At 44.5% G+C, this 144179-nt stretch overlaps 3 protein-coding genes and 1 long non-coding RNA gene across 11 annotated transcripts; 1 reads left to right on the top strand and 3 right to left on the bottom strand.

Annotated features, from left to right (window-relative positions):
* Positions 1-26180: 26180 nt before the first annotated feature.
* AREG (amphiregulin) lies at positions 26181-33621 on the bottom strand. The gene is made up of 6 exons (XM_084517534.1): positions 33481-33621; positions 33202-33366; positions 30601-30784; positions 29990-30148; positions 28215-28317; positions 26181-27407 (listed from the first exon to the last, which is right to left on the bottom strand). Exons 1-5 carry the CDS (start codon positions 33608-33610, stop codon positions 28230-28232), a joined length of 726 nt encoding a protein of 241 aa, XP_084373660.1. The 5' UTR covers positions 33611-33621; the 3' UTR covers positions 26181-27407; positions 28215-28229.
* LOC311435956 lies at positions 33555-39434 on the top strand. 2 transcript variants are annotated; one of them, XR_014692505.1, is made up of 2 exons: positions 33555-33677; positions 34592-39434. It is a non-coding gene; the product is annotated as an uncharacterized lncRNA (long non-coding RNA). The 2 variants fall into 2 exon arrangements; XR_014692506.1 differs by lacking the exon at positions 33555-33677 and adding an exon at positions 33779-34068.
* A 10593-nt stretch (positions 39435-50027) lies between these two features.
* EREG (epiregulin) lies at positions 50028-58965 on the bottom strand. The gene is made up of 5 exons (XM_084517535.1): positions 58781-58965; positions 52756-52839; positions 52163-52286; positions 51441-51587; positions 50028-50432 (listed from the first exon to the last, which is right to left on the bottom strand). The coding sequence occupies exons 1-5, from the start codon at positions 58833-58835 to the stop codon at positions 50372-50374; spliced, it is 471 nt and encodes a 156-aa protein (XP_084373661.1). The 5' UTR covers positions 58836-58965; the 3' UTR covers positions 50028-50371.
* Positions 58966-60272: 1307 nt separating this feature from the next.
* Positions 60273-125302, bottom strand: LOC311435952 (epigen). Of its 7 annotated transcripts, XR_014692504.1 has the most exons (15): positions 124856-125081; positions 118031-118215; positions 117330-117452; positions 112500-112652; positions 111654-111761; positions 105866-105958; positions 99150-99275; positions 81996-82113; positions 81281-81433; positions 79754-80980; positions 71211-71287; positions 69191-69344; positions 63074-63600; positions 61836-61927; positions 60273-60331 (listed from the first exon to the last, which is right to left on the bottom strand). XR_014692504.1 is itself a non-coding variant. In XM_084517531.1 (12 exons), exons 3-12 carry the CDS (start codon positions 118064-118066, stop codon positions 80926-80928), a joined length of 1047 nt encoding a protein of 348 aa, XP_084373657.1. In that variant the 5' UTR covers positions 118067-118215; positions 119215-119308; positions 124856-125084; the 3' UTR covers positions 79593-80925. The 7 variants fall into 7 exon arrangements, 6 of the variants coding, with proteins under 6 accessions (XP_084373657.1, XP_084373655.1, XP_084373654.1 ...); XM_084517531.1 differs by lacking the exons at positions 60273-60331; positions 61836-61927; positions 63074-63600; positions 69191-69344; positions 71211-71287 and adding exons at positions 117530-117633; positions 119215-119308 and having other exon boundaries at positions 79593-80980; positions 118053-118215; positions 124856-125084; XM_084517529.1 differs by lacking the exons at positions 60273-60331; positions 61836-61927; positions 63074-63600; ... (1 more) ...; positions 71211-71287; positions 124856-125081 and adding an exon at positions 125136-125299 and having other exon boundaries at positions 79593-80980.
* Between the last annotated feature and the right edge of the window lie 18877 nt (positions 125303-144179).

The raw sequence follows: 144179 nt of genomic DNA, 5'->3' as shown, positions 1-144179 counted from the left end.
AACTACCTTAGTTATCACACAACACTAAGGGTAACTGTATTTTTTCATGTTCTCTTGTAGTAGCTCTCCTGTTTTGACCTAACTCGTCCCAGTCCAAAGCCTGACAAGTAGCTGGTCATAAAAAGAGAACACAAACCTAAGAGAGGCAATGCCTGTGGCTGGAGGCCTTGCTGAACAGAGAAGGGAAGCAGGTTCAAGTCCTGAATTCAGCTCAGCCTCTTGCTGCCAAGATCTACTAAATGCAACTGGCCAGACTGGGGTGGGCTTGCTCCAAAAAGCCTGCTGCCTTGATGGAAGTGCTGAGGGAAAGGATGGAATTCTGGAACCTCTGGAGCCCAGGAGAGAGAAAGACAGCTTGCCTGCTACAAAACCACAGTGCTTGACCCTGTGAACAACCTGTGGGTAAAGAACAGAAGCACAAAAGTTCTCCTTTCAGGGGTGCATAAGGAAGTGCAGGGGCCCGCTCACAGCTAGCTGGGTGACAAGGTTGATTGCTTTTATACTAGAAAGTAAGACATGTCCCCTGCTCAGGGAATGAGGAGCAGACTCCTACTGTTATGAAGGAATGGCTGGCCACCATGCCACTCCTAAAGGTGCTCCAACCCATGTACCCAAACTAGATTTAAGGACCAGTGTTTTGGAAGATGCCTTTCCTAGGACCAAGCCAGCTACACTGGCGGACCTTTGGATATTGTCCAGGCCTTCTTCAGCTCTGACCCCATCCTTCCCCTCTGCGACAAGTCACAGCACCGCTATACAAAGATGACTACTCAAGGAATGGCTCAGCAGCCCAACACAGCCACCCTCACCCACTGTGCTCACTCCCAAACTGTACAGACTGCCACATGGGAGAATTCACCCCAGAGCTGGTTAGGTCACAGATCTGTCCAAATAGGGCCATTATGGAGGAAGTAGGATGCTTCATTTATTTGGGTACCTTTGGAAACAGCATGTCTGTACAACCCTAATTTGGCTGTCTTATGTGTATGCATTATGAAACAGCCTCATTACACACACGGGCAATATTTTATTTTTGCCTCCTTTCCTACACAGGACAGGGCCTGCTCTAAGGATGAATCAGAGGAGAAGACTATTGTCTGTAGCATCCCAGCTTCAACATCTGCTCAATCTGGACGATGATGTGTAAGTGAAGCAGGCAACTGTAGGAAGAGAAAGGATTAGGGCAGTCAATTGCTGCCCTGAGGACCTGGCAACTCTCCTGCCCCTGCTGAGCAAAGGAATGAACTGAAGTTTTTCAGGGTTGTTCACTGAGCGGATGCAGGCACCCCCCTTTGCTGAATGCTCATCCGCACAGCCTTGGAGTAGTCCTGCAGAAATGCAGGAAGCTCAGCCACCAAAAGGAAAGAATGTTCTTGTTTTGGCTTAGCCCTTATCAGCCTCAGGTTAGTCTGCACAGTGGGGACCAGTGTCAGGCCTTTTCAACGAGAGGCTTGTAAAATACACAGGCATCACAGGGATGAAGGGTGCAGAAAAGCTGGAGGAGAAGGCAGTTGTTTTTGTCTGTGAGGTACAATTTGAATCATGGATTGCAGCACAGCCTAAAGATCTGTGCACAGGCAAAATGAGAGAACTTGTGTTGGCTGCTGGCTCACAGCAGTCTTGTTGCACTGCCATTGTCTCTCTCACTAGAGAATGAGAAGCTGTTTGCAGATTCTGGCAGAGGGGTGTAAAAATCCACCCATCTTTTAACCTATCATTTTTCCACCAGGAGATCTCAAAGCTGGAGATGCCTGTTATCCTCCCTTTACTCAACTGGAAACCAGGGTACAGGGAGGTGGAAGTCAACTAACAAGATGCAAAATTGGCTCCCAATACATCTGAGTCTGTCGATTATTCTCCAGCCACTGGGCGCTGCTGTCCCCTTCTCTCAAGGGTCGCTGCAGGGTTTCCAGCTCTTGCAACCCATCTTTCCTTTGCTGTTTCACCCCACAGCCACTACTACCATGCCCTCTTTCAGCTCTGTTGTTCCCAGCCACTTTTGTCTCTGTTGAGCTTTACCAGGCTTCTCCAGGTGAACCGATTTCTCCGTGGCCACCCGTTCCCAGGTAAACTAAGTTGAAAACTTTCTGCCTCCAGAATTTGTACTCTGGATGACCTGCGATGCGACAGCTGGGAGACAATTATTTTGGTAAGGCAGGTCTGTGAGCCCAAGCAGATTGGCCGAAGCATTCCAGATGTACAGGACAGCCAGAACCATCCCCAATTTCAGTCACTACAATAGCCGAGGAAGGGAGTGTTCTGTTTAGCTGTAGCTATGGTTACAGTCACCCTAACTGCACACATTTCCGTTTTGGAGTATTCGTGGGGCAATATAAATTTCCGCGATGCCAGAGGCCTGTTAACATGCAATACAGTTATTTAGTGCCTTAGTGACATACCGCTCCTTGGCATGTCAGGCTGGATGTGGGCTGGTGTGCAAAGTGAAGTGTCACCAAAGGTTTATGGGAGGAAGGATTGCTTCTTCTCACCTACTTGGGAAGGGAATTAGGTAAGAGTTGCTTGATTCCTCAGTTGCCTAAGCATGAGACCTACATTCTCAGTACACTGAAACAACCAGTCCAGAGAGAGCCTATGTAGAAGCCCCACAGGTTTAAGGAAAAGCCACTCAGTGCCTATAGGTGGTCAAGAATCAAATCCTTAAATATAAATAAATTGACTGCAGTCACAAGAGTAGCTCCAGTGGAGCTGTTCTGATGGAACAATTTGAAAGGGCAAAGCTAAGCTGCTGTTTTAAATAAGGTTTGAATTTTTTTTTTTTTTAGGTCTGGGGTCTTATGTTGGAATTACCCGAAGCCTTTAAAAAACAAACAAACAAAACAACCAACTGGGTTTGTGGCTTCTGCCCTTACCTCACACCTGAGCGTGTCAAAACTTGCTGCGCAGTTATGCTGAGGTAAACTGCAAAAGTGCAGGGGTGAAGGATGCAGTAAGTAGAATATAACGACTTTATTACATTAATGATACAGCCAGGCAAAGAAATTGATGCAAGTGGTTAGGACTTTTCAGTATCTTTAAAGGACAACTCCTTGAGCAGGTGCAGGAGAGTGGGCGTAGTCTTTGCCCCACTGATGTCAGTGGGAACGCCCAGTGCCTTTTGAAGCAGCCCCGATGTGGAAATGCTTTTCTGCTCCTCTCCTGGGAGCGTGTGAATTCTCAAGAATCGGAGCTGCCTTTTAGCTGCAGAGGTGACTGATTTACACAAAACCGGATAGCAAGAACTTCCTGAGATGACCCTGTTTTGTGAGGAGATTCTAATCTCATGACAAGTTTGTCTAGCCAGATAATGACAGTAATTAGCCAGGAGGCAAGAAGGTGGATCTAGGTATTCTGCTTCATGAGTAAGAAGGATGTTTTATGGCAGTGGAATTAGGAGGTGGATGGAAACTGTTAATATCCTCAAAAACGGAGTTGGAACAAGCAGCACAGCACTGAGGACTGAACCTGAAAGATCCCCCATGTTGCTCTCCCTGCAAAGTGGACAGCTCTGAAACAAAGAGGCCTTTTATTCGGAATAAGCCTGCACTAAGCCAGCACCAGCATTTACCAGCAGGAACATTACCCTTATCGTTCCTCCTGCTCGGCAGACCACTTTGTCTGAAACATGGAGCAGGGAAAAAAGGACCCATGCAATAAAAACTTGTCAGCATTTCAGATATTCAAACAAATTTGCAGTGGAGAAATGAGTAAATAGAAGAGGCAGGCTGCAGCCAATCTCTTAGTAAAGACTGTATTGTACAGCCTCAATCTAGGACACAAGGAGCCGAAAAATATCCCTGCAGTTACCAAGCAGCTTGGTAGGGCATGCCTGCTGCAGCATTATCACCTGCCCTTATCTCTTGTCGTTTCCAGTCAAATATTTGCAAAATGCTTACATGCTGGGTAGATAACAACCCACAGGCATGGAGAAAACAGAATACTTAAATCAAAAGTGTGTGGATTTTTTTTCACTGAAAAAAAAAAAAGCCTTTGTCTATAAACCGAAAGTGAGACGTTCCTTGCAAACAGGTAGCTCTGGTGGTATAAAGTGATGCAGTTTTGTCTTTTTGGGGTGCTGCCAGACACCCTGAAATGACAGCATGGAGAGGAATGTGAGATTTCCCCCTTTCATCATAATGGTTACTTTGAAGCCTAATTACAGCCATTTAAACGCCAGCCTATTAGCTGTGCTATCGCTGATCGCCGCACCGAAATGCACAGCCAGATGGAGAGGTTCTCTCCTGGAGCTGGCTGTGCAGCTCGGGCATCGCACTGGAGTTTGGGATGAGCATGGAGCAGCGGTGCAAATTACTCCCAGCAGATTGGTTCCCAACACTTGTAGGTACCATGATGACTGCAAGGCCTGGTGACATTTGGTGCCACATTCCTGTTGCAAAACATGTCCCCGCCGTGACGTTTCACATTTCTGTCTCTGCACAGTGCAAAAAGCAGGCAGCAAGGCTCAAAGCCTGAATGTCCGAGTGCTTTGCCTTTTCCCAAGAGAACTTTGACTGCTAACTCACCTTGTAAATAAAGGCCTAGCACACCTGTGTCTCTTCAACAGTGGAAACAGAGCAGGGGTCCAAGAATGCCAACTCTTTTGCAATCTCATCTTCTATTATGAGCTACACCAGTTAGTTTCTGCATGGTTCTTGATGCTGCTTCTCCTAGGTGGGCCACCCAGCGCAAGCCAGCTATTCACCTGGTATAACTGGAACAGCTGTGTCTACTGCATGTCTTAGGGGGATATTCAGGAGCAGAAGATCTGACGCTAATGAAGTTCTCGTGCATCTGGTCACATTGTAAGGTACGTGAAACCAGTGTGGGTTTCCTTTAACTTGTTTGGTTATAAACTGTGGCAGTTCAGCTGCTTCATGACCAACCGAGACACCCCTGCAGCGGAGGCGGTATCCTCTGAGGGCTGGAGCAGAGAGCTCGGGCAGGAATAACAACAGCTGTCCCAATACAAAGTGTTCCCACTTGTGAATCAAAGCCCTTACTAAGATCGGGTCATGTCCAGACACGCTTGATATTTATTCTTGCAGACATAATATGAAGGCACGGATCCATCCTTTTTCTAGCGCATCTCTTTTTTTTTTTTTCTTTTGCAAAGGGAGAGGAACAGAAACTGAAACATGCACTTGCTAAAAGGTTGGAAACAGGAAGCTCCGTTTAATTTGCACATTTTTTGTTTTGATGAAAAGTAGGAAATATGAATAACAGCCTTTTATTTCAAATTTGGCATAAAAATTTGCCTTCAAGGTACTGCCGAATAACAGACTTCACACTGCTTGGAATTAAGCTGATGATATTCAGTGGAAAGTACAAGGCAAAGACTCAGCTCTACGAGCATTTCATTTTGTTAAATCTCCCCACACAAAGCTCATCTCTGAGAAACCCACAGAACTATTACTATTTTCCCCTCTTTTGCTTTCCTACTATTACGTATTTGGGCTTGTTTTTCATCTTTTCTGGTCTCCTGTGATTTCCATGAAGGAATACCCTGGTTATATTAAAAATTCAGACACAGACATCCAGCAATTCAGAGGAAGTGTCAAGTGAGTTTATGTTTCTAATCCTACAGAAAAAACAATTTTTAACCATTCAGAGAAACTATAACGAGTCTTCTAACAAACTCACTGGGCCTTACGTCAGGAGTACAATTAAAAATATTTACGAAAAAAAATAATTTAACAGATGTTATCTTTTTTGATTGACATTATTTCAGACATAGCTTCTGTGTGGACAGAACCGTACCTCATTTATCTGACTTGGAAAGAAGGAAAAAAGGAAAGAAAGGATCCTGCAGCAGAATGACACGTCTCAAATCAGCTAGGAGGAAAGAGACTGCACTGACACTGGAAAAATTAGAGGCTGCAAGTTTTTGAGCACTGACTACACTGGGATCACAAGTAAAGTTTTACTTCATTCTGGTCTAGAGATAAGGCAGATGAGTGGTTGTACATAAGCAGCAGCTGCGTATAGATGATTTTGTTGTTCTTACAGCAGGATGCGGTGACCTGCTGTCACTTTGCCAGAAGTGCTGTTTCCACAGTGAACTGCTCCTGCCATCTGAATTGAATCTGTTTTAATCCCTGCAGGATACAGACCTGACATCTGTGTAATGACAATGAGTAACTGGGCTTGACGTAAAAACTTAATGGAATTATCCCAAACATGTGATGCTAGCATTCAAAAGCAACTACATCACATAACTTCTCTTCCTTTCCACTTCATGACTGTAACTATGTTGTATATTTGAGAATCTGTGGTGTTGCATAAAGGGGAAAAAATAGATTCCTGATAAACTACTGTCATAGTAATGGTCACTAGTGACTTCATGGTCTTACGATGAGAAAGTGGTCTACAGCGTGATCTGAACCTCTGTGGAGGAGCTGCAAACTACTGGCAAGCCTTACTCAGTAAAAGTAGTCTCTGACTCTACATAGACAGATTCTGGCTGTTCTATTCACATTCAGTGGCATCTCCCTTCAGCAGGTCTCTCCACGCAGTGGCGCAGCTACTGTACAGAGGCGGTCTTTATCAAAAGCACTGCAGGCACCACCATCTCATAACTCAGTCGCTCTGTGCTCTCTTTCTCAGTTTTCACAACCATGTCAGGAATCAGGTTTGTAGCAAGGCTTCTATCCTCCAAATTGAAAAAGAGGAAGATGTGATTTAGTCTTGAGGGAAAGGGCTTATACAAGTTCTGCATAACTACTAACAGAATTTAGGATCATCAGTTTCTAAAGGTAAAATTTGTGTATGGCTGAACTATTCTAAAGACCAGATGAGTAGTTCTTCATTATCTCCCCCTCTAATCCCTGTGAGAATAACACTTGTAAGAAAGTGTCTCCTCTCCTTTCTGAATCAGCTCAGGAATTTTGATCTGATTTGGCTTTTCAAAACCTAGCAGCATGTAAGTGAAAACCTGTTTTGGAAGGTAACTGCAAACGTCCCTGCCAGGCAAGCTGAAATAGAATGTTTCCGATAACTTAAGTGAAATGTTGTCCAAAACATTATACACTTTCAGGAAGTTTTGGGCCTAGAGAAAGCATTTCCCGAGGTTAATTCCAAACAAGATGTTCTTTGAGCAGCGGAATTAATGAATCCTAGTTTACTGGGCACCTCTGTCCTTTGTCCCTTAGTCCCACAACAAAAACCTCGACCCCTGTGTAAAGTTTACATGAAATTAGTCAATGCATTCAGAAGTTATTAAGAGGAGATTGACAAATGATGAGACAGATAATGCACTCATGGCAAGCTCCCCTCCTTCAGAATCCAAGCTGAAAATGACCCATACAGCTTCTGCCCAGCCCAGCAATTATTGCTAGCAGTAAATAGCAACACAATATAAACAACATAAGTTCATCTGTATGCAAATATTACATTGGTATTCCATGCACAAGTATAATTCATGTTGTTGGGGATATATAATTCTGAGATTGATTTTAATAACTATTCCTGTTAGTGATAAGGGATCTATTACTACCTGCATTGTTAAATATAATAAAGGAGCTTATGTACAAAGAGGAAATGGTGGCACGGGCTATAGAATTAAACACACAGGAGAGTTCCTGTGTCTTGCCACTTGTAAATAACATGACAAAGCTGGCATCACATGTGCCAGGTGGGTCTTCCCCCATCTCTTACCTAGCACTGTCTGAACAGCTAAGTGAGGAGTCCCATAGCAGTTTCAGCCAGAAATTGTTCCCTCAGTGAAAGTGCAAAAAAAACAACCATCCAGAATGAGAGTTTCCTGACAAATTTGCCCAGCTCATGTGTAGGAAACATCTAGATTATGAGCACTGTAATATAAGCAGGTTGGTTGGGAGTAACATTAAAGATATAGCTTCGCAGACCCAAAAAAACATGAATATATCTGAAAAGCTTGCACTTAAGGATTGACTCCACCTCCTGAATAGGACCATTCTTTAACGATTCTTTTCTACTGGTGGTTGTACAGAGAGCTTGTTTCACTGGATTTGTTATTAAAGTCCTGTGTGTTCACACTGTCTTTTTTCATGTTTTAACTCTCATTTATGCATTGCTATAGAAATGGTAGTCACAAACGGGGAAGAGTGACTTCACGAAGGGAATAAGTATGAGCAGATGGCCATCAGTCTGTCCATTCCCATAACCATTACACAAGCAAATTTCTAATACTTCTGGCATGGTTTGAGACTTCTGGACCATGTTTCTGCAGATGATGTTGCTGAATGGGCCCCTCCTAGCTCTTGGCTCCTCAACTCAAGAAAATGTGTCCTTTGGCATTTGTTTCACATGAAGACCTTGGCTTTTTGTGCTACTCACCTCTAGCCACAGGGGCTGGTACTGCTGACCACCTCCATGCTGCTCCTTAGCAGAAGCTTCTGCCCAGGTACAAGTGCAAGCAAATTCGATTCCGAGCACCTGGTAACGCTGCCCAAACACAGATTGGCCTGAGCGCTTCAGAGGTAAAGCAAGTTGGGCCATTTGCCCTCCTCTAAGCCTGCCTTGTTGGTTTAGGTGCTGTATTTCTATGTCCCCTGTGCAAGTTTTGATTCAGATGGCTTACATAAAGGCATGCTGGAATAAAGGGACTGTTTACACAAGCAGTTCACGTGCCCCGATGGGAAGAGCACTGAGTGCTCGAGAGGATGAAAGTAAAGAAATATAAGTTTTATGAAAAGAAGGAGCACAAAGTGAGGAATGCTGATGTGGGCCTTTCTCCCCTGTGCAAGCACTTAGAATGTTTACAGAGGGATGTTTTTGCATTGCAAGTGAACAAAAAAGGCAGATCTAAGGGTAAGAAGTTCAGCTGCAGATCAGAAAGCACCGCCTGGAAGCACAGGTAATCAATCAATCTGCCCTGCTCCTCGGGACAGCCTCTGTGAGCAATGGCCTCCCTGGCACACTGGCATCGGGAACATTAGGTCCTACCACTGCTCTGGTGAGGTGCGGGCTCTAGAACCTACGCCTCTTTCCACTCTCATCCATCTCCTCTTCCAGGAAAGAGCTTCCAGGACAAGGATTATTAATTTATTTTACAGATGGGGAAACTAATGCAAAGGACAAGGGAGAAGCAATCATCCCACATCAGCCCCTGGGCCTGGCAGTCTGACTCCCTCTCCTCCTGAAGGGTTTTATGCACGGTTGTCACAAGCACTCTTCGCAAGGCCCAGGAGAGAGGATGCTTGGATTTTCCACTCCTAGTTGACAGTGCAGCTGAAAGGCGCACAGCCAAAGAGACCCAGCAGCCCTTGGAAGAAGCCTAATGAAGCTAACGAAGCCAGCTACATCAGTGATCACTATCTGAGTCCCTCTGATCTCCCCACAAGGCCAAGAGAGCCCTGGCAGTGGGGATGCCATGCGCCTCTGCCAGCCAGTGGAGGGCAGGGCACAGGGAAGCGGGCAGGAACGTGCCCTGCCACAGCGGCCTTGGCACGGCTGGCCCCACTCCCTGATCCTAAACAAATGGGGAGAACCCAAATCAAATGCCAAACCACACTGGACATTACATTACATTACATTACATTACAAACGGAGACATGGGCATCACTAGGTAAGAATGCCACCTGGCACTGAGCTAAGAGGGCTTTTCTCCATTTTCCATCATCTTTTGTTCAAAAACTCTTCCCAGTTATACAATTAAATTCCTACACTTCTTGCAGTCATTTCTGCAAACATGATTTCTGCAGATTCTTAACTTTCCATTTTTCCCAGGAAAATAAACAAGCTTACCAGTTCAGGAACAGCACGCAAGATTTTTTGATTTCTGAACTGTTAACCAACAGAGCAAAATGTACGCCTGGACTTCGCTTTACATAAATGATAGATCAGGTCCCCATTCCCCACCTTGGTGCTGGGTCCCTGGAAGCCTGAGCAGAGCTGGCTGATAGATGCACTGACATAAATTCGTACACCTATATCCTGCTGTTCATCCCGGCCTCCTGCATTAAGGCATTTGCCCTGCTGAGTCCTTTGAGGGTACAGCTGCAGATTGTATCTTGCTGGCATCATGTTGATTGCCTAACCTGAGTCTCCAGCTCACAATTACACCCCGGGTGTGACACCTGACCCTACAATAACTTCCCTGCAGACAGCCCCTCTTCGCAGTGCCACACACAAGGTTTATAGGGCTCCAGTTTGCCAGAGAACACAAAAGCAGCGCTGTGAATGCAAGCTAGAGAGGTCGTGCGGCTGAGAGAGAACAACCTGCCTCCAAAAACTGCATCTGAAGGATACGAGTGGCCTTGTACAGCAGGTAACCCTGATCCCAAAAGGGGCTTTGAGATACAATGACAGCAAGAACGTGAGATAGCACCTAGCAGCTAGAAATATAAACACACGCACAAGCATTTATGCGGGGATGCAGGAGGTGATGGAAAAAAATCCATCTGGAAAAATGTGGTTTCCTCAGGCTGAATGAGAGAGCACCAGCTCCTGTCTTTCCTGTGCTAACAGTGCTGAGCTGTGCCTTACAGCGTGTCCCAGCTGAGGATCCACCAGCAGCTCAGCCAGCATGTTTAACCAGATTTTCCACCACACCTTTGGGCTGCAGCACACTGTCATTATATCATGCGTGCCTGAAATATCTCAGTAAAGCCGGGATAAAGGAACCAAAGGACCTGTTTCTGACTGTGCTCACAGCAACGAGCGACAGCTCTGCGTGGTCTTCGGCTCTTCTTCCAGCCCCAAGCACTCTGGAGGAGCAGCATCCCGGGGGTGCAGCACCTCCCTGCTGTATTTCTCTGTAAGCAGCCCAAGCATCTTTGCAGGAGAAGGGAACCATCACAGGGCAAGGAAGTCTCCAACGTGTTACTGTGCATACGAGGTCCCTCATTAGCCGTGTTCAGCCTGTGACACAGATAAGTCATGTCTGCGGTACATGTGTGGGAGGGTGCATGCATGCATACTGAGATACACATGTGCTACTGCTTAATCCCCTTGCGGACAGACTTCATATTCAGAAGGAAAAAATAAAAAGGACAAATGCAGCGTCCTTGGCCAGCAGCCAATGCAGAATCTACTGGGCTTGGGGGAGGAGAACAGCAACAGAAAGCGTATGGTGACACCTGTGCCACTTGAGAGTGCTGAAGTGATGGGCATACCTCTGACAAGTTCCAGTAAGGCCAAGCCCACCTCCTGCACAAACGCCCGCATTAAAATGAGAATACATGGCCTGCCTGCTCCCTGGCCCGTGTTCTGAATGGCTCCGTGCTCCACGACACTTTTCAACCATTTCTGGTTGAATTTCTTCATGGTTCTTCCTGTTCATGGAGAAAGAAGCTGCACATTTCAGAGCTTACTCTTTGCCCAGCCTAAGCCATGATTATTAACAAGTCTTATTCTCCCAAGACCCAGACATCCACCTTCATGGAAGAACATGAATCTTTCTATAGGATGGACCCTGTCATTTGTATCAGGAGATAATGTCTCGCACTTTCCTCATTCCTTTCTCCTGAGTAATATCTTCTCCTGTAAATAGATGAGGGACGGAAAAAAGGAAGCCAAGCAATTTCTTCACTGCCTCGCAAAACATTAATATCCCCTGAATATTTGTTCAGGGCTTAGTTTGAGCCAAATAAAATGGTTTTGCTGGACCAGGACCAAAGCCTGATTTTGACCTGCAGCTGGGCTGCCACAGGGCCTTTTGATCTGCTGTTTGCAGGTCACTTGTAGCTACTGGCTGCAGCATCGTAGCATAGCTCAGCCTGCAGAGCAGAGAGAGGGCAGGTGGCACAGCAACTCTGCCATGTCCAGGTTAATCCAGAAGAAACTAAATGCTTTGGCGTTCCCAAGTGGAAATTGCTGCTGCAGAAAACACTGCTCTCCTCCCACTTCTCCAAGTTTAAGCCAGCACAGAAACACAACTTTTGGGACCACAAGACCTTGCCCTCAGCACCAGAGCAGCACTGCACTGACATACAGAGGTATCATTTCTTGACTGCCCATTTCTTTAGTCTCCTCCTCTCACCGTTGTATTGCCTTTCTGTGGGCTGGCCTTACGCTGCTTGGTATTGCTCCGCCTCAGGTGTACTTGTCAGGTGGTTTCACCGAGACCCTACCAATTCTGTTCCTGCTTTCCCTGCTTTTCAGTGCCATCCAGCCCTGGCTCAGAGTCTTGACATATTTCCTCCACACCCAGACTCACGGCGGTTGTTCGTTGTCTCCTACTGAAACCATGAGCCCGTTTGTATCCTTCTTGCATCCTCCCAGCAGGTCTCGCTCCTCTCAATGCCCTTGTTCCTGCAGCACACCCTCAGAAAACCCCCAGGATTTGCACGCAGATGCACACATGGGGGAAACGAAGAACAAACACACAAAACATCACAACTTGGTGCGATGCAAACCCTGATAAACTCAAACCGCTCCTGACAGTGCAGTCATCCACCTGTACTGTCTTCCCAACATAGAAAAAGAGTTGCTTTAAATGTTGACAATCCTTGTTACTCAGAGCTTTGGGCTCTGCAGCAGTTATGCTGTGTATTTAGTTAGTAGATAGGATGTGTTACGAACTTACGCAGGAAATTATTGCTGCCAGACCTTGCTGTTTCTCACACTGGTGAAACATTACTGAGCATGCAACAGGTGAGATGACCACATCCACAACTGCAGAGCAGCATTTTCAGAAGCCTTCAGCATGGGCCCCAGCTTTTGCCCCACTGAGATCAGTGGGAGAACACCACTGCTACTGATTTTAGGGAGTGCTCCAGCCTTCTGCAAATTAACCAAAGATTTCAGAAGGGCTGCTTCTTCTGTCATCTGTGAAACCTGGACCAAATGATGTGGTTATGCTGCACCTGTATTTTGTCTTAAAGGATCCCAAACTATTTATAGTCACTTGCGCTTTACTTTCAGGTGTGTTTGGGTGGGTAAGCAGCAAGGACAACGCCATACACTTAAGTCACCTTACTGTAAACAACGATATCTTCAAATCATACGCAGTGCTGAGTGGATGAGCGGGTATGTGCCTGCACAGACATATTTTGTTCTCTGTCCCCATTGGACCGCCTGGTCCAATGCTCGCCTCACAGTGAATCTTCCCCTGCATTCTTATATAAAACGAAAACATTCTCAAAGAGAGAAGTCTGAGTCAAACAAAATGTCGTCTTCTACTTGGAACAATTCTGGTTCTTTGATCAATTGCTTCATTTACCAAGAAGTGAAAAAAATTGCAAAATTTAAACGATCATTTTTAGAATAAATAAAAGATGTTTGGTCTGAAAAGGGCAGTGTTAGACCTTTCTGCGTTGCTTTATTCCTGGACCAATTTCATAGATCTACCATACAGATGTTCTGACCAGAAGAAAGAAAAGCAGTCTGCTCCCTGACATACCTCCCACCTGCAATCATGGTCAGAGATTAGCAGCTGGGCACTTTCCCAATAATCCTGTTTGCTGATCCTACGGCAGAACTTACCCTGCACAGCCTTCCCGTGGAAGACTGTACGTTAACCAAAAGAGAGCTCTTGAAGCATTAAATTGTGTTTCTTTACCCCTAAAACAAACACACAAGCCTGCAGATCACAGCCGGTGTTCTGCATACCCGCACCTTCTCACGTGAACTCCAGTACCTCTTGCCATATATACTAACGACAGGGAGGTCACTTTGGGTCCCAGCTGCTAACCCGTGTGTGGCACACGTCACATCACATCACATCACCTCAGTCAGCTCTGATCAGTACAGGGCTCACAGCACACAGTTGAGGGAGCCCAGGTCCTTCCAGCACGAAGCAGAGCGAAGCATCCCTTCGCTAGCAGCCATGGCTGTGGGGTTGCAAGGCCCTCCTAAAAAACCTTCATGCTGGGAAGTTCCCCCGTCTTAAGGCAGAGGTCAATGGAAGGGAAATGACAATAACCCCACAGAGTTTATGCATGTGAGAGTGAGTTCCTGGTCTCAGTCAGAGTGCAGTTCCTCACCGTCCAGCTCGAAGTTGACAAACTCCACATCAGACTTAACTTCCTAGCTTTGCCCCACAGCCCACTGATTAGAAAAGGAGAGAAATCCCATGTGGCGCCTCAAATCATGTACAGAAAAGGAAAAAACAAACAAGAGGCCTCCAAGCCACTCCCTCTCCACCAGAGGCTTTCCAGAGCTGTTCACAACCACCTTGTAAATCCCTCTTTGACATCTGAGTAGCTGCTCCTCAAGCAAAATCCATTTCCAAAGGTGGGCTGGATCTCAGACATGGTGATACAACAACGGAGAGAGGTTTTTTATGTTTGCAATTTTGACTAAAGGCCTGTGAAGAACCAGAAGGGCAAAGCCACCTCTATGTCTGGTACCTGAGTGAATCAAAGTGGCAAGACACAGCAGGTCCCACAAATTACACGCGTTTCCCTATTTTGTTCCTCCTTTTCTGCTGGGAAATGGTGTCCTGATAGAATGTGAGGCCCCTGGATATTTTCTCAGGATTTCTGGATGTCCTACACATGAGTCAGAGTACTAGATCTCCAGAGATCACAGCCGTGTCTGCAACCCACATACAGACCGTCAGCCAGACGATCCATTTCTGAGTCATGGAGAGAGACAGTATCTGTTTTACTTGTGTGGCTCTCTTCTCTGTGTGAAGCTCTTTAAAAATGGGAGACTGCTCAGACGAGTGGACTCACAGCTGGACCCCAAAGATAAGATAAAGGTTTTCCTTTTCCTAAGGGACAGAAGGAACTGTGCAGTTTCCTGCAATGCAGACAAAAAATGAGCTCCTGCAAGGACATAAGGGTTGTGGGTATGTGCAGGGGGAGCTCTTGTTTTCAACCTGCCCTTTGGTTCTACTTAAGAAGTGAATTATTCCAGTTTTTATTCTAATATAATCAATTTTGGAGTTTTAAAGCCTTGATGATCTTCTTTGGAGAGCTAGTGATGTGGAGAATGCCTAGGAAGACCAGCCTCAAAGCTCTGGTTAACTTGGGATCCTGCCACAGCCACAGGAAGTCTGCACCTACACAAAGAATCTGGAGATGTCCTGCTTTTTGTGAAGGCACATTTCAGGCAAATATGACTAACGGCATTGCACCTCTGCAAAGCATGTGGTGACAATCCTTTCCACACATACAGGATTTGCATGGCAATAATGACTTGGCAGCCTCAGCTCTAACTGTTGCTGGATCAATACAGGCAGCTGAACCCTTTCAGCCATCACCTACAGGACACAAGAAACATCAAAGCCTTTCCGAGGCAAACCTCCTGTAGAAAAAAGGAAACTTTCACACCACTCCCCTCAGTTTCTTTCCTGCCTTGAGAAAGCTGGGCCTTACAGACTGCGGCTGTTATAACACAGCATGTGTTGGCAAACACCTCGTTGCCCCCCAGAGTGGCCAACCTGTGAAAGACTCAGCACCCAAAGGACAATCATTTGCTCACAATTACCCAAGCACTGTCAATCGTTTGACAGCAACACTAGGCACTGTTCCTGCGTGATGTAACTTTCCAAGTCAGTCGGGATGCAGAAGGAGCCAGGCACTATCTTCCCTTCAGAGCCAGCAGGTAACAACTGACTGAACCCTTTGTGGTATCCAGCATTGGGTGCTCTGGAAAATTTTACTACAGCGCTGTTCCTCCCTGTGTTTAGTTCCCTGATGGAAACAAAAGATGGGCTTTCTGTCCTATTTCTTTTGGAGGCAAACTAGATGCAACATGAGAACACTAAGCCACCTTTTGCAACAGTTTGCTGCCTGACTTCTTGTTGTCCCTCTGTCTCCCCAGCTGTTCCCTGCTGCACCACGCTTCACTGCACACTCGCAGTGCACAGTGCTCAGAAGAAAAGTCCAGGACCCCACCTCTAACAGCACCCAAAAGGAAGGGTGCTGGGCCTGAGTCTGCACCATTTAGTTTCTGCCACCCTGTGTCTTGGGGTCATCTTCAGAGGGAACCTGTATCTCTGCATTCAGCACCTTTCGCTGCAGTTCTCCTTTCACTGGCTCTTTGATTTTAAAGCCATTCATATTCCAAGCCAATCCGTACTAAAAATAGGCTTCCTTACTAAGAATGGCACTGGCATTACTCACTTACCTGCTACGTTCTCATCTCACACTATATGGCCACACCTCCGGCTGGAGGAGTGTGCTGCAGTAATCATCCACAACTATGTGCTTCTGTGAGCAGGTTTTGAAACTTTGCCATCCTTTGGAAGCTCCCACTGTTTTTTCTTTCATGTGCTAATACAGTTTGGTGGCTTATCTCCTTTCACATCCTTGGGGCACACCTCTTTGCAAGACTATACTGACAACCCAACCAAGTGGGAAAAACACACAGGAGACAGAGCTGTCCCCCTACTCCCCCCTTGCAATTGAGGGCAATCTGCAGTTCTCAACTGAAGGGCACGCTGTTCCTACTTGCATTCAGGAAGAAACAATTTGCTGCTGGAAGCTGCTGCATCCTTTGGCTTCATCTGGCAGCCTCTCTGCTCCAGCTGCTCATCAGTTACTAGCACGGAGGCTCGCAGGCTTTCCAGGTGGGAGGTACGCTCTTCCCGCTCGGTTTTGCCAGACACTGAGCGTTTCTGTGAGGTATCGCTCCTCCTCAATGCCCCTGGACATCTAAGGCTATGGGAGGTGGGACATACCTCCAGCCAGATCTAGCTGCACACTTAGATGAATCCTACATATATATATTTTTAATTATTATTCTTTTATGTTATTTTATCTTTTAGTGTTCTTTTGTGTTTTGCACATCACTTTCAAGTGCAGGAACGTGTTTCCTCCTGCTGTCCGTGTCAGAGATGCAGCCAGTGCTCGAGCTGACTGTCACTTATTTGCTCTGATAAGGGGTTAAATATGCACAGGTAAACCTGGGCGTATGTTCATAATGCAGGTGGCAGAGATACTTTAAAGGAGGCACCTTTCTTTGTTCCCTTAATGATTCATTCATTGGGAGTGTGGGAATTAACCTATATAAATTTTTGCTACTAAGGAGATACACCTAGATCCTGAAATAGTGGATGGGTGAGAACCAGTTACAGAGACTCCACACATTGTCCTGGTAGCACTGAGAGAAACAAACCCACAACGGAAGGCTGGGAATAAATGACTACATGGCATTTCTCACGGCACATTCTCGTTACCTCCTGTTTTCCGGTGACTCACCGAAAATCCTGCGGGGCTGCAAGAGACACTTCTGAGAAGGGTCTGACTTCGCGTGAGACCTTCAGCAGGGCCCCCTCTTCCGGGGGCTAAATTCTGCCCCCTGGAACTGCTCATGGGTGTAGCTGCTACGACTTGGACTCAGCAGCGAGCACAGGCAGCCACACTTTGGTTGCACCAGCACTGGGAGGCAGGTGTGAGATTGCATCAAGAAGCCAGAATAAAAAGGGAGGCTGGCTTTCCACCAAGGCTGGCTCAGTGCCCCCTTTGTAAGTTGCAACTTACACCTCATCAGCTGGGAGGTGGAGAAGAAGGAGATTTGTATTTCAGGCACCTCACTAACGGAGAATTTGACTCCCTCCAGCCTAGTTAGAGGAGGAAGGAAACCTTTCAGTGAGGCTGTGCAGAGTAGGCTGAAATCTCCAGACTAACTCTTGGGCTCCTGGTATTTTCTGATTTTGTTGGAAGAGCCTTAAAGGCTCAGTAAACAAATTGATCAGTTTAAGACACCTCACCAAGAACATGTCAATCCTGGTTTACCCACTGGAAGTTATAAATCACACTAGCATCTGAGGAGCTTGCAGAAGCATGAGGCAATGGTCAAGTAAAGTTCTGGGCTTCCTAGGGAAACACACTGCAGCCCACAGCTCGGAAGGATACATGTAGGAGAAGGAAGAGCTATTCACACACACAGGGATACCACACAGGACATAAACTACAGTCAGGAGGAACAACAAGTACCTGGGTGCTATACTCAGGCAGGATGACTCCTACCTGGCAGTGTAGTGCAGTGAAGAAAAAACCTTCCAGTGGCTCTCTTGTGCCCACTACCCTGTCATTTGTGCTCAGTGGCCCCAATCACACTGGCCAGGCTTCTGAGCTGCAATTAGCCACGCGAGCCAGAGCAGCGTATCTGTGGGCTGTGCGTGTCCTTTGGGAGGCCAGGCAGACATGCCACACCAGGTCAGGGCAGAAGGCGTGTGGGCACAGCGAGGCAATGCAAAGCATTCTCCTGCATGGCATATCCTGTTTCACCCCAAGATATGTACAAGGTCACCGTCTGCTTACCAGTGCTCATGGGTGATACCATCTGTTTAATCAAAGTTCCCCACACGACAAAGTCTTCCCAGATGCTTTGCATCGGAGACAGCTTTTCCAATAGTAATTAGCGAGGTGGAGGGGGAAGGAGCAATCGTCAGGCTTCTTTTTGCATAGGTCGCGGCATCGGTAGCAAACGGCCTCCCCTCACCTCTGCTTCCTCCTCCCCAGCAACTGTGGGACTCCCTGCTCTTCGCTTTGGTAGCTACGGCAGGGGAATATTTCATAAACAGGCCCGAGGGTTTGTCTGCTGCCTGTCCTACTTCCCAGCAGAGTACCTGAGATACGCTGGGCTGGCACATGCCTGCCCGTATCACGCTCCCATGCTGCCTGGTTGGGAGATGGAGACTTACCCACTGAGGTCAAAGATTGCTCCTCACACATGGTATTGGGCTCCCAGCTTAAGTCATGTTTCGGTTGGCAGTCGGGTCTCCAAATCATCACACTGGCCCTAAAAATCAGGAGAAGAAATAAAGTAAGCCCTGTTATTTTTGCGAGTTTCTCAGTCTTTAGGGCAACATTCAATTCATACACTGAAGTTGATCCCGTCTGTCTCCAGAGGCTGTAAATGTCCTCTCTCAGAATAGGTATGTGAAACTTTAGGTTCTCAGGCCATGCCTGTCCTTGGTGCAATACCCCATTAGGCACCTCCAGGGACTAAGCCCGAAGGGACTGCTTAGTCTAGTCCTCCGCAGCACCAGGCACCTGTAGATATTTAGATCTGATGCACAAGCATACAAAATACGAAAAGTTTCAAGATTCTCCAAAGATTCCCATTGAAACACTGCCAACAAAAAGACCCAAATCTACAACCTCCTTAATGCACCATCTGTGATGGAAAGGTTCACAGTGAAGTCATTTGTGTTGATAACCTTGCACGCAGCAGCCAGTCTGAGACATCCTTTCTGAAAGGCTACAGTGCCTTCCATAAAGTTATCTGTGTCATCAGCAGTTAATCAGCACAGACCAATTGATTTCATCTTCCACTAAACAAGGGCCTGGCTTGTCTTTGTTTTGGTAGATGTTTGGCCGTGATAGCTCTGTAGCTATGACAGTGAAAGACAGCATGTTTCGGTAGCATTTTTAGTGCTGTTTCACCTACTATTTCTCTCTGTCACCAGGCCTGGAGCCCAGGGGAGGGTTAATCCCTTCGCTTGTTTTGCCAGGTAACAGCTGTTCCACTTTCAGGATCCCCGGATCAGCCAGTGAGATGCTTTTGGTGAGGGAAGTGGATATCCTTGCAGAAGCTCCTGTGGGAGGAGCTTTGGGAAAACCAGTCAGAACTGGTCCCACCAGCCCAGGAGCATTCCTGCTCCCATGCTGATGCAACTGGATCCAATCTGCTGGCAGACCAGCTGGCTGCTTTCCAAAGAGCTCCCTCCAGAGTGGCTCACACACCGAGAGCCGAGACCGGGGATGGTTGTGATGAAATTTGAGCAAGGGGCCGAAAGGCTTTCACCCTTCATTAAAGCTGGGAACACCTGATGGAGATAATGCTTGCTCTTGATCGGCTCCTCCCAAGAAAACATGAGCTGCCTTGGTTTGCTGCAAGTTTACCATTCCGCGTGTAGAGCATCTCCCCAGCACCAGCGAGACCAGGGATGTTGAATCACTGTGTTGAACCGTAGCGCAATCCCTTGGGACGTACGAGTGAGAATCATTTAGAGACTGTTGTGCAACATCAGTGTGAGACGGTAAAGCTCAGAGTTCTGTCAGTGGCAACACTCAACTTACTCCCACTCGGGATTTAGTGTACAGAAGCTTTACGCGACGCTCTCTGCAACCAAACGTGGCCTTCATGCATCCCGAAGATGAAATAGGTGAACTGTGAACACTGCTTATGCATACTTTAGAACCAGGCGAAACCAGAAATGGGGTTTTAACAGAGAAGAGAAGATGCAAATGTGAAGAGTGTGTTTAAACTCTACTCCAGGCACACCAGGAAGGCCTCAGTTACATGTACACATTCTGAACGAAAGCAGCTATTAGCACAAGCAAGGCAATCTCAGCAAAGAGAACTATGAAAAGCTTTAAATATGTCTTAAAGCAACATTTGTTAGACCACAGTGAAAGGATGGGATCTTCTGAACACTGTTGTTTTCCTTCACCTCTCACTAAATCAATAACAAAGTTCATGCCAATGCTATTGGGACCGCGATTAGACAGCTGACAGCTGATGAGCTCCCCGCCATCACTGTTCACCATCCCTTCCCAACTTTTCTTGTGATATTTTTGCTAACAGACACAAACTGTCGAGCCTTGCACTGCTTGCTCATTAGCGTTGCAGTAAGTGATTTCTTATGTAAATTGTGCCAGCCCACAGAAAAACCAGTTCAATTCCAGTCTGCACTGCCGGGATGGACACACAACAGAGGAGAAGAACTGAGATGCTAATGATCCTGGTGGTGGTTTGTAGTTTTTTGGTTTTGTTGTTGTTGTTGTTTAAAATAAAGGAAAAACAAAGACTGGGCATAAAAACAGGTATTGCATATGTTCCACAGCAAGCACAATCACCCTCAAAAATACTCCAAATACAAAATTCCCCTGGCTGCCTATTTGCAAGTGCCGTCACCAAGCTTGTACAAACAGCAGCAGTTTCTATGCACCTAATTAGAGGTTTGAAGCTGAGGAGCAATTTTGTCTATGGACCTCATGTCTTCTTTCAAATCTTAACTTTATCTTTTAAGGGCATGTTTATGAAGCTGATGGTAACATTTCTTTTTCCATGTAGAGTCTCTTAAACACTGTAAATGCGATGAAGAAAAATAAACAAGTATTCATGGTAGAAGGATCCTTTTCTTCCTATTGCTGTTGCTAACACAAGCTTCTCAAAGGCCTGGATGTTGTTTCTGGTTTTATCAGTGTCACGGGGTGGATCACTGTGCCAGTATCCTGCCAAGCCTTTCCCACACTGCAGACCAGAAAGAGGTGCTTAGTGCTGAGCCGACAAAAGGGCACTGAAACGCTGGCAGAATTGCATGTGCTCTCATAGCACAAAGGCCATTAACACTATGCCCTTCCTTAATATTTGCAGAGGTACAACAGAGATATTGGTTGAATTTGGCACAATAAGAGTTGCTTTAAGGGTGATAACGAAGGTTATGGGAATTACCTGAGATCAGTGTTTAAAATTGAAGGGACGGCTAACATTTTTCACTGTTGGGGAATCGAAATGGAAAACCTTGTACCTGTTCTGGCCCATTTAGCCTTAGTCTGGTACTCTATTCTTTCACCTTACCTGCCTTCAGCTCAACTCCCAACTACTGCCATCTTGCTCAGACAAAATGCTAGCGCTTGCTTAGAACATCTCAACAGGATTAAAACACGTAGCTACTGCTCATGTTCTTGAAAAGCTTTCATCCTAAATGAGAGGGACTAGGACCTGACAGGACATTTGTTGCCCTAAGCCCTGGTTTGGTTTTGCTCTGTTCCGCTCCACCCAGGAGGTGTCTGCCTTTCATCCCTGACAGTAATCATCTGCAGGCATAAGACAGGAAAGCGCCTTTTAACTGGAAGAGGAGCCAGATCCACAGGAGGCAGGTACTGTATGAAAGCAATGCAGACAGATACCAACGGGAGCCACACTAACTCCGTGCCTATGGAAATTACATTTGCAAGTTTCATTTGCAACTCTCTCTTTGCATTTTCTCCATGCGCCTTTAATCATTTCTGAACATAAATCACACTGGTTAGAAATGTGAGGGCTAAGGATGCATTTAGAAGGGAAATCTTGTGGCCAACATGCGGGATAGCTACCAGGTTCAGGTCTTGTTTGACCTCCAGTAATTCACCTTATCATCCCAGCAGTGAATTAAGCGGTGGAAGACAGATCTCACAACACCTCATACGATCTGGATTGTTTTTGAGGTGCTCAGACCCTAGGCCAGTCGGAGCTGTCTAAGTGGACAATCCAATAGTGACATTTCAAAATATCTAATTGCTTTGGACACCTAAAGAGTCTTTGCTGTTTCTGCAGTTTTTAACTAGTTAACCCGAACTACTGACATATTTCCTTTCCTAAGCAAAAAGTACCAAGACATGTACTTGGTGATCTTCTGGAAAACTAGTAGGTTTCACCGAGGAACTAATTTGATCAGTAAGTGACTGCAGTCTGGTACCCAGAAACAAACTCATTGCCAGCTGTATAAGGAAAACCACACCCAAAGAAGGAAGCTATTTTTTAAGGACTGGACCAAACTGTTGATAGGCAAGAATCCATCGGCAGTTAGAAGCAGTGACGGTGTTACCTGACTTAGTATGCATGGTGTTGGAATGAAGGTTTGACATCTATGTTGGGATGTGTGGGAAATAATGGATAAGATCTGGCTCTCAGATTACTTAGTTGTGTCCGAAACTGAACAGAGAGGCTGCAATAATATTTCATTCAAAAAACACTGAGGTAAAGACTGACTTTTTCTGAATTATATGCAAAGGCCTGTCTTTCAGACACAAAAAAATGTTGAGATGAATTTTCTTTTTCAAAAAAACAAACAAAAAGCAAACAAAAACCCAAACACCCTGCCACTCTCCATATCAAGATAATTTTTGAAAAAAGACACAAATCCTCCTTCCTTGGCTTTAGGCCGAGACCCACAGTAAGCTAACAATAGCTGTTTCCCTCTGACATTCACAGGCGTAGCTGTCTCAACTGAGCAATCTCACGAGTCATAGGCAAAGCCAGACCTGCAGTAAATGAGGATTACTCGCTCGAGGAAGGTGTAACCAGCTGAGGAACGATAGGTATGTACAGCTTTGTTCACAAAATGAGAAGGAATCAAAGTTTGCTTATTAAAGGCTGTCTGACCTTTCTGTCCACTGGTTTATCTCCTGTGAATAGCCTCCACCACCGACACAAACACTTTGCTCTTGCTCCGTGAGCACGCTCACTTACTGCATTCAGTTGTCACCAAGAACATGAAGCCATCACTTCCTATCAAAGAAAACTCCTCAAGAGCCAAGTGACTGCAGGACAGTTCACTGAAATGAGGCATACCGTTAGTGCATTGAGAAAACCTCTTCAAAACCAAGCCGGCATTTGTCCCCGTTAACAACCTTGCCCTCAGTTATGTTTGTTCAAGTAGTTTACTGAAGTACTTGTCATGCTAGCAGGATAGCAAAGTATATTGATATAAAAAACACACAGATATTTTAAGAATACTAAACTTTACACCAACTACCGGCAATGGCACTGAACAACTCAAAGATGGATTTAAGCAAATTGCTGCACTATGTCTACTTGCAGCAGCTGCCAATGCAAACATCTTCACAAATGTTCCTGTATATCAGGAAGAAGAAAACATCTTTAACTTGCACCTTTCCTGTGCCACAGAGAAGAACCAGTCTTTCTGTGATACCCAGCAGGTCAAGATTTAAAGGAACATCTGCTACTGAAGAGGTCAAGCCTCCCTCTTGAAGGAGACAAGGGCCACTGAGAGGAAGGTAGGAGGAGGGGTGCAAGGTTCACAAGGAGAAAGAAGGCTGTTCTGGTTATAGACAACTGCAAAACATGCAAAAATGTCACAAAGCCACAACAGAAGAAACATAAGGAACTACTATGTCTTCTAAAAAATCACAGAGATCGCAGAGAACAAAACGTTTAGGAAATGGCAAGGAATTGTGCAAGTAGATGTGACCCACGCTTTACCAGAATTCCTGGATACTGAGCTGGATACCAAAAATGCTTTGCAAAATCAGCCATGTGTGCAGAAAATTGTGCAAGAGAGGTCAGGCTGCTCTTCCAGGTCTCAGCAGAGGCAGCTACAGGTAACAAGGACACAGAAGCTCTCCTGTCAAAGTGACGCTACCATTGGAAGGCCAAGAAAAATCCAGAGACAAAACTTCCTGATAATGTGCGGGACCATGTGTGGCATGCTTACTGGAATGAAGGAAACTCAAAGATGAGGGGAGCAGATGATGTATGTATCCTGAAAAACAGACCTGGCTGTGAAGGACCAGCATTCAAGATTCTCTTTGGCCTTGCCCTGCAGCAGATCAGATTTGCTTGTCACACAAACGTCACATCCATGAATGTCAAGAGACTTACAGATTTATCATTCCATCCAACAGTTTTTTTTTTCCAATCAAACAACCCACTGGGCACACTAGGTCTTAATAGTGGTTGTGTACCAAACTCACATTAGGAAGCTGGTAATAAGCTGTAATTAGTCAGTGCCATAGCTCCAGCAGAAAAAAAAATATTGTTGCTTGCTAAGAAGAAAAAAGTCATGAGTATTTGCCTGCAGTTCCAGTTGATCAAATGCATATTTTCTTATTTTTATTTTTTAACTGGAAAGCTGCATGTTAGTTCTAAATACACAGTTAAGTATTATTCCTGGACAGGGCACATCCACCTCAGTTTTATGCACTAAATTTCTCAAGAAGGAATATCCTCAGCAAACATTCTACAGTGCTCAGAAAGGCCACCACAAGGAACACAGAAAGCTGCCTGCCTAACACAGGACAGCTGTTAGCACATGCACAGCCACCTGGCAGCAATCAACAATTTTCCTTCTTGATTATTGACAAGAACTGCAGTCCAAGCCAGGACAACTGCAGCTGAGGCTTAAACTTTCAAGATTGCAACTTCTCAGAAATGGCTCAGCTGGGCACCTGCATTTTGTAACTTCAGTCACTCAGAGTACGAAAAACATACAACAGATGGAATTTACAAGTTGCACTGTAGAAGCTTCACTTTTGTTAGGCTTCAAAGCTGTAACAGGAAGAGTGAAAACACCTCAGTCTGGTTTAGCCTCAGACTGGTTTAGCCTATCAAGGAAAAAAAAAATATGGTATTTACTTTATAAAGATGACTGAAGATGTATATGATTTGGGTAGAGAAGTCTCATGGCTTTCATATGAGTTGCAATCCATTCCTAGTCTCACTAGGCTATGCCTCAGCCACTACTGAGATTGAGCTTGTTTACTCCAAAGCAAAAACCTTGGCATGACTTACAGAAACAGCTTTTCTTGCCAGAGCTCTAATACCAAATGTCTGTGGAAAAGCCACTTGGAGAGATGCTATTTACTTTGGTAATGAAGCAAGTTCCCTGGAATGAAGTATTGCCATATTCCCAAGAGATGTTGCAATACATTTACCTGTACCTCAGCTACATGCCATACAGGCTCTCACAGAGAATGTCTGAGAACAGCCTGGCTAAGCCAAAAGGCCAAGGCTCAGCTCTGTGACACAGGACTGTGCCCTTCTCCTACAGCAAGCACACAACTTAGGTCCCAGCAGAAAGTTTGAGGTCTTTTTTTTCCTGAAAGTTTTGCAATCTGCCACAACCTAAGACACAACAGTTAACCTTCTTGGAGACCTGTTTGAGAGAGAGGCTTTAAAAAGAAGGTTCTCACATCTTTATTCAAACTATGGAATTTAAGCAGCTCTTGTCCCTTTGAATCCCTTTTTCTAGGCAACTTGGACCTCAGACCCCAGCTCCCTCCTGGAAATGCTTAGAGGGAACATCAGCACACAGTTGGACTAATAATCACTTGTGGAAGGATAGAAATTAAAGGTAGACTTTACAGGCCAAGGTTTCCTTGCTGTTTAGAGTCACAGGCCTGAAGCTATTCTGCTTTTCCTCATTTACTTAAGATGGGATTCCAAGCCACCGTTGAAATCCTCTCTGACCACAGTGAGATGAAAGACTCTCCCTGTTCAACAATCCCAGCTCTCCCTTTGCTGCAAATGGCTACTCATCTGCTGAAACTTGTGTTTCAAATTTTGCTTCCAATGAGGTAGCTCACTAATGCCCTCCCTAGTCCAGTACTTAAAAGGCTCCTTTGTAGTTGAATTTAATGGACTTCCTACTGAAGCAAGCACTTGCATTTGCACATTGTTTACAAACAACTTGCACTCTGAGAAGAACACCGAGCTCTACTTTGCACCTGCTGTAGGTTAGGTCTTCCCAGGCCTGTTTTGTGCATGTAAGTGTTAAAACTCATTCTTAGAGGAGAAACCAAGCTCTAATTTCAAGTGTTTACATGTACTCCTGAGAGCAAGAAAAACTCTTACCATGATAAGATTATAAAAAAGTTTAATTATAAAATAAATAAGTTTGTTATGGAAACATTAAATATTAAATACAATAAATGTACACATTTACAGATATAACTTGACAATTAATGGCATTGCTCTGCTACCAGAAGAATTCTGATCTATTTAGAAAGTGCACACAGTCTTCCAAGAAGAAACTGAACTCAGATAATACTCCGTGCTCAAGATTGCATGGGCATTCAAGAAACTGAGGGTACTTGGGTCAGAGAAGTTTGAGGTAAGTAGAGTTCTTCACACCAGGAGGTAGAGCACAGGAGACCACCACTTGCCGAGTATCAGTGCATCAATTTCTTTCTTCAAAGGAACAGGTTCTTGGCTGAGTTGTCAAATGGCTGAATCTGATTCGCATCACTTGACTTCAATGCTGCTCAAAGCAGCATCCAACAGCTGGATAACAGCTGTGTTTGTAGCCAATGGACAGACACCACAACAGGAGTGCCCAGGCTTATTGCTTTTTCAAGCATTGCTTTCCTTCAGGGACAGAGCTTCAGACCTTCTTAGCATCCTGAGGAGGCTAGTTTTAACTGTGGCTAGCACACACACAGATGGATAGCTCCACTCACACAGTAAGTCCTACTGAATTCAGAGAGAGAACCTTCCACACATACAGTAACAGAACCCAGGTGTGGCTAACAGATTTGTCACCAACACCCTGCAAGTCAGAACTGGAGATGAAATCGTTTGAAGCTGATATCAACAGGGAGCACAGCAAGAGCAGAATTAGTTTTGTCCACTGAGGCCTAGTTAGATAAGCTCTTCTCTAACTTTGGGGAGAGGGAAGGGAACATCCTCCCCTTCGCCTCACTTTGCTGAAAGCCACAACTTCTCCTCAGTTAGAGCTGCCAAAAGAGACTTGCTAGCAGAAAAAAAAGTCCATCCACAAAACAGCAGAGACTGGAGGTCTAGCACAGGTAGAGAAAGCTCAGTAACAGCAGTCTCCAGCACGTCCTGATAGCAAGTCCTCTGCCCCTGCAGCGGCAGCTCCCTCCATGTTGTTGTACAAAGAGTGGCAACTGTTCTCCCCAGCAAGTGGTTCAGCAGCAAGTGGCATGTTGGGCATCTCCTTGCGGCAGCCTCCATCTTGATGAGTCAGGGCTTAGTGGCAACAACTCCAGCCCCCAGTGTCCAGGTGGATGTGGCAGGTAGCCAGAGGTACCCTGTAGCTTGGCAGTGGCCACAGCAGAATTGTTCTGTAAGGGGCAGACCAGGCACGTTAACCATCACCCAAAACATGAGCATTCCGCACTAGAAACAGGTCAAACCTACATCCAAGGCAGGCAGGTTAGCTATGTGCGCCCTGCTACACGTTCTTCAGCTTCAAGCAAACATTGAGCAAACTCAGCAACTGTCACGGGACAAAGCTTGGATAAGCTCTGTAGTTCACATGAGGTAAAGCGTAAGTACTGTATGCCAAAGTTTTTCTGGACTATCCTTTAGTTTCTCCTTCAGCTTGTAGTGTAACTCCTGTTCAATAGAAGTCCTTGAAACTGCTGTTTAATACAGTTCTGCTCAGAAGAGAGTAACTTACTTGCTCATTAAAAGCCACCACATTTCTCCCTAAAGCAATCCATCTATCCAAGGAGCTTCAGCACTGTTGCTTTGAGTATGGAACTTGACTGAGGAGCTATCTGTGGTGGTTGTTGAGTTGGCAGCTTGGTCTTTCTGTATTCCCTAAGCACTGCAAACTTGCTAATGCCTTGAAGAGATGTGAAAAGTCTCAGTACTTCTCAGGAGAGATAATGATCCATCTGGCTGCTGCGCTATATCCTATGATAAGGCCTACCAGAAAGCTAACAGTGCTGTTGAAGAGTTCACAGAACTGCAACATGAGTGGTTTCAGAAAACCAGTAACCTAGGTCACTTGCATGTAACCTACCTGCTTCAAGGCACTTGATGTGTTAAAAGGTAAGGCTAGCTTTGCTGAACATGCATGCAACTCCTGTGTTGTTAACCCCAACCTAGAAAACCTGAAACAAGTTTCACATCAGCTTTCATACCTGCTTTTTCCTCATTTACACACCAACATGTCCATTTCTGTTTTCTTGCCGAAGTTTTTTCCTTTCTTCTTTCTCTTCATACTGCGGACACTTTTTCCTGACCCTGTGGAACAACATCATGTTAGAGGTCATTTTGAACCCTGACAAAGCCTTCTGTCACAAGCCCCCCATTCTCTGCACCATTCACACTTAACATCCTTCAAATCCTCAAGCAACCCCAGAGCACCAGGAATTTTTGAGCACAACTGTTTAAATGTTTAACTATTCATCTCTAAGCTACATCTGACAGCTTGATAACATTACAGATCCTCCAGGTTAAGTACAGGCAGTTTTGCCACACAGAGCCAGGGCTTCCTGATTCAAGCTTCACTAGGTATCAAGAGGAAGAGGCCTTGCTGCAAAAAGCCCAGAGGCCTTTTGCAACCAGCTGCAGAGTGAAGACTGCTTTGCTCCTTCCTGGAGCAGGACTTGAAGGGAACAGGGATTTAAGAGATTTGTCAAAATACCCATCAAAAGCAAGCTGCTAACTGATTTTTTTCCCCTGAAGTCTTTTCTAGTGTTCCCAACAAGCCACCTCTGGACACAGGTACAGATAAATGAACCTCACGGTTCAAGCTCATGAGTGTTCATGGGACAGATGCAGTCCTATTGCATGGCTTGCCTCAGCAGCTAACTCTGCTCGTTTTCTTACAGCACTACAAACTGGTTCTCTCTCATAGCAGAGAGGAATGAGGCAGTGTTCAGAGAGCAACTGTTCTTCCCAGCATTCCTCAAGTTCACATCTAAATATGAAGCAACAACACGACAAATGCACACCTCGTTTCCTGAATTGCACAAAAGGGTACAGCATGTACCTAATTCAATGTACTTCTAAATCTAAAATTAGACCAGATTTCTGAGTTTCACCCACACTACCCCAAGCCCTGCTGCAGTGTCTGACCTAGAGAACTGCTCCTGTGCTTGGTTAACACTGGATCCAGGTTCCCTGTGCCAGCTACCTAATGGCAGCAGCAGAAAGCCTAGAGAACAAGAAGCCAAGGCATAGATGGGTAGAAGCTGCTGCATGTACCTTGTACAGAGAAACACAGGTACAGAAGAGGCATTCATGCAAGGCATAAAGAACATTCCCAGTGAAGTTTTTACTGTACATAGAACAGGACCTGAGATTCTGGTTACCCACTGCTCTGCACTGTCTGCAGCCGTTAACCAAGGAATGGTTGTTTCCTCAACCTTAACAGCATGCCATACAACCTTTTGGACAGACAGCACTTGCTCCCTTATTTGATTCTCCCAAAGCACAAGTATTTAAGCCCAGCAACCTCCATCGAGAAAAGGACAGCTAGAGGACTGTTTCCTTACCTCTAGCTGTGTACCCAGCTGTTGGATAACAGCCACATATTAGTCACATTACTGCTGGCAGAATTATTCTGCACAAGGATTAGGAAATGCACTGCTGCATCAGCGTTAATGCTTCTCCTCCACCTCCTGCTGATGCTTCGCAGCACCAGTACTCTGGTTGTAGCAGGAAGGCTCTTGATTTAAAACTTAGCATTCACAGGCTGCACATAGCCAATAATGAAAGAGTAAGCGAACACCTGATATGAACTTTTCAGACTTCGCTTCTACCCTCAAGACATCTTCAAGCCAGGATAAGAACTCTGCCCTTTTGGAGGTCTTGCACACAGTTCAGACAAGCCACACAGACTTTTGACACAACCAGACACAAGCCCTGCTCACCCTTAAGCCAGCCAGACACCCAAGAACATAATACTTACTGCACTATCACAACGATAAGTACAGTAACGAAGCTGATGCTTGAGAGCAGGACAGCTACCACTACCAACACGGTCTTGGAGTAGTCTGCCACATCATTCTTCCTTTGAGTCTTCATGAACTGTTCACCACAGCGCTCACCAAAGAAATCCTGATGACACCTGCAAGTAAACATCAACACAAGTTCTTATCAGCTCCCATACCGTCTGGAGCCAAGGACGCCTACACACACATTCAAGCCTGACTTCAACATCTTCAGAGTTTCACATGAATCTCAAGATGCTCTCTTCAGAGCATGTTCATGAAATGCAGTCACTGCTCTAGCACAAGATTTGTCAGCATTTCAACAAGTCAAGATTAGTTTGGGCGTGATGTTCCAAGAAGACACGCCTTTTCATTCTTTTGGTTCAAGTTTATGACCAACTGATGAGTTCAGTGGCTTGTTATGCATCTCAGATTCCATCATCACTTAATTTACATGGCAGAAAGATTCTCAGTCAAAATACTGCACGAGATGGATCTAGGCCAACTTGACACCAATTTTTCCTCTAAGCCCTCATATGCCACCAGCACATGCAAATCACAGCTGGCTCGCAAGGTGCACGTAACTTACTTGCAGGTCACCATCTGGAGATGTTCTAGGTATACGCATTCACCATGGATGCAAAAGTTTTTGTATTCCATTTCACAGGGAGTCCCTTTCTTTTTGTTCTTCCCTTTGTTCTTCTTCCTTCTTGATTTGCCAGCATTCTTCTCGCCCCCTTTCTTTGTTGTCTTGGGCTTAACCACAGGTTCAACTGAAAAAAGAACAAGAGGACTCAGTCTAGTAATGCTAAACAGACAGATCCTGTGAAAATGAAATAAGATTTGGGAATCACTTCATGAGAGCCTGTGATTGTGGAGCACAGAATGCAAGTGAGCAAAGACCTGGGTACTTGACATCCAGCACAAATGCAGCAAGCTCAGAAGCTCATTAAGCTTAACTCTGATACCGTTGAGTCCTGAGCAATGCAGGCAAAAGAAGATGGAGTGGATAAAGAGCAGAGTTAAAGGACTTAGCCGTGTTCCACATGGCTAAGACACTTGAGTGAAACCACATAGGTTCAGTCAAGGACTTCTGAAGAATATGAGTTCACACTGAGCCAAGCCATCCACACATTTTATAGCGATGCAGATGCAAGGCTACCAGCCTCCGTTGCTCTAAACTCTATTTGCATCAGTGATGAAAGGCTTTGTAAGTTGCTAGATAGTCCTGGGCGCTTGTCAAGCCAAGACAGCCTGCTATCCCAGTTAGCATACTTGTTTCTCCCAAATAACCTGCAGTGCTGTCCTCAGCAGAAGAGATAGTTCATTTCCAGTTCTCCTACTTTGAGATGAGTGCACCAGAGGAGTGAAAGCAGGAGAGTCCACAAGAGTCAGGTTATTTGTTCTGCCACTTACTGTTGCCCCTCATTATCTCAATTAAAATAAACCTCCCAAAGAGTGTGGTTTAAGAGGCTGGTGTCTTAGTAGCCTTTGGATTTGAGGGCATCTTCCTTTTGCCAGGGAGAACAAGCATAGGGCAGTCACTGACTAGCTGAATAAACTCCACAGACACATGGCAACAAAGCTTGATAGCATTATCATAGAGCAAGGTGGTGAAGCACTGGTTCTCTGAACAAACCAACCCTTTTCTGCTAGCCATAAAACAAGTCTTCCCCAAGTGATGCCACGCTATTCAGGAGTAACAGTTAACCACATGAGGTCTCAACAACAGAGAAGACATTTGCAGCCATCTTCCAGACTGTTTATTTCCCTATAGTGCCGCAAAGAGAAAAATTTGGGGATTATTTCACTCAGAGCACTACACATGCAGGCAGTTACCACAACAGGATGCAACAACTCCATAGCCCTGTATTTCTAGTGCCAAGAGATGGCACAAAGTACACAAAGAAACAAGGTGTAGTTCACTGTTGTCTAGACAGCAATCATTTTAAGTTCTAGAGCAACAAGCCTGGCTTGAAGTTACTTAAAAGCAAAAACGCCTTCAGCAACCAGAAGTCTGATTCAAATTGTATAAACTATATTAATATGTAAACTAGGAACACTGTTCCTGCAGCAAGGTTTCCTATCCCTAGAAGTGTGAACTTAAAACTGACAGCTGAGGCCTCTGTCCTGTCCAGTTGGACTTGACATTTAGGTTCACACTTTCGTAATTGAGGCTGTTTCCTTTCTTCCTTCTTCAAGGAAGAGGCTGTTGGTTTGATCTACGTCCCCGTCTGCAAGCTGCATAGCCAAGAAAACCATCCACAGTTGAATCATAACAGCTTGAAGACTCCCTCCACAGATAAACCTCATGCCAAGTAGCAGAGCTTGTCTACAAACCAACCACCTTTGGTAACAAATCTGGTTTCTGTGCAGTTAGACAACACAGAAGTCACGGAGCCAGTAGTTTTACTGGCTAAACTGCTCACTAACTCTGACATTCCTGTTCCCCCTGAAGGTCTTGCAGTCACAGAAAGCTTGAACAAGGGTCCACACGTTCCCATACATAATATCTGGAACATGCTCCCCTGAGTCTCATTCAAGCCTCAGGGTGTTCCCTCAGGAAAAACAGCAGTTGGATCCCATCCTAGAAGGCAACAGCACCGATTACTATCCTGCACTGAATTGCTAATCACTCGTAGGTATTCCTTTAGCCCCAGCCTCCACAACTTGTCTCACAACTGCACTTAGATGAGAACCAAGAAGGTCCTCCTGTCCCCTCTGTTCTTGGTCCGGTGGGCTGCTCAAATATCCTCATTGCTTCCAGGACTGTTTAAGTGCTGGCTAAAGGATGCCTAACAAGCACTTCTGCAGCCACTTATGGCGCTTGTGTTGGTTTCTTCTGCAAAGCTTTAGTCAACTCCAAGTCAAGTAAGCATGAGAAGACACCCCAAAAAGCCTTCAAGGCAGTACAACCAGCCTCATCTCAACCCCTCTCCTGAGAGGGACAGCACCCAGCAGCCCTGCTGATGCTCCCACAGCAGCTAGGCAGTCACTCCACCACAACTTTCCTGTGAGGAAAGTGAGGAAGGCAGCACAGCAGCTCCCACACCCCCTAACTTCACTCCCACCGAGCTCCCAAACCTGACGCCCTATTTCTAACCCAGCAGGAGCACTCCACACAGGCGAGGCGAGAAGGGGCAGCACGGGGCAGGCGAAGCACAGCCGCGGGGAGGGACCGCCGCCTCACCTCGGATCAAGTCATCCACGATGTACTGGTGGACGGGCAGCGCCTCTTCACCCTCCTCCTCCTCCTCCTCGTAGTCGGGGCCGGGCACAGCCTCCCCCTGGCGGCCCTCAGCCTCCCTCGGGCCGGGCTGGGTGCCGTTGGCCGCTGAGGCGGCGGCGAGGCGGGCTGTGAGGAGAGACGGCGCCGTCAGGGGGGCGCGCAGCCCGCCAACCCCCCCCAACCGCCTCATAACGGCCCCAACCGCCGCCCGCGAGGCGCCCTCACCGCCCTCCCCCGCACCTGCGAGCGCGGCCAGCGCGACGAGCAACGCCAGGGCGCGCATCGGTGATCGCGGCGGCGACGGGAGCGTCGGAGGAGACGGCGGCGACAGGGGGAGTGTCGCGACAGGCGGCGGCGCGCAGCGCTCCATGAGGAGCCGCCCGCCGCCGCCGCCCCTTTTATAGGCGGCTCCGTGACGTCACCGGGCGGGGCCGCAGGTAAGGGGGGAGGGAGGGAGCCGTGAGGGCGGGGGGAGGGCGGCGCACGCGCACCTTGCTGAGCGCGCGCGGGGGCCTCGCGCCCGCCGTTAACGGTCCCTCTACCCCCCTAATGGTCGCGCTCCCGCCCAACGGTCGCCCTGTGGGGAGCCCCCCTCAGGGGGTCGGCGGCTCCCCCCCGGCTCCGCGTCCCCTCCTCTGGCGCTGTGATGCGGAGCGGGGTTGCCATGGCGAGCCCCGTACACACACGGGCAAGCACGTTTATGGCGGGGCACGCCCCCGCTCTTTGCTCTGCCCCTCGGAGGAAGCGGGTTGGCGTGTTTTGGGGGGCAACAAAGGCGGTGGTGGCCCTGCGTGCGGGGCCGTGGGTGGTGTGCTCGGGGAGCAGGACGTGAGTAATGACTGACGAAGTTGGGGCAAGGAGGGGGGCAGCCAGCCAGGGTGGGCGCTCACCCCTGGTGAAGGGCGCCTTGCTCTCCCGTGTCCCACACCGGCTTGCTTGTAGGGGATGACCCCAGGGGAACAGGTTGTAGCGTGCTGGTGTAGGGTGGGAATGCAGAAAAGCCCTACAGTGGTGCGAGGACAGCAGGTGGGTGCCTCTTGGTGTCGGTCAGCACCACAAAGGCTCAGCGTGGAGCATCGGAGGGGGACATACGGCCCCCAGCAGCCGTGTGGTGGGAGCTCTCTGCATCAGGTTCCTCCTCACGGGGTGTTGTAAGAGCATCCCCAGTACTCGACTGTAAGGAGGAAGCAGAAAAGGGTGGGATGGCTGTGAGAGTCAGACAAAGCTCTGCTCTTCTAATTGGGATGCTCTGGAATGCCATTTGCAGCTCAGGGAGCTGCCGGAGCCTTTGTTTAACCTGGCTGGGATCCAAGTTGCTCGGTTATTAAGTCTTCTCCCCTCTTCTCTGCAGGCCAAAGGAGGACACACAGCTCCCGGGGCTCTGTTTGGCTCTCATGCTCATGCCAGCTCCATGCCGAGCACTCCAGAGTGAGTAAATCTTGGGAAGTGATGCCTGACAGCTCCAAAAAAGACGCTGCCAAATCAGTCACTCAGTCTTCATTTGGGGGCAGCCTGGGGCTCAACGCAGCTCCCTCCCCTCCACCACAGACCTGAGCTACCCACCCATAACCCCTGTAAGGTACAGGGCACAGACCAAGTGTGAGCACAGCTTCTCCAAAGGCAGAGATGCTGACTTTTGGGGACGGGGTCTGTTCTGCCTACAAGTGGGGTTTGTTTTGTGAGAATGGCCAAATAGAGCTGCCTAAGTTGAGACCTTTCCTGCCCCTCGCCTGACGTGCTCAAAGCTGGCTCCTACAGCTTCCCTGTTTTCTTTTTTTTTTTTGCTGCCTTTAAAATGAAGTAAATTTCTCCCAGCCTTTGTTAGAGAGAAATTTACCGGGAACACTTTGAGGTAATTCTTTCAATCTCATTCCAAGAAGCACTGAAAATTCCAACCTCATGCTGTGCTTGGCAAATTGCTAAGCAAGTGAAAATAGAAGCTAACCGGGGGAAAGGTTTAATGACCCGAGTGCAATCGACTGTCTTACCTGCACTGTTTAGAGACCAAACATGGCACATCCAGCTACTGACTCTGACCTCGCTCCTGAAATCTCCAACCAATGGCTCCGCTTCACCAGCTGGCAGCGGCAAGGAATTTGGCTTGGCACGCTACAAATTTGTTAGGCATTTCGCTGACTTCCTCCTGCCTCTCCTGCTTCCTGCAAGAAAAACGGGTGGCCGGGCATAAACTAGCACAGTTCAGGAATTTCCTCTTCTCCCTGTGAAACGCTTTAGAAGTGCTGGTGGCCACAGCAAAGGCATGAGAGTGTTTTTCTTTTGCCATCCTGTACTGCCAATGCAGCTGGGATGTTTGGGGCAGCAAGGTGAGACACTCAGCATCCAGGGAACATACCGAGGGTGCTGGCTGCCAGTTGGACAGGAGGAGGGTTGGGGGAGATATCACCAGAGCTTTTCCCAAAATGCTTTCCAGCAAAGCTCTGCGGGCTTCTCTGAGATGACACCTCCAGAGGTCAGGTGTTTTGGGGAGATGTGCAGGGAGGGAAGCCCCCAGTGCTCTGGCTGATGCGTCACCAACAGAACTTCCATCAACTGCAGAGGGAGCCACAAGCAGGACAAAGATTTTGGAAACCTCCCCCTTGCTGATCTGTAGGGCCAGCCTCTGACCAGCTTACCTGCCACAGGCGAAGGGAAATCAGACACTTCCTGAGCAGGGAGGGCCTGGATCTGCTCTTCCCAACTCCGTGCCCCCATCAGCTGCATGCTATCAGGCAGGAGGTGCTCAGCTTGACCATGGCGTTGTTCCCAGGCTGGAAGGATGCTTGGACTTTGTCCCCAGGCTGAGCTGCTGGAGGACATCCCCAGCAGTGATGGAAGGAGATGAAGCTTTGAGGGGGCTGCAGGACTCACCCCTGTGTGCTGCCCCACTGCAGTGGGGCTGGCAGGTCAGGGTGCTGGGCCAGTGAGGGGCAGGGCTCGCTTTTGGGAAGGTGCTGGTTCCCCGTGGATGCAGAGTGCCACCTACTGAGCCACCGCTCCCGGCGGCACCTGGGGTTTTCCAGCAGGACACCCTGCTGTGGCTGCAAGCCACTGTCCATCCTGCTTGTTGCGGGGCACAGGGAACTTCCCCGAAGGCTGGAGAGCCTCGCAGGGTGCGATTATGGCACTGCAGCCACGTTGGAGGGGAGATTTCTCTCCGACAGTCTGCCTGCCTTCTCCCAGGCTTGTCTTCTCCAGAAACCATACCAGGGGTGAACGTGGTGGCTGCGCTTCCTGCTCTGGAGCAGTGCATCATCTGGCTAGCTGCTCCCTGGGGCTGTCAGACCACCCTGGCAAGGGCGTGATATCCCGAGACAGCAGGTCAGACCCTGCCACGCAGACATTTGTGGTGAATCCCAACTGTGGTGAATTTCCCATTCTGTGGTGAATCCCAACAAATTTTTGCTGGCAAAATGAATATGCTCTCATTTCTGTACAAGTTCAGCTCTCCTCAGCTTTCACTTGGCAGCTCCCGGGACCTGCTGTGCCCCTCACTGACCGTGATCCATCAGCGTGAGGTGATCAAACTGGAAAGATGTGCCCAGGACGTGAAGTTACATATTTTCAGCTCTCAATGACGCTGGGAGCCCCCAGACTGGCAGAGAATGTGGATTATATTTCCTTCTCCTCTGTCCCCGCGTATCAGAGTGAAAGCCACCCTGCTCTCACCCTGCATGGGGTGGCCAGCAAGCAGCCTGTCCCTTCCCCAGCCATGCAGTGACAATCAGGGGCTCAGGCAGGGATTGTAGAGGCCAAGTGACACCAGTCCTGCCTGGCCCTGGCGGGGCACGCTTGGGCATCGTGTCCTCCAGCAGCGTCCGCGTGCCAGCCACGATCTCATTATTCACTCTCTTTACTTTTGATAAAACTCCAGAGAAATGCGTGAAGGGAAAGGAAGTGGCAGAAATTGCTGCCCATTAATTTTCTTCACTGACATCAAATGTTTATTTTGTATGGGCGGGCGCAGCTGACCTGGGTGTTTGAACATGAGTTATCCTTTCTCATCCATCCAGTTGAGAACAGGTGGAAAAGGGTGATGACTCAAACCAGAGCAGTGTCTTCTGGGCAGCTCACTAGACTTTCACTTGATTTGTGATCTGCAGATGCCAGTATCTTCTGCTATCAGCAGCTACCTCATAGGCAGGGAGAGAGCTTTGAAGTGAGGCATGTGTCACTCCAGTTCCTGCTGATGCAAGTCAAGATTGCTGTAATTAAGAGGATGTGGATGCCTAGCCTGGGTTCTTGGTGGGAAGGAAGGGGAAACAATACGGCACTTCTGGAAATCAATACGAAGGTCCTAGCCTCTGAGATATGCAGGCATTTGGAGGACCATGCAGCCCTGCCATGAAAGTCAACAGCAACATCTCTCCTGAGGTGGTGACAGTCTGGTAGTGCTCGATTCATTTCCCAGAGACCTAGGTTGAAGCAGAGACTTCATGAATGAAACCCATCCAGAAAGGGAATAGTTTATGTAGGTGTACTACATCAGCTGCTCACCCCAGGGAAATCTGCCCAGTGGCACGTGTCTTCAGCTGCTCTACGTTTGACTGCAAAATCTTCTGCAGCTTGCCTAAAGAATAAAAACAAAAAGGACAGAATCTACAGACGCCCACAACAACTACAAGATCTGCGTTTTTCTCTCGTTTACATCAATACAAATGAAAAGCAGCCCCCTGAAAACCCAAGGGGTTCCTAATCAGCTAAGGGAAACTCTAACAGCCGTGTGCATCCCTGCCTCACCTGATGAAGCATGCAATGGCACTGAGGGACTTAATGCTACCAAATCACAGTGGTGGGATTTTACACGTGCTTTCCACATCTTTTGGGAATGGCCAGCCTGAAATTTGCAGAATGTTCTGGGCCATCTCCCACCTCCTGATGACAGGCCGGGCTCAGATTTGCAGTGGTGGCAGGGAACACGTTACAAATCAGGCTGGGATGAAATTCCTGCCACACTCTAGGAGGATTTTTGGGAAGCTGCCTGCTGTTAGAGCCCTGCCCCAGGCTCTGACTGGTTAATTTTCCACACAGCATGCACCCAGCAGCTCTCATTTGACCAAATACAACCTCCAGCGCTCACCCACTCATTTTTGTGCAATTTGCAAATGCTCAGGGGCAGATTCTGACCCCAGCGGTAATTGTAAGGGCCTGAAGCGGTGAGCGGGGTGAAGCAATGCTGGATTTACACTAGAACTGGGAGCTGGCCCTCAGCTAACAATCTCCTTCTGTAATACCAGCTCCTCCATGCCGGAGAGCACTGAAACCTGCTGCCCTTTCTTCCATTTCCTCGGGCAATCACAGAAACATTCCCCAGGACTCCAGGGCTCGTGGTCCTGCCCATGTCCTCCTGGAGTCAGGCTCCCCACAGTACTACAATGCACCACCACCCTCCTGACCCTGCTTCCCTGGCCCCATGGGACCAAGAGGGGAAGATGTTGTACAGGAGTCCCTACAAAAACTGAGGCTGGACCTCTGCTGTTGTAATCTGTGCACTGAGGTACCTGGGCAAGGTAACTCTGGCCCCTTACCTTGCATATCACACTGCTTCACCTGCACTCTGCACACAGGTGCATATATTCAGAATACCTTGTTGCTCTCAGGTGGGCAGAATCACCATGGTATCTCTCTTCTCCACACAGTTTCTCAGGTTGCAGCCCTGCATGGTCCCTACAGAAGGGGAGAGCCATCTTAATGCATTCCAAAGTTGGATGTAGGTCATGTATTGTTTTGCAAGTATCCCCGACATATTCATTTTAAAAAGAAGAGAAAAATTGTTTAAACTTTTCCACCATGGTAGCAAAAGCTACCTGGCTGCTGTTCATTAAGGCACGGTCATCTCCCAGCACTCAGCTCAGAGAATGTGCGTATTTATATGAGCAGCGTGGCTGTTTGAAGAATAATGTCTACACTTGGAAAAAAAAGGCTTCTTTTTTTCTTTAGTGTCTTAGAGATTGAGCTGAAAAGACCAGAGCAGAAATCTTCACCTTAAATCCCCCCCACAAAACAAACAAACAAAGAACAACAACAACAAACCTACAACAAAATCCCGAAGTCCTATACTACAATGCGGAGTTTCTAAAAGCTAGAACGTGGTTGCCTCTAATGCCTGGAATTTTAGTTATGAGTCTTCTGTTTCCTTCATTCCATACAACTTCTGGATGATCGCTTTTTTGGCGTACTGTGATAAAGTGGCTTTCCGTAGGCAAAAGCCCTTATGTAGTTTTTAATTATTCCATGCCTGCTGCAGCTTTCTTTTTAAGGACACCGTGTAGTGTGGTCAGAGTAAATAGAACCACTGGTTTTAACAGTGGAGGAGCAATCTTTTGTAGGCAAAGTTCCTTGAGGTAGTCCTGTGCAGATGGGGTGGCAACAATTTGGGGTTACAAATCAGGCTGCCCTAGGAGGATCTTCTCCACGGAAGTCTGTCTGACCTGAAGTGTGTTGATGCCAATGAAAGTTGCAAAGTGTAGCTTGAATAACTGAGTTTGTTAAGTGGGGTGAACAACATATCCCTTTCCTCACCTTAGTGGCTTGGGTATGAAGTCACTGTGGAGATGCGTATCACCTAATTTGAAAGCATGTGAGTAAATTACACGGTACTGCACGTTTTGAGGGATTATCGTCTCATATGAGGAACGGGAACACGTGACAGAAATAGCGTCATGTTTTTCTTTCATATTGCATGTTATTTCCAACAGCATTCGGAGCAGCAGAGAAATAAAGTACAGATGAGAATTGCTTGGGAATTTTCTCCTGGAAGTGCAGGGAAAGTTGTAGCTTTTTAATTTATAATCTTCCTCACACAATGTGTTTTTTTTTTCCAATTTGGTTTGTAATTTTGGATGGCTGGTGAGAAAGATGGATGCACACAGGTGAACAGAGCATGGAGAAAAGACTTCACCTAGCTGTGAGCTGCTACAATTGGGAGCTGCAGCAACCTGGTCAAATCCCTTCAGCCAAGAAGCGGTCTCTGCCATCCGAAGTGAACACGTTTTGTCCCAGCATCTTTACAAAGACGCATCTGGCCCATGCCATGACAAAAGGGCTGTTGTTTCTTTGCTGCTTGCCCATTTCTCATCTCTGCTGCATACATCGGTTTGTTGGCGTGTGACTCAGACCCCTTAGGAAAGCTCTCAGGAGGAGTCAAACTCAAGTCCTATCTTCCGGTGTGAGAATCAAACACAGATTTTAGAAATAAACATGTGGAAAGCCCTTTGCCTGGCTGTTGGAGGGACCCCTTACTGCAAGCCCAACTCTTGTGCAGGTTTGCTTTGCTTTTGCTTCCTGCAGCAGGAGCAGAGTGCAGTCTTTGGTGTAAGCGCAACTCATCATATTTCCCTCAATCTGAATGGATTTCTCTCTGAATCATCCTGCTCCCAGGAAGAGGAGGACATCTGGCACTGTCTTGCCACAGCTGAGTGTTTGCCACTGGTGCATCAGGAGGTGAATTTTCTTTACCTACCTGAAGTCATTTGGTATGTGAAGAAACAATGAATCACAAAGAGAAGCCTAAAGCAATTAGAAATTCCTTTCCTCTCACCTTTGCCAAAGCTAGATTTTTCCCCAGAACAAAGCCTGGGCAAGCCTTCCTACGCACAACAATGATTACGTAGATCACTCTGGATTTTGTTTTTTTCACAGGCCATGAGTAAGCAAAGAAATTGAGGAGAACACTCTATTTCATGGGCATGTTTGTTATGCTTCCTTGGAAATCCCATTGTTAGCTGGTAGTACCTGCATTTGGCTACAAGTCCCGTGCCCTCCTGACGTCGGCTGCCTTTAATTAATTGTACTAGCAAATAAACATGAAATGTGACAAACTACAAATGCGCCACCGGACTAAGTCAGCCCTGGCAATTTGGGTGGTCATTTCACCGTGATGAAGTGGGACCAGTGAGTGCCTTGTGATGCTGCTTCCAGCCTCACATGTCCATCTGTCAGCGAAACCTGTGCACCTCATGCACCTTCCTCCTCGCGTGTTGTGTCTGTCCCCAGCAGGCTGGAATGTGGAGCCAAAGCTTTCCCAGGAGAGGACTGCTGAGACACACCACATGAGTAAGGTCTTGTTTGCATAAAGATTACACACTCATGCTGTGAAGAAGGCTTCCTAAGCACAGTCTCATTTCCTTCTGCAAGTAAGTTTGCCTTCATGTAGGAAAAAAAAAAAACAACTGTTCTTGAAGTCCTTGGACAGAAACCTGTTTACATTGGCATGCTACAAAACTGTCCTCTTGGCATGTTTGGGTTCTCCTGGTCTGACTGCATGGGGACACACAGTGCTCTGAAGCAAAACCGAGTCTCCACAGTGAGTGGGGTTCATGTCTTGTACTCACATGGGCTGTGCTTTGCTCGCAAAAAGTCTCGTTCCACTCTCAAATTCAATGTGACCAACGCACAAGCATATGCACTGCTCCTCCTGCCCCTGTGGGCTACACCCAAGAGGTTTCGGTGGGGACACGTCTGCATCCAGTGGGGAAGGAGGGACCTGGAGGTACTGAATGCACTGCTGAGCACTGAGCTTTGGTCTCCACCAAAGGCTTTCCCTGAAATGTAGAGCTCAGCTCTGTTCCATTGCCATGGTAAGAGGTAACTCACCTACACAGTGGGAAATGAACTCGTTTCAGATGAATGCAGGAGCTGGTATGGGAGAGCAGGAGCTGAGAGGAGATGCTGGTGGTGAAAGGGATTAGTGTCAAAATCAGCTTTCTGGCAGAGAAAGAGATCTTTGTCTCTATTCCCTCCTACCTGGGTTATGTTGATCCGAATTACAGAAGGGCAGGATGGATTTACCCATTTCGTGTAACAGGATTTGTCCCCTGCTCTGCCTTCTGAAACCTTCATTTGAGATTCACCTGCTTTGCTGATACTGAACGATGTCTTCCATTCTTAACTCCAGAAGGTTGTTCCCAAGCTTGCTCAAGTTGCATGGAATTAACACGTTTCTAAAGAAAGAGAGAGAGAAAATGTAATGTGTTTGACTAAATTTAAATTATTTTAAGATTTAAATAAATACTATTTTAACATGCATGAAACAGGTCACTGCAGCCAGAAAACCATTTTTCCCCACATTAGTAGATTGGTGGCAAATAAAATTAAAGGCACTTAAAAGAAAGAGCTGAGCTGGAAAAAATGAATCATAGAATCATAGAATAATAGAGTATCCTGAGTTGGAAGGGACCCATATGCACAAAACTTTGTTTGAAAACTCAGAAATGGCCATACGGTTTCAATTCAAGAGTCATGTTTCAAGCATCCTGACCCACACGAATGCCAAATGCTTCATTTTGCAGGTGTTCCGTGTGGCACCTTAAGTGACATGGTAGGTAAACACTTTAAAAGTTTTGAAGGAAACTGAAAGGAAGAGAAGCCAGGCTGCCTGGGGCCCTGTGGACCTACAGTGACAAGTGGCCTCGCACTCCAATTTAGGAATGCCTCTGCAAAAGGGATTTTCACCCAAGCTCTATTCCATCCCCACTGCTAGCTGGAGAGTCAGTGTATTCCCAGCATGCGCCCGCACAGCAGAGCTGACACCTGTGCCATTAGCCCCACTGTGGATGTGGCTCTTGTTTCTGAAGTCCAAGCTGGGCCTGTGAGGATTTTGGGGCTGATGGGACTTTGCTGGTCGGACCACTGATAGGCAGCATGTACCCATCTCACCATCCATGTGCACTGTGGTGTTGCTGGAGTGGCTGTCCCTTGTCAGCAATCCCATGAGCCAGACCTTTGGTGCAGCGAGTGGGGCACCAAGGCAGCCTCTCCACTGCCGCTGAGCTCCAGTGTCTGAAACGGAGACTCCCTGCTGTCCTGCAGGTGGAAATCCGCAAGGGAGGCAGCCAGGTAAGGCATCGCTTCACCAGTAAACAGAGGAGACTCCGAGGGAAAGCTTTTTCTGACGCAGCTCCGCACCCAGCGCGAAGAGAGACACAAATGCACACACGCCATTTCCTCGCCACCCACGGCTGCCAAATTACCAGCAGGGCAATCAGAGATCTCTCCGTCCTGGGTGGCCGCTGGTGGGCAAAGTGCGTCAGGGCTGAGCTCAGTGCCAAATCCTCAGGAGGACGCAGTGACTCCTGCATTCTCAGACCGTGAGCTCGAGTGGTTCGTTTTGAAGTTGATGAATTTGCAGGAAGGGCGGCTTTGGGGTAAATAAAATCCATCATTCCCTTGGGAATTGCTTCCAGCCTCTGCCAAAGACGGGCCTAGTTTCAAGGTACCTGTGGCCATGAGGGACGAGACTGACTAAATGCCCTTGGTGGCCGCACAGCTCTCCAGAGCCTGCTGCGTGCCCTGGGTTTGGAAAGAAAGGAAGACTTTGCTGGTAAATGTCAGGAAACTGAGCCTTGCAGTAATGATTAACCACACCGAGGACAGCGTGCACAAGGAATGGTGAGAACCTTCCAGGAGATGTGGTTTGTGCCTTTTGGATCAGGACAGACCAAAGCCATGTGTCTGCCCCTACGGAGAATCTGACTTTCCAACCTCAATTTCTATTCCCAAAGAGGACAGTACACTAAAATTGCATAAGTATTTTTTCCATGGGGGTGTCAGCAATGCTGCAAGCTTTGTGTTAAGAAAACTCTGAAACTCTTCATTTCTATGTTTTTCAGTGCATACAAAAAATTTTATTTATTTATTTATTTATTTATTTGTAAGCTCAGAATGTTCTCTGCCATTTTGGGGCACAAAATGCTTCTTTTCCCCAGGAGACTTCTGAATGTTGCTTCCTTCTGCCAGCTAACTCCTGGTGGCAGGATGGGGCAGGGAGGCAAAAAATTGGGGATGTGGAAGTGGGAGATGTAGTCCTTGAGGTGACCACTAGGCGGGAATGAAACCAATGACAGAAGATTCGTGGCGCACTGACCTGTACAGGAATACTGACTAATGAAGTTTTTTTTTTTTTTTCCTTTCTTTGCTTGATTTGACATTATTGGAACAAAAAAGCTTGGGTGAGTCAAAAAAAAAAAAAAAAAAAAAAAAAAGAGTTTTAAACAGTGCTGAACTGGCTGAAATAGTCCAGTCCAGTGACCCTGGTGGAAAGGAAACCAAGTAAATGGATTAATTCACTGGGAGAAGAAACAATCCCAAGTCAGAAAGTTTTTGCTTGCAGAACTCATGTTTTCCACCAGAAAACCTTCTGATGGGCCTGCTCCCAGCAAACCTGACTGCAGATCAGGAGCACGCAGCTCTACGCGGGGAGCAGCCGACAGGCCCAGCTGTGTCACCACGTGCAGGGAGATGTCCCCGCTCAGGCAGCGGCCGATGAGGAATGGAGCGAGTCAGGCCAAAGTCACAGCCTGAGCAGAGCGGTCACCGCAGCACCGAGTGGGCGCAGGCAGCTCTGGCTTTCCCAGCAGAGCCTTCCAGCTGCTGATGGTCGGGTTGGGACCACCCTTGGCTGCGGTATTCTTGTCCCATTTCAAAAGACAAATGTGATACTAAAGGGAAGGAGAGGAGCCAGGGCTCTTGGAGCAGGTTTGGGAAGGGTTTGTGAGCATCTCTTGCAGAGCTCCCCTGAAAATGATGGCTTGCACTCATTCCTGGGTTTTCCTGCTGATTTAAAGCCTGTCTGATCCTCCAGTAGCTGACCTGATTTGTCTGACTTGCTCAGACAAATGCCCCTGTCCTCCTGGCATGTTTTCTACAGAAAAACAGGAGTTTTCTGAAGATTGCTGCATCTTGCTCTGCTGTTTTACAAAGCTTCTTACTGGCATGGGTGGGCTGAGCATGCGAACCTCTTGTATGTTTGGGAAGCCAAAGGTGCATTGATCTTGTAAGGTACCGGGTCCTCCTGTTACCGGCTGACTTCAACATCGTGTTCTTTTTGCTATCACAAGTCTTGCCATCTTTTCTTGCCCTCGTCTAAACTCTTCAGTTTGGTTGCCACCGCCTCCCTCTCAGAAGTGACCTGACATGGGTATCCTGATGGAGATCCGTCTCCCACTACCTATTCTCCTCTCCTAAATTAAGCCCTATTTCCCCTCCTCTGCTGCCTAAGTGACAGCCATCCTGGCAGAGGCAGCTAAACTGGATTTTCTTCCTCATTCATGTGGCTTGTACAACTGCCTCCACTTCCCGTTATAATGAAGGGCATTGACAACCAGCCTGAAGATCCGGAACAGAAAGAGGACCACAGGACCACTGGGGACCACTGGCAAACGTTCATGGACCACTGGTGAAATTGAGGCTGCTGCTGGTTCACTATTGCATCTCCTCTCCTGAATTCCTGCTGGGTTTTCCTATCAAGACTTTGATGCCCTCTGATGACTGGGTCAGAAAGATCAAACTGGCATCCAGCGGGGTAGGGCAGAGAGGTTTCTCAATATTTTTTGATCAATTGTTGTAATCTCCCAGTTTGCTGGGAAAGCTTTTAATCATACAGGGTGGAATTATATAATGGGAGTGCTGGAGTAATTTAGGTTTGGCACTAGCTTTATTAAAATAATAATAATTATTTGTGCAAGACCAAACTTCCACCTTTACTGATGGAGCACCTTCCTTCCTTTCTTTCTTGCTTGCTTGCTTCCTTCATCCCTTTCATTCATCATTTCTTCCCTCCTTCCATGTGTTCATCTGTCCATCCGTCCATCCATCTGTCCACTCATCCTTTCTTCGTCACCAACAAGAAGGATGGCTGCTACTGACCCAGCCCGGCTCTGCAATGAGTGCGTGATTTGTAAGTCTTTCCAGCCCTTTTCACCTCCCCTCCTCCCTGTGCCCCAAATCTGGCCTTCTCACGAGCAGCACCAGGGTGAGGTGCCAGCTGCTCTGCGCAATCTCAGACTTGCCTCAGTGGAGACTGGAACCAGTTGTCCAAACATCCTCCGCCTCCGTGATGTAACCCAAGATCGTCAGGGAGGCTTCCTCCGGCTCTCAGCAAGCTCGGGGCATTACTGGCTGACGCACTCCAAGGAAACCCGTCGAGGGGGACACATGACTCACAGAGGCTTGAGATTGCCACAGCACCTCTAGTGACATTACCACGAAGCACGCAACAGGCAAGGCGGCAGCTGGGCAGAGAAAGGTCAGCCTCTGGAGCTCGGTGCGTCGCCGTGTCCTCTGTTGTGTGGGCCACGGGGGATGAGCACGCTATGGCCGTGACCATGGGCACTGTGGCTACGAGGGTTCCCTGTTTAGTAACAGCAGGCACGCAACAGATGCTGAAAAACCTTCCCCCTCAAGAAGTGATAAGCGAAGGATGGCTTAATTTGCTGTGCCTGCTCTCACGCTGATCTCTCGGCAGCTTTGTGCCTGGCTGCTGTTCCTCTTACTAAAACCACTATACTCCCTCTTACTAAAAAATAAGGATGGATGTTGTGAGCAGGGGAAGTATTAACAAAAGTAACTTTTGCACAAAAGCTAAGCACTTTGGAGAGTTCACAGTACTTCAGAAAAGCACTGTCCTTCCACAGAGCACCAACACGAGTTGTTGCTATTTTCCTAGATCTGACAGCCAAGGTCTTGAAAGCAAGCGTCAGTCATCCTTTGCCTGAATCTCAAGAGGCTGGAATGGGTTTCAGATAGGAGATACAGATGTGTGGGCAAGAATCACACAGCAGGGATACTGACAGGGCAGGTCTGAGGTGGGATAGGTCTGAAAATGACAGAGAGATGTCAAAGACAGCTGATGGGAGATGTGGGTGCTCAGCACTCCAGAGAGCTCCTGCCAAAAGCATCTTGTGGAAAAACTGCACGGTGACATGGTGGTGGCCCTGGGGACATCTGGATGCTTCATTATCAGCTGGGTCTCACCATTACTGGTCTCTAGTTTGCATCCCCACCTGTTCCATGCATTTTCTCTGCCGTGATACAGCTGGACACGGGGACTGGAGAACTTCTCTGGCAGGACACAAAACTGTTTGGCAAGAAGGGCTTGCGCAGGGCAGCCCAGGGGGCACGGTACAGGCACTCTCACCAGCAGAGACAGCCAAAGGTGTCTCTGAAAGCGGGCGGTGAGGGTGAGGAAGAGCTGCAGCAGAGAGATGGAGGTGGTGCCAGCAGAAACCATGGAAGGAATGAGGGAGGTTCACTCTCTGAGAGAAATTACCTGGGGTGTGTCGTCAGGACCCGGCTGCGTGGTTGCTGGACTGGCAATCTAAGTCCAGCCGGCAAGCTGTTGAGGTGGCAGGCTGGTATGTGGCCCCAAGCTTCTCAGTTGCTCAATCACATGCAGGAGTGAGAAAAATACAGGGTCTGGAAGGGCTGCTATGGGCTGGGATTAAGATGAGCAACAGGGTAGGTGGAGAAAACCCAAGCCAAACTAAAACAGTCAGCTAAAAGTTAAGACGTAGGAAAACAAAATCCTGCCTAAGTCTGAAACTGGACTGTTTCTCTCAAATTTCCCCAACCCGGAAAGCCAAGGGTAGGGTAATCCTCAAGCTGCTGCTGTCACTGCAGTTTAAAACTTGTGTGATTGCCGCAATGGAGGGCTGCAGAGGAAAGAAGCATTTCTGGTACTGAAGTTGCTCATGGCCAGAGGGGCTGGCAGAGAGCAGCTGGGAGACCTGCGGGGAGCAAGGCAGGGAATAATTTAAGGCCTTTCAGACTTGAGCTTTGCTAATAGCACCTCAAATACACGGGGTCATCGTTTACAAAAGGTTAGCCGAGCGGCTGGAGTCTCTGTGATGCCCCAAGAGGAGCAGCAAGGGCAGTGTGTGGGAGTGGGAGCAAAGCCTCTGGGTTGAGCCTTGCCGCGGAGTCCAGGAACAGTTTCTGGAGGATGAACAGAGACCGGCCAGAGCGGTTCACAGCCAAGCCGGGAAGCCTGAGGTGGAAACAAAGATGTGTCACCATCCTAACTGGGTCACAGCAGGAACAGCAGGAGGCTCCAAGAATTGATTTTTGCCCCATCTTCCCAGCGGAGAGGGCCATGCTAGCACCAGGCTGGGGCTGGGGTTGCCATTCACTGTCACCAGTCACCCAGCAGAACAGGTTCCCCGGTGACAACCGGATTACAGGAGAAGGAGAGAGGAAGTGAAAACCTGAAGAGCAGCTAATGAGGGCCCTGCGACACCAGGCCCAATTAGCAGGGATTGACCAACAGTCCCCTTCTAACTGGATGCCAGGGAAAAACCAGTGCCGCCTAGCCCCAGAAGCTGGTGGTACGTCTGCCAGAGAGGGACCCCGAGTGCAGGTACATGAGAAGGTCCACAGTGAACAAAGCACTCAGTGAGGAGCACAGGAATTGCCACTGTGCCAGGCCACAGCACTGCAACCAGAGCTCACACCCGGTGCCTTTGAGCGTCTGGGCCCTCCTGCTGCGTGCTGCCGGAGCTATCTGTCGTGAGTAAGGTCAGTCTGTGCTCAGATCACACCTCTGCTTTGCTCAGTAGACATCCTTCCTCCTCCTCACCTCATGCACTGCCTTCGGGGCAGCTTGGGGAAGAGCAGAGCGGTGGAAATGGGCAGAATTTGGGCAGAGCTATCTCACTGCAGCCCCGCTCTGCCCGACCACACCCGTGCTGTGCTTGGTGCTTGTAAGCGGGAAGATAACAGGGAAAGTAAATCAAAGTCAGGATGTGAGTACCAAGGCAGGGAAGAAGCAGAGCTATCATTTCACGTGACTCATCTTTTCCAAAGGAAAGGGTGTAGGCCGCATGGCCAGGGGCAGAGCACTTGGGCAAACCTGTCCCACCTTGCCTCCCACTGCTAGCTCCAAGGGTCTTCCTTGCACCACTCCTTGCCCAGAGCCTTGCTATAATTGGCCTCCTTTTGCCTGTTTGCTGCAGATGTGCGTGGAAGAGCTCCCACGTCTCTTTCCATGGCAAGACAGAGACAAGATGATACAGAGATGGGATGATACTAGGCAGATTGAAGCACTGTCACCTTCAACACGCAGTGGAAAAACAAGGAAGGGAGGTTCTGGTGATCCCCCCTTTCACTTGTTTGATCTTGAGAGCACTTCAGACACGATGATACTTGAAGGAGATGGAGAATGAGCCAGGTTAGTCCTCCAGAAGGGCCTCTGCCTGACTGAGCCGGAAGCTTTTGCAATGTGCTGGGCAAGCATCACTTCTCCGTACAGAGACGGGAGCTTCTGCAATAGCACTCTCACTTTGTGATGTCTCAGGTCCCACCAGCTTCCTTACCAAGATCCTGTTGCACACCCACAAACATCAAGCAACACAGAGCAATGCAGTATGCAAAGACCAGGAATGGTGTCAAGGTTGCACTCGTCTCACATATTCTTGAAGCGTGAGAAGCGGTGGGGTTAACGTGGATGATTCAAGTTTTGCAAGGCCCCTTCCTGTTCACAGCAAGCACAACGCTGGGTGCGGCTAAACCCAGCAGGCTGTTCTGGCCTTATTTCAGGCCAGCAAAGTATCTGCATGGAGCACAAACTTGCAAGCTTTCCTTTCCCCTGCTCACAGCTTTACAACAGACACTATGGGGAGGACTGGAGTGCTGGTACTGCTCCTGCAGGAGCTTTCTTCCTGTAGCTAGATTCATACACCAAGTTGCAGTGTGCTACTGTGGTGAGCTGTGGAGGCTGATTAACTTGAAACGCCACTGTTGTAATCCAGGACATATCCAATACAACTTTCCTGAATTTAGGGATGAGCCCAGATCCATGCTGCTGTCACACAGCCTGGATAAGTGCACTAGGAGCTGCACTGTTCCTTTAAGTCTTCCTTCAGTTTTGCTGGCTAATAGCAATGTTTGTTGGAACTAAGGTGCATGGTATTAGAAGCAGTGGTTTGTCCATCCAAAATTAACTGCTGGAGCTTCAAACATCCTGCTCAACCAAGCCAAGTCAAGCCAAGCTTCACTTCAATGAAAACACAGACACATTTTGACTTTGTCTAGAACTTTTATTTCAAGGAGTAAAATTGTTTTGAACATATTCACAAGAATAAATATAAAATTACTCTTCAGAGTAAGACCACTTTTTACAAAAATATATCTCTATCGCACAGAACCACTTACGTGGGGTTCGCATTAAGAAATATTTCATAAAAAAATAAAACACTGAAAATAAAATGCTTGACCTATACTGATTGGATCACCAAACAATTGAAATTTGTAAAAGGATATAAATATTGTAAATATTGTTAATAAAAATAACATTTAAATAGATGGGAAGACTCTGAGTCTGTCCGAATGAACAGAACACTGGACGAAGCGATTGTTTCTTCTACAGGGCACCGACCTCCTTGTATTCACTGGTGTTCGTATGTCTCTTCTTGTGTCGGTACCTGAAAGTAGAGAAGAGAAACATCAGTTCTGGAAAGCCAGTAATTCCAAATGACTTTCTGGGGAGTGAGGGTGTGGGGGGGAGGGAAGGAAGAAGAAAAAAAACTCTACATGACCTCCTTGTGCTTGTTTCAACTCTAGCAGCTAGGCTTTGTCTGTGCTTATTTCTGGGTCTGAGATAACTTGCAGGCAGAGTCTCATTTCTCAGCTTGTCCCTGACGATTTCACATCTGCATTAAAGTCTTGCTGCTGGCAGTAGGCTCATCTTTGTGAAATCCTGCTGGATCCTTGCCTGCAATAGGGCTGAGTACCCTAACCAGCTAGGCCATCTTCTGTTTGATATGACGTGCCATGGAGTCTTCAGGTGGGGAAGAGTTGTTACGGCAGTTACCATCTAGCTATCAGACCTGTGAAGCTGAGATCTCCCTCGGGGGGTTGTTCCACCTTCTTGGCTCTCTGACAGCAGCTTACCATTAGTTATGAGCATGAAGAACAATTCTTGATGCTTTTGTGTCTGTTAGTGGAGAAGACTGCTGTCCTGCGTGGTAAAGCTGATAAGGCAATGCTTGCGATATGGCACAGTCACCGCAACAACATGGCAGATGGACATGTTGGCTACTATTAATCCAACTGCTCTCCAGTTCCTGCTGACTGGGGAAATGGCATTACCAACAAGAGCAGCTAGAGTTTTCTGCCCCTTGTCTGTTCGCTCCTTTACCTCAACGTACCCTCTCCAAGACAGACATGAACTAACCTACACAGTTCTCCAATAGGGTCAAAGAGCATCTGCAGGTACTTTTGCCTAAGCATGACTCTGCCTTCAGTTTGGGGTATGCTGTGCAGTCATCACACTACTATTTTGGTTCATGCCAGCAGGTCTGCTTATCAGACTATCTCAATGTAATCAAGTGAGCCTAAGTATCTCAAGTCCAGCTGGAGGCCCTCGGTGGACATCTTATTATGCACACAACAGATTTGCCTTTCTGAGCCATGAAGATGACGTCTCTTACCTTCTGCAGATGTAGTAGCTTGCAATGGAGATGGCGATGAGGGAAAGCAGGATTAGGATGACTGTCAGTGCTACATACTCCGTGCTGAGGGGTTGTCTGACAAGTTCCGAATGCACACAACGGACACCAGAGAAGCCGACATCACACCTGAGGATGAGAGGCAGAATTAGAGAAATTGCCATGGGGTTACATTTTAGCATTCCACAAAGCATGCTATACCACTGGCCTGTTTCCTCAGGGACAAGCAATTTCAACTTAGATAACCGAAGCCCACGTGGTTTTAGGAATGGATGCACATCATTCAAGTAAGTGAGAAACACCCTTAAAAATGCCTAGAGGGTCTTTCTTTTTTAGACTTAATCAAAGGAGAGACCTTGCTGCTTTGCCTGAGGTCTGGATCTCACACTATTTTAACTACAGATGAACAACAGGAGGCAGAGCAGAATGAGTGTACCATGTTTAAGGTGGGTTGGTGACTAATTTCAGGTGTCTAACTAAGACTGTCACTCTGGTTTCACTGCTGCCAACATACATACTTAATGCTTGCTTAAATCCAGCTGAGGTTTGTTATAGATATACTGCTCCTTTTGCAGTTCTTGTAAGCATTAATGCCTTGCAGGGTTGGTGATCCAGCTAAGTGTCAGCAAGATCAAAGACCACGTGCAGCTCATCTCAAAGCCCACCTCAGGGAGGCTGCAGGACACGCTGCACTCTGTCCATACCTGCAGTAGTGCTCATCCAAGTCCACTATGTACACGCACTGTCCGTGGAAGCAGTAATCTTTCATTTCAGGCTTGCATCTGGTTATCCCAACTTGAGCCACACGAGGACTGTTCTCTGTTTGGACTGTGGAGAGATTTGGTTAGCATCTCATCAGCCTTATTTTCCCTTTCATTTTCCCAAACAATGTGCAAGCTTTACAAATAAAACTAACAGCCTAGCTACCAACCAAGCTGTAATGCAGCAGGCACTGAAGCAGGTGAGCCTTTTGAATAAGGAGAGGATTTTACCATGTTAGAGTTACATCGACTCTCTCCTTACAAGTTCCACTTTACCTATTTCTGCTTTTATAGAGGTATTCTCATCTAAGACACAGATCTTAGTCTGAAAAGGCAATTTTAAGGAAATACAGGTTGTAAGATGGCTCCCGCTCAACAAGAGTGAACACTTTGTGGGATGCTGGAAATGTGATTCAACAGTAAGTTATTTGTAGAGTCAAAGTGATTTCCAAGGGTGGCTCGGTGAGGTCACCAGCCTGAGGAAGATGGGAACCAAAGACTTGTCGCTTGCAAAGAGAGCTGTGCAGTACACTTACTTAGTGCAGTTGTGCAGTTTTCCATTTCACCAGGTTCACATAATGGGATCACTGTTGTGCCCGCAACTGCTTGCAATAGGTAACCTACGAGAGAATAAAGAGTCAACGTTAGATTCATGTTCAGTATGGGTAAGCTTAGGTGTGACAATTGTGCATTCATCACAGGAAAAGTTCTTCTGGTGATCGAAATAGAGAACACCTTGAGTCACAGCAGTCCCTGGGGAGAGGATTTCCCAGGACTCAACAAGTCAGCCTGGCTGTTGACTCAGCACCCTGCTGCTGGCTTCAGAGACCACATACCACTTGAGGTAGGCTTAACACATACGCTACCATTTTGCAGGAGCGAGCTTCCTCAGCCCTCTACTTGCCTTTCAACCAGGTTGAAAGGGTGGCCAGCTCCTGCACTAACACTCACTCTTGTGCTCACTTGCACAAAGATAACACGAGATACCAAACCCTCTTTGGTCACTGGCTCTGAGACATAGACCAGCACACGGATCCTGGGCCAGTGTCACTCATCTCAGAACACCCCAGCAGAAAATGGGTCCACTTCCATCCTTCCTTCACCATCCATACAAAAGCAAGAACTGCCCCTTCCAAGCAGGTTCGATGTGGGTACCAGCCACACTGTGAGACTGCACCAGGCAGGCTGAGGAGCCTGGCTGCCAGAGCAGCGGCTGCATTCCCTTGGGGAGCAGGGAGCCTTGTTCCCTTCTCAAACAGATGCATCTTATAAAGCATTCTGACACTTTTCAGGGTATCTGCTGCACAAGGCCAGCTTTCAGGTATTCTGCAAGTCAAATGAACATTTCCAACGAGGATTTGAAGGCCAGCAAATGCACTTGTAGCTTCACGGCCAGCCCACAAGGAACAGTCAATGTTTGTGCCCCAGCTGGCCATAAAATCCACTTGGCGAACACTCCTGCTGTGGTCATAAACTAACCTGCTCATGAACTGTTTAGTCATCAGCCCCATTCCACAGAAGTCTGTAATTTGTGTCTTTGGGCTGTTTGCCTCTATTAACTTGTCAGGTCATGCATGGCTAATGGAGGGAGTGTGCCTTCATAATTTCTTGATCACTCTAATTCAACTCCAGTTATTAGAAAGTTTCATTACATCTCAGTGTTAAATCTAGCAGCAATTTACGAATTTCCTGCAATTCATCCATTTCTGGGTGATTAGTAAGGTTTCCTTTCAGATTTAGTTCAGTTAGATAGAAGAACAGCAGGAACATCTACCTTACAGAGACAGGGTTCTTTTGTTTTGCTTTAAACATAATACTTCTCCCTTCATTCCTCTCCATAACATTTCTTGCCAAGCTAATGAGCCAGGTTTCCACCATGCTTTAGAGGAAAGGACAAAGATGAAGTCCACCACAGCAAGAGCCACGGAAACAGAGCAGTGATACAGGACTCGTATCAGAGACTGTGCCAGAGACAGCTGCTCCTGCTAGCATGACTCAGCAGGACATGCCTTTCACTCCAATGGGGCAGGACCAGAAAGTTTACTTTCAGGGTGGGATTTTTTTATTATTATTATTGTTTTTTTTTTTTTTTTTTTCATACAGCACCTTATGTTCAGTATAGATTTAATCAGAATCAGCGGTTTAATGCTTCTGTAAGAACAACAGAAAATTCAAGTGCTCGAAAGACAAGTGCATCAGCTGACAGACCACAGCAGCTCAGTTACAGCTAGAACAGCAGGCTATGAGGTTTGACCAGGGACCTGGAGTCCCAAAGGATGCTGAGAAAAGAAGATTTACCAAGTCTTCTTCCCAGGAACTAAAGGGACATTTCAGGAGTGCTCCGTGGACTAAGCTGCTCCCTCGGCAAGGCGCACCTGTGGCACAGGACAGCCCCATCCCAAAAGCAATGCCGTGCTTTTGGAAGAAGGGATGCTGAAGTCCTGAGACTGGCAAAAGTGCCCTGAGCCTCCCTCCTGTTACCCATCTCCTGCTGCTTTTGCCTCTGTGTGACGTGCTGCAGCAGGATTTGGTCTGGGGGGCCACCTGACTATGATGAACATCAAGCAAGCCAAAAAAATGCTGGGTGTACCTGAGACGTCCACTTCTATCACAGTTAGTTAAGTAGATGGATTCATTAACTGAAGATCTCCTTTAGCCTACACAACTTGTCTTTCAGCTTGCATTCTTCCTTGATCTCTGAGCAATTTAGGCAGCTGCTTTTTAGTCTAAAATTCTCAGCTTGACAAACACCAGCCCCTGGCTTCTGCATTTGACAAACTCAAACCTGGGCACGCTTAAGAGGCAGCTCAGCTCTTCTCTTTGCTCCAGAAAGAGGCACTGCTTTTCAGCTGGACCTGTCCCTAGAGAGGAAATGCCTGACACCTGTAAGGGACAGATTAAAATACACCTGCTCATACAAAGCCCAATAAAAGCTTGCTAGCCTCCTCCACCTGACTGCAGGCACACAGAGCAGAGAGGCTGGAGCACAGGCGTGGATATTTGCTGACACCCAGCAGTATTTTCGGCATGTGGGCAAAGTTCTTCCTGCTCTGCACTGTTATGTTTTGCCCTTTCCCCCATGCACATATTTTCCCTCTGACATCACTGGGAGGGGGATCCTGCAGGAGGATAAGGGATCCACATGGTGCAGGGACAGAGGAAAACCTTTCCCTGAATACTTATCAAGTGATGTATATCAAATACAGGACCTGGGAGAGGTAGTTTTATTTTTATTCCTTCGCTGTTCACTGAGCAAATACTCTACAGGGTACAAGATAAGAGTAATGAGATTGTTGGTATTCATTTATGCTTCACAGGAATGTGAGTGCCATGCGGCCAGCACACAAGCGCAGTGCCCTGGCTGACACCGCGGGTCTCGCTGTACGAGTAGCTCTGACAGCAGCAGCTGCTCCTCAAACAGGAATATTGCTGCTGCTTTCATCCTTCAAGGAAGGACCAGGATGGAGAATAAGGAACAGAGGCCGGCCGCCTCAGCTTCCTGCAGCCTTCGTCAGAGATGACATGCGAGGGCTAATTATCAGTTCAGCCACTCAAAGCCAGCTACAGTTTCCAGTTGCTGAGTGCTAAGGATGAAGGATGTACATACAGGATAAACCTAACTGAGAACCTTTACAAGATTTATCCCCACTTTAAAGGCAGGTTGTTAGGTATCTGAGAGGTGTTGGGCCCCACCATCATTTGAGTTACTTTGCCTGTCCCTGAGATCACAAGTCACACACCAATTCACCTGGACAAGACTTCCTGATGCTATTTCACAGCAGCATGGTCCCTGTGGCACAGACAGTGCCTACACTTTTAACTCGGGTTGCACTTCCAAATTGACGCCAAGCGCAGCAATGCACCTGGTGGATCTCAGCCCATTTTAACTCTAGGGACAGACTGAGCTGGACCCCCATCACCTGATTTCACACACCCAGAGCATGTCAGAGTGTCTAGGGCTTTCTTTGCATAGAATAAGCAGAAAACATTGGAGGAAACATTGAAGCTAGCCAATCTGTCCCACTGGCTTTGTGAGCATCACCACTACCACCACTTAACTCTAGTGCTTAACCTTCCCTGTCTCTGCAGCTAACCTCCCTGCGCAGCCACAGATGTTTGCAGGCCACCCCAGACCAAGTGAGCCCCTCTGCAAATAATGGCCAGGTGGGTGGTTGTGTTCCAGATGAGGACCACAAAAATGCAGGGTTAGCCATGGATGCTCTGCTAACAGCTTGCTCTTATTCAAGATTTGGTTGTGCAACCTTGCTCACATCAACCACAGCATTTCCAGAGTTCAGGCTATCCGCGCATGCTGGGCATGCTTCCTCAGAAAGGGGAAGCAGTCATTTGAGATCCTTTTAACCACCTCAGAGTGATGCATCTCATCGTTGCGCTCAGGATACAACGCCTGGCTTCTGACTGATGCTTCAGGTGGGATGTATCCGGTGCTAGTTGTCTGGCCGTGCCCAGCAAAACAGGTGCCAGACACTCCTCTTCCTGAGATGAGACATACAGGCCGTACAGGTTGCTCTTCTCACCCATGTGAAAGGAGATGATGCTAACAGCTCTTCCCACTCCCCACCCCTCTTGGTCTGCCTTACTTTGGCCGCTTCTTCATACGGAGGCACCAAAATTGATGGTGCTGAGAGCGATGCAAAGAAACTACCCCTAGGGCAACAGGCTGCAGCACCCGTGCATGGTTTGGGAAGCATCGCCTGCATTTCCCCATCTTGAATTTTGTACCCCTGAGTGCAGAATTGCAGACTCCAAGCTGGGGACACCCAGGGCCAGGCCAGAGCAGCTCTACAGCAGCCCTGGCAACACCAGCCTGCACGGAAGGACTGTTGCTCCTAAACTGCTGCAGGCCCACACGATCACCTTCAGCACTGTGCCAGCACTTAGACAGAGATAATGCAGATAATTACTTACTGTGTGCACCCAGTCATCTTAGTGCTGCTTCCACCCCTGTGGAGACCTGCACAACACTGATCTTATTCACATGTTGCCCCTGCTCCTGCACCACTCTGCTTTCTGCCATGAGCACGGGGCAGAGCTCCCTATGCTGCAGAAGTAGAAATTTGTTATTTCTCCCCACCAGACACATCTGCCACTGATGTTTGCACATCTCCAGACTTACCAACCTTTGTGTTGAGCCTACCTGCCCATGGCCAGACAAACAAAACACAGTAAACCATAAGACTGGCAGCTCCTGAAGCCCATGAGTGTGAAGACGTGAGGCTTGACTGGGTGTTAGTGACTGCAAGGAGACCTTGGGCAAGTTCTTGCCCGGGGCTCCCACAGTAACTCACGGAAAAGGCAGGGCCAGGGCTCAGCTCCATCACTGCCACCTCCTCTCTGGCTGGCACAGTGCCACAGCTCCCCAGGGACAAGTGCCAGCTCTCTCCTGTCACTGCCTTTCTGCTGTGATAGCCCAGATACAAAGCTGACAATGAGTGCCACTAGAGTTAGGCTTCAGCCTTTGAGTGGTGAACCTCTCGAGTCTGGCAAAACATCAGCTATGGATGGACCTCCCAGCTTTACTGACCTGGGACGGAAGGGCAGTAAAGTGCTCATAACAGTTGCTATGAGGCCATCTAGCTGTGACTAATCTGTCCCTTACTATTAGATTTTTCACCTGTCCCGGAAATAAATAAATCTGTACACAAATCCATGAAGACACACCAGTTCCTTCCAGTGCTAGTTTTGTGCGAAGCATGGCTGAGTCACAGGCTGAAAGATGTTTAACCTGCTGTCACTGAAAGTAAGATGTTATGCTGCAGCAGCTCATCTGTAAGCCCTTGTGGAAATACCCGGCTAAGATGACAGAAACTTGTGCTGCAGTGGGGTTAGCAGATAGGGAACATCTGTCCCAAAAAAGAGGTCTTGGGGACTGAGCTTCCCCATCACCTGAGACCCCGAGCCCAGCACTGGCAGTGTGAGAACATGCCCTGTCATTAAAGCAGTGTGTGAGGGCTCCAGGTTGCCATCCTGCCTCCAACACCTGCTGCCCACATACTTTGAGTCATCTCGAAAGGCCAGCTACACGCAGTCCCTGCCAGCACCCAGGCTCTGGGGCTCTCGATGCTCTCAGGACACGGACGTTCAGTTCAGGCTGTCAGCTAGCTTATGCGATGCGAGAGGAACACGTGCCCAGTAGAGAGGTGAAGTATCAAGGCACGGGAGGCCACGACCTGTTCTGTGAGCAGAAGGAAGCCTCTGCTGCTGCGGGGACTCACCCGGAGCACAGCCTGGGTGAAGGCAGCCAGGCAGGACAAGGTGACAGAACAGCTCCTTCTGCCTCGGCCAGGGCTGCGCTGCAGGCTGAGCAGGGGAGAAGCACGGACACAGAGCGAGCAAAGCAGTGCCCTGCTACAGCTCAGCGCCCTGACAGCGAGAGCTGCACGCTCCGCTCCTCAGCCCGCAGACACCCAGCCCTGCCTGCCGCTTTGCCTCGGGGAACAAACGCGCCGCGTTCACCTCAAGACAAGTTTCGCCCCGCGTGTGGCCAGAGGTCCTCCAGCAGCCAGCGACTGCCCCAGCCCTGTCCCTGCCGGCACTCACCGAGGAAGAGCAGCAGACTGCGGGCCCGCAGGCGGCCGGTGTCCATCGCCCTCATGTTGCCGGCTGAAAGAGGAGGAGATGAAGAAGAGGAGATGATGAAGAGGAGAAGAGAGGAAGGCAGTGGTGGCAGGGAGTGCTGTGGCGGCGGCCGCGCCGCCAGGGCTCTTTATGGGGCTGCGGGAGAGGCGGGGCAGAGCGGTGATGAAACTCTGGCCAAGCTCCGGGCAGGTGCTCGCCCGGCCTCGCTTCCTGCCCCGCCGCACCCGCACCCGGGGCCCTCCCCGCCTGTCCCCCCCGTGCCCAGTGGCGATGGCCCGAGGGCAGGCAGGGGGCATCCCCAGCCATGCTGTGGGGCAGGCAGGGCAAGGCTGGCAGGGCAAATTCCTCCGGTTCTCGGCTGCCGTCCGGATACACGTGCTTGGGTTATCCTTCTTTTAGCAAACATTGCTGCATACGGCTCTCGTGGCCATAAAACCACCTTAGAGCAAACAGGCCGAGGAGCTGGCGCCCACGGCTCACCCTGCAGCGGTGGCACCGCTGGCACTCAATTTATCGGTGCCAGGAGCGGTGGTGTGAGACTGGGTGGGAGCGGGGTGGATGCTGAGCAGAGCTGCCCGGGGGGGCCTGCCTGCGTGGGGGGCTGCGACACGGCCCCTGTCACTGCTTGCACGCAAAGCAAGAAAGCAGAGCAGGGCAGGCAGCCGGAAGGCTACCCCCTCCTTCCTCATCTCCCATCAGTTCCCAAGTGACCCTCAGCTCACGTGAGCCTCAGGGCTAGGGGCAGAAAGGGTCTATTAAGTTCCAGCACAGGCCGCAGGAATGCCAGCACCTCACCCCGCACCTCGACAGGCTGTGACAGGCTCCAGGTCAGCAGGTGCTTACACTGCAGTGCCCCCCCAGCCCAGCTGGGTACCAACGGGTCCTTTGATTCTTTGGCAGGACCCTTGACTGTCAGCACTTGGTTGTTGGTGGTTTTTTAATCCTTTCATGCATCCTGTTGAAGCCCATGCACTCTATGACTAGGTTAAGCAAGACCTCGTTCTGCACTTACATCCCATCATCAGACAGTCGACGGGCACATCCACCCCCACACCCCTCTGTACACACCTACCTGAAATATCAAATGCTTCTTCTCTGAAGAAGCTGCTCAGCAACAGCGGATATTTCTTTTCCTTCTAAAGCAAAAACCTTCTTCCTCTGCCTTACCTTTTTTGAGCACCAAAAAAGTCAAGGTGATACCCAATTTATTGCAGGACTGATAAGCATATCTTGTAGCGTAAGGAATTTGAGTATTCATAGCAAGGTGCAGTTTTAATAGCTGATAACTCAAGTATTCAGTTTGCCTACTTTACAAGTGGTTGTTGATACAAGAGAGTTAACTACAGAAGATAGATACTGCAGAATATGGCACAATCTATCTCCATGTTCAGATTCCAGTTCTGAGCAATAAACGCATTAATTCAGGCAGTTTGGGAATAGACCTGGTACTTACAAATCACATTCCTGCTTGCTTAGGTAACATTTTTTCAGATCTATGGAACTGTGGAGATGCTGAAATGAAAAAGATCAATGTGTTACTATTGAACTACGTCAGCACAGGCAAATTATGCAAATGGTGGGAGAGTTGGCAGGATCCATGAAACTAAAAGCAGCATGCCAGCAGCGCATACACTCTGGTACTCCACGAGAAAGCAGGACATGATTTAATCTGACACTTTTTCTGAGTCTATTTTTCTCCCTCTAGCATTACGGTCATGGCTTATCCCCATACAATCACTTTACTACCTTAAGGTTAGCAGATGGTAGCTTTTCTGATGCCACATGACTGTTTTTGTTGCTTCTTTAATTCGGGCTGATCCCCCTTATTAAGGATTTTATTGTCTGCTCTTTCAGTGAGTAAAGGAAGGAATTGCAACCATTAGGAAAGCGTTTCTGTATGCGGGCATTTTTCAGGATGCCTTAAAAGCAACATCACTGTAGAACTTCCACTTTATAATTAATTTCACCCTTAAATTCCTACCTGATTTATCCTCTGAAAAGAGAGCATTTAATTATAGTCCTGTACCGGTATTCAGATACCGAGTAACGCTGACACCATTGGAGCAATTCATTGGAATTTCCTCTTTCAGATTTGAATACATGGAAAACAAGTATCATATATACATCTGTTTCATCTTTCTGTAATTTTCTTGGTCTCGTGGTATGTGATTCCACATCAGACATCCCCGCTTGCAGATTTCACCATCCTCTCCTCCATGTGGAGGCTGTCTCTTTGGATACGGCTGATGCACACTTTAAGAGCCAATTTTCCAAGCAGCTATTCACATTGAGTAGCACCTTCCTGCACTGATAGATTCACTGTAAGGCAGATTCATTACATCCCACAGGTCTGAGTACAGAGGGACATGCCTGCACAATGCTGGAAGGTAGCACTGATTGGGCAACAGACCATCATGGGTGTATGTCAGCTGGTGGCCTCAATTACAGCTGGGGTGAACTGGCACACCCAAGCCAAGCCAGTGATGGATTTATGCCACTTGCCATTGGACCAGCAAGAAGCCCCCCAAGTAATTCCATTTGTCAGGGGTTTCTTCTTCACAAAGTGTAAAGAACTCGTGCAGAAAATGTACTAGCTTTTATTACCTTACAACATTTTAACAACCAACTTTAAAGAAAATTTCTATTTACAAAGCACAGGGGCTCAAGTCAAGTCAATTTTGTGTTTCATCCTCTCACTGGAGCAATTATTCATCTATTCTGAGACAAAGCAGCTGATTCACAGCAGTGATTATTTCAAGAGCATGATTTGAGGTTTTTGTTGATTAGTCTATCTCACATTCATGATACAGAGAATTTTCTATGAACAAAATATCCTTTAAACTTAGAGGGGAACAACAGAGGTTTCATGTACGTTTCTCTGTGCTTCCAAATAGAATACTTGTCCTCATGGTGATCTGCTGTGGAAGATGCATTCATGGTAATGAACTGTCACTTCATTTACATGTATGTGTTCTTACATAACTGTATCCATCAGTGACAGGCAACTACTACTCACTTTAGCTGTTTTCTGTGGAACTTGCATCCAGTTTTACACATTGCCATTCTGGGTGTGGATCTGCATTGGTTTTTGTCCATTTGGAACACCACCTATTTCCAAAATCAACATCACCTTGTTAGAAAGCAGTTTTGAAAATACAAGAAAATCATTCCTAATCTTGCACTGAGGCACCGGACACCCTTACACAAGGGAAAAAAAAAATAACCCAAACCAACATTTTCATAAATTCCTGGGAAAATCAACAAGCTTTTTTCTTTTAAACATCACAAATACATGCTTCAGTGCATGTGTACCTCAATTTTCATTGACAGTAAACTTTCATTACTGAGCATTAAAGATGCTCAAGAAATGCTCTCAAAATATCAGTAGGCTAACTGGAGCATAGCTCACAAGACAGCATTTTTATTTCAACTACGGAAGATGGGTATTAAACACCTCAAATAGTAAAAAGTATGGGGCTTACATGTGACTAAAAAGGGAATATACTTAACTGGGATTCATGGACAAGTTAGTGTGAAGAAAACGGAGTAAGGAAAAAATCTGGAGCTGAACTTACTCCATAGCAGATCTGAAGCTGACCTCTCTATGTATGTGATGAATCATTTAGGCCCAGTGTTCTTAAACAACCAAGCTCTCCTATAAACTATCCGAGTTCAAAATGCTATCCTAAGGCTGAAAGCGGCTGATGCCACTTCTTGTAAATGCACCATGAGGTCAATGCTACTGGACAACAAAGATATTTCACTGTTTAAAAAAAAAAAAAAATCAATCCCTCCACCCCCCCCAAACTTTCTTATTTCTTAGGCAACTTCTTGGATTAGCATTAACCAGAAATTAAAAAGGAAAACAAAAACAAAAAGAGAGCATTAAACCCCATCCATCTCAATGCATTTCAGATGATGGAAAGGAAAAGGCAAACAGATCTGTCAGTTCATTCTGGATTGCTCCCTACAGGGCAGTTTTTCACTCTGCTGGCTTGTATGAAATTTTCATTACTCTCTCCTGGGCAACTCCTGAATGGCCCAACACATCTTGCTAGCAGGAAGAGCTTCTTAATGCTCAGCTGATGTTTTCCCTTTCCTAATTACAGCTCCCTGCAAGGTGATTTCTTAGCCTCCAAGGTGGTGATAGATTTTTTCATTGATACAATTTCCATGGCTCCTGTCTTTATTTGTTACTAAACAAACCCATGCAAACATTTGGTGTGTAAAGGGTGTTATTAAACTAAGACTCACCTGTATATTTAGTCCTTTTTTTCCCCTCCTTGCTCCAAATCATTTGTTGTACCAAGACAGCTCAGCTCAGAGTAGATCCCCCAGAAGTAAGACGCACAGAGCTGATTCACGTGAGCAGGAATGAAGCTCCGAGCCATTCAGGTGCTCTGACTTTTTCTTCCTTTTCTTTTGTCTCAAAACTCAAACTTTAGTGCACGCATACAGTAAGGGCTCTAAGACGCATGCTGCCAGCCTTCTGAGTTGCCTCTCATGACCTGACTGCATTTTACTGTTGACAAACAAGCAAATCAATATGTGAAAGCGTGTTGCTGGCCGCTGACCATGCAACGCTTCCGCTCAATAGCTCAGAGTGCGACATCCCTCTTGGGACAGTGAAATGCCAGCGAGAACCACTGCTGTGGGGATTGGCATGACTCAGCCAGCACTCACTGGTTCCAGTTGGGCTTTCACCACAGCCGTCAGCCCCGGCTTTGTGTTCTCCGCCGCTACCTTCCTCTCTCCTGCTCTGTCCTTCTGGATAGCTGGCACTAAAACAGGGAGAAGAGAAGGAGAACAAAAAAGACATTCTGTAGAGGAGTGCCACCATCAGAGGGAAGCAAACAGCCTGCCTTGGCCTCCACATTTTGGCTGTGACTCAGTGGTGACTGCCACTTGCATGCTGGACATGCGCACAGGGAGCTGGGGCACCCTCGCCACGAGGGGTGTGGCATTAGGGATGATGGAGTAAACAGCAATTCACCTGAAACCAGATTAGCCAGCACACGTTCCCGAAACAGAACCTAGGAAAGAGACAAGTCCGCGGTGTATTTGTTTGGCCTGGTAACGAGAGCTAGGCATGGGAGCAGATGCACTTAGTGGAATTCCCCCATCCACTAGCATTATGGGACACTCCTATTACTGTTCTTATAATTACTGCTAATCATTACTATTACTGTAGTGACCAAAAAAAAAAGCAGTCAGGATCAAGCCTTCATTGTCCTGGCTGTTGTCATGCAGGGGCGATGAGACAGCCTGCCCCAGGGGATCTATAAACGTGGGTGCCCAATTCATCACTGCAGTCATATTCAAACTAGGACACCGTGGTCCACGATGAAGCTCCCCTAGGACCTGAGCAAAACGAAAGCCTGGCATTCCCTCCAGCTGAGCTATGATGGCCTTGTTTGCATTAGCTTGGAGCCAGGATGTCGATATCAGGGTGCTCTCTGTTGAAATGCAGCTAGAAAGGCAAGAAGCTGATCAGGAGTACCTTGGGGTCTCAACACTCAATAAGAAGTTTCCATTCCGTGTTTTTTCTCTGTGGGCCCAACCTGCAATAAAACTCCATATTCTTTGATCTCCAGTGAATTTGGTATCACCAACTCTTGAAATCCAGCTGTGAGTCACATGGCATGCGGAAACCTCTGGGGTTTGGTTTGGGAATGACCAAGAGTAACTGAAATCATCTTCTAGTCACCTTCTCCTCCCAGCCATGGTTTGAACACTACCTCAGGTATCCAACCTCCCCGAGACAGACCGAAGAAGAGCATTAACCAGCTTCATCATACACTGGGTACCAACAGGGAGCTCTAGGGAAAGACTGCAGGCTTCTATAAGGATCCTTTCTCTCTGCAAGGAGCTGTGAGTTTGCCCCAAGGTGAAGGAAGCAGCCTAAGCTGATCCCCACACCAAGACCCCTAGGGAACTTGTCCCCACCTGTCCAACAAGGGTAAGGAGGGTGCTGGTCACCTGCTGTGTGCATGGAGATGGGATGAGGAGAGAAACCTGCTGAAGTTGTGTCTTGGGGTCTCAACCCCAAGTCCGGGGGACAAGGTGCCAGCAGCTGACGGTGATACTTCCATGGGTAACTCCTCTGCATGGCACCTCTGCACCCACCTCCTCATCCAGCATTGCTCCCTGCAGCGGGGTGCTATTGAAGAGATGCAGGAGGTTTCCTTCAGGATACTCCAGGTGCAGGTGTGTAAAGCAAGAGTGGGAAATGACAAAGGCCAGGGTTGGGTTTAATTAGACTGGTGTTAGTTACTCCATTAAGAACATCACCAACCTGGGGCTGGCAGTTCTTGATTACCACTCCTGTAGCCAGTGTCTTGGTCCTTTATACATGAAAAAGGGGGCTGTGGATAAGGGTCCGGTAATTCCCATGTGAATTGAAGCTAAAGGGTGAATTGCCAGGTGAGGAAGAGAGTACTCCGGGAAACACTAGCTAGAGCTGCCAAAAGCACTCAGTTCTCTGGATCTAGTTTAATCTGCAGTAATAATAGTCCCTCTGAAGGGCTTTCTAGAGAAGTCAGGCATCCCAGAAAACCATTTTTTTTGGTAAGAGTCCAAAGAGAGGCTGCACATTAGATGCTCAGGATGAAACACTTTTGGTCACCGACTTACAGCGTGCCTACAGCAGAGGTCACCCCTTCATAAATAACACACGTTCCAGCTCCACACCCAGATTAAGCTACCCTGCCCAACCAGGCATACAAGCCAGCTGACATCAACCAAAACAAAGACCATGAAGTTAGCACGGGAGACGGCCTGTGCTGAGCTGAAACACGCCAGCCAGCAGGGCTCATGCAGAGCATGGCCCAGCTCTTTGGCCTCCATCCTGGCTTCACAACCCTCCCCCTGTTTTGTTCTCGTAACATTCCCCGACGTGGACCAAGGAGCGAGATTTCCAGGAAGGACTGCTGTATGCAAAGCTAATTGCCCCTCTTTCCAAATCAACCACTTTAAAGGGCACATGGGTTAGTTAAATGGGAAAAGAGGTTTCAGTGCAAGTCTCTTCTCCCTCTTCCACGGAGCGCTCTTATGCAAGGCGTTGCACACTGCGGCATGCGTGTGATTACACGGGGGCAGCCCGGATTGCCGTGTGTACTAACCGTGCGACGTGTCATCTGCGCCGCCGACTGCGCTGCAAATGCTAAAATTGTCTTTTACGTAGATCTACATAAGGCTGGGCCCTTTAGGCAATGGCCTTCAATTGTTTACAGGGTTTTTATAAACAGGATACTAACGATTTGTAAATATCCCGCTGGAAATCCAGCAGTTTAATATATATGTGCCCGTCTGTAATAAATCTATCTCCACTAAAACTTCACTGGTAGTGTTGCACAACTGTTACTGACCACAACAATTGCCTCTAATTGCATGTACCAATGATTCTGCTTCGTCTCTCCTACAGTTTGATCCTGGGGTTGGTACATCTTCAGCACATTGCCCGGGCAAGCAGAAATCCAAGAAAAAACGCATTATTGTTGCCAGCATTTTCCAGGCTTGCATGGTGCACTTCTCCTCAGTCAGAGAGAGAGCAGGAGAAATGTGCTGCTCTGAATTCCTGCTGCTGCACCTTAGCTAGATTTGTTTATTGTGTTTTGTTTAATTTTTCACATCAACTTCTCTCCAGCTGAATGCAGATGGGGACACGTACACGTACACCTGCAGACATATGGCACACAGAAAAATCTTTCTTTAATATTTTCTTGGGGTTTCCTTGAGCGTTGCAGAAGACTGTTTAGATGGTCAGTACCTAGGTATCTGTCCATAAACAGTGGTTTGACTGCAGGAAATTTTGAAGTACCTTTCAAAAAGAAGTTGTAACACAACCCTCATGTTGTATCAATCCACCTACAGACACATCCTCTTGGCAGTGAGAGAGGCCAGAATTTCCCTCTAAGCTAAATATTGTACTAAAATTCATGTGTGCCTACCCCAGTTAGCCCACGTTTAAGAGACAAAGTAGTGAGCTCTGGGGGATGGATGAGTTGCCTTCATGCAGAGGGAAACTCCAGCTTGAAAGCCAACAGAAGGACTGCAGTAAACCCACGGTGTGGGAGAAGAGGCAGCATAATGTTGTGTCACTCCTGATGCAAGTGTGAATAACCCACTGCTGGGAGTGCACTGATGCAAAGCAGTCTGTCAGTACGTCCTTAGCTTCAAAATAAGCGCCTTAAGGAACTGTAATGACAGGCAGTAGCTGTGCTAGCTTAAGGTCAGATCCCAGTAAAGCATTTGAGAAATACTTGCCCCAACCTTAAATACTTCTTCAGCAGGTGAGGGAGTCCTTGTAAGAATATATATTGTTGCTGTCTCCAAACATGATGCACCTAAAAAAGATCTTGTCTCAGATATCTGGTGCCATCCCTTAACAAAACCCTGGGGTTTGCACGTGACACAGATCCTAACGCTGTCCCCTGACTGTTAATGCTTCTCCGAGTCAGGCTGGTTTCCCCCAGCTCCCACACTTACTCTGCAGCAGTGCTAGCGAGGTTGTGCTGTTGACCAGAAAACCTCTGTGGCCTCTCATCCAAGATCTTATCTGCCACAGAGAGATACTCAGTCAAGCCATGCACTGCAGCAGAAGCTGTCTGTCCAGGCCAGTCCAGGTTACCGTCCCTGCTGCAGATGGCTGAGGGTAAACAGGGTACAGCTTTCTGTCTTGGCCTCTCTGCCAGGCTACGATAGCCCCTTAGCTCCATCTCTGTCCCTGAATGCAAAATACTCCATGGAGCCTGGTTGTCTTGCAATACTTTTTTTCCCCCCTCAGTATATATCAGAAAAAAGGACTGCACTTGCACATCTTGTTAATCCTGCCTAAAACTATGGGAAAACTGAGAGCAGCTCTCCCCATGCTTCACAGCCTTCCTGTTCTGCATCTCCTCCCACCTGCACATGCAATTCCCCCAGACTTTGGTAGAAAGACGTGAGTCACATGCTGTGTCACAAGCAAGGAAAAGCTAGAACATTGATCTCATTTCTGTCTGCTTCCTAGAATAAGGTCAGTGACACCAAAGCCTTCAAACCCCGTTTTCTTCTCATCTCCTTCTATACCCCTCACTTAGGCGAGAGGACTGGGAGGGCAGAATTGTCTCCTGCCATACTCGAGGCACGGAGAGCAGCCTCCGCTCCGGATGCAGGAGCTGCCTTGGCTGGACCCACAGGGAAGGAACACGGACTGCTCTGGTGTCATTCCTGCTGCCACCACAAGTGGGGAATGTTGGGCCTGTTTTTCACACCTCTATCCCTTCATTAGCACCAGCTGAACGCAGACAACTGGCAATGAAATTATGGCAAACTTCGTAAATTTTAAAACCAGGAGGAGAAGGCAGTGTTAAGTCCTGATGTCACTTGTTCTGAGGTAGATCACTGTTGTGCACTATGAACTCAGCTGGGCTTCACAGATGGCTTTGCAGATAAAGCACGAGGAAACTAACTTACACCCACTGCAAGTGTATCTACAGCTAAGAAATGAGATAACTGAATGCCCTTGGGGAGATATGAGAGGCATTTAAAGCATAAAAATTGCTCACCTTTCCCTTACCTAGTAGGCAGATAAACAGTAAAGTTCCTGCCCAAAACACCTAAAGGTCTGATGTAAGCCTTCCAAAGCAAAGGAAATAGGACTCGGTGGCAACTGTGGCATGAGAACGTGCTACCCAGTGGCAGAACATCCCCAATTCGCTCAAACTGGGCAGCTCTGGAGAACTGCTCAAGTCTGCAGGGATCACGGGCAAAGTAAGTGTGGGAGGGCAGAGGCTCACGCTTCTGTGCTGGACACGGAGGCCGGGGTGTTTCACAAGGGCATTCGCAGCCTCCCAGGTGCTGCGCCGTGCTCAGACTTTCAGTCACGTGGCTGTTGGGATAGACACTGCTCACCGCACGCTAAGGGAGGGTGGGAGCAATTTGCTTTACTGCTCTTGCCAAAAGCCTCTATTAGTTGATGTTATGAAAGCTCCACAGAGGCAAAGCATTCCTAAAACCACTTGATTAAAATTAATAACACCCGAAACTCCCCCCAGTTGTTTATGGACGGGAGCGCCGAAGGAGGCAAGCAGCAAAAGCAAAGGCAGAGAGAGAGAGAGAGGTGTTCCCCTTCCCTACAGCATGATGGGCCAGGGGAGTCCCCGCATCCTTTCAGCTGGCTGCTGAGATGCTGCCTGCTTCCCCCGCACCGAGGGTGAGACTGGTTTTTGATCTACAGGTGCCAAGACCTACTTAAGGACTGAGAGTTGTTCCACCATCCCCCAGCACCTACAAACTACCCTCGCAGTCTTCAATGCTTTCACCCCCACGGCATCCCTGCAGCTATTTTGGGACCTCTCGGAGGGTGGAACCGAGGCACGCGCAGCTTACCCAAGGCGCGTGTCGAGGCACAGGCTTCCACCTGCATCTCCCGTGATCCCGGCTCCTGCCCTGCTCGCAGATCATTTCCTCTGCAGGTGGCGAGTGAGAGCAGCACTGGCTGCCTCCCAGACTCCTCTTCCTCATCCCAGAGCCCAGATCCACGCTGCAGTAGAATAAAAATGTCAAGCTGAACGAGGAGGAAGACTTGCAGTAGCACAACTGTCAGGCTGTTATGCTTAAAGGCGACAACCACTCTGTCCCTTGGGCACACTGACTGCCAGCTGGGAGATGTCAAATCCTGTGCGTGGTGGTCTCAGAGAACCAACCCGAGCTTTTTTCCCTTGGCTGCTTCCTCACCCTTAGCACGGGTGAAATGAACTTGCAGCTGACATCCTGATCCCAGGCACTCTGTTGCCGTACAAAAGGGACAGGAGATTTAGGAAGTCCGCAGTGTGTGACAGACTCACGTTTGAGCTCAAGCTTCTGAAATAACAGGTCTGCTGAAGCAGGTGTAAGCTTTCTTTGTGCTGCCCCAAAACTCATGACACAGGGAAACCTTGGTCTGAGAATGACCTGCATTAATACATATGAATTGTAATGCTGTCTTATTTGTATAAGAAAATTATTTTGCATGCAGCTTAAGACCATAATCCTTGGGGAATTTGATTTGTGGAAAGGCCTGGACTCAAGATCTAGTGTAGAACATGAAAAAAATCTTTGTATCACTAACTTTTGCTCTGGCTGGAAGTAGAGGAGGATTTACCTTTGCAGCCAGTAGCTATTAACTGGAAATCATTCATCAGATGGAGTCTCTGAAAGCTCTTCCATTCAAACCCCAGAACTTTTCCACACACCCTGGGATACACAGCTCACTGTGCCCCGCTGTGCAGTGCCACCAGGCCTCTGTGCTGTGTTCCCTTTCATCCCGTACTGCTACTGGTACACACGAGTGCAGAGCTTCTGCGCTGGCCTGGACCACTATCCTCCCACAGCCAACAGCAGTAACCAGGCTAACACACGTGTGAGACTTTTGGGGTCTCATCCACAGGGCCTGGTCCGTGTCCAGTGACACAGATCTGCCACTACACCGCAGCAGAACCCCACACAGCAGACTCTCACATGAGGCTCGGGATGGAGATGGGTTTGTTTTGTTTTCTACCCAAGTTCCTTCAAGGATAATGGTATGTTTTCCGCAGGGCTTTCTGCGCATGTACTGATCTGTGTGAACCTGAGTCCTAGGTTAACCAAGATATTTTTATGAGAAACAAAAGACAAACTTGCTGCTCAACAACATTACCAAAATCCTTGGGATCTAAGTCAGAGCCCGAGCTTGGCAGCAGCACAAGGTACATCCTGTACATTAAAATCAGAAGTTTTCTATCGTACATTCAGGGTGCATGTATGAACATTTCACTACTTATTTCCATGTCAGCTAGACACTGAGCACAGAAAATGTTATTTGGCGTAAGAGAAATTGCGTACGTGGCAGCAGAGAGCTAGTGTGCTGAGCGAACAGCAAGTAACAGAAAACAATGCACAGTCTCTAAGGGATTCAAACATTTGATGACAAAGGGAATTTGGCTCCTATCTGTGTCATATTTTCTTTTGAAACAGCTACAGCACAGAGGAGAAAAGCTAGAATTCACTTGCATTGCAGGTAGTGCACACACTGTCCTGAAGTCCTATGGCAGGCATAAAAAGCTGGTAAGAAGAAAATCCTACAGAACCACACAAAGGCTAATTCCCACCACTGCCAGGTGTAATTTCACAAGTCACCCCTCAAAGCCAGCCATGCTAATTCTGGTACAATTTCATCTGCAGAACAAGAGAGGAAGAACTGGCACAAACACAAGAGATGCCCCCAGATTCTCCTATCTTACAGCAACCAGAAGGCCTCGTGAAGTTGATGGAAAAATGACCAGGATTTCTACAGGCTCTGTCCAAATTGTCCTGTATTTAGAAAAATACCCAAGTTTTGTCCCCCACCCTGGGGTTTTTAACCTCCCAATAATATTCAGAGCATGCTTACATTTATGAGTTGCTGTTACTGCATAGCATGGTGGCCTGCATCTCTCATCCTGCTCCTCTTACATCCCACGGAACTCCCTAGTAATATAAATATTAAAAAGTAAATTTTAAGGAAATTTAAGTAATTGAGTGCCCATGGCAATCAAAAGCCTAAAAATGCCTAAACACCCAAAGACTAATTCCATACCCACTGAAATCAACAGGGGTTTTACTACAGCCTGCGGCAGGTCTTGGAGTCAGGCCAGAGCTAATTGGGAAAATCCCAGATCCCTTCTTTTAATTCTCTTAAAAATCCTCGTGTTAAGACATTAAATGGCTGCATTTCACAAACACTTAATGGTCTAAAAAGCAATCAAACTAACCCTCTGCGGAATCATCCTAAATACCTCTTTTAAGACTTTGCAGGCTGTAGTTTGAAAGTGGCACCTGAAATACAAGAGTGCGCTGGACCAGTTTACAGCGGGATCCCACACCGGGATATCTGTCCTCTGCCTAGATGAACGGAAAGGTCAAACCAGTGCAAACTTGCCCTGAATAACAGGAGGGGAAAGCAAGAATGGCAGGCTCCATCTCTCCTCCCAACCCTGTGAAACCTCGCGGACTTTCTTCTCTTTGGGGCCCGGCCCAGCCCTCGGCAGTGCTCAGAACCCGGGCAGAAACGCTCCTTGGCACCTCTGCCCTACAACCCGTTGGAGGCCTCCATAGAGAACAAACCTAGGGGATTTCCTCCCGCACTTGCTGATGGTGGAAGGAGGGGACACCTGCACTGGGAAGGCCTGGAAGGCTGGACCTGTAAGGAACCATGCCGGAAAAGAAGAAAGGGTTGGAGGGGAATGTCCGAGGCCACAACCCAGTCCAACTTCCCCTAAATCCCGTAAGGTTTTGCTGAGGTCACGACCATTTCTGTGCAGATCTCAAAGCACGCGTGCATGTGTCTCTGTAAGGTCATGCCCTTCGCCTGCGTCACTCCCCATTCTTATTTGGAACAATCAGGAAGAAACTCCTGGTGTTTCTTGGCTCCTGCACACATTTTTCATGCATAGGGGAGCACCCAGCCCATAGAGAACATTTTTTGCTGCTGTAATCTTGATGGGAAAAGCAGTTAGTGATGGAGGAAGGCATTCAGATGGCTGAGATGTGCCCGAGGGAGGAGACCTCACAAACATATTTGCACTTGAGAAGCAATGAATGTGCCACCAGAAAAAGTCAAGAGAAGTATTAACGAGGCGAGGGGAAAGGGCAAGAGAATTTCCAGTCTGTCAGCTCCTCGGGAGCCGCGCTGCGTTTGTGTGCTGGTTCATTCTGGTAAACCAGGACAGCCTGAGCCACTGCTGCTCCGAGAGCAGCAGGCAGATCTGCAACATCACTTTTACCTGGAAAAGGAGGAAAGGCTGTGCTTTAACCCCCAGCTGCTGGACACACACCAGTCCTCATGCCAATGACAGCCAGTTGTGAGAGGGCAGTGAGCTCCCAGGCACTGCTGTACCAGGACTAACGTTCTGGAGGGCTTTGATTAACAAAATCCCAGTCTTGGTTCAGTCAGGTTGGCTGATCACCAATCCATATGCAACTACAAAACCCAGCTCAACTGCTGGGGTCTGCATTCATTTAACAGGGGCTGCAGGCCCAGCAGGGTAACTCAGAGCTGCTCTTTTAAGCAATCTAAGCCAAGCTGTGCAAGTTCACCATGGTGTAGGGGCCATGACAAGCTGCTCAGCTGTATGGTCATAAGTGGGAAACCAGGACACAGCTGAAGCAGAAGCCACAGCAGCGAGACAGGCATCTGCACCCTTCCACAGGTCTTACCACTCTCCGTGCAACTGGTCAGCTCTTTCCAATGGTCATTCTGGGTTTTGAACGTAGTTTTGCCTTTAAATGCTCAATCCTGCTTCTTCTGACTTGTTTTACAGGATCAGGCTGGAAATTACAAGCTTCACGGGTTCATCAGCCTTTCACCAGGCTCAATGTGCCTTTGTCTTCAAGTTCATGCTCATCTTCAAGTTCACAGTTCTGCCCCTTGCCACCAAGGCAGCAAGAGAGATTAGCACAAATTCCTACTGGATTGTTTTCACAGCCACCACTCTACCTGCTACAGCCTTCCTTACAGGTATCCCAGCATTTGCTCCCACGCAGACCCAGGTCTGATCTTGAATTGAATGGAAGGACTAGGCCCTGTAGCACGGCAGTCAGTCAGTCAGTCATCTAGGAACTCTGCATCCACTTATTTTCCTTGCTGGAAAATCACACAGCATAACCACCACCCTTCCCAGCAGCTCTCCTGCTATGCCCACGTTCTGTGCCAGAGCTGCCAAGACCCAATATCTAAGATGCTAAGAGTTGCGAAAAAGCACAAGTGCAGATAAAGCCACCTGAGGGGCCCCTCCTCGTGTTTTGCTGTCTCAGCAACATCCCTCCAATAAATAGGCATAAGCATGTGCCACTGTAGTCTTGAAGAGAGGGAAAAGACACAAACACTTAGGTCAAAATCTGCATGTTCCGGCCATGCGGCATGGCCCCATAAAATCACGGTCCCCACACTGTCCCCTGCCTGCCAGTGCCTCGTCTTAGATGCCTCACCGCCCTGCGGGGTGGCTGCTGGGCTGCCTGGCTCGCAGGGCAGGGATGCCCTGAAAGCTCCTGGGTCCTCCCTGTTACGTAAAGCTGTTGCAGCTACCTGCCAGGCCTACCGGTTGCCCTGCAACCTTCCAAATCCCAAGGAGTATCTATTAGACAGCTTCCTGGAACAGCGCTCCTATTCACATCTGCCGCCGGGGCTCCGTCAAACGGCCAGCAGAAGTCAATAAAACGCAGCTCATCATGGGATTTGCCGTAACAATGGGACACAAACAGACTTAGTCTTACGTACAGAAATGATGTCAAACAAATTAGCTTTGCTCGGGTTAGTCAGATGCTCTTGCAAAGCACGGCCCTATCTTCTTGTGTCTCAACCCTGGCTGTGCTATTTCTCAGCAGGAGCTACCAGGAGGCATCTTTGTGCTGGAGTCCTGCAAAGAGAAGACAGAGGAAGAGTTCTTGGATTTTTCTTCGCCTGCCATAGCAAAAACGATGACAGAATACCACAATAAAATAATTCAAAGTGGCAAAGAGCAGAGCATATGTCGTAAAGTGACAGTGACAAGCTGTACCACTCCCAACCCCGGGTCACATTGTGGCTCTTTGCCTTGGGAAGCTGAAGGCAGATCAATTTGCAAACAGAAACAGTGCTCCCAGGAGGTCTGCAGCCCCTGCACAGCATGAGGGATACACTCAGCACTGGGCTCCTGGACATGCTGTGCCTGGGAAGCCTTCCCACAGCTGCCTCAGCCTGGCTTCCCATCCTCAGTCTCTCCTTGGCCAATGACAAAGCCACCACACGGTATTTTGGGTCAGTCATGGCCAGGAAACACAGCCACATTTCAATTTCTAGTACTCACAGAACCACCTAGCTGTGCTTCTGCCTGCTAAAGGACAAAGCACTGTTTAAATAAGAGTGCCAAAATGGAACTGCTGTTAGGCAACCTGTTTGCAAACCTGCACCAGATAAACTCAACATGAAGATCTCATTAAAATGTTGTGTTTAAGTGAGTCACTGTTAGATACAGAACCCAAATGTGGCATCTGCATACCTCTGACTTGAGTTGGAAAACCGATCCCAGAGCTACCTGACAATTTCGCAGGACTCCTGATTGCCAAAATGGGGAAAAAATTGGATGGCATCTCCCAAAAGGTGGCTTGGCAAGACACGCCTCAAGTCCCACGTTCAGCTCGTCTTGAACTATTAGAGAAGACGAGCATTTAAAACTGTGTTTACCCTGGCTTGTGAATTTCTCATATTTTTAAGATTAAAATTTTAATTTGGCCAACTCCATCAAACTAACAATCAATTGGACCAGCTATACAACAGCCTCGGTGTGGTTATGTGACCTGTTGCTTCTACAGGGATGTAACAGCAGGACGCAGACCATAACCCATAATCCATGAGCTATATGGAAAAATCCCATGATGGAGAGCATTATATTTGTATTTTTCTGTGCCACTTACTGCCTACATTGTGCCTTTCTCTTCTATGTGAACATTTATCAAATTGAAGCCCCAGCAAGGAAGAAAAGAAAAGATTTAGATGTGAGACCATGAAAACATGATCGTAGGTGCTACAGATTTCCATCCTTTATTAATAAGATGCCTACTGAATGGCTACCCTGCCTCGGGGGTCTCTTTCAGGGTCTCTTGCCAGGCCTCATACCTCTGCTCTTTCTTAATAAAAGCAAAATATCGGGCTGCAAATGGGAGAAAAAGCCATTACCTAGGCCATGTAAGGGCAGGCCAAAGGCCCAGGGTCTACGCACCCATCTTGTTTTCTGGGATTTAGATCAAGTGACTTGGCTTCCCTGTGCCTCTGTTTCCTCTCATTTCATGGGTCCTCCTCCAGAGGAGGCACAAACCAGCAGCAGCAGCTGTGCTGCGACACCTCCTTCAGCTCGCTGAGAGCTGCTTCTCAGAGCCTGCTCTTGCTCACACTCACTTCAGCGAGAGTAGGAGCAGCCCAGAGCCTAGTCATAGTACAAGATTTTATTGCTGTCATGATAATTAATGACTACTTACACTGAGCTTTTAATGAGTAGCTGCGCTTTTCTGTTTGTTTGTTAACTGGGTCGTAAAGGCATCCTGAGTGATTTCCTGGATTTATAGTACAATAGGGACCTCTACAGGTGCTTCCCTCTCCAGAGCCAGGCGAAGGACATGACGTGCACGAGCAGCCACACGTCACTGCAGATGCCATCAGAGCTCTACAAACGCAGTGACCAAAGCACTGAGCTGTGCAGACAGCACTTTCAGTCTCTCAGTCGTCAGGCCAATTTGCTCTCTCGTGCCTTTGAGCCACCCAACACCTTGAAATGTAAACAATAACCAGTACATTCCCCCCCTCCTAGTTTGTCATGTTCACTTTTCTCAAGGCTGCCCTGAAATTGTTCTGTTCCTGGCCAGGAGCTCCTGAAATGAGCAGGACTTCCACAAACCCTGCACACAATGGGTTGGAGCTAACCGCATACAACCTGCTGATCATTTACTTGCAAATGTGAATTGTCTTTTTTTTTTCTCCCCTCCCAAGTACTGGTTTGTTGTCATACTTCTCAAACAAAAACCTTGTCCTCATGTCATACACCACCCAGAGCTCAAATGAATATTCAAGAAGAAACTCATGTTCTTGCCTTTGAACTTTCATCTTACCGAGAATTCCCTTCTTTTCCCTCTCTGAAAACTACTAGTGCATTATCCATCTACGTGATAACACCATTTCTTAAGAGCGCTAAAAGGACTAAAAGGAGCAAAACCATGACCTATTGGCTATAGCACAAGAGGCTCTGAGGAGTCTGGATTCGCTGCCCTGACGCCTCTCACTCACGTGAAGTTAGTCCCTCCTCATCTCAGTTTCCACAGCACATCATCCCAAAGCACTGATCTGCTTCACATGGATGCTGTGAAGTCAAATCCATTAAGTTTCAGAGGTCATTGCAACTATTCTTAACATAATTATTAAATTCATTATTTTGCCAAATTGGCTTTCTCTTTGAGGGATGCTTTTCCAACCACAGCACATTACATGGACCAGAAATGAAATAAAACAGAACTAGTGTTAAGAACTAAAAAGTCAGAAAGTTATGCTGAGCTATATTATTGTTTTTGCCTGAAATAGAGAACTGCTAGCACTTCACCTCTAGTTCCTAGGACATAACCCAGCATTTATGGCTCAAACGATGCCCAAGGAAGCCTTTTGCCAGCCACATGAACACAAACCTTTCTTTTTTTTTTTTTTTTTTTTTTCCTTTTACTACACACTAGAAGAAGCTGTTCTTCCATTTTATGTGAGAAGGATCAGACACACTGCTGTGTTATCATCCCAACTCTGCTCTCTGTTAGCAACAATACATGTAAGAAAAAACCTTCTCTGAGGGAAAACTCTCCTACCTGCCTGCCTGCCACCACATCTCTCAGACCAGCTCCAGGAGCCTCTGGCACTGCCTGCTGTTGCTGACTGGCTATCAGACGAGTTGGGCCAGTGGCCTGGCTGCTTGCATGCCCCCTGCTCAGGCTGCTGATGCACTCATGGGTGATCCTGGGCACTGCTGGGAAACAACAGCACCCCCTGTCAGGAAGGTGGGACAGTTTTCAGTGCCCACAGGGACACTTTGTGCACTGACTGTCAGCCAGCAATATGCTTCCTTCCAAGATTAAGAGTAGTGTTTTGCCAGGACACTCATCTTTTCCACAAGCTTGCATCCCAGCATTTTAAATGGGCCTTGCTGCCAGCAGGTACACTGCGGGCTACCCAGGTACTTCAGAAGAAAACAGGTGTCAGATGCTGGGGAGGAGCTCAAGTCCCAGCCAAGCATTAGTGACAAAGTGCACCCAGATGTTGAGGGTGGATTGCTGCGAAGCAGGGAGAGGGTTTGGTGGTATATAGACAGCTAGGCTCAAGTGATGCACTGCGAGGCATCGTGGTGTGGATCCAGCAGCCAGGATCGCGTGCAAGGCAAAGGCAGGTCCCAGTCTTTAGCATCTCTCTCTCCTCCCTGCTGAGCTGGTGCCCCCACTAAGCCTGACGCAGGGGTGCCCAGAAGCCACGCAAGCACAGGGTCTCCTCCTGAAATGGCAGCGTTTTTGGCACGTGCAGCTAATAGGAAAGAGAAGCTCACAGCTCTGTTAATTATGCCATTACAGAAAGAGTCTGAGCCCGATAAATGAGACAGGAAAGACGATCCCGATCCTCTGACGGGCCAGTTCTGCAGGAAATTCAGCACTGTAAGCAGCAACAGACAATACTAGCCCAGTAGCACCTGTCACTTATCAAGGCAGGGCTCAGCACAGCTGACTCCACGAAGCAATCTGAGGCAGCACAGACTTCCTCAGCAGGGTCACTGCATCAAACAGCTGAGTGATTCATTCCTGCAGGGATGCCTCAAACACAGCTTGGGCCTGATGAAATCCCTTAGAACAGCAATGACAAGGCTCTTCTCCCACACGGGCTACAGCCCGTAGACACTGTGCAGGCTGACAGAGAGAACAGTCATCTGTGCTGGTGCCACCAAGCTGGGATGTTTGAGGAGCTGGCAGCCTGCTCCCACATCATGCTTTGGCACAAAGGACATAGCACCCAAGTGGTGAGGAACCCACATCTGGAAGCCTCACTACCAATTGGAAAAAGAAAATAAAAAAAATAAAGCAAAGACCTCCTTTCTCTTCCTTCTTCCATCTGTCTTTCCATTTTACTCTCCCTGTGCTTAGACCAAGTTTTATTTTGCATGCCATGGACTCATCTGGTATTTCACTCTTGAGGTTTTCTTCCGTTAGCACAAAACCCCTGCAAACTTTCACAGACAGCCCTCACAGAGCTGCCTTGGTCCTGAAAGCAAACTAGAAAAAGCTTCCTGCCAAACTGGGGCCTTGAAATAACCTCCCTTTTCAGCTGGCATCCATGTTCTAGTTAAACATAAAAAAATATCAGTGTGCACTTCTCTAGGTACAGAGTATCTCTGTTTTGAATAAATACTTTTCAAGAAGCACTTCGATGTCCTGCAGTGCACCCATTTGGCCACCAGATAGTGAAGAACAACAGCGAGTGGATTCACAAATCGTTAAAACACACACACACACACACAAATCCATCTCTCTGCTGACAGCTCTTAAGGACAAAAGAAATTCCAGCTGTTCAAACTCCTGCCTTGAAAACTCCTCAAGCAGCTGCATACATGCACTGAAAAAGTGTTCCTGTGAATGGCTGCTCCATGACAGACTTCTTGATGCAGAAAGATGGTTTTTCTACACATGAACGCAACACTTGCAAGGTGTGTACAGGAAGGGACACTGGAAAAGATTAATTTGCACGACGAGTGCTTTGTAGCTTTTCCTCTTTTCGGCTTGTCCAGCGATTAAAATTTCTCAGAGATACAAGGAAGATCTTTAACCTGTGTTTTCCTGATGACGTGCAGTTTTTAACAGGTACTTCAGTTCAGCCTTTGGACAGTGTGTGTGTGCAAGGGGTGAGGGGTGTTTTTTGCACACCTATGTGCATTTGCACAGGTATTAACATCTGATTGCTCTCTCACTACATACAGGTGACACAGAAAACAGGGCAACAACTGAAAGCTGACTTCAAAATCATGTCCAATCAGGGTGATGTGCTGTGGGTTTTTTTTTGTTTGCCCCCTTTTTTTTTTTTTTTTTTTTTTGCATGAAATCAAGAGCTGAGACTCAGTTACTGACCAGGATCCCCCATGTGAGAAGCCCACTGAACTTCTGAACACTCAAGTGCTCAGCGTGCATTTACCTCCTCAAAATCCAGCCTTCCGTACACACTTCATCATTACCATTGTAGTCTCACAAATACACAGCTTATTATTATTATTTTTTTTAAACAAAACACAAATGACAACCATCCTCTGGTAAAAATGAACTCGCATAACAAAGAAATTGAACCTCTCAGCAACGCATAGCAATTTATGAGCCTGCATTATTCCACAAAAATCCCAAAGATTGTTGAGGTACCTATCTGCCTTTTCCTTGTAGATGACTAAGCACAGCAAATTTGTCTACAATGTGCAACAGCTGAAATGAAAAATCTCTGGGAGCCATCTCCAGTCTCATCAGCAATGGCAAATCCTCCAAATGTCAGTGAGAAGTCACAAATAGTGCCACCATCCTTACAACCAACTCAGTCTCTTCTCCTTGAACAAAATCCTCCGGCCTTCGCATTTCTTTGTAGGAAAGACGAAGAAAAACAAGCACCTGGTAATAATCTGTCTGGCCATGATGAAACAAAATCCCTGTGGCCATTTCTTTTTTATCTGAGTGGTCACGTTGTGCACAGGATGTGCACAAGGAGTAAAATGAACATGCTTCCTTGGCAAAGCTATGCTAAGTTGCATAACAAAATTCCAGATTCTGTAGCAGCTGGAGTCTTGCTCTGAAATCACTGTGCAGCAAAGCAATGTTTTGCATTAAGTTTCAGCAATGTGATGAGCTGCTATATGATGTTTAGGAAAACTTGTGTTCTTTGTCATGAGCACACTCCATAATCCATTTCGAGAAAGATGTTGATTTCCTTCTGTCGTCAAAAACGTTAAGAACTTGCTGTGTCCCAAAGTGTCATAGTCTGATTTTCCAGAAATTGCATACCTGTTATTCCAGATTTTACTAAGTCTCCAAGAACAATGTATTTTCCTCAGTCCAAAGCACTTGATGATTTTGTCCCATACGGCAATAGAAGCAGAATCCAGATGGCTTCTCATCAGCACATGATGTTCAGAATACAATGCCATTATGAAACAGGTTGTTTCAGGGAAGGAGAAAAAAAAAGACAGGAAAGACCAGAGCAGAACACTGTACTAGGGCTTGAAATGACCAAAAACTAGATAAAATGACTCAGTCCTCCCCTGGACAAATACGAACCGCAGGAGAGCGCTGAGAAGGCTGCAAGTATCCCTTGCTGTTCTGACCTGCTCATCTAGCAGCCTTCACTAGAAATATCAAGTCTTTCTTCAAAAGTGAGTGGAGCCCAGCAGTTCTGCAGCAGTTCCGTTTACACGCTCGCTCCGTCACTCCCTTCATTTCACCTCGTCAGCGAGGCTGGGGTACCTGCTAGGTGGCGGGGGGTGGCCCTCCAAACAGAACCGCCTCTTGCCTACAGGCAGATTGCTAAGTGTCCCAGCGCCACGTCTTCACAACGCCGTCTCTCCTGTGCAGACTTTGTAGGGCGATTTCAATTTCCTGCATCTAAAATGGAAAAGGTTGTGTCATTTTAGCCAGACACCTGTAAAACCCCCGTAGTCTGAACAGAACTAGATGTAATTGCTTGATTCATTTAAGTAGCCCCAACAAAACCCACTTTTAGCAAAGCTGCACCGTGTTATACAACCGGCAGATCAGAAAGCAGAAATATTGAGCGTCAGCTCCTTTAAGATCACACAACAAATGTAAGAACATGCTCCCAATGCCCTTGTAAAAACTCTGCACAGCTTTCCCCCCCACTGTAATTCAGTTGAACAGAATGAGAAGGTTACACATCTCCCGTACCTCTTTCTTACGTAGCAGTAGATGATGGCAAGTATCCCACTTGTCAGTATCCCTACACCAATTCCCACAGCAATGTAGCGTTCGTAAGAATTATGTGCGTAGGAATTTAGTGTTAAATGTTCACACCTCTCTCCATTATAACCTGCAAGGCACCTACAAATTAAATATACACCGTGTAAAAATTACTCAGAATATCTTAGACTTTGTACTTCAGAAACACATGTTAGTTTTGAGTAGTTTTAAACAATTTAGAACAAGTCTAAACTAGGATGGACTGAATCTGGGACTCAGTCAGAACCTCTTCAACAAGACCACCAGTTGTCCCAGTCTATCTAGGGTATGTAAGCAGCTGTACAGTAATGGAGTTGGAGCTGTCATCCTAAAATATCCTGTCCCCTTTGCTGCGCCTGCTGTGAACATTCTTTAACTATGGTGCTAGTTCTGATCTGAGATGCCACTGAGGCTGTGGATCTAGAGAGTTAATTCTCCCTCTTTCTTCCTTAGTATTGTAACAGCACAGCATTATTGCTTTGTCATCAGTCCTGAGCCAGCACAGCATCCGAGACTGTGCCAAGCTTTAAGCCTGCAGATACTTCAATGCCACTTGGAAGTTGTGCTCTGCTGAAACTTGGGTTACATTACAACAATAAAGCATAGCAGAGAAAGAAACGAGGCTAATTCTGTAAGAAGAGTACTTATCAACAGTGTTATTTACTTGCAGATGGGTTTCCTCAGCTCACTGTGGAAAGCGCAGAGTCCATTAATGCAATAGCTGTGGTGTTCTTCCAGACAGGTCTGCATAAGCTTCAAGAGCCTCGGCTGCTCTGTGTACTCTACTGTCAAAGGGGAAAAAGCCGCATTATATTTGGAAAAAAAAAAAAAAATCGAGTAATTCAAAAATATTTTCACAACTCAAGAGGAACAGACAGCTCCTGCAGAAAGACACCTAATATACAGATTCACTGGGATAGGTCTCTTGACAAACGCTGCTATCAGAACAAGCTTCTAAGATCCACCAGCTTGACTTTGGAAGAAGAACAAACTGCAAGTAAATTACTTGCTCTTGAGGAGTGTGTAGAAAAATGATGATGGAATATTCGCTCAGGGGGCTACGGGTACAATGAGAGCACTGAATTATTCTTAGCATGCTTCCCAGTTTGAATTCAAACAATGAATTCTTTTCCCTTTTCCTCCCAGCACAAGACAAATCACTGCACTCCTGTCTGTCAGTGCTGCAGCTACAATTAAGCGAGGAATGGTGGGATTGCTCCCTCAACCTGTTCTCCATGGTCTCCTGTTAGCAGAGTGTCCAGTTATGGTTTGATTAATCTGTCACAAGAAAAGGGCTGCAGCAAACAGAAAGAAGGCTCAAAGTGAGTATCAGTTTGAACTGGTCTCTCAACCCAATTTACAGCAGTCTCCGGTGGGGTGGGATGTCCAGTGTGTTACTATCTGAGGGGACAGTTCTAAGATGACTGAAGATGATTTATTTCCTCACTGAGCCAACATCAGCAGCAGCTTTCCGTTAGGACCACAAGAAACACAACATCAGGTGGGAAGGTGACAAGGTGCCCAGGTCTGCTCAGTGACTAACCAACGGCGCAGCAAACAGAAAGCCTCCTTTCTAAGTGCTGAATCAAGGTTTAGAAAGCTTATACTGACAAAACAATTATTAGATTCAGGATTAACACCACCAATTCCCCCCATTTTCTGAGCCAAGTTCAGTGTGAGTCGTTTCACAGCAGGAATCCACTCGTGCACTCAGATTGAACAACACTGCTTTGAAAATAGTGCCCCCTAACATCTTACAGAGAAATCAGACTTCCAGCTTATGGAGAGGTCTCTAGAGAAAAAGTCTTCTCGAAAAAGAGCAGAGGGATTTCTTCTTTCTCAGGCAAAGCTACAGAGGAGAAGGAAAAGCATGTCTTCATTTAAAACATAATTCTTTGGGCTGAGAAAACAGCATGTTTCCAGCACGTTCCCTAGTCTTGTAAAAAGTAAAAAGAAAGACTCACAAGTGCCTCTCGATGATTTGTGGAGAAAGAAGTCCTGAAGCTAGAAACGCAAGGCCAGAAGCTGTATTACCAGCTGCATATTTTTGGCCTAGTAATCCAGCGACAGACAACACGTGTGCTCTGTGGGAGATGTCCAAGCTCAGTCCCCATCTGTACAGCACACTGCAGCACAGCAGAGGGGGCCTGAAACAACTCCCAGGTCAGCCCCGCATGCAGCAGCACTCAGTGGTGAGCTTCATGCTCCCACTGCTAGGTTGCCAAAGCATCCCTCCTGATTTGCACCACCTTTGCCGAGAGATGGCAGCCTTCCATCCAGCCACTCCTGGAAGAAAGCTTGCTTAGTGCACACAGACACTTCCCCGGAGTACCCAAGTCAGCTTTGTCATCAGAAACTAAGGTCAGCCTTGAACAGAGGCCTGCCTGGAAAGCGCTCAAGACAAACATCTCGTAACACAGGCCACAAGCGAGTGAGCTCGCCCTCCCTTACTTCAGGAGCGAGAGCTTTGTCCAGTGTGGGTTGCAAGATCCCATCTGAAGTGTACGCACGCAAATCCCAAGTGCTAATTATTCTGACATTGCAAAAGTACAAATGATTACCTTTACAAGAATGATGAGTCTCGAAAACAAAAAGAAAGATTTTCTAACCCATCCCAGAGCATTATGCTAATTCATATCACATTATCCACCTAGATACTAAACGAGCTGTTGAACAAACACATCCATGTGCCCTTTCAAGTCACGTGAGGAAAGAAAAGCATGCTGTGTAAGCACCCGACAGCTGCCTACCACTGAGTCATTCCTGCAGATACACTTGGCAAGATCCGACATGAAATCAAAAACGACAGGAACCTGGAAGCCCGGGCATGCCAAAACTGACAGACCGGCTACCAAAAGAGCGAGCCACTAAGACCACGACAGCTCAGCCTTAAGGTATGGTGTGCCAGGGAGGAACGGGAGCGTCAGGAAGGGGAGGGAAGGGGTCAGTCCCAGGTTTGGGACCTCCCTTGAAGTCACACAGAGGAAGCGGCTTGTGGCAATGAAGGGGCCTCGTTTTTCCCCATTAAACCAAGCCTGTCCCAAATTCTGGCTGAAAATTTCACTACAAAAGTTTCATTTTGGTTGAAAGAGCATCTGAAGTTGTTTGTCCCTGCTTTGTAAGCTCTCCACACGTTTTTTCCCCCGACTGATCACAGAGCCTAATGCTTCCCAGTGCCAGCACTGGTTACACTGGCCTGCCTAAGGTATAACAACAGGAAACTGGACGTGGTCTTGTAGATGGGATGAAGATGGAGTTATTCCTCGAGCAGAAGTTAGGCGTTCCCCACAAGCTGCACTTCAGTCCTCAGAGGACTTGCAGTCCCACAGAAAACTGCTGTTTCCTCTAGTGATTCTTACCCGTGAATTCAGTTTCTCTGGTGACCCTTCAATCATTTCTTTCTCATCTTCTTGCCAGAAATCACATTTTCTGATTTATCAAGGGCTGCATATAAGGTACACCTACATATGCTTTTAACTACCTGTGCAAACGTGTGCTTGAAGGGCTATACATTTGTGGTATTACTGAGGAAAACACGCTCTCAGCTAACAGCACGGGGACCTAGTTGATTTGCACAACTGCAACTAGCAGGGAACAAGTGCAGTCATGGTTGTGTTCCTGTAAACACAACTCTTACTTACTAAAATATGACCCATAACTCCTGCTGGCTAGAAATAATACAGGGTACGTATCGAGTCCCAACAAATACGGCTACTTCACTATACTCCTGCACTGGAAGAACTGTGTCAGACACATCCACTAGGCCAGACCACAGACGCTGGGCTAATAAATCAAACTACTGCAGTCAAAAATCAACACCACCTTGACTGTTACAAGTATGTAGATGTGTGTGCAAGTGCATATACATATGTATTATATATATATACACATACACACAAAAATAATACAGTCCAACACATACAGCATGTGTACGAACGTGCTTGTGTCTATAAAACTGTACCGCGTTGACAAAACAGACACAAAAAGAGAACAGCAGTTTGACTTGTTATGAGAAAAATAAAAAGCTTATGGATCTACTAAAAAAAGCTTGCAAGACATCCCAAGATGACTTACAATTAGCAGAAAATGATTTGTATGCATGTTTATGTTCTTTTAAAAGTACAAAGACATTAATAAGTATCACAGTTAAAATCCTTTCCTCCTTTACTGACCTGCCAAAACCTCAGTTCCAGATCGCACAGGTCTCCAAAAGTAATGACATCACTAGCACCTGAAGTAACATCAAGAATGCAGCTTGCAGGATAAACACAGCACTCTGGTCTCAGATGTTGGCAAGTAAATAGCTTGAGTTCACATTTCAGTCAGAAAAGAAAGTGAAGAGAGCGCTAGCACTCTGAAAAGGGCTGGGGAAGCTGTGATAGCCGAAAGCAAAACTGCAACAAAGAAAAACTACTGAGTAACCGTAATGAGAGGCATCACTTTAAGTTACGTTTGCTGCATTCTCACTTCAGTGCATAAAGACTCAGACTGAAGACAGCTAGAAACCAAGCACTAGTTAAAACATAAATGACCAGTAAAAGTGTAGATAATCTATCCCAAATAGCCTCAAAATACCTTCCCCTAATTATAAAAAGGGTTGGATAAGTGATTCTTGAGCTAGTCAGCAACGAGCCTACCACAGCTGAGCAACAGCCATTATTTCAGAGAGGATTTTAAGGCTCCATGAATAAAGTAAGCTCATCCCACACGTACAATATATTCAAAACCCAACTTCGTCTAACTGACAGGAGCCTTACAGCAGCTATTAGCATAAAACAAAATAAAACCTATTCAGTGGCAGATTAATAGAGAAAAACAGAATGGAACACAAATACCTTCAGTGTTGTTTTTTGTCCAGTTATTCCACAACTCTGTGCTGAGGGATGAAACAGTAATAGCTGATTCTTCACTCAGTGCCCCCATTGCTGTGTAATGCAAATAGATGCTTACTGTAACAGAAAAACTCAGCATATCTATTCAAGGTTCATTTCATTCAGAAAGCATTTACCCACTTATTACAAATTCTGATGCAATGCAGAAAAGTAATAACAGCTCATGTAAAATGTTCCTGCCTCAAACCTCCTTTTGTCATGGAATAATTATTACGATTGTGAGAGAAAAAAATATATCATTTGCAGAAATCCAAAATCCATCTCCATTCAATTATCTATGTAACTTCTGACAAGGCTACCTGCAATATATTACAGAAGATATTACACCTACTTAACAAAGTAGCCTCTTTTCCAAGTCTAAATTATTATTTATCTGTTAAAAACTTTGTTGAGGTTCACATTAACTAAAACAATGCTGCTTCACAACGTCTTTGCATGTTTTCCACTCCTACTGCTTATTTCAGGTAGAGTGAGCTCCTGCTCCAGAAAGCCCAGCGTACTATGCCATAGAAAAGCCCCCTCCAAACCTACCTTTCAGCAAAATATAAATTAGCATTCCAAATGCCATTGCAGGCAGCTGCTTTAGCACCTTTTCAATTCTTCTTTCCAGGTAGCTCGTTTGCTCTGCTTATCTGTGCTCCCGTGTGTTTTCTCTTGCACTTATATGCCATGAAGCGTCATCTGCTGTTCTCGCCAATCAAAAAAAGGTGCATCTGGCAACAACCTCAGCCCCCGGGGCAACCACACATTTATTTAGGAAACTACTATTATCTAGCAATGGGATCAGGTTTTCTTTTGAAACCCTAGTTTCCTATTACCTGTGGGCATTATTGTGCATGCAAAGATGCAGTTTTCAAGAGCCCTGGTATGTGCCAGAGCAGATCAATGAAATACAGCAAAAACAGAAGCGAGCAAAACAAACAAAAAAAAGATGTATTGTGAACAAGGTGCTCTTTCTTTCCCTTAGCAATGCAAGTCTTGTGGTAATTCCAGGCAGATGGTCAACATTCAGCTTGCTGCCACGGATTTCAGGAAGCGGGGTCCAGCCCCTGCTTTGCCCCGGTCCCTTCTGTGCCCCAGTTTGCTGCTATCCTGACGAGGAACTGCGAGTGCAGCTAGTGCAAGGAGTAGGAAGCGATCAGACACGCAGATAACGGCTGATGTTCTCCAGCAGCGACTGCCAGCAAGAGGCCTTTGATCACAGGCTCTGGGGAGCCAGAGGGGCGTGCTAACCACTTTGCATTCAGCCTGCCCTGCGCACAGGCCTCTGAAGCAAAGCAGGGCACCAGCCCCATCAGAGTCTGTGGTTGTGCAGGGTGGCAGGTGGGAGCCAGCAGAGTGCAGAGAAAACAAAGGGGAGAGAAATACTGGCTGAAAGAGGAGGCTGTACACGGCCACGCCATCATTCCTGCTGCTTCTATCCAGCCACGAGAGCGCATCGCTCCCCTTTCAAGGAAGTGGGTAGCGTAATGAGAGCAATCATGGTTTTTACATCAAGTATTTGTAGGTCTTTAAGACATACCTGACATACACAGTTCTTGTACTAAGCTGCTCTCCACAGCCCTAAATACTCTCCTTTGTCACAGGCACCTTGGAACAAGTAGGACTGGTCCCTCCAAAGGGTTCTTAGGCAGCCACACACACTAGAGGAGATCATCAGAAAGGCCCAGTTCAATAACACAAAATCACTTCAACATCCCCAAAACTCTTGACTCTAACCCCAAGAAAACTGCTAACTTCACCCCAACTTGCGGTTTCTCGACTGTGAGCTCTGAGCAACAAAAAACTTACCACAACTGATTTAAAAAACAAAAACCACACAAAACCTTCTGATAGATGCCCTAACAACTCCGGTCAGCTCAAGTTCTCCCTCTACGCCACGCTCTCCTCAGTGATCTATGGGATTAAATCTAACCACTTCATAAGTTCAGGGAAAAACACAAGCTAGTTATGCACATTTTAATTATGCGTTCTCCTGCTCATGGACTGCATTCCAGGAGGCTTTTCCCTTCCTTCAGTATCCTGAATTGCCACATGCCTGCACACTGATCTAGTGCAGCTTGTGCACTCCCCGGATCGACGGGAGTGCGTGTGCCTTCCTGGATAACCTTTGCTATCAGTCCCAAGCAGGGGTAAGTCTCATGAGCCTTCCTTTCAACACACATCTGCACAATGGGAACTTAATCCGGCTTGAATCCGAGAGGCAGCTTCATCATTAGGCAACAGAGCTGGGCGCGGTAGGCCTGCGAGAAGGGTTCAGCAGACGAGGCCGTGCGGCTGTCCACCACGGGGTGTTTGTGCTCGGACCAGACCTGACTGGATCCTGGCACACGAGTGTGCTTTTCAGGCTGGAAACAGGCCGTTCCCTCTGGATGTCACGGCGGAGGGCACTCTCACAGATGCGCCCGGCAGCCCCCAAAACGGCATGCTGCTGAGCGAAACCTCCGTCTGGCTGGCTTTTGTGCAAGGCTAACTCACCCGGGAGAGGTGAAAAGAGAAAAAGCTGAAGATGCACAATGAACTGCTTGCAGGATATGAAAGAGGCAGACTCATTCGAGTGACATAAGCAAAATGCCTTAGGTTGTTCTTCTGCCAAAAATGCGGAGTCCGTTTTCAGTCAAAGCACAGAAAGTGACCGTCAGTTCAGGAAAGCAACGTGAACAAACAAAATAATGAACAAGCAAAACACGAACAACGTTCCACTCTTAACATGCTGAAAAAGAAAAAAACAACACCAACTGTATTAACATTTGCCACAGAAAGATCTGCAGAACTGAACAAGTTTTATTCCACCTCAGCCCATGATGGGTTGACCAACTGCTTAATTTGAACAGATAAGCAAGTGTCTGCACTATTGCTTCCATGTGCTTAGTGATGCATCTGTGAAGCTATTTTACGACCACTACATTAAGCAAAACTCTCAGAAAGACCATCAGAAGAACAAGCAGCACAGAAACAACGATCCATTTCCTTCTTTTTATTATAGCAAGCATTATTTTTTTAAATAAACAGAAGCAGTATTGAGTCACACTTCTTTCTCTTCCCCATTCAAGTAATCTTGAGTCTACTGGCATATGCCAAAGGCTCATGACTGAAATAATGTTTGCCCAAATGAGATAAATTTATGAAGACAACAGCCCAAACTGATTCCCACTGACTTCAGTGGGAACTGGGGGCGGCTCTTCACGTCAATAGTGCATACACTCAGTAAACCTGGCATCTTCACAGTAATGCCCCCTGAAATTTCATATTGCATGAGACTATTCTGGATCTGTCTTTGGAACTAAACATACTGCTAATTATTCCTCTTCCCACTTATTTTCCCAGTCTCTATTTCCCTTTAAAGCAAGCATCTTATTATCCCACCCAGTTCTCTCTAAGCAGCAAAATGTAAACAAGGAAAGGCCTCAGCCTTCCACCATGAACTAAAATCCTTCATGCTGCTTCAGAAAACAAGAGAACAAGTAAATTATTTCAAATTCCAATACAAATATTTCCACCATGGATAAACTTTTGCTTCTCTCTTTCTCTTCCCCCACCCCAACGTCATAGAAATGTACATTAAAAGTCGCTTTAACAACATCCTATCCAGGTAAAGTCCAATCCAACCAAGTCACTGATTCAAAGCTTTTTTTTTTTTTTTTTTTTTTTTTGTAGGTACCGTGTGTGAAAACATAGTCAAACAAATCCAGACATGGCAAGAAAACAATTCTGGCCTCAATTCTAGGTGCCTATTCATGCAGTCCTCTTGAATACATTTAAGAGGAGAGTTTAGCCAATGTTTAAGTACACAACTGTTTTAAAATGCATACTGAGCATTTGCATTAATTGCCAGCAATACTGACTGACAGGTGAAACAAATTCCAGTCTTTCATTCCTTTCAGATTTAAGATTGATGCTATCTAAATGTTTACCCAAAAATATAATATTCAAGACTTTAAACTACACATGGAGTGCTCCATAACATCAGAACCCAACCCAAAAGGTATCTAGCAAGCTGAAATCCAGTTTTTGCACATTTTAAACAAGATTGAGGGTCCCAAGTATTTAAATAAACTCGACAATAGCACCCCATCTCAAAATAAACAGGCATATTTGTAATTCAAGCTTTGTTCTTCATTTTCACACACACAGTTGACCACCACCAATACATCAGCACAGGTCGCATTCTCCAATTCAGTTTTGCTCACAAGTCAGTGGGAGGTAACACAAAGCATCTTAACATTTTGTAAACCATCACCTTCAATAGAGTTTACATGAAAAAATAAATACAACGTAGAAATAAATATCTTTGTAGTAAAAAATAAAGGTTTTGTATGTCAATAAATAGAACAATTTGGATTCTTCTTCCAAGACAGCCTGCTTGCTCTAGTAAAGGAGCTTTTTAGCAACTATGAGGGTGTTCTTCAGAAGCATTGCAACAGTCATAGGTCCCACCCCTCCTGGCACTGGAGTGATAAAGCCAGCTTTCTTCTTTACTTCTAAGAGAAAAGAGAGAGAGAAAAAAAAAGGTATTGACTAAGAACGTGTCCAAAAACGTTTTTCTCCTTCATTTGTCCACACACGCCTAACTGATATCAAACACAAAGGCCCATAACTTGGGACAGGACTGGAGAACACGGGAAAATGAGAATGCAGAAATCTTGTTACAACCATGGTAGTCTTGGGATACAGTCAGAGCTGTGAGGTAGTGCTGTTGATTTGAGTATTACTATCCAGGGGCTATTTGCAGGGCATAGCTTCACAATCTGCTTAAGCCAATCTACCTGCATAAGGCTGCCCTTTCCTCAAGGGAGGACACTCCTACCAAACCTCGGTGCTACCAGGACAGGACCACCCCGGGAAGACAGCTCTGCACCTGCAGACCTTGATGCCACCTTCAGTACTCCAAAGATCTCCTTCTGAAGGCCCAAAGCAAACCTATTCCTGAGGAGCTGCAAGAAGAGCAGGACGCTACCAAAACTGACAGCGAAGCACAAGCAAGTTGCCGCTTCTTTAGCCTCTTTTCCTCACTGCAGTTTGCAGGTTCTAACAAAGACATTGTACCATCATAACAAAGAGCTTCAGAAAAATGTAGAGGGAGAGAACAGTTTCCTGGCTGATTTGGTTTTTGCTTCCTAAGATGGATAAAGAGCAATAAATACAACTGTGCATGAGGAAAAACAGATGGCAGTGGCAAAATTCCCACTGCAATGGCAGCCATAAATACTCAGCTCCCTCAGAGAAGTTTTGTTTAAAATTTTATTTATTTGTTTTTAAAAAGCACCACCACCAAACAGTGTTACTAGGGTGCCTATACTGAAGTGGAGGCACTGATTTTATTTAAGTCTCAAAGACAAAAATGAATTAGCTCCAACCACACAACATGTCAGACTAGCCAAAGTTAACATATATCTCAAGCACTCGTGCTAGGAGATCAGTATGCCTGTATTTTTTTTTAAAGCATTTAAGGTAATACCCATCAAGTTCAACTCTTTGCATGAGGAATTAATATCATGTAGCAAAAAGTCCTGATGTATTTACTGTGCAAGATATAATCAACTGAAATTTCAGGTTACTTGGTAAGGAATTCTGTGCACCTGGCTGGGAATTCATTGCATGACAAACCCTAATGAGCAGTTATTTGCTAAAAATGGTTAGTCCAAATGGCATATTACTGAGTACTATGAAGTTTTTTTTCCAAATGCCATTGTGAACCCTAGCCCTTGCTTAGAAACAATTTCCTGGAAAGTCACATTCTCCCTGCTGTCACCACGTGTCTGAAATGAAGTGCGGAAAGAAGCTGCAAGCTTGCCACATAGATGCAGTCTGTGTTGAATCTGACTATTTGAAAAGCATCGTTTTTGACAGGGTGCACACACACACACAGAAAACACCAAGCAAGAGCAACCCCGAAGCTACAGCCATTTCATGTTGGAGATGAGGAGACATTTCTTCTCAGAAAGAGTGGTCGGGCGTTGGAATGGGCCCTCCAAGGAGGTGGTGGCATCACTGTCCCTGTGGGTGCTTAAGGAGAAGTTGGACGTGGTGCTAAGAGACATGGATTAGTGGGTGACACTGGTGGTAGAGGGATGGTTGGACCAGATGATCTTCTTGGAGGGCTTCTCCAACCTTAATGGTTCTGTGATATCCACTGAACCCACTGGGTAGCAGAATCTATACCTAACCCTGAGAAGCAATCAATAGATGGAAAATTTGGCAGCTTGATTTTGGAACAAGCAGTGTATCTTGCCTCTGCTTTAAGTGTACTTCTCTCCAAAGTACGCGGTGCTTCGTTGTTCTGAATAAAAAGCTCTTAGAAAAAAGAATTTGAAGAACTGGATATTATCTTCTTGAGCAAAACGTTTATTAAGACTTTCAGGGACGTTAAAGGGAATGAAAAACACCATCTGAACTTCTCAACGCAGGGCCCTAACAACTGGATTCACAGAAGTTAGCGGCAAATATCTCACTGAACTGAAGAGCAGATTAAGCCTCGCTGAGGAGAGTTGCTAATTACAGCTGAGAAGGTTTTAATTACTCTGCTGATTGGTACCACCAGATATACTATTAAAAAGTTGGAAAGCTAAACAAATCGCAATGTGAGTTGTTGGTGGTTTTTTTCCCAGTTATTCTTAGTATTTTCAAACACAAATAATTTGTCTTATTAGTTATACTATTTTGAGCTGCCTACTGTTTGAGATGGGTGTTTATGGTTAACACTGTTACTGCAAATTCCCAAGTCAATGTCATAATTATTGAAATGTACCCACATCTGAAGTGAACACCGTAACAATTAACATACAAACTGTTTTAGACATTTTACATTGAAATGAGCCCATTTCCATGGCAATGTTACACATTTCTCTTTGCGGTGTTATTCAGAACACTCCTATCTTACTTACACAGAGGTGCAGTCCAGAGCTCAACCGTGCCTTACTGAAAGCAAGCCTTCTAATGAACATCATGGACAACATCCATCGCCTCTAGTGCTAGTAACTGTGCTCAGGAGTAAACACAGAGTATTCTGTTTTCACAAGTTGTTGGGGAATTTCTCTACCATACTCTGTCATTATGGAAATAGCTGTGGGTCAGCCTGGCAGAAGCCTTATTTTATATCAGCTAGAATACAAACACCTGGATATCTTATTCACAAAAGCTAACCCAGATTTTTAAATGAACAGGTGTCTAAGTTACAGACCTAACATCTGATAAATCTCCACTTCTACGGGTTAACATTCATCTGGTGAATGCAATTCTCCAAGACGAATGCCAGTGATCAAAGGGGGGAAAATAACCTGGTCCTTTCCTTGCGAAGTGTAGTTGGCCAGATGGTCCTAAAATAGCACTTTTAGTTTGACCACTGTCATGTCAGCACATCAGGTGCTGCACTGTTGCTTCCTTCAGAAGGTCTTGTTTCTGCTTCTCAGCAACAGCAGCACCTTGTCCCTAGCTTTACCTTGGCTTTCTGGAGATGCGTGCAGTTCTCCCAGGCGTTTCTCTGGCCATTTTGAAAATGTCGGTATACAAATTAGGTGCCTATGGGGGAGGAGCTGCTATTTTGCAGCTTCTTTAGAATCTGAAAATCTTCCTTTGATTCTTCAGAAGAAATGAAATGTAGATTATTTCCTTGAAAAACAGGATCCACTGCTTTGGAAACAGCCCTTCATTCCTACGTCCCTTTAAAGCTAAGAACATCAGACACCTAATAGGGTTAATCACACAAACCAAGGGCAAGTCTCAACCTGAATGCAATTCTGGGTCTTGTGCATCTGCATTAAGTGATGCAGAATAATTCCTGCCTAAGCATTGTTTCCACACAGCTTTATTAGTCCCTGTAAAGCTTCCCTGGGATCACTGCATCCCTGCAGCACTGCACAAGTGTAACTCACGTGCCCAGCACTGACAGTAGACACCCCATGCTCTGCTCTACACACATTTTGGGATTATTCACCATGCACCATGGGATACCATTCAGCTAATACACCCCCCATTTCTCACAATTCCTTCTTTTTGATATTATCCGCTAATGATCTCCAGCAGAAAATAATGCTGCATGGCTACTTTCAAATTCAGCTTATTAGCAGAGACAGTTGGATGGAATATTGCAATAGCCCTGGGATAATAAGCAGTGGCAGCAGAAATTCAAGATGCTAATGATGACTTCCTTAGACCCCTGCATGACATGCAGACTCCTCTGTGAGGGAGTACCCAAACTCTTCTATCCAAAAGGTTACTGCCAGCAGTCAGTGATTGCTCTGTCTGGCCTTCTGGCAGTCACAACCCAGTGCTAACATTCCCATCGAGCAAAACGTTCTGCCCGCAACCCTCCTTAGAAGCATCCACCCACTGCAACTAGTAGCCTACCCAACTATGAAAACAGGCAACACGCCACTATTTTGAAATGGAAGGAATTAAGATTCCAGAATTTGCAAAATAACGTGGTTTCTTGTATTAGCAAAGCATAACAGCAGGCAATGCTACCCCTGGTTTTTATCAAGGAGCAACATGGTGACTGGATTATGAAGACTGGACTTGTAGTACTGGGACTTGTATTACCTGCAGAAAGAATGTCACTTCTTCAAAATGAACCGGAAAAAAAGCAGTAGCAAAAGCAGCTGGAACATCCACATTCTGTTTTCATGACCGCTGTTTGGATAAGCGGCACAGAGAGATATGTTGGAAAGGATTCAACAGTCGGTGAAGAAGCCTACAGCCTGGAAGGTAGCACAGCGAACGCAGAGCGGCAGCAAACAACCATCGAAGTGACTGCTGTCACAAACCCTACCTGAGACAACTGCAGAGCCCCCACTTCTACCAAGGAACTGGCTTCAAATGTAAATCTTTCCTCTACCTGAACAAATCTCAGAAACTTGTCACCTTGCCCGATGGCTTGGTAGCAGTGAGTCCTGTAGCTCATGAGGACAGGATCCATTTCCCAGGTTTTTATTGAACTGATGTGCTTGCTCCACCTGGCAGTGCTACAGGAGCCTGCTCCATTCTCCTCCTTAACAATATTCAACATATCCCTTCCCTCGTTTTCCTGTGGTCACTGTGCCTGATCATCCCTCCTTGAAAGCAGATTTATAATACATGCCCACCACTGGTCACTGTACTGCTGGTTTGTCAAGATACCCCTTCTCTGCTGTTCAGTACCAGAAACCTCTCCCTGCTCCTGGTTGGGCACCTGTCGTCCAAAATGTGTTATATTGCCTAGGCATTACAGAACAATTCTCAGTTATAAACCCCTCCACTGATGTTCCAACATATTGCTTAGAAAGCTTTCTTAAATAAAAAGTTGTCTTCATAGGTACACAATAAAGACTCAAAAACTGAGTATTAGCAGCTGCTTGTCAAAAATATGGGAAGAATCACACAGAAATGTAGCCAGCAAAAGCTGTTTTGCTTTTTAAAGAAACTACACTACCTTTCTGTACACTTCAGCCTCACAGGCCTGTCCCAGTTCATTTTCAGATACTGTTAGTGATCATTTTTGACATGTTTTGCCCAACACCACAAAGACTTGTGTACCCCACGAACAGCACAATTCAGCACTAACACCACCTTTAATAAGCTGGAAAAGCTGCAGTGGCAATTTGTGTACCAAACCTCCTTCCTGGTTCTATGACAAACCTCCAATGCCAGGGCACCGGGAGCCTTGGAAAAGGCCACTCTCAGGCAGGAGCTACCTGGGGGTGATGACGGCAAACCGAGGGAAGCCTTGCAGCTGCTTTTTGGGGCCCAGCTCAGGAAGCAGCTCTGAATGCTGTGCTTTCGGAAAATAGCCACTATCGCCTGGAAGGTCTGCTACCAGCCCTGGACAGGTAGCAGGGCAGGGAGGTGAGCAGCTCTTTGAGGCTCCTGTGTAACAAAGGTTAGCTCCTACATTGGTGTGCTGCCACCCTGCTCTACCAGTCACACCTGGAAACGGTGCTCCACCCAGAAGAGCTGTTTCAGTTAAATGCTCTGGGTAAGCTGCTGCTTTATTTCTCGTTCCTGGTCCTCACAGCCCTCCTCTCCCTTTAGCTTTAATGCTGTGGCAACAAAAGCCCTAAAAAATTGGGCCAGCTACACCCACACGAGCATTATCCTGTCCACAGAAACATGTGCCCCTTTCTGTGACTGAAATTCACTGCTTGAAAGTAACTCAAGTGGCGCTGCGATGATCTAAGGATGACACCGCTTCCCATCCTCCCTCGTGGTGGCTCACGGAAGTGCCAAGGCGACCCCTCCCTGGTCCAAATATTTTGGCAAGTTCTTCACATAAATAGGAGCACACTGAACATGCTGTGCTGGTGACTCGTGGAGAGATGCCCATGCAGTCTCGAACATCCCAGCAACATGGAGCTGGGTACCTTGGAGCTGCATGGGTGACCTCCACCTAAATGCACAGTGTTTTCTCTCCTGCTCTTCTAGGTATCTAAGAACTGCACATGGAAGTGTTCTGGAAAAAATAAAATCTTTTTAATGTGAACAACTTGGAGCACAAACATAAAGAGGATCTTGCAGAGTGTGGCCCTTGGCTTCAGAGGGTGTACACACACACACACACACACACAGCAGCAGGCAGTCCTCAGGCCACCATGGGAAGTGCTGTCACCAGCAAGGTCTCTGGCTGCAGGTGACTGCATGCAGCTCAAGCTGCCTACAGCCCGAGTGGACATGACTCTAACACTTGCAGATTTTAGAACATATTTCAGAACTGCAAAACTCATTTTCAACTGCTATCAAATTCTCCTGGCCTGTGGTAAGAATTTTTTCCTTCAGGTACTTCTTATACTGAATTTACGAATGCATTAAAAAAAAAATTCATTAAAAAATACAGTTATTTCAAGTGTCATCCCCTTCTTGTTAGAGATCAACTCCTGTTTCAGACCTGCTCCCTAGATCAGAAGACAGCATCCAAGCACGGCTAAGACATTACAAAGGAATAAAAACAGTTTCCATTTGCCTCATCAAGTTTATTTCCTCGACCTGGGGTTTTTAGTCCAATGGCCTGGTTAAGTCAGCCACCCTCAACCATTTCTTACAAATGGAGTTTAACCCCCGACTTGCCAGTTAAATCTTTTTCATACCACCAAACCCCCACTCCCACCCCAAACCTCTTTCTGCTTGAGGAAGGGGATGATGAGAGAATAGACACTGGTGGGCTACTTTACGTCAAACAGGTGGCATACATCATACCAGCTCGTGTGCTTGGCCTTAAACTGCAAAAATCATTTTCACTTAAGCTTAAATATAAGTTCAGTCAAGTGATCAACAGGAGGGAAAGGATAAAATGATTTAGTACATGAATACACTAGCTTGTTGCATTTCCTAACTGCCAGATCAGTGCTTGGCAAGGGTGACTTACTCTTTGGTATTTTGAACTGTATACACAGGGATAGTTTTTTTTGTTGTTAGAGATTTAGTGAAACTTTCACCGATACTAATGAACCAACAACAATTTCCCTTTGGCAATGCACAGTGAAATGCTACTTGGAGCTGCAGTGGCATAATCCACGTTGAAGTTCCTCCCTCTTTTTTTGGATCTTCCCTCCCCCCAGGTAAAATCCTGAGAGCAACCCACAGCAGACATGACGAGACAGATACAGTGCATTGCTGAAACTCTGAATCATGGCATGGCCATTGAATCTAGACTCATTACATTCAGAAGGTCATACATTTAAAGAAAACAAACAAAAAGGACACGCTGTCAAGTTTCTGAAAGTCATATTGTTTTTCAAACATGCTAAAACAAACAAGCAGGAAAAAAACCCTGGAACTCCTCTCTACTTCATTTTAGTTTATTTCTGTATACGGAAAACAACCTTTTAGTTGTGATGGCAAAAGCAGGGTAACAACTCAAAAAATTTTTCAAGGTGCACTCTAGAAAAATATTTCTAACAGAACTATTTTATACATCCAGCTATAAATTCCCAAATGCATGCTGAAACAATGACTTAGCTACACCCGTGCGGTTAATTTCATTGATTTTAGCAGACAGATATCATGTGTGATGAGTAAAATACGCAGGAACTAAGCAAGTGATGTAATTTGAAATACAGTGGGCTAGAAACATTCTGAATATAATTAAGCTTTGAGACATTATGCCAGCCAAGATGTTAATAACTATGAAAAAAACCCTGTGGGTGATTTTCATACTTATCAAAATAAGGAACTGTTGAGAACCATTAATAATGTGGGTAAATGCTGTCTAAGCTTCCCACACAACTCTGCCAATAAGCTTTAATTTTCGACTGCAACAATCCTGCTATTCCAGTCTGGAGCTTCTCCAGAGCAGAGATATTTAATCCAATTACATTGTGAACTTGCTCTGCAACACATTAAACATAAAAAGATCAATATGTAACATCACATATTATCTCAGTTAGGCTTGCCTGGACCAAGATTTTAAAGAGCCGAAGATGAACCCACCTTAAACTTTAGTATAAACGGTACTTCTGAAGGAGAGGTTAACGTTTTCAAAAATTTAAGTCTAAGTGTGAAAAGAGGCTTGAGAAATTGTAGTATCACAGTATTTGCTATGATCAGTGGGAAATCTTACACTTGTGAAAGGGCAGAAACTGCGGGTTGTTTTTGTGCAGGGTTTGTGTGTGAGCATGCATGCATACTTCTGAGACGCTTTAAAGATTCTCAAAGGATAAAGAGCCTGGAGACAAGCATCTCTCTAAAACTGCTGCCACCAAACATCCATAAGAACTCATCTGCATCTCTTAAAGGCTGCTCGTATATGTAATTAGAAGTAATGCTTGCTGTTAAATAACATATCATTTCTTAAGAGCAGGTACATGAACAAATTGCTTGTTTCTTATTTAAGAAAACAAACACACACTCCTTCAAGTGTTGTCTTATCTGGGACATGAGCTATTCAAAGTATTCATCATCAAAGAATCCCACCAACTTTATGTGAACCTATTGGATAAAAATATTAGTGTTTCACTGACCTTCAAAGTCCACATCCCCAACTAATTTGGTCTTTCCCGTAAGAGGATCATGGATATGATTGATGCCTACATCTATCACAGCTGCACCTTCTTTGACCATATCGGTTGTAATCAACTTCGGGATACCTGGAATCATCAAGGTATTTGATTAACACAGCCAGATAGTCTTAGATCATCAATTCCAAGTTATAGTAATGTGTGTATGCACGTTATGTATATTTACACCAAAAAATATAAATAAAAAGAAATCTTTCACTTAAACTTTTCTTGACACATCACACAGAGAACACAATTGGCTTCACACAGCCTGTAACTTTTAGACAAAAAGCTTGACAGCTGTTTATTCCGAGCGAATATTTTCAGATAAGCCTGTGGTCACAAATGTAGTCAACATGATCCCAGTGAACTATGTGCTTGCCGGTTTGTGGTGGCAAGTCACCTTCATAACTTTTCCAAAGAAAAAAAAGCTGGATGATAAAGGTGTTGCATGAGCTACAAGAAATGTTTAGGGTTGTTGGAATTCCACCAGTCCAGAAATGTCAGGAACCTCTGAAGCAAACTATGTATGTTATCTTGGCAATGTTTTCTTTTGTCTTGGCTTTTTTTTTTTTTTTAGCATCTGAGCATCTGTATTCGATTCATGCTACTCTTCTTGCCTTCTCTGACCGGTCACGTACTCCTTAGATGCAATGCTTTTCAGGCAGTTAATAAAATACTAAATACAAGCTACACAAAATGTTATTGTAAAAAAATTAAAAAAAAAGCATGGTGAGAGAATCTGATCTATGTCACCAGCTTATTTTTCATTACTCCAATATATAAATGAGGTAAACAACAGAAACAAACAAACAAAAGGGGCCAACTCAATTTACCCATAAGTGTCAGATCAGTCTGCAAGAGAAAAGCAACTGCCTTTCAAATAGAACTTCTTCTACCTGACCTCCTGAGTGAGAAAAGAAAAGCATACTGGATAGAATACTGGCCAGGTAATTGTACTCAGGTATAATTGGTAGGTAACAACAGGCTCTGGTGGTTCTTGATGAAAACCTAAGTGTGTGTGGAAAGAGTTCTACAAGGGCCAGGTGTTCATTTATAATGGCACTAACGTGACAGAAGAGAACACCTACTATTTAGTAGTGACACAAAATGCAAATGACCCAAAGCTGGAAAGAACTTGAAACAGATTAGCTTAGATTTCAAACACCGCTGGCAAAAAGGAGAAAAGCACCAAAAAACAGCTGACATTCAACAGCAAGAAAGGCAAGATACCATTCCTTTACATACGAATGATTACCCCTTGCAAAGGCAAGGCAGTCAGCAACTGGTTAGGTGGTCACTTTTCAACAAGAAAAATTTGAAATTAGATCAACTGAACCTGAACAGACAGTCACACTACTGCAAGACACGCAGAACTCCTGATCTCTTCAACAGACAACATCAGCTGGGACACCATATTCCTGCTGTGGATGCCAGCTTTCTCTGATCTGTCTGTCCATCTCTATGAGCACCAACAAGAACAATGAAGGTTATGAGGAAACATTGCCCCGAATGAACTTGCCTGATTTCATGGCAGCCTTCAAAAAACACAAAAAAGCTTTTTGGCACTAGGCTTCCCATCCCCACAAACAACCACAACCGATGTTATGCAAAAAAAAAAAAAAAAAATTGTTCTTTGCTGCACTGTCCAGAATTTTTAAACCATAAGAACAGAGGAACAGGGGAGCAAGTAGCCCAAGAAGAGAACCATGTCTCTATCACAGGAAATGTTAAAAGCAGATTGAACAGGTATATCAAATATCCATCATAGTGCACCAGAAGTTAAGGCAGGGGCTTTCAAAAAACTTCCTTGCCCTACTTTTCTACGATTTGCAATTCTGCCACTTGGAACAGACTTCCCTGCTTGACCAAAGATGCCGGACCTCAACATCACATACCTTCATCAGCTCCAGGTGAGCTACATCTGGGTAATTTCCTAGGGTTTGACACTTCTATTGTAAAGAAACCCTAGCTAGCAGGGTACTGTGACAAGCCTCCGCAGAACTTCCACATACAACTCATTTTCTCAATGCATTTAAATTCCAAATATGTTGATATTCATTACAAAGATGTTTGATAGTCAGCACATATAAATGCTAAAAGGTCACTTAAAGTTTTGGACAAAAAACTTGAGGCAACAGCATATGTTCCCAGTCAGCACAGTTCATCTATCTGTATACATTGCAAGCAACACCGAAACAATTATTTAGGTGCTAGGACAAGAGAAGCACAACAATGACAACTTAATTGCCCACAGGATCTGAGCTGGGTCCTACTGAACGGATAGCAAAACACTGTTTTCTACAGCAGCACTCCCAAACTGGAAGCGTCTTCCATTTCACAAAGAACTGCCACAACAGATTGCAAACAGCAGACAGCACTACACATTTACTTCAAGATGAATGTCACTGAACTTCCCAAGTGTTCTCAAGTAATAGGTAATGCTTTTCCAGCATACCAACAGCTCCACTGGATGCACACAAAAGACCTTTCTTTCAAGTACCAGGAGTTCAGGAGGAGCTCTCTTAATGAACAGCAATTTTAAGGCTGCCCTAGAACAGAAACACGAGCACTGCTTACCAACAGCAGCATCATGTGTGACCAGACATCTGAAAATTAATTCCTGGACAGACTCAGAACAAATGAACCACCTCTTCAAATGCTAAGGCAAATTACTATCTGAGACCTATGTCTAGTGCTATCTAGTGCTAAGTCAGTACACGCTATCAGAGAGTCAAGACTACAAAGTCATCAGCCATCATCTGCATTACATTAGCCTATCACACCTTAAAGGCAACAGCTGCAATCTTTTTTGTGCATTTGCTTTAAATGACCTCCAAAATTTCTTTCCTGCTACACAGCCTCTAGCTTGGAATGAAAAGAAATTGCAAATTTCAAATAAGTTAAACTTTTACCCTGCTTCTTCAGTTATTCCTTCAGTTTTACGTTCTTTGAAGAACGGCTACCTTGGTAGTAGTATCTGCAAAGGGGGAATCTGAATTCTCTCTGCTGCCCTCCCCTTGAAATCAGCCTTCTCTCAGGAGGGAAAAAAAAAAAAAAAAAAGAAGAAGAAAGCACATCCATGTTTTTTGGGAGCACGGTGTTATTGGAGGCAACTGCTGGCAGACAAGAGCTATGGATTCATTTGAAGTGCTGGACGTCTGCCAGCAAGTCATTTGGCTACAAGCAACACAAGAACCTTCCTTTCCTTTCTCACTCCCCCATAGGACGCAAGCTTGAAACTCTGCTTTTAATGTTGAGCAAGCCAAGACCTCAAATTCTTTCCTATGCCGTTGATAAGATCTGGCTGCATCTACTTCATCGCTCTTATGCAATCAATCGCAAGCTGGCTGGTAATTGGATAATGCCTTCGTCTTATGGGGGTTAATGATCTGTGTGTGATAGGGATGGAAGCACATTAACGGAAGTTGCACAGTTACACCCTTTGTAAAATGGTTTGATAATAGGCCAAATACTTAATAGCAACAAATAAACTAACCCCCAAACCAAATGAGCAGATCTATTTACTTAAGCCTACTTTACATACCAAGTAGGGAGAGATAAGCGTTAGAGCAGCTATTCCTAAAATGCAGTGATTGAAGAATGTGGGAAAATCTTTCTTTACTAATTTTTGTCAAAAACAGTGAATCATGCTTTCAACAAAAAAAATAAACTCCTCCCTAATCCCAGTTTAGGTATAAGGACTGTAAGGTAGCTAAATCCTGAGGAAGTTAACCAGCGACTGGCTGAATAAAGCACCCTGGCAAATCAGCAATTCCCATGCAGGAGGACCACAGATCATGTCCTGAGGGACAGCGCAAGTTTGCCCAGAAGAATTTCATCTGGCATTTGGCACCTCGGTTCCTTCTCTTCACCTTCTCTCCGAAGGTAGCAGGCAGGTGAGTTGTCTCTCCCAAGGCAGACTGGAAAGCCCAGAGCAGCAGCAGCAGATTACAGGAGACAAAGACTGCCTACTGCCTCCATCACTGCCCTGGAAACACTGCAACAGCTGCATGAGCACCATAACTAAAGGTTTACTTAGTCTGTCAGTATGGGACTGGTGTGATAGCAACAGGAGCAGACACCATAGGATGTCTGCATAGGCAGGGACAATGGCTTATGAAGTCCGTAGTGGGATGCAAAGTGCCAGGTGTGCTTGGGAGGAAATACTACACTTTGGCTAGAAAGGCAAAAGGTGTGTGGCACAGAGTTGAGAAAGCTCCAGCTGGAAGCAGAGACAAAGATTTCAGGGAGGGAATGAAAATGAGAATTAAGGGAATGCCTCATGATGCAATGAGTTGGGAGGGGACGAGAGAGAAGGAATAAATTGCATCAATATTTACCATCACAGAAAGCTGGACAACCAGGGTACCAAGGATGGGAGCCAACAAGAAGCAGCCTCTGAAGATGGGCATTCCCAAACTCCAGAGTAAAGACAGAAGCACCTGGTGTGAACTGTTTGAGAACCATGAACGCAAGTGAACAGGAAACTCCTCAGAGACAGAGCACCATAACAGAATGAACACGCTTAATGTCACAAGTCACCAAAAGGGGAGGCAGAGGGCAGGTGGCTCTTAGAGCATTATATGGGAAGAGGAGAACAGAAATCTTGCTCTTTTACACAGTGTATTGGATTTACATGGCAAGAGTTTGGTAGCAGCAGGGCTGAAAGAGCAGCCTCGGTGAGGAGTTCAGAAGTTGCCCCAAGTTAGCTAAAAGCCAGTTCCAGCAGACTCTACAAGGGAGAGAAGGGAGCCGATGCTGGGCAGAGCTATGCCAATGAGCAACACTGGTTGGACTTCTATGAGAACGCAGGCAAGAAAGGAAGCAAATGGCTGCACAACAGCAGCTGGGAAAGGGGATTGAGAAAAGATGTAAGAAACGAGATTGCAGGCACTGTGGTCAGTGAAGAAAGTGAGGATGAAGTGGAACACAAGTTCCTCAGCAGTTCCCCTGCATGGTGTACCATAGCAGAGCAGTTTTTTGTCCTTATCTCAACCCTTGAGCCCTTTTTCATCACATTGTCTTCCCTCTTCCCTCGTCTGGGAGAGAGAAGGCAGTTATGGTGGAGTTTAGTTAACTATTAGGGTGAAACCGACTCACAGAAAGCTTTCTTCCCTTCGCACATCTTGCATGGTGGTCTGTGACACTGTAAATGCTTCCTTTCTTGCACTGCTCACTACATTGGTCACATGTTTCGAGGGTTAAGCCCAGCACCATCCCAAAGACCCAATGCACAGAGTTCTCAAGAAGGGGAACATGAAGGGACACCCTTCCAAGGTGTCATCCTCCCCAGAGTTCTCTCTGGGGCAGGGCTGCATGCTGTTTGCACAATCTAGCCCTAGGTTTTTTCATCATTCAAAGCATATCTCATGTTGTGTAACAAGTGTTGTATCATGCTCTTCTTACAAATGACATGAGGAAAAATAATGTGAACAAACACAGCTGAATTGCTACTGAAATGTTTCACTACAAGCGTAACTGATGACAAAGCATTCAGCAGACAAAAAAACCTTCAACTATGATTAAATCAGAAGCAGTATACGTTGATATTACTAGTTTATTTCCAATTAGCAGACACATCATTATTTTTCATTCCGTGTGAGAATTCTGGTCTGACCCACAGTTGAGTAATCCCATGTGGGAGAACTGAGCTGTTTCTTGTTCCTGACCTGGCATGAGATAGAGGTAGCGCAATTAAGCTCTGAAAAAAGGACATCTTGCTTCAACAGGAAGTGATGAGCTTTGGACATGTACCTATCTGTCCAAATCTGGAAAATAACTTCCCAGGACTTGGTCTTGAGAATGGTGAAGACAGAGGAAGGGAGGAGAAAAAGACAAAGACAGAATCTGTTTGTGGTCCTCCAAAGCAGTATCAGAGAAGGAAGATGTCATGAACTCCAAGGGGACACAGAATTTGACCAGAGGCTGTTTGTTTTTTTCCCTGCTTAATTTATATTTCAATTAATAAATACCAATCAAGTAAAAACAAACAATAAAAAAAAAGCTCAGAAGCACTGCTACTTGTTTCTTTCTTCTAGACAAGTCAAACTGAAAGTATTTCATTCTACATTGCTTTAAGAACATAGACACGGATCTTTCAGAGCCCTTCCTTTTGGCAATTACCATTCGTTTCCTCTTGACATGATAATTGTCAACATACCAACAAAAAAAAAAAATCAGCCATGAATAACATGCATATGTTACCAAAACTACCATTTAATTTGCCAAGGCTGTCCTTAATTCCAACAGCAAGAAAAAGATACCATTGTTTCGTGAATGCAGCCTCCAGCTGATTTAAAGAAACCCTCCTGTCAAAAGTTAGATGACTCACGGTTTTTGCACTGTACAGAGAATGTTTTAATTTACATAATTATACCTGTATAAACTATGCACTAACTGGTTCCCAGTCTTGAGTTCACTCTGAAGTCTCCCTAAGGGAAAGGTGTCACATGTGATGAGAAACAGTTTATGAGTCTGCAAATGTGAAGGGCAAGAACAAAGAGCCAGATCACTTGCCTTTCTTACAAGAAATCCTACGTACTGCAACACCCTCAGCAAGCATGAGCACCAAATATTTGGTAAAACAGGTGACATAGCTAGTAGTGCTATCAACAGACACCAAGCTTTTCTTTTTACGTTGTAAACATTGTGATGAGAGTACTAACAACTAGTATTACCTGCAGCTACTATGACAATGTCAGCAAGTTGAGTATGGATCTTGAGCTGCTCTTTTGGCGTGTATCGGTGAGTAATGGTCACTGTAGCATCACCTGAAAGGCAAAAGACGGGCAATTAATTGATACATACAGAAGGCCTGTAAAGCATTTACTTTCAGGTACATGTGAATCATTGTGGTCCACCAGAAACAGTAAAGATGACCGTCAAATTTGTCTTGGGATGCATCACTTACTTCAGCACAGTCAGAACGCTTGTAACACTTGCCTTTTACACGCATGAAGAAGTGCTTATCCTTAAAAACTCACGCAGGATTAATTAATTCATATACCTTGGACTGACTCCATCAGCTTCATTACACTTAGTAGAATTACACAGAGAAACCCAGCATGGAATTTGTCACCTACATTATTAAGCACAACCTGTGGAATGCACCGTAAGGCTCAGTTGCTTGTCACAAACTAAAGCTTCAAATATAATATCAGCGTGTTCAGACCTCTGTCCTCAACCACATTTGTCATTCATCTGTCCCGAAACTCCCTGAACGCTTCCTTTGACCTCCTGTTGTATGGTCAGTGCTTAGCCTTTGGCCTCTGTTTCTGACGAATTTTTACTGCTCAAGGAACAAACAGTAATTCACGTTCAGTGAAGTAGCATCATTACTTACTAATGTGCCCCCTCTCAAGAATGAGCACGGCTGATCATCTGACCAAAGCCACACGATGACAACCAAGGCTCTTCTCTTCACAGGGCCTAATTGCGTAGGGAACAGGCTTAGCAGCCATGACAACAGTGACACTCTGGGCCAAAGGTCTTCACTTAGACGCTGTCTAACCAACAATTGCATGCAGGGGGCAGACAGCAAAATCCCCCTGTTAACTGGAACACTAACAGATTTCAGTGAGGAGGGATGTTCTTCAATATACATGCAGAACACAATCAACAGCAGCATCAATATTTATATGATCTGTAGGATTCCAGTTGGATGAATCTGAGCATGTTTATCCCTGTAACCACTTCAGGAATAAATACATCAAACGCATACATTTTTCCACACACACACAAAGCATTTAAAGTAATTGTTTTGCGTAGCTCAAGTGCAAGAACAGGAATGGAAGAGACTGACTAAAAGGCGCTCAGATTTTGCAGATGCCCTACCAGCTTTTCTATCTCCTGATAAAGGAAAAACTGCTGAACACTTACTTGATACCAGAGTAGGAAGTGTTTGAAGTTATCACAAGCAGAAGACCACATCCTTTTGGGCAAACTCAAAAGCTCTGGGGCCTGCTCCTGCATGTATCCACATTGCTTGGCAAGAAGCTACAAATAAACCCCGCTGTTAGAGCATAAAAAACCTCGTGCAAATGAAGGGAGATGCTGAGGAGAGACCACTGCACACAAAAAGTGACATGGAAATAGGGACTGAGGTCTTACACCACGTGCAACACCAAGGGTAGCAGTCCCTCTAAGACTGCCCATGAAAACAGCAAAACTAGCAGCTATTAAATGAAACTCCTGCATATTCTGATGCCATGCTTCTCCCTCACAACTATTTGTACTGCGTAGTTGTCTGGTGTTATATCCCCTCATCTCCACCTTCAATTAATTCATCATGGGCTCCAAAGTCACATTATTAGCCATTAAACTTAAGATTTTTGCCACCTCAGTCTTTACAACCACAGTGGCTGCCTCTGGAATGCATCTGACTGTCTAATCTGGACCTCTTATCTCATTACTTGTCTTCCTCAAGCATCTCATCTTCAACCAGACTGCACTCTGACTTCTCGGCTCTTTTCTCACAACTTTCATCCCCCTCCTCCTTCAGTTATCACCTGTCCTCCTTCAGTCTCTACACCTCATACCATGTCCTCAAGGAGAGCAAATTAAAGTATTTTCAGTTAATGACATAGAAGTACAGATGTACAGAAGCAATTTCTTGAAATGAGAATTGCCAGCAGACATCTTTCACCAGTGTTCTTTTATTTCCTATGTATGCAAGTCTATCAAAAGCCTAGACAGACAATCGTCTTAAGAACATCTCTGCACTGCTAGCCTTTCTTGTGATAGAAAGGCCCCAAACAGTACATAAAGCTTGCATGTCTAGATTCCTTCTATTTTCCCTCTCTCCAAAGTCACTTATTGATCCAAAGGGTAACTAATAATAGTAAAAAAAGAAAAAAAAGGAACATGACAAAATAATTATTCATTGTTACTTTTGATTTTGCTAATCTAAAGCATCATCTCTCCAATTACTGATTTGTTTTTATGGAGGTCTCACACATTCTTGAGTCACGTACAGACTGTAGAGACAGTTATAGTTTTCCTCCTTTGGAGGACTCATTCTAAAACAAATTTGAAACAAAATGCTGCCTGCTGGAGGAGAATCACATCTGTCCTTTGGTGAGACACACATCCCTTCTCTAGGAATTGTTCTATGAAGGGTGATCCTTCACACATGGAAGTCATCCTTAACACTGGATTCTGGAAAGAAAAGTTTGAATAGAACAGTAATATTCTGTTATCATATGTTCAGGTAAGGATAAGAAAGATGTTCTACCTGGAACTACAATCATTACTTCAAAAGCCACATATATAGTAAGGTTATTTTTACTTCTTGTACTATATTCAGCAAGCAGGATGAGAGAAAACAATGGATTAGATCCAAAGTTATGAATATTCACAGCTTTTAAGAATTAAAATCATTTCCTGTCAATAATTTTGAAATGCATGTCTGTAGTCAGCTCCTGAAACCAAGCAATTACTCCCAACAAAATAAATAAATAAATAAAAAGCCAACCCCACCTTCCAGAGGGGTAAGCCCAGAAGCTTACAGACACCTCCAAAAGGGTAGATTTTCCATTTGAGATCAGACCAAAACAGAAAGTTACTTTTACACTGTTACTTGTGCTGAAAGAAGACAGAGGAAGATATTTAGGAAATAAGGTTTAGCATGATACTGCGAAGCTAATTCCCTAGCTTATAATGTAAAGTCTCCTGACCTGTCTATGAAGAACACAAATTGCTCTGTAAATTTACAGATAGTTTTCCTACATGATCAGTTATCGCCACCTGCAGGACGTTACAGTTTCTACATGTCACAGATGAAGACAGACCCCAGCTTTCCAGTTCTGCTTCTGAAGAATTGAAAACCTACTACCAAAAAACAAAAACAAACAAAAATACACCAAAACAAACCTAAAAACCTATCCATACACCTGGCATCACTTTTCAACCACACTTATTTCACAAAGTCAGTACCAGCTGCTGTTAAAACCCTATCCTGACTGATAACCTGAACGTGTTTTGTCAGCACTTGCAATGTCTTTTCTGGGCTCTAACATCATCAACAGAAAGTCAGAAAGAAAAAGAAAAAAGCTTCCACTTAATTTGTCTTAACGAGCTTAAACCATTCTAAATGTGCACATAGAGGAAAGCCTGCCACTGTTCAATAATAAAAATCTGCAATTTTACAAGTCATTTTCATGTTCAAAACATTTCATCTAGAAACTGCACGCTTGCTAAAGCTACCTGGTTTTGTATCTCTAACACGTACATCTTGACCTGCTACCAGCTGCTAAAACACAGGTGAAAAGGATAATTCCACTTCAGCTATTACTTTTATTACATTCACATTTCCGATCTGTACTTTAGATCCACCTCCCCCATTTCCATTTCAGGCACCATTAGCTTTATTCATTCTCTTTCACTGCTTGTCTCAGTTTATCTCAACTGACTTTGGCTTCTCCTCTGTCACAATACGTCCCTCAGTTGTGATAACCACTGTGGTAGAGCTGAAACCGCTGTCTAGCCTGCCTTCCCCTCCACACCCAGCCAGGCTTTTGCTCCGAGCAGGACAAGATAGTTAACTGCAGAACACCAACCAGATCTTCAAAGGTAGCCCACTCCACGTCTGGAGTGCAAACTGTACTCTCAGCTTGGAAAGGATTTATTAGTATGTACACAACCAATACGTGTTTAGTGCTTGTTTAGTGTGCAAGAACAACAGATGTTTTTATTTTCTTATTGTCAGATGCCTTACACTGTATACTACTGCTTTGCAGGTTGGAAAACAAGGACTGCCTTATAAAGGCATCCACTTCTTCAGAATAAGCAAAGATAAGGTTAATAGGTAACAATAACAAGTTAACTCTTCTCACATCTAGATTCCAGGGTGGGGAGAGGTATATTTGAATGTTTTTCTGTCCCCACACAGCACACTTGACATGCATAGCATAAATGACAACCCCAGCAAATGGCGCTGCTGGTGAAGTATGTGTGCATTATGCCAGAAATGAGAGCCTAGGCAGGCTACCTTGCAGCAGAACAAAACTAATTCATAGCCCAGCAGGCTCACAGACCAGCTCCCAAGAGCAAGTCACACTGTTGGCCAGCCAAAGTACAGCTACAGTCCCAGAATATAAGACAACTCAGACACGGACCCAACTAACTCAAAAGGTGACAACTACAAAACACTATTTACAGCATGAAAACTTCTGTGCCACTGCTTAGGGTTTTAGAATAAGTTGCTGAAAGAACCACAGGTTGCTAAACCTCTTCATTTCCCACTGAGAAACATGGAAGTAGGTTACAATGTACATCTGAACCAAAGAAAGCCTCTTACCAGCTTCATTGTGGGATCACTGAAAAGCACTGCCAGTACTACACGGAACCCAGTATTTGCAGTAAATGGCAAAAATCCTACTAATTTTCACAGGAATGGGGATGAGACCAGAATTACACACCAATGGTAATTACAATTCAAACACTCCGAGAAGTTTCAAATAGCAACTTTCCCACAGAGGCTGAATGGAAAAACCAACTCTATGATTAGTAAGAAGCTTTTAGCGTTTCATTATATTAATAACAGATTTCACTCCACTCCTATTAAATTTGCCTGGGATTAAACATCCACGTTTACCTCCTTTGCGCACACCATTGTGGCAGTTTCTAACATCAAAATGAACCTGCAAAAATAAACATTACATAGAATACTGTTGTTGTTTCCTACAACATAGTTACAGCAGCACATACATGCTTCTATAATTAAAATTACTCAAAAACATTTCCCTTACAGCCTATGATTTCCAAGGGGATACAAACTGCACTGCAGAAAAAAATCCCCCAGACCAACAAATAGTATCATAAAGCTTATGCTGAAAAGCTACTTCATTGGTAATTAGTGTTCTCATAATCACAGCCTAACCAGCATAGCACAACACAAGCATTACATTTAATGCTTTTATTTATGTATGGAAAAACTTGAAATCAGCATTATATAAGTGTGAAGATAAGGCTTATCAGCTATTGTACTTAGTATAAACATCATACAAACTGCTGTAGCTCTAAGGCTAGGCTGTCAGGTACTATCCTTAATGTTTGGTGCTAGCTATTTAGAATTATAGAATGGTTTGGGTTGGAAGGGACCTTTAAATATCATCTAGTTCCAACTCCCCTGCCATAAGCAGGGACACCTTTCACTAAGTCAGGTTGCTCCAGGTCCCATTCACAGAATCATTTAAGTTGGGAAATGATCCTTAATTTAAATGGAAGCTGTTTCAAAAGGTTAAGAAAGTGATGACATAACACCAGAAAATGTTCAGTCCAGAAACTAACCTTCTCTCCTGAGAAATGATCAGGAAATATATCAGCAAATTAACTTCCTTGCTCCAGTTGCAACTACCACACAATACACAGAAGCTCTCTCTTTTTATCCAAATCCTCAGGCTAGCTTAATTTTAATGATTTTGCAAGTTAAAGCATTAAAATACTTGACAACATTGACCGTCTTACCACCAGGTCTTTCATGCTCTCCATCAGTATGTAAAAGCATTGAAATTGGCATTCCAACATTCTTAGATCTTCCAGCTACAACAACATTTTTTCCAAATGTTTGGATTCCTTCAAAGAAAACACAGAAGGAAACAGAGCACAAGATTTTATTTTGCTATTTTGAGATAAACCCCTTCTCAATGCCCAATATATAATTATTTGCTGTTGCAGAATGCTGATACCAATACGACTTGGAAACCCACAATGTTGAAGCCACAAAACAAGTTTTGACTTTCAGAGTTGAAACAGAACTGGCAACTAATTCAGGTCACCTAAACCTCCCTTCAGAGGGACTTAATTTCTGTTCTCTGACCACAAAGTGAAGCAGAAGCTTGTACATCAGTCAATAGGAGCATCTATAGTTACACATTAAAATGATGTCATATTATAACTATACTTTCCCCTTCTAGTGACCAATTACATGTTCTCATTTCTGTTGTTCTCCCCCCCCACCTTGCCCCACAAGAAATTACAAATGGATATCTTGTATTTTATAATTAATCACAAAGTTAAGTAATATTCTTTAAGTTCCTTGCAACACTAGCAAGCAGAAAGGAAGTAAAAAAGATGCTTTGAGTATTTCACATGAACCACCACCTACACTTAATTAATAGTTACAATACTGGTAAAAAATAAAAATAAAGATCTCATTATCTTTGGCACCTCCTTATTTTTTAGATTAATCTCCTAAACACTGTTCTTCAATGAGTGCAAAACATTAGGATAGCCCACACCTTCTCATTTACACCTGACTTCATTCATTTTCTGCTTCTTAAATAAAAGTTTCAATATTGTTCAGTTTCTTACCTGTCCGCTTTATTATTTCCCACACGGCAGCAGCAGTTGCAGGTATTATCGAAGGCTGATCAAGACACAGACGTCCAATGTTAATAATATGAAATCCATCCACATCCTTTTCGGGTGCGATAGCATTACAAACTGTTCGCTCATCTATATGGTCTGGGAAACATTGCTTTCAAATTACATTTCTTTCACTTGTCAGGGGTCATCAGTCCTACCTGAATCATTACACTGAGAAACAAAGTTCCATCTAGCTAAAATAATTATCTCCCCCTCAATAACGAAAGTTAGAACCTCAACCCTCCTTGTCATCTACTGGAAATTCAATGAGTCAGTGAACAACACAGCTAACACAAAAGATTTGGTCAAACTTTAAGACTGATACTCAGCTACCAATGATGGCTTTATTGAAGAGTTTAGGCACAACGCTTGAGTTTCTTCTACAATCTAGAAGCATTAATTATAATTTGGCTCAAAAAATCATAGGAGGAAAATCATTTTGTGCATATTCTCATCACTCTCTAACAGACCACAAGATATATTAACTAAGTTTTAATCAAATGTAAGTAAATGGTAATCTCAAACGATTTTTACAGGTCTTATCTTCAGTTTCAATTTTATAACATGACAATTGCTTTAAAGAATTTGCCAATTTGGGGGTGAAGATAGGCCTTTTCTCTGGAAAACTAAGAATGAAAAAAAAATGTTTGATAGCACAGAGCTCCAAACATTAAATACAGTTGAAATGAAGATACCTGCACATAACTTATTATTTATAACTATTCATTATAAGCATTTTTCATACATGCTAGCAACACAAGATAAGTCTGCAGCTGCTTAAAGCTTACAATACATAAACATTGATAGTAATAATTATAAAGATATGTGTTAGCCAGTTCCAACTCTGAGAAGTTACAAAACCAAATGTAAAAGTTACATACATTAGGACACTAGAGGAACAGCTCTATAAAACATGTCTCCAATCTGACCCAGAAAGGACATTTAAAAAATATATTTAACATTTTCCAGAACTACGCTCAAGCTTTAGTACCATCTCAGAACTATTTTTTGCATCTCTTCTGTAAGGACGGAATGCCCATTCTAGGCTAGATCCCTAACTGAACTCTGCTGTTATGGGGTGACACATCCCAAAGGCCAATTTGGGGTACATAACAGGATGTTTAAAAAAGCCCAATAAAGGGAAAATGAGTGTTGATCATGAAATTGAGACGTTTCCAATAACAGTGTTTTATAGACATCTTTATGGTATTCAGTGGTCACCCTGCTCTATTCATGTGTTGTCTTATTTTGCATGAAAAGAAACAAGCTAATTAAAATATATCATGCATACTAAGGAACTTAAAATGTGGTAAGCTCATGTTAAAAGCTTTCCAATTAAAACAAACAAAAGACACCTTAGAGTTAAATCAGACCACGCTTAACAGGTTTTACTATTATGATTTGAGATTGGAACTTTATCCCTTGGGAAAATGGAGAATTCCTTCTGTATCCTACTGATACGGGGCTGTGGAAATTAAGGTGTTAAGTACGTAGAGCAATGTCTTTCCTGTCTGTCTTCAGCTTCCCTGAAACAGACAGGCAAAAAGTCAATTTCATGTAAGAGGCAGAGAAGTCTGTTTCATGTGCATTTTTTCCACTAAGAATTGATTTATGGAATTTCAGAAAAAGGGCACAATGTACTGGAAAGAAGTACAACTGTATAGCTAGGAACAAATCAGCTGGTGTGGGCCTGAGAAACAAAGATGCAGACACCTTCCTGGCCTCATCAGAGTTGCTTATAGAATGCCAGCTTGATCATCATCATCATCCCCTATGTTCCTCCAACAAGAAACAACAGCTGCAATTGTATATGTAGTAATTACCTAGTGTGTAGCTTTTACTTGCCACAAGATATTCTTCCTGGTTTATTTCCACAGGGCTACAGTATTTCCCCCCCCCCCCCCCCCCTTCTTGCTCCAGAGGAGCAAAGTCATTTCTTCAGTGTGTTAGTGCCAGTCTCACAGAACACGCTTAGCCTTCTTTCAGCTGAGGTTCACCCAAACCTCCTTGCTGTCATTCCAAGCTCTTATTTACACAACAAACAACGCGTGCCTCCAATGCAGACATACTAAAAATTAAGACTGGTTTTCAAAAGAGAGGACTGATGGAAGTGATAACAATGGAACAAAAGAGATTCTAAAATATGCCACGTGGATCAAGAAACACGGACTGGAAGCAAAGAAGAAGCAGTTCAGCGGCAGCGACGAGCTCCTTGGGAATCTTCTTCAGAAGCTGTATGGGGCCCTTGCTATGATTTTAGTGCTTGGCTCCATGGAAGCAGGTTGCTCTTTGGCTGGCACTGTCCTTCACAACAGAAGGATGTGATGTTTATCCCAATTTGTCCCACACCTCGTTGCTGCTTAGAATGCAAAAAAAATGACGTTTTCTTAGTTTTATCTCAGACAAGCATCTAACATGTCACAGCCATCTTCCAGGCAAGGGAAGAGATAAGGAAACTCTCCACGAAACCATTACCATATCAGAAGCAATGCACTCAAAAGGTGCACAGAAAGGAAGTTTTCCTCAGGCAAAGATGATAATCCTCAAAGTTAAGTTGCTCCATCTCACAAAAGTCAAAGAGAACAAAGCTATTCTCTGCTTCTATTTTTATCCCAATGTTGATCAAAAGCCACACCTGTGTGCAGTTTATTGAAAAAATAAATAAGTATCCAAAACCACACAGCCATCCCAACTGTGGGGTAAGCAGCCACTACTGATCAAGTTTTCACAACTTCTGGGCTTTGTATCCTTCCATTACAGTACAAGTTGAAAGGACTTTGGAAAATTGGAGGTAAATGACTTTTCTGCCCTTCTCTCTAATGTTCCCTTGCCAGAGCATGATATTTAGCAGTTAATAAATAATACCAAGTAATAATTCAGCACTCCAAGCTACATCCATTATAAAAAGAATTCCCTGAACATTTTCAGTTCATGATGGATTAGATGTGTACCTTTACTGTATATCTACATGGACAAAGTGGTATTGGAAAGGTTCTGCTGTTAACTAAATTACTCCAAGGTTTTACTACCGTAGGCAACAGCCAGGCTTCAAATTAGCAAGTTCTAGAGGTTAAATGAAAACTATTTAGTCTTAACATAGTTACTGTGACAGACATACTGTAGTTCTTGAAGGGGATGTTAACCCAGTTATTTGTGGCCTTAAAACATTTAAAAGAACTAGCAATAGACACATGAATTGGCACAACTAGAGTCATATTCAGATTGTTTCTTTTCAAATGTTCAACAGGTTTAAAAATCACTAAGGCTTCAGTCCCTTGTTGAATTACGTATCACTGTACAACGAAGGCAGACTGCTCAAAAGCCTATTGCACATCCTGATCCATCTGATAGCAAGTGTTTCTGCCAGCAGTACCCAACTATTTTATGTAGGATCAGCGCAAAAAAGATATGTGACACACAACACCTCCCTCTTCTGGGGAATGCCGCCACAAATTGGGAGTCTGGAGGGTGACTCTCTCCTACGTTACACACATTGCAGAAGTTTTCCATCCCTCAGCTGTCAGTGCTGAATCTCTTGTATAAGTTCTTGTTAAATACCCTGTCTGCCCTGATCTCTTCTTACAGACAGATCTTTGTTCTAAGCAAACCCACCACTTTCAGCCAGCTCCCATAGTTCTTTATATCCAAGACCTCCTTCTCCTTACTGGTGTTATACTTCCACCTCGTGGCCAACTTATTCCAGCAGGTGGCAAATTTGGGCACAACCATTAGGTAGTTTTCATATAATATGAAGTGCAAGAATAAGTACATAAATCAGTGTTCATTCTAATTAGTCTATTATCAACGTGAACAAAGCACATCTTTCTCCTCCTCCATAAATATACCACCTGTCCCGTTGATGTTTTGGGGATACACAATTAAGACTGTAAGAACTGCCTGAAAGCAAAAACCAAGACTACAAAAGGGGAAACAAAGAGCTTACCTAAAAACTGATCTTCCACTTCATGATCACCAGTTTTGTTTACAAACACTAACACACATCAGGTCCCACCTTGTGCTAGGAACTTGCATCTATAAATCCCCCAAAAAGACCACTTCTACACTTCATAGCCTACATTCTAAATATGTGATAAAAAAGACAACAACTGGAAATACCGATGTGGGGCAAACTCAACGTGCCAGTTTATTACAGTAACTCTAGTAATTCAGGCACATCTCCACAAGAATGTTTACACTAGTTTAAATACGTTGATTTAGGTAGGTTTGTGAGAAAATCTGCAAAGTTTACCTCTGTCTAAGGACCATCTTGCCAGCTACTGACAGCTCATTTGTATGGATCAGCCAGGTGAGTTTTTAGCATAGACTGCAAAGGGGTAAGTAAATCAGCTAGAATATTATAGAGGCTTTTAGGTCCTTAACACAGAGCTCACCTGGAACACTGGGGAAAGCACAGAACAGGCAAAAATTGCAACTACTGTGAAAAAGGCTGTAGCATTGTCTGCTAAGTATCATAACTTGGCAGAAGGTAGGGAATGAAGAGCAAAGGTCTGTGGCAAAGGTCTTGGAGTTCAAGGAAAAGCAGTGCAACATGTTAAGAAGAAAATAAAACCAGAGAAGTCAAATAGATAAAATGGGCAGGGTTGTTCTGTGTACAACAAACATATTTCTATAATCTCTTCATTTAGTCCTTCATTATATGTGTCCTGTTTTGAGGAGTTTCTTATATCACTGAGACAGACTTGCCACAGCAAAAGGTGTTAAACATTTTTCTCTCATGCTGACTGTATTAGGGGGGTGGGATAAGAGATCACTTACCTGGGAGAGGTAGCTGAACTAATACACCACTAACCGATGGATCCTTGTTGAGTTTCAATGTCATATCTAACAGTTCTTCCTGAGAAACATCTTCAGGCCTTAGTACGATCTCACTAGAAATGCCTGATAAAAAACAGAAACATATTTGTAATCAGGAAATTTATGTACACAGAGCTTACTCATTTTGTCTATCAACCTGCCTGATGCTTGACAAACATCTTCAATAATCATGCAGTACTTCCAAAAAAAATCCCACTTGAATTCTATGGGCTTTAATGCTGTATTTCTAGGTGTCAAGTGCAATCTCATGATGAACCATGCAAAAAAAAAAAAAAAAAAATCAGTAGCTTGACGAAGTAGCTTCAGAAGTTAAAAAAAATAAAAATAAGTAAGTTTTAATACCGGTAACATGACTGTTCTGCTACTATGAGACAAAATTCAGATTTTTCAAGTTACTTCACAAGATTGCAGCTCCATGGTGAGCAATAAAGTTGAAGTTTTCTGTTTAAGCTACTTCCATTTGGAAGTGAGATGCTGTACTGACTGGTCCTTATTCCAGGACCAGGGATTTACTTGAGTAAAATCAAGTAAAGATACAGAGGAGATCACTCTGCTACTTCTAGATATATATGTTTATATATATATTTAAAGCACTGTATCTTGCCCTTGCTACAATAACATTTATATTATATTGTACATACCTACAGCTGTAGCTGCTTTTACCTTGTTTCTGACATATATATGGCTAGCTGGATTGTCTCCTACTAATACAACAGTGAGATGAGGCCTCTTGTTTCCAGAGGATATCCACGATTCCACATCCCTTTGAACTTCCTTCAAGACTTCTTTAGCAAGCTTTGTCCCTGAGATAACGGTTGCTTCATCGCTATAAAGACAAAAAGGCACACAACATTTACATCTAAAAAATTGCATGAACAAGACACTTAAGTGTGTAATCTACTGTGTTAAACACTTGCAAGTCCTTGGACTAGCCAATTCAGTAACATTCCAAATATTATTTGAAAAAATACTAATGCAGTACAAATCCACCTGTGGAAAAAAAACACACTTATTTAAAGGGATTTTTTATTTCTTCATATGATCTTATTTGAAAAGCATTTAAGTGCCACCAGTACATACAAAAGAGAAGCTTCACCTGCCTTCTGCCTCACACCCCACCGTCCCAGCACACATAGCCAATCTGGTTTAGTAGCTATCGATTCCTGTGCTTGGGAACAGGACACAAGAACAGCCTTACACCACAAAGCTGTTTCTGTCTTAAGGAATTTTTGTACTCATTCTCCAAACTTACTTCAAACAATATATGTGACGTGGGATTCTGTCCAAAGCTTGATTATAACGTATCTAAGCTAATTTTAAGAAAGCTGAGAAACACCTACACTGATTAAGTCAAGAGCTGCTCTTACACCCTCTGTTTTCATGTTCCCGTCCTTCCCAGAATCTTGCTCTTAACCTCAACCAGCACTACAACATACAAGCATCCTCCTCCTGGGAAGCGCCCACCACCATTGCCCTGCCTTCGTAGCAAAGGCAGAGGAAAACTCAAGTGTCTTGTGCTTCCAACTGACTCCAGCCCCCCTCAGCATCATTCCCTGCATCACTGCAGTGATCATGACCCCCAACCAAGGATGTAGAACCCTCCAAATGCACCCCTCCAACCTGCAAGAAATAAGCCTTCAGTATGCATCACTTTCAGGTACTATGATATTAACTTTTTAATGAAGTAAGCCAACCTTTATAAATCAACTTTACTGCTTGGCAGGGGAAGGAAAGAAGAAGCAGGAACAGAGGGAAAGCCAGAGGGCAAGAAATTGTGGTGTTGCTGACTCAGAAATAGGGTATGCTATACAATTTGATATCATACTTTTAAGCAGCCAAGAAGATGAAGCTCCATTTCACTTCTTCCAGAGATTTGTGCACCTTCTGCCATTCTTGGTAAACCTTAATAACCCAAGAAGCTAAAAGCAGAACGGTGTGAAGTTAAATAAACTGGGCAGGAAGAAATTCCCCAAAACACCAAAATACCAGGCTAAGGCTTTATATAAAAGAAGTCACCTAAACTTCACTTCTCTATCTGACTGACAGCTGAGGAAATCCTGTCTACATTTCAGACCACTGAACAACAGTGCTATGAGGACTCAGCTACAAAGAAGAACAGAATATCTGAACACACATTTTTCTGGGCCAGAAATAATAGTAGCCAACTCTGTTTTCTCCTACAACTCATTCCCTTCAAACAATATGACAATTTTTGAGCAATAAGATGACAACTGTTGAAATGTATTTTAAAATAACATTTATTTCAAGTGGAACACAAGGTAGATCGTGGGTGGCAGAGGGTGACATTAAGTAAGAAATTTGACTGACAAGTCCAACCCTCGCCCTCGAGTGATACTGGTGACAACAAAATTCAAACTTAGCCTTTAAAAGCTTTACCAATTTCTTTCATCAACTTCCTGTGCTCTCCTCAGTGGCTGGCTGCTCAAAGATCAAGTGCATTTCTACCAAAACTGCTCTTCTTTAAGGCCTGCTTTATTGGGATCCCCCAAATGCCAGCTTGATCCTACCTTGCTTATTCTCCTGCTCTCTCGAGTCTTCTCCACGTTCACGCCTGTGTGCTTACTGTCAGCAGAGGTGCTGCTCACCTTGCATACCGTGCGTGACATTTCCACACTGCTGAAGCTTTTATCTACACTGTTTGAGCCTCTTGCTTCCTCACAGAAACTCAACAACTCCTAACACAATATAGACCTACAGTTAAGCTTCCTTGGCACAACTATCTAATATTATGACAGCAACAGCTTTTCTGACTGTGAAAATGCAGCGAGGTAACACCTAGTTCCTGGAAACAGAACTACAGATGCGGAGTTACCAGTGAGAAGACAGACTTGATCTTACCGAGCTGAAAATAAGCTCGAGCTTGCTCCTTGGAAATGAAAGGTTTTACAGGTACACACACACAGACCATAAACCCTGCTTGGAAATGAACGCATAAATTCAACATGACTACATTTGACATATTATAAATGTCCCCAATAGAATTATGGCACCAACATGGAAGAGACTTAAAAATAATAACAAATAAATAAATCACAGTGCCTAGTAATTAAGGAAAAAAACAAAAAGCAAAAAACAAAATCACCCTGCTGAAACCAAACTATCCAACCATTCGGCCCATTAAGCAAACCAACTTAGGGCACAATACATGAACATCTTGTTTCCTTCAATTTCACTCCAGCTTTAACTACTTCCCAATATAACCTTCAGCACTGTTTAACTTGGATTAATTTTTAAATTAAAAAAAAAAAAAATCAACATGTGGTTTTATTTTTTTTTCCCCCTGTACGGCCTCCTCTTTATGTTCTCATTTCCATACTTCTCTCACCTGCATGATTTATGCTTTGGCTATACACGCCTTTGGCACAAGACACTTGATTCCATGTACTCGTTATGCCAAATAAATAATTAATGCTCAACTACGTAGCAATGGCACATATATTTAATTATACAAAAATTTAACAAAATACATATTTAAGGATACAAATGTATATTTAATGACACAACTTAATTTTTTAATGCCAGCATATAGAAAAGCCACATCATATTTCATTTGTACTCTAAATGCACTGCCAAAGTATCAGTTCTCCTAATCCTTAAGCAGCCAATTTTAAGTGCATGCCTCTTTCCCCAAAAGACTAACCACATACTTATTAAGTTTTGAGGATCTCATGTAAATCTGACCATACTCACCCCACTGCATTCAAGCTTCTCAGTCATCCAAGGACCAAAAAATCAAAAGCAAATGAACAGTACCACCGTGCTAAAAAAAAGAAAACAAAATACCACAATACACACACACAAGAAAACAATCATCCCCTCCCCATACACACACTATAAGCTAGGACAAAACGTACATAACATGTCATAGACAGGAGGTGCACTGATTACACTCCATGATACTTGCATCTTTCTCAATACAGCATAAAGCCAATTTTACAAGCCTAAGTGAAAGCCAATTATAAAAGATAAAAACTTGACTGAACAAATAGCTTTAGGCTAAAACTACTCTAAAAAAAATGGATACTCTGGGGCACCCCAGATTATAGGAAATCAAAATGATCCCGTGTTAATTGACAAACACAGAATTAAAAAACAAAACCAGAACATGGCATGAAGGTGTGGGATGGCCCTACTTCCAATGAGCTATCCTCTTTTGACATTCCCATAGCCATGTGGATACTTTCAAGATGTAAAAGAAAACTTATCACTTGACAGTGTAGCTCTGTTTGCCATACCCATAACTTAAAGGTGCTGGGGAGTGAGATGCTAATAAGTACGTATGCATTTATGCTCTTACGGAAGTGACTCCAGGTCTCAAGGATAATCTCACTGAAAATGATGTATAGAAAAATACTCAGCTAAAACTGTGAGCCTTTGCTTTGGAGGCTGACTGTGAACCACACAGCAACTGAAATCACTAAATAATTTGTGAAAGGTCAGTATCTTACAGAATTACAGATAAATAGCCTGTGAAGTTTCAGATGCATTGTTCTCTCCCAAAAAAAAAAAAAAAAAAAAAGGGAAGAGAAGAAGAACAAAAGCTTTTTTTTTTTTTGTGCGGATCTCTCTAAATCTTATTATTATTTGTAGCAAGCTGGAAAGCTTCCCCCCACCACCATTCACTCATGGCTAGTGATCACAAACCTGGCTCTAACCACACAGGCTCAACCATGCACGATTTACTAATCTCATTACAATCCTTTTTTTCAACAGATCAAAGCACAGTAGCTTGATAATGGTTCCAAAACTCAGCATCCCTGTTGCCACAAGGCCCAGGCTATTGAAAGCTTTCCACATGCCCACCAGATTCCACCAAAAACAGAGTCTCTGGAACCAACCTGTAAATATTGCTACTGCAACAACCATCACTTGGGTTGAAATGTTCAATATTTCTTAGAAAAGTTCCCTTGCAGAGGTTGTGTAGTAGATTTGAAAGCTTATGTCACCATCACATACAGCAAACATAACCCCTTTTCTAATCTTCCTTCAGGACCATCTTGCAAGAAGCAGAAGCTTTGCCCTATCTCAGCCAGCACCTAAATTGTAGGTTTTACAAATCTAACTACAAATGAAACAAGTGTAAAATAACCATTACGTTACTTAGAATATAAAGATTGTATTTTTCCTTCCCAAAGTTAGGTATGGCACAATCAGCAGGTATTGAGTTGTGTTACTGTTCTGCAAGTCTACTTGATTAAATGCAATTAAGAAATCCCAGTACTTGGTGTTCACACTTAACCATACATACATGTATTTCAGTTATACAAGCTGAAATCTCGGTACTTTAATAGTTAGTTCAAATGAAGGTCATCTAGAGAGGTCCTAAAATGAATTACTTCAATACTTATAATATATTATCTTAACTGATCATCTTGTAGAAAGCCAATATATTGCTCTTCTTATCAAATATTTTAATGATTTAAACTCCCGGAATGAATTACTTATTTTTACACCTTGTGCTCAGTTAAACTTCAGCTTCTGTTACTTGAACTTACCTTGACACATCAAATAAGAAAAGTACCCATTTTACTTTTACTTTCTACAGGGACAACAGTATTTACTACTTTCCTTCATTATTATTTTCTGTTGGGTCCAGAATTTCATTTAGGATTCCGAACAAATTCAGGATGTTGTGGAAGCACAAGTTACCTGTTGTCTAACAGAAGTGTGGTTTAAATTAAATAAAAACCTTTCTGGAAAAAAAAAAAAAAGTAAAGACACCTGGTATAAAAAAGAAATTGATTAGCTATTAAAAGAATAAAAGGTTGACATCTCCAGCAGTAATCACTTCCTCAGCCTGAGAACTGACCATCCAAAACAAAGACATTTGAACCTTCTCTGCAAATACGCATGCTTGATGCTTTAACATGCATTTGTACACACAGGCAGTTAGCACTGGTGGTGTTTAACATATGCTGAGTTAGCTTGCCAAGATTAATGCATTTCATGCTAACTTGCAAAAGCAAATAAAGCCTTCTGTTTTAGATAAAAGTCAGAATGACTTTCAACCACTACAGATCTGATCAGGTTTTCGCATTACTCCTTTCTGTACTATATCCTGGGGGAAAAACAAGGCTGCACCTAGAATAACATTCAGTGGGGAAAAAAAAGAGACACAAAGAAATGATCTAAAAAACAATTTTGCATTGTCTCAACTATAAGAAGCCACACAAAAATAACTTGCAATTAATACTAATGAGATGCATATTTGTCTATTAGCATAGCCAAACAAGGAAAATATTTGGTGACAACTCAACATATGGGCCAAATAAAGCCAACAAACACCAGATTTATTGAGGGACTTGTGTCTAAACCTTGTAAATACATGGGTGTTAGAACATTAAGGATTTTTAAGTATTACCCTAACAACATATGGAAAAAATGCAGTGGCGAGTTCTGAAAAAAAAAAAATATTTCCTCTGCTAGTCTTAAAAATATGGAGAAAAAGAGATTAAAACAAAAACACCACACCTATTTCCACATTAACAAGACAGTATATACATCTGCTCAAGGAAAAATGCTCACGACTGTCAAATTGAGAAATAGCAAACATTGTACCATGTTGATGCTTAAGCAGATTGAGAATCTAGGTTAACTCCTTCGATGGAAATATTACTTAAGAATCACACCAAGAAAGGCATCAGGTATACAGAAAGGTTATACACTACAACAAATTAACCAAAGCACTCAAAACAACTGAATTATTGTTTTAAATATATCCACACAGAAAACTTGATAGAGTGGGAAGTCAGTGAGCAAGCATGTTTGTGCTCCCTGCCCCGCTATCATCACACCTGCTCGTGGATGCTCTTACTCTGAAGCCTGCGTGAAGTTAAAACAATTCACATACTGAGTCTTTCTTGTGACTTGCAAAACATTACACCAAGATACCAGCTACTCTTTTAGATCCACATACACACTGCAAATCCAAAATCATATGAGACTTCACAATGGGATCTTCTCAACTCTATATATACACCATAATTCCCAATGAAAACCTCAGTAAAAGCACTATCATAGGAACATCTACTTTTTCCTGAAATGGAAAAAACAGTTACTGCCAACAAAGAACACAAGTAGGCATATGTTATTCCAGAAACACAGACATTTGTGCAGAAAAACAGCAGAATTACATGCACCAACAAAACATACACAATGCCTAGAAGGTGAAGACACTTAATGCGGTTGTCACGGTATTGCTTACCAAGCTTTTCATGTTTGACAACAAAGGCTACAAAGCTTTCAACAAACACTGCAGCGCTACGTGGGATACACAGACACCGCTTTTTGTTTCTTTCCCCCATTTTTTTCTTCATACTCATGCAGAAGAGAGCAGCTGCCTGCCCTTCTGAGGGCAGAGATGCAAAAAGATGGAACCCCACCACCACCACATTTTCTCTCTTCAGAGAGAAATTCTCCAGCATCCATTAATACCGTTATACAACCTGACAGACGCCAAAAAATCAGTACAAGCTAATTCTGCGTAAAACAACCGAGACACGACTGGAGGTCCCGGGAGCAGAATAATCCTGAAAAGGCCGATTTCTGCCAGCAGGGGGAAGGAAGGCCAAGCCGCCAGGGCTCTCCCGCCCAGATCGCCGCCCGGACCCCCGGGGAGCAGCCGGGGGGGGGCCATTTTGTGTCGCCGCCCCACACCTGAGGGGGGGCCATTTTGTGGAGCCCCCACCCCGCGGCGGGGGCGTGGAAGGCGAAGCCGCCCCGTACCTGGCGGCGCTGCGGGGGGAGCCGCTGGCGCTGCGGGGCGCCGGGCAGGACAGGGCTCGCCATCTCCTCAGGGGAGCCAAGCAGGGGCGCAGCGAGACGGTGAAGGAGGATGAGAAGGCGGCGGCCGCCATTTGCCTCCCGCCGCCCACGAAGCGCAGCCGCAGCCCGGCGGCGGAGGGAGGAGCAGGGGGCAAGTAGCGGGGCCGGGGGCGGGCTCGGAGGAGGAGCCGATGGCTCGGACTGGGGCAGCGAGGCTGAGGGGCGAGGCGAGGCGGCAGCCCGGGAAAATTAAAAAACGGAGGGGTTTGAGGTGGAAAACTCCTCAGGAGAAGGAGCGAAGGGCGGGCGGTGCCTTTGGGTTTTGCCCTGCCTGGATCCTGTGAGCTGCTGTTCCCGCCGAAAGGCGGCGTGGCGAGCCCGGCGGGCTCAGGCAAGCACGGGATCCCAGAAGTGTTTAGTGTGGAAAAAAACTTAAGGTCATCGATTCCACCCATCCAGCTAACACTGCCAAGGCCACCACTAAGCCATAGAATCATAAAATCATGTCCCTAAGCACCACATCCACACATTTCTTGAGTATCTCTGGGATGGCGATGCCACCGCTTCCCTCGGCTGCCACTTCCAAGGCCCAGTCAGCCTGTCTGTGAAGAAATTCTTCCTAATATCCGATCTAAACCTCCCCTGGCACAATTTGAGGCTGCTTTCTTGCATGCTATCACCTGTCACCTGCAAAAAATGGCTGACACCAACCTCATTATAGTCTCTTCAGGCAGTTGCAGTATGATGCCCCGCATAATTCTCAGGTACGTCCTCTTGTTTTCCCAGTGGAAGTCTCATGGACTTCCTTGCTATTCATATACTAGTGCCTTCTGTCATATTTTATTGCAGATTTTTCTCTACATCCAGAAGAGAAGAAGAAAACTAAACAAGATCTGAAATACAAAGCATGCCAAAATAGTAACAGCAATCTTACCTGCAATACTGAGCCTACCTGAGAGCTGGCAAATTCCTTTATGAAACTGGGGAACGCTGTGTAAATGATACAACAGATTACTATGGCAGTTTCTGCTATAGCACTGGCAAATTTTTTGATCATTTAAGTGTTCACATAAGGGCCATGGCTTAGGTGCTTACACAGAAGATGTAAGTACTGTTTTTTAATGAGGTATCATCCTAGATATCTCTCATATCTCTTCCAGTCTTGTGTATATTATTTAAATCTTCCCCTTTAGCTTGCCATCTCTTATTTTATATACAGTAGCAACACCCTCTAGCATGTATGTACTACATTAATTGTAAAGCTTTCTTGAAAAGCACTCTTACCTGAGATTCATTGACACAGTTATAAACACTGTCCCTTATTTCCATTATTATTTTTTTGTCACTACCCTGTTTGGAGAGAACTTAGCATGTGAGGATATAGGAATTCTCATGAAAATTTATGGTCCTAAACAGATACCAAATCTTTAAGACATAATTAGATTAGACTCTAAAGCAAAATACTGACACTTTGACACCGTCTCCCACAGCATTCTCCTCAAGAAACTGGCTGCTCTTGGCTTGGACTGGCGCACGCTTCGTTGGGTTAGAAACTGGCTGGATAGCCGGGCCCAAAGAGTCGTGGTGAATGGAGCCAAGTCCAGTTGGAGGCCAGTCACTAGTGGCGTCCCCCAGGGCTCGGTGCTGGGGCCGGTCCTCTTTAATATCTTCATCGATGATCTGGACGAGGGCATCGAGTGCACCCTCAGTAAGTTCGCAGATGACACCAAGTTAGGTGCGTGTGTCGATCTGCTTGAGGGTAGGAAAGCTCTGCAGGAGGATCTGGATAGGCTGCACCGATGGGCTGAGGTCAACTGCATGAAGTTTAACAAGGCCAAGTGCCGGGTCCTGCACCTGGGGCGCAATAACCCCAAGCAGAGCTACAGGCTGGGAGAGGAATGGTTGGAAAGCTGCCAGGCAGAGAAGGACCTGGGAGTGATGGTGGACAGTCGGCTGAATATGAGCCAGCAGTGTGCTCAGGTGGCCAAGAAGGCCAACGGCATCCTGGCTTGTATTAGGAACAGCGTGACCAGCAGGGCTAGGGAGGTGATCGTCCCCCTGTACTCAGCTCTGGTGAGGCCGCACCTCGAGTACTGTGTTCAGTTTTGGGCCCCTCGCTACAAGAAGGACATCGAGGTGCTTGAGCGGGTGCAGAGAAGGGCGACGAAGCTGGTGAGGGGCCTGGAGAACAAGTCCTACGAGGAGCGGCTGAGGGAGCTGGGCTTGTTCAGCCTGGAGAAGAGGAGGCTCAGGGGTGACCTTATTGCTCTTTACAGATACCTTAAAGGAGGCTGTAGAGAGGTGGGGGTTGGCCTGTTCTCCCACGTGCCTGGTGACAGGACGAGGGGGAATGGGCTTAAGTTGAGCCAGGGGAGTTTTAGGCTAGATGTTAGGAAGAACTTCTTTACAGAAAGGGTTGTGAGGCATTGGAACAGGCTGCCCAGGGAAGTGGTGGAGTCACCATCCCTGGAAGTCTTCAAAAGACGCTTAGATGTAGAGCTTAGGGATATGGTTTAGTGGAGGGCTGTTAGCGTTAGGTTGGAGGTTGGACTCGATGACCTTGAGGTCTCTTCCAACCTAGAAAATTCTGTGATTCTGTGATTCTGTGATTATATGCTGCTGGGAAAGGAAAATGTATTTCCTTTTATTTCCTTTCAGGCAATCCTTAAAAAGAAGTAGGTTACTTGAAAGATATATATACATATATACACATATATACATAAAGAGGAGGTAATATATTAAAAGAAAGAAAAGTTAGAGGGTAACAGAACACATGACAGAGAACTGAAGAAAAAAATAACACATTAGTACGAAAAATTGGTATTACAGAGACGAGAATTCTGTCAAAAGTTTCCTTTTGTCAAGGAAGAAGAAGGTTGTCTACTCATGTTTTTTAATTATTATTATTATTATTTTATGTAAGGTGTATACTTGTTTATAAAATTTGGAATTGTTGCTGTTAAAGTTTTCCACAGACAAAATATCTAACAAATATTTCTCTCACTAGTTAGTACACTAGAAAGGTGGTTTTATGATAAGTATTTTTGGTAAAATTTGCTATTCCAGTTGTGACTGAAAAACTGTTTTAGATCAAAAATACAGAAGAGTTACAGAATGTTTGGCAAATACAGGCAAGTATATTCTTATATTCAGTGATGATAAACCCAACAACAACAGAAAAACAAAATTATCTACTATCTTTTGCAAACTCATCTTTTATATCAGTTGAACTCCTGCAATTCATATCAACCCCTAAAGACATATGAAGCCAGGTATTCGATACCCGGTAATATGAGGATGAAACCTTTTTTCTTGTCCATAGTTGCCTCATTAGGCCTTAGATCCTATGTAAGTTTAAAACTAGAATATCACACTTTTTTTTTTCTTTTTATTATTTTTAATTAAATTAACTTTTGCATCATATTGGACATCTCAGCTTTGATCTTGAGGCTATATCTATTAATAATTACCAAAAAAAAAATAAAAAAAAATAAAAAAAAATCTATTTTTATCAGTGGTTCACACCACTGCCTTTTCCTATGACTCCTGGAAAAGGATAATCTGAAAATCCGTGTCTGCTATAAGAACTGTTCAATCTAACAGCTCCCAGAGCAAAGCCTACAAAAAGTGACCACATTGCTATTGTTAAAGGTGCACTGAATACATTACATAGAAAACCTTATATAAATACTACAATAATAAAAAATAGTAGCATGTTATCCACACTGAGCTGGTGAAATTGGTACAAAAGACAAAGCTGAAAATATGCCATTTTTTTTGCTTAACAGTTAAAGCAAAGTTAGGCATCGGCAGCTGTGAAAAGGTGGGTACTCTTAACAGGTTGTTTCAGAGTATGTTATACTTTGTGTGTTTTTATGTGCAAATGGTAACAGGCTATAATCTTAAAATACTGCTTTGGGTATTAACAATCCCATCAACCTAAAAATATCTCTTAATAGTTATTTGTGTCTAAATGGGAAGTTGATTATTTTTCTTTTGGTATGAAGCCATATCACTGTTCTCTCATCTTGAAAAAACCCTTATCAGGAAATGTAGCTAAAAAAAAAAAAAAAAAAAAAAAAAAAAAAAAAAGTGAATAATTTCTTTTTATATAATTTCTTTTTATATCCTGGGGCAATATTATATCTTTGTTCGCTGCTCTGCTTTTTCTTCTCTTTTTTTGTCTTTCCAGCTACTGGAAGCTGTATATTTGTATAAGATAAAGAGGCTGAGAAGAAACAGTCTTAGTTTAAGAAAAAAAATGAGTCTTACTTTTGGAAAAACATAAGTCAAAAACATTTTTCCTCTTAGGTAGCTTTTATTTAAATTTATTTATTTATTCTTTTTTTTTTTAAAAAATTTACATTTCCAGCCATTCTTTACTATCTCTACACCCCTCTCCTCTGTTTTTAAAGAACACCGATATCCTGGATGAATTTATTACTGTACTTGCACAAAGGGATGAGCTTTTCTTCCCTGGTTTTCGAGGTTATGCTGGAAAGTAGCCACCAGGAGGCGGCATTTCCACGCGTTAGACTCGCTTTACGTTGTTGCCTCGTACTGGTGTCTGCTGTTTTTTAGGATCTGGAAGAGAAAAATGAACCTTGAAGCACAGGCAATCGTTCAAACCCCCTTTTCCTTATGCTTGTCCTGCAACTATTAAGAGCCTTCAGGCTGCCAGTGAACACAGCATGTTTAGAAAAATCTTGGCTCAAATACACAGTTTTAAGGCATGAACTGAAGGAACAAATACCTTGCCAAGTCTATTTTAATGAGAATTTTTTATCCTAGTTACTTTGGCATACCTTAGACGTCAAAGCAGTAAACCAGTGCTCTCAGAGCACTCAAGAAGGCTCGAGCCCTCCCAGAGCGCTCCAGTTTATGGATAGATTGGGATCAAATTTTGAGCAAAGATTCTGGTGTTACTTTTTAAAACTAAATAAAACAGGAATAATTAACCAGTATATGTTAACCAGTAAATGTATAACAGTATACATTTATAATGCTTTTCACAAACTTTATTGGATCCTTTAAAAGCATGTTCGGATGGAGAAGCAAGGAAATTGTTTTGATGTGATTTTAAATCACACAACAGTCTGTCCTAGTACAAAACCATTAATACCTAGTAATAACTACTATTATTATTACTAATATCTATTGCTAAGTAGCAGCAATACCCAGATTCTGTAGTCTATTTGCAAAAATACATAATAGTTTGACTATTTCATCATTTGTTATTCTTAGCCAAAGAAACCAAGTAGGATGTTTGAATCGCAAGGAATATAAAATGTGCTATAAATACACACAGATTCCACTCAAACGGTGTGATTTTCCAGTTGAGTTTAGATTCGATAAAGTTGCAGTAGTCTGCATACTTGTTCTGCCACAACACTTTTTGAATATTTTGCCTCTATACTTATAACTCAGCTCAAGTGAAACCAAGGTATCTAGTCAGTGCTGTCGCTCCTTGCTATGAGCACAACAGCAGGAAGCATGAATTGTCAGCCTTGGAAAGCTTCTCTTAAGCTTCGTTGACATGTTAATTGTATTTGTATTTTGTTTATGTTATTTCCAAATAATCATTAACAACGATAAACATTGCCGAGACTTAGCATGTGGTTTAACGACACAGCATAAATTATTTCTGATAAAGGGATCTTCTCATGGGTCTTACATTACAGGTTGTTCTCAGAAAAAAATGCCCATGAAAATTGTTTTTCTGATGACATAAATCAACAGAACATAAAACCAGCATTAAAGGTGGATTTTTACTTAAGTATACTCATACAGTTAGCACTGTTACTGAAGCGAACACGTTATGAGTTTACATCAAAGTAAATTTTCACTGAAGTCTGCAGCATACCCATACTATTTATCTTCATTCTTGTCACTTGCTAAACTGTTCTTCAGCTGTTTTTGTTTTTGAAGCCCCTAGAACTCATCTAGCCACTAGGCAGCTACGCTTTTTGGCAAAGCACTCTTTTGTTCACCATCCCAGGATGTAACTTTATCTGCAGTTTATTTATATCACTGAAAAAAATGGAAATTCTAAAGACATGTTACAATTTTGAACAGCTTTTTCATGTCAAAAATTTAGAAAAGATGTTAATATAGCTACAGTTTTCTGTATGAGACTCTAAGCTCATGGCATTTACCTTATGAAAATATATACTGTCCCAAGTCTTCTACAAAATTATAGACATTCCAAAATACCTGTCACATGCATATTGCAGTTACTGTTGCCTTATATACTTTGACAGTTTCAACATCTTTTATGGGAGGGAATGAGTGACTTGGCAGCAGTAATATGCCAGTGGTACAAAGTTCCCATCCTTTTTTTTAACCTGGGCTTTTGGTTTGTTTATTTATATTTTTTTTAGAGGCATAAAATTTCTGTCTAATACAGGATTGAAATTCCATTGCTGACTATTTTTTTTTCCTTTCAGGCAAGGACATATGGTCCCTTCTCAAATTTCATTTCCGAGGGCTGAGAGATGTTTCCTTCTGAACATGCAGCAGAATGCTGTTGTTTATGGCTGAGGTGAGTAGCTAATCAAACATGATGAGCAGGGCTGCAAAGGGTTTAAAGGTGTCTGGGAAAAAAATACAAATACTGTGATGGGTGCGGGCTGCAGAACGATAAAGACAGATTTGAATTGAGTTGCCAAGTTAATCGCTGAGCACTCTTCTTTTTGGAAGCTAACTTGATGTGCTGAAGGGGATTGATAAATCGGAGTCCAGGGACCAAGGGATTTGGGTGTATCACTGTTGAAGAGCTTGTGTGCTGGCAGCTGTCTTTGATCACCAGGGGAATTACAGGAAAGCACTTAAAAGAATCTGTGAATATGTGCAGCTGAACTTGGTCATTCTCTCTTTGAGAAAAAGGCGGGGGAGAAAACTTATGAAGAAATTTCTTGTAATGTTCTGATTTGCCTTAAGTGTAAAAAAAATGAGGTCCATCTTAAACAATTGCATTACAGTAGAAATATGGTTTAATACACTTATGATGATGAGTACACTGTTCCTGGAAAGCAGAAAACACTGGTCAGAATCAAAGTGCAATCTGGTATATCACACAAAAATGGCTGGACAAGGAATAAACTGGTCTTTTAAAAGCCAGTCTGTAATCAGTGTGTTTGTTAGGATCTACATTTGTTTTCTTTCTCTGTATTTTTTTTTTTAATTAATTAATATAATTTGATTCCTTGTTCTTCAAACTGGACTATTTGCCACTTTAATTTAGATTTAGTTACAGACTTAATTTAAAGTTAATATTCCAATGAGGAGAAGAGGAGTAGCCAACTTCTTGAAATAAAAGTAGCTGGTGTGGGATATATTATATTTATTGTCTAGGTACTACAGAAACAGTGTTTTTCTGGAAACTGATATAAATCCAGCACTTTACTGAAAGGTCACCAATGTAATAAAAGTTATAGAAGAATGTATGCAAAACATCCTAGAATGAATTATCAACAATCCATTGATGAGGAGCAACAAATATAGGTATCAAGTGCAGCATCATACCTGAGATTACATACATCGGGTAGGTATCAGAAATAAAGCTGTGCTGCTAGCAGGTAGGAGGATTACTAAGGAAACTCTGGGCTGGGCTGAAAATTCATATTTATGCCAACGCACCAATCAGGAAAGATAAGGACAAATTTATCCTTAGTACATGTATAACTCTTTTAGGTTAGTGGATGACTTTTGCTTATGATGCCAGCTGGTTCACATAGAAAACAAAGATGTTTTATCTTCTCTGTGCAAAACCATTTCTGTGCAGAGCATAAGAACCTGCTTTTTTTGTTTAGCCTGACTCTGGAAAGGAAACCCCTTTAACTACAAGGCCTTCACTGAGAATGTGTTTTGCTACTTCACTGAAATAGTACTGGCAAAAAAAAAAAAAAAAAAAAAAAAAAAGGCAAAAAACAAAGCCTATAATAATTGTTGCTGGTTTGTCAAGTGAGTTTCTACATGCTGTTCAGCTCATTTTGAGAGATACTTTCTGTGTTGAAGAGGATGAATGCATCTTCACTGAAGCACGCATCCCTCTATTTTTAAGGCTAAATAGAGTGTTTACAAGAAATTATCCTGGCTGCCTACAGAGGTCATTGCAGAGAACAGACCCATTATGACACAGACTGACTGTGCTGAGGGGGAAGACTCCAAAGAGACAAGGAAAAACAATTGGTTTGGAATTAACTTCAAGGCTTAAAAAGGAAAATAAGTTAATTAAAATTAGGCGATAGCTACAGTATGCCACATGCTTTTGAAACCTCTCTAGGTTCTGACTTAACATCCCATTTCCAGGGAATACAGCTTAGTTCAGGAACACAGAAATCAAAAGCAACCTCTTAACTGCAGCCAAAACGTTGTTAGCAGTGCTCCATAGTTAATTATCTTGGGAGTGGCTGGAGTAGTTATGGAGGATTACTTCTCGATTTGCTCTTGGCAGAGAGATGGACTCACTAATTTCCTGGATTGTTTCTGTCTCTAATTTCTTCTAGTTTCCATCCCCATGGTGAAAATAACAGAAAATGTCTTTATTTTGTTTCTGATTCGTGTACAGGTACAACAGTTACCAGCTATTACTATTTAATTTTTTTTTTAACCTCCAGATGAAAACTCTGAAATGCAAATTTAAAGCAATTTTAAGTGCTGCAAACTCAGCATTTAATTTTCAGAAGTGGAGCAAGTGGTGTGCTCAGGTAACCTAGAAAGCCAATGGCATCCTGGCCTGCATCAGGAATAGTGTGGCCAGTGGGACTAGGGAAGTTATTGTCCTGTTGTATGTGGCGCTGGTGAGACTGCATCATGAATACTGTGTTCAGTTTGGGGCTCCTCACTACAAGGACACTGAGTTCCTTGAGCTTGTGCAAAGAAAAGCAATGTGGCTGGTGAAAAAAACTGAAAAACTAGAAGAGAAGAGTTATGAGGAGTGGTTAAGGGGAATGGAGTTGTTTAGTCTGGAGGTCTTTACAATCAATCTTTACAACTAGGTGGAAGGAGGTTGCAGCAAGGAGAGGCTAAGTCTCTTTTCTCGGGTGACAAGTGGTGGGACATGAGGAAATGGTTTCAAATAGTGCCAGGGGAGGTTAAGATGGGATATTAGGAGGAATTTCATCATGGAGAGGGTGGTGAGGGGTTGGAACGGGGGCCTAGGCAAAGTGGTGGAATCCCCATCCTGGAGGTATTTAAGAGATGTGTGGTCATGGCACTAAGGGACATGGTTTGGTGATGGGATGTAGGTCAGGTTGAACTTGATAACCTTGAAGATCTCTTCCAACAGAAATGATTTGATGATTCATATGGTAGTAGTGACCATCTTTGCGTACTCCTCTAGGGTAATTTCTAATTTCTCAAAGTATTCTGTTTCTAGAGTCTGCAACTATGGATAACAAAACAATTTCCTAGCTGTTCCTTGAAATATCTTTTTTTTTTTTTTTCCTTTTTTTTTCAGCTAATCAAGTTTATTACAAAACTGTGCAAAGACTATCACAGTAGACTATCCAAAGCTGGAACTTTAAATGGAAACCCTCCTTCCAGTTCCACATTTCATGCCATGAAAAACAGCTGCAAGGGTCCAATCCAGTTTTAATTTGCAAAATTAGGCTTAATGTGACTGTGTGTGTTTGACTATCTATAAGCATATATTTGAAGTTCGGAGAGTACTGTCAGGCTTATCTTTCTTTATGCTTAGTACTTTTAGAGTTGCAAGAACTGATTACAGAAGGTCCTAGGTCTCATGGAGACTTTGAAAAAAAAAAGGAGGCTTTTTATGTCTTGCTTTCCTTGCATTTATTGTTGGGCAATATAGTCTCAAGTTGGGTGGGAGGCAAAAGTCCAGGGTTGCACAAGACCATATATTTCCATTGCTGTTTTAGTAGATTAGCTTGTATGTGAAGAAAACATATGACATAGAGGAGGAGGGAAGAATTGCAGCAGTCTTCACTGATCCAGTTTTCAAAAACAACATACAAACTAGCAGCTGTTCCAAGTGGTAAATTACCTCTGTCTGCTCTTTAGGGAAACTGTTGGCAGATTTTTTTGCCCCACTCTTTGATATGCACCAGGTAGTCAAAGTAAAAATTCTGCCTTGGAGACCTGCGATTTTTACAAACGGCAAAGTCAAGTGGTCAAATGAAACTGGACATAGCTCTGTCTGGAATTTGTGCAACTTCTGAGACAGCGCTGCTAACAGGACAGTGATGCACTAAAAGTCTGTTGAGTGGTGGCCAGTGCAGGCAGGACTTTCTCAAGGGTGTGGAGAAGGAGCAGAAATCTCAGGTCGCCTGTGAATTGCAGGAAAGGAATGGTGGGGCAGAAGGCAGGAGAACACGCAGCATATTCATGGGTGTGGAGTGGTACTGCCAAGGTTGGGGACGGAGGTTGCTTCCCTGTGGTAATTCCCTAGTGCCAGTGATGGAAACAGCTTTTTTAATACCTGGGTTTTTTTTCTCCTGGTTTATCAAAACACAGAGTGTTGCAACACAGTAAGGCATCACCTATACTTGTGCCTGTTTTCCACAAGAGAGATGAGGAAGGACTAAATCCAAATTCTCTTAACTGTGGCAGACTGCTGAGTGAAGTACATATTAATTTCATAAGAACAGCCACACCAGATGGGATTGAAGACCCATCCAGCCCAGCCTTGTCTCCTTTGATGGTAGCTAAAAACTTCTAGAAAAGAATAGATCAAGTGTGGGGCAAGAATTTCCCAGAATTGCCCCTGTACTGTCAACAATTCGTGTTCCACAGACTTCCTGAGCTAGTCTTTAGATTTTATTTTTTTTGGCCATATGTCTACACATTATCCATAGGAGACACTTGTAAGCTCCTAATATTTGCAACATCCTTGACTATGACTTAGCCACATGTTATGTGATTAACCACCTTTCTTTGGTTTCCAGCTGTTTGCTGCAATCAGGCCGCAGAGCACATCTGTGTAATTCTGAGGCATTAAGACACAAGTGATTAAATGTGGGCTACTTGCTTTAGTGGCCTTTCAGTATAAATGCCTTCATGTGGCATTGCTTTAAATAGAAGCATTTCCTACACTCTCAGGGATGTTGCAATGCTCTCCCAGGAGAGCCGTGTTTGTCAGTCTAACCTAAAGGACTGGATTTGGGGCTTTTCTACCCCTCACGCGACAAACCGAGGCCATTCATCCCTCTGGCATGCCCCGTGGAGCCTCTATCGCAGTAAATCCATATGATAAAATTTGTGTGTACTAAACCTTGAATACTTTCATGCAAACCACTTAAGGGTAGTTGTGAAAATAAACCAAATGAGACATAAGTAAATTGCAGGATACACAAAGAGTAGGAGTATGTAATTTATTTCATAATTGTTTCTGCATTGTTGTATTTGTCATAAGCACGTAATGCCATATCAGGCTTGAACAGATGTAGTAACCAGGCAAGTGGCACTGGTCCAAGAGAATAACGGGAGCTGTTCTATTTTGCCCAGTGCCTGTTTAAGGTAGGGTGTGTGCAGTTGGCATGACAGCTACATCTGAATGTTTTGTGCAGGAATCAATCCAATCTGTAGCAGACAAATGGGACAGAGTAGGGAACCGAGTTTGTTGATGTGATTAAAAAGTCCTCTGTTTACTTTTCTGTGTAAGAATGCTAGTTTTGAATGAACCAAGAAGTAGTTCTTCTGGCTGTTCAGCACAAGTAACTTTCCTTAATGCCCTTCTAATCCTGTTTTTATCTCCAAAGGACATTCAAAATGCAGTGTGTCTCTTACATTGTAAATAGGGCTTGCCACGAAAGAAAAGATTTGATGATGCCAGAATATCAGGCCTCACATGATTCTTATGACTTTGGAAAGAACTGGTGTGCGCTCAGCTCAGCTCTTTGGAAAATCCTGGTGTTATTCCTAAGACCCAGTTCTATACTCTTGGACTGTACCTTTGTCCTCATCTCTGTCCTACTGACTTAATTACTGCGTGTGTGTGGAGAAAGATTTGCGAAATGATGGGTAAAACTTATGCCAGGAGACCTTGCTGCTGTGAGAATTTTATAAAGTATAAATGGTGAGGGTAAAGATGGTTGTCAAGGCAAAAGTTAGGAGTATAATTCATGTGGGGATGCCATGCGCTCTATGTTGGAGTCACGGTGTGAGGAAGAAAATAGCTTTTTGGAACTAGTATATATATATTTTTTTAATTGCAAGGGACATTGGCAATGATTTGACTGTATTTAAATGTAAGCAGGATATGTGAATCTTTTATTTTGCCGTCTGTGGTTCCTGGCTTGGGTGGGCAGGAATGATCCATTAAACACAGAGGGAAATTTGCTGTGGAGACTGTCTGAACTCCTTCAAGACAGCTCCAGCTGAACTGGGAAAGAATCAGCTGTTCTGTTAAGGTCAGGTCAACCGCATGATTTGATGCCGCTTGTGGGCTTAAATATAAAGTGCTGGGGTTTTCAGCATTGAGGTCCAGTAATTCTAAGAAATATGAATGGTAAAGTTAAATTTAGGGCAAGGTTTTATGTTGGGGTACATTAAATTCTGTGGAATTCATGTTCATTAAGGTTAATATGTTTGCATAAAAGGTAATGAACAAGCACATTTACATGGGTGTTCATTCTCTGGTTTAAAAATATGATGTGTGTAGAGAGCTGTTGAACAGTATGTGTGTAGAGGGAACAAAAGCCACTTATTTTAAATCCCCCTTGAAAATGAATTAGAAAAATTCTGCAATTACCAACCTAATTTACACAATCTGACCACAGTGGGTATTTCCTAAAAAAACACAAGTATCAGTCACCTGTACAAGGTTCAGCTCCAGCCAGCTGTGCAATACAGGACTTATTTTCACTTTCTTCAGCCTTTCCAACTTTGTGGTAGTGGCACAGCAGTAGATAATGTCTGGAATTTGACAGCTGCTTACAAAATCCTTTCAATTTCCTCTTGAGAATGTGAGGGCAGACACAACTTCACCCTAAAAAAGCTCTGGGAACATAACTAAGGGCATAAGCCCTAACACACAGACAAGTTTTTGAATAAGCTGTGTCCAGCAAGTGAGGTAGATGTGCTGGCAGAACAAAAATGTTCCTTATGGATCTGCAATCTTTGCCGTGGCTTCTCACAGCACGAATCTCCAGGGTAGCTTTCCAGAGGGATGCAAGCAGCAGTGTTGGTGCTGTCATGCTCCACTGCACCCCCTCACCAAAGATGCAACTCTTCCTGACAGCAAAGAGTTTCTTATCTTAGAAAAAAATGCTGTCCTGGGCAAAATAATGTTTGTTTGTTTGTTTGTTTATTTGCTTTTTTGTTTGCTTTATTTTTAAATCTGCTTTCACGTTGCTATTTGAGTAACATAACTGAGTCAGGGAGCAAATTTCTACCATGTTCCTAGATGACTTGACACTTTTTTACCATTCTGAATATAGATAAAACTAAATATTTGCTGATGTGGAAAAAGTCTTTTTCTATTCCTTATACAGGTAAAAACTTAAGATTTTTTTATGCCACTCTTTAATGCATGTTTCAGAAGCATGAAGGAATCCAATCTGAATTGCAGCTTCTTCAGGTCCTGAATGTCAAGCAAAGGGTTTTAAGCACATAAAGATAAGAAAAACATAGATGTGATTTATCCTGCTCTGGATAAACTTAGCCAGAAAGGAAATAAATTCTCAGTGTCTGAAACCACAGGATAATTACAGCAGGATTCTGTTACTGAAGTTGAAGTGTATGGGCACTGTCAGTATAGCAAATCAAAAAATCAGATTATTTTATTGTTAGTTTCTGAGTTTTGTAAATACAGTTAGACTATTTAACTTCCTGGGTAGGTGTTAAAGTAGAAGACGATAGCTATTTTCTAAACTGTAAGCCATTATGTAGAATTTGAATGATTCTGACCCTCTTTGAATTGATGCACTTCAACAGAATCATCTAAAGCTTCAGAGAGCAACACTCAAATGCTGAGCCAACCTAAGGCATTCCTGGTGCAGTTAGTAATGGTGTTAAAGCTCCAAACAGATGATAAACTTCAATGTCCATGTCTAAGAGCACTGTAAAAACTCTACTTGTTCTGGAAGTGACACCTTGCTTTCCTAAACAGAGAAGCATGAAGCCAAACTAGAATGGTGTAACTGTGATATTACTAATTGTATTGGGATTGCTACAGATGTGAACCTGGGCTTTTTCTTACTTGCAGAGTGGTCAGTATGAACTGGAAAAAGCCATTTGTGTTTCAAAATCAGTGCCGTCAGTCAGGGATACCAGTAAGCTCATACTTTAAGTTCATAACCCATGAGCTCACTCAGCCATGTAGGTTCAACCGGCTTTTTGTCTGGCTTAGACTTTTATATGCTTACATCACTTCTAAAAATGACATTTATTTGAGGAAGTTCTTGAGCGTTTTATCTTAAATCATAATTATTTTTCTTCTTTATTCTGCAATCCATCTCCACATTAAACTAGGGTTTTGTCTAAGTAGGTCTTTAAGATATGGCAGCTCTGATGTTGCTCATTTCAATCTTCAGTTTTCTATCCAACCACAACATTACTAGGGGGATAAGTGTGTGTCAGGGGGTACTTGTACTTTCACATACACCTCAGCTGTCATCAAAAGATGTGACTAAAACCTTCAATGTATAAAAATCCTCCAGAGCAAGCAAGTGGACAATTCAGTCTCAAAAATAATTTGTCTAACAACACTGTAAACCCCTCCAAGAAAAGTAGAATGTCAGGAGAAATGGCAGCCAAACTTGATCAGAACCTGCTACCCAGTTCCTGTCCATTGCTGGGTTTAAGGCATGTAATGCCTTCCTACCATTGCAATTACTGCTATTTATGTGCCATGTAAGGAAAACTTTGCTAATATTTAAGAGACGGTGACTCGTAAATAGGGTGTGCCTTTGGAAAAACCCTGAAATGAAAAACTGCAATTGCACAGAAGGAGGGAGAACTGGTATTTTCCATCGTTCAGTAAGCTGTTCACAGAAAATGCTGATGAGTTCATTCAAGGGACAAGTATTTAGTATTTACATGTATGGCAATCATGAGACAAAAGCAACTGCAGACTACGTTCACTTGTAGTTTAATTCTGTTGACTTCATTGAAGCAACTTCTATGTTGAACTGTACTGTTTAATATCAGTATAAACAGGAAATTTGAGACTGTTCTCTAATAATGCAAGGGTAATGTTTCACACCTTGTGACTGAGATATATTGTATGTCATGTGGGGCAGGGCAGAAAGTCATTGGAAGAGTAGACAATTCAGATCACTGGAAAAATCCCATGAGATTTAAGAACTCTTATCCTGCAAACTTTGTCATGACACAGCTACTGAAGAAGAGCTCTGGAGAAGTCTTCCTCTTCACTATCAGCTTACCTACTCTTTAACTACCCCACATTCCCTCGCAGGATGTGAAAATAATTTGATAATATAGAAAAGATTTTTCAAACCACCAACGGCCTGTTGTAGTTTTGTACAGAAAAGAGTGCTGAGGTACAACTTGGTGGCAAAACGAAAACAGCAGGACTTTGCTGTAGTGCAACCCAGATGCAACCCTTCTGCTAGAAAAGTTTGTATCGAGTGAAAATAAAAAGAAGTGAGATCAGAAGTTTGGTGGAAATTTATGTCTTGTTATGTGCTTTACTGTATATCTCAGTAGGAAGCTTATCTCAGCTGGATGGTAAGAGAAAAAGCAGTGGGCGAATTTGGTGTTCTGTTTAGGATAAATGGATTGGCAAAGAACACAATTGCCAATACATTTTTTTATTCAAATCCCTGCAATGTTTCATTTCATTGACAAGAGCAGAATTTTGTATCTGTAAGAAAGATTCCTGAAAATGCTGATCTGCTGATTTGAAGAAGTAGGAAGACAGTGTTATAGTGTTATATAGCAATAGAAACGGGAAGACCTTGCTCAAAATTCCGGGATATTTATGACTTCAGTTTCCCCATCACTAAACCACAGGTGGCAGTAGTTCTTTACCTCCTGTAGAGTGGAGATTTGGTTCTTCATTATAGCAGGCTCCGAAGTTTTCTAAGAAAAAAATCTTTTTGGTCTCACACATCAGTGTGGAGCTCCATCAGTGTACTCATGTGATATAGAGAAATGTGGCCTGCTGTATGCAGTGGTTTGGGGGTGATGTTGTTGAAGTATGGCATTTTATCAAAAAGACAAAACTCTAGCGGACAGTCAAATAATCTGGGTATTTTCGCTGTATAGGGAAGTAGAACAGCAGGCTGGCAAAGCCTTTTTGGTGTATATACTTATTCCTCCCAGTTAAAGTAGCTGGTCTAATAAAGGTATTAGTGTTACCAATAGGTTAATAAGGATGTTATCACCAAGAAATCTTGTCTTGAAAACCAATAGACGTTTGTTCACTCTGACATAGAGTGACACACTGGACAGAAGAGCCCCTTCCACACCCTGGGTGCTGGAATTCAAAATGTAAAAATGAATCCCCAAATCGCATTTATTTTCTGACTTTGACTGAGTATATAAATGAGGAATTACATGCATATTCATCATTTTAATTTCATACAGAACGTAGGCTATTTTTATTCAGCGTGCCCCAAGCCTGAAAGGTGACTTTCTATGACTTTACTATTTTCCTTGCAGTGAATCAGTATTTCCCACATAATTTCCTACATCTGGAATCAGAATGGCACATTTCCTTGTGACGTATGATGACATGGGTAACAATTTAGAGTGCCAAAACTAATGCTCTAATTAGTCAGGCCAGTGCAGACAGGAGCAGGAAGATTCCACACCCTTTAAGGAATCTTTACTGTTTCATTCTTTTCCAGATTTCCTTCTTGGTTTCTCACCCTTCTTTCTCTTCCTTTTAGTCTGAACTTGTCCAGCTTCATTGGATCAGTTATCTTCATTAATCTCCTGTTCAGCTTTTCGAAGAAACTATTTCTATCAGCTCTTTCTGTGAAACCTGTATTACCTGAGATGGGATATAACATGTAGCTGAGAAGTAGAGCAACCTAGAATGCAGCCCATTGAAGGAAGTAAAAATGCTGCAACTAACTTTGCTGAGGTATTGATCTGAAGATTTATGCAAGGATTTCTCTTCTAGAATTATTGGTGCTTTCATTCTCATTAACTGGATCCATTTCAGAGTGCTGACCTGATTCATTTGCACATCATTTACCAGCCTTGCAGTCAACATGCTAAGCCTTTTAAATGCAGAAATCTTCTGGAGAAGATTAGTCCTGTTTTTTCATAGAACAATTTCTCCCATAATTCACAAGAATCTTAAAGTAGCTCATATTATTAAAGCCTCGAGTTATGTAAAGGTGGCACAGAGTGCAAAACGAAAGAGGGTGCGACATCCTGAATATGGCTTTACAACACGGATTTCAGCTAGTCCGGTCTGAATGTGATCTCACCCTGGTACCATGCACTCACTGGCATACTCCCACAGCAGTGTTCAGTTTGTCCAGTCTTACATCAACTTGGCATTAGGGACAAGAACAAGAACACTGGGAGAAGTGCAGAAATCAGACTCTGCAGCTACCTTCCTGTTAAAAAAAACTATAGTGTTACGTGAGTGGTGCCATACTTCAGGCTCTTAAGTTTCCCTGTTGGCAGTGTGGTGTAATGTATATTTTTCTGCTGGCACCATTCGGTGTTAATATTTAAGTAGTGAGTGTCCAGGGAGCGCTGGCTAATTGTTTTCATTCTCCATGTCAATTTACTCAGGACCAATATGATCTCATAACTTGGCCTTGCTTTTTGTTGTTTTCATCTCAGTAACAACTTTATCACTGAGAAAGGGCAGATGGAAAAGATACCCTGAGATGGTGTCAGTCTGAATGCAGACAATTTGTTAGCGATGGGATGCAGTAGGTCAGGTTGAAGGTTGGGCTCGATGGACTGATTGGACTCTTCATAAAGACAGACAGGTTTCTTCTATCTGCTACGACTGCAGGTGCAATGGAAGTGCTGGGGTGAAAGCCCTCTTCCCTTTCTAAGGAACAGAAGACAAAACAACAGGCCATCAAGTTCTGAGGCCTCATTCAGTGGGGGCTACACATTTAGAAGTACAATCCAGGAACATACGTGGGAAGTCCTTTTCCTCTTACTTGACACATGTTGGCAGAGATGACTCTAAGTTTCCATATACTTAGGTCTTTCCCACAATAAAAATAAAAATAAAAATAAAAATAAAAATAAAAATAAAAATAAAAATAAAAATAAAAATAAAAATAAAAATAAAAATAAAAATAAAAATAAAAAATAAAAATAAAAATAAAAATAAAAATAAATAGTTGAAGGCAATAAGGGCATTACCAGTGTCCTAAGAATCTGCAGTACTAAGGATCTCAAATACTGAAGAATTAAATAGAAGTTACTTTTATTAGGCAAAGTATCCCCTTCTTGCCTTCTGGACCCAGCCGTTGTTTGCTCATCTGACTTAGAAAAACATTCTTCGTGTTCTGCATCTGATAGTCACATAGGAAACAAGCCTCAGGAGACTTTTCTGTGCTGTTGAGGATAACATTTTATCTCCTCTGGTTTCTCCTTCCTGACATTTTTTCGGAAGAAGGCAGAAAAACTATTCCAGAGGTGATTAAGCAACGCATTTCAAGGCTGATAGATGTGTCTGTCAATTGAATAAACCATACTGAACTGCATGCTGGTTCCAGGAACAAGAAAACTCAATTCAAATCAGAGGAAAAATGTTTCTGAAATTGTATGTTTTCTGTAGTTTACTTGACATGATTAATTCAAGGAGAATTTACGCACCAGTCCTAACACGGTTCCAGTGCACAGTAATGGTGCAATCTTTCAGGTTATTTTCATTCTTCCTCATCATGCTATGGTGTTTCTAAGTCATCCTTCCACAGTGGAAACTATAGTTTCCTTTTTTTTTCATGCTGACATTGCCATTCATATGACCAATCTAGAATATGAAATCAGCAGCATGAGGATCGTAGCATTGACTCAGCATACTTTGTGAAACAAACTGCTTTGTTTTATTGCCTGTTTCATTTCCGTAGGTGTATAGGGGAGATTTTCTGA

This window comes from Aythya ferina (genome assembly GCF_964211825.1).
Source record: "Aythya ferina genome assembly, chromosome: 4".
NCBI lineage: Eukaryota > Metazoa > Chordata > Aves > Anseriformes > Anatidae > Aythya > Aythya ferina.
Note: the sequence above shows the minus strand (reverse complement) of the source record. Positions and strands in the feature narration are given on the sequence as shown.

What these genes read in the sequence shown, in the direction of transcription:
- AREG (XM_084517534.1), bottom strand. Translation starts at nt 33,610, where the DNA reads ATGGAGCGCTGCGCGCCGCCGCCTGTCGCGACACTCCCCCTGTCGCCG. An exon ending in CGCGCTGGCCGCGCTCGCAG is followed by an intron (nt 33,367 to 33,480) that starts GTGCGGGGGAGG and finishes CTCTCCTCACAG; the next exon opens with CCCGCCTCGCCGCCGCCTCA. An exon ending in CGTGGATGACTTGATCCGAG is followed by an intron (nt 30,785 to 33,201) that starts GTGAGGCGGCGG and finishes TTCTTTTTTCAG; the next exon opens with TTGAACCTGTGGTTAAGCCC.
- EREG (XM_084517535.1), bottom strand. Translation starts at nt 58,835, where the DNA reads ATGAGGGCGATGGACACCGGCCGCCTGCGGGCCCGCAGTCTGCTGCTC. An exon ending in CAGTCTGCTGCTCTTCCTCG is followed by an intron (nt 52,840 to 58,780) that starts GTGAGTGCCGGC and finishes ATTCTCTCGTAG; the next exon opens with GTTACCTATTGCAAGCAGTT. An exon ending in TTGGATGAGCACTACTGCAG is followed by an intron (nt 51,588 to 52,162) that starts GTATGGACAGAG and finishes TCTCATCCTCAG; the next exon opens with GTGTGATGTCGGCTTCTCTG.
- LOC311435952 (XM_084517528.1), bottom strand. Translation starts at nt 125,046, where the DNA reads ATGGCCCCCCCCCGGCTGCTCCCCGGGGGTCCGGGCGGCGATCTGGGC. An exon ending in GATTTTTTGGCGTCTGTCAG is followed by an intron (nt 118,216 to 124,855) that starts GTTGTATAACGG and finishes TTGTCTTTATAG; the next exon opens with CGATGAAGCAACCGTTATCT. An exon ending in CTGAGGAAACCCATCTGCAA is followed by an intron (nt 81,434 to 81,995) that starts GTAAATAACACT and finishes TTTAATTTGTAG; the next exon opens with GTGCCTTGCAGGTTATAATG.